General features: G+C 42.8%; 1 protein-coding gene and 1 long non-coding RNA gene across 6 annotated transcripts; one reads left to right on the forward strand and one right to left on the reverse strand.

Annotated features, from left to right (window-relative positions):
• Positions 1–40,440: 40,440 nt before the first annotated feature.
• On the reverse strand, positions 40,441–83,285 carry NECTIN3 (nectin cell adhesion molecule 3). 2 transcript variants are annotated; one of them, XM_035115064.3, is made up of 8 exons: positions 82,809–83,280; positions 74,081–74,419; positions 65,811–66,107; positions 64,266–64,383; positions 59,660–59,811; positions 48,020–48,158; positions 45,886–45,970; positions 40,441–42,051 (listed from the first exon to the last, which is right to left on the reverse strand). In XM_035115064.3, exons 1-8 carry the CDS (start codon positions 83,152–83,154, stop codon positions 41,878–41,880), a joined length of 1,650 nt encoding a protein of 549 aa, XP_034970955.2. In that variant the 5' UTR covers positions 83,155–83,280; the 3' UTR covers positions 40,441–41,877. The 2 variants fall into 2 exon arrangements, with proteins under 2 accessions (XP_034970955.2, XP_034970954.3); XM_035115063.3 differs by lacking the exons at positions 40,441–42,051; positions 45,886–45,970; positions 48,020–48,158 and adding an exon at positions 50,799–53,665 and having other exon boundaries at positions 82,809–83,285.
• On the forward strand, positions 83,173–102,620 carry LOC148685979 (uncharacterized). Of its 4 annotated transcripts, XR_015949646.1 has the most exons (7): positions 83,173–83,312; positions 83,719–83,947; positions 85,861–85,898; positions 89,112–89,331; positions 91,558–91,694; positions 92,848–93,049; positions 101,651–102,620. It is a non-coding gene; the product is annotated as an uncharacterized LOC148685979 (long non-coding RNA). The 4 variants fall into 4 exon arrangements; XR_015949645.1 differs by lacking the exon at positions 101,651–102,620 and having other exon boundaries at positions 85,861–86,052; positions 92,848–94,792; XR_015949647.1 differs by lacking the exon at positions 101,651–102,620 and having other exon boundaries at positions 91,535–91,694; positions 92,848–94,792.
• Positions 102,621–144,179: the final 41,559 nt, after the last annotated feature.

Genomic DNA, 144,179 nt, shown 5'->3' on the forward strand with positions numbered 1-144,179 from the left:
CTTCCCTCTGTAGATAAAGAGGGCTTAGCTTAGGGAATATGGGGTGATGAAACAAGGAATCAGAGAGGAACTGGTAAGCTGAGCAAGAGAGGATGCAGAGCAAGGATGCTGATCCTGCTACTATGGAGTAAGCCAGCACCTTTTGGGTGCTGCTGCTGCGAGCCCCTTCATCAAAAGCTTCAGGTTGCATGTATCTGTAAAGAAACCATATATCATAAAGACACTATACTCTCTGTTTTGCCTAATTTTCACAAACCCTGGGTGAGTGTCAAGACTCCTGGAATCTCATGCACTGCTCAGCAGAGATTGAGGTGGCCTGTAACAGTAGCTTAGGGCACTCGGCATTCACAGTTCCTTGCAGTATTATATTTCTTTGTGTCTCCTCCTCCGCAAACACCCACATTTCCCATGTGCATGTGCCTAGGCATCGTGGAGAAATCTAATCTTTCTGAATTCCGATATGAAGAAACTTGATCTGTGTTTTCTAGACTGGTGTATGGATTGAAAATTATCTACCGGCTTCTTTACAAATGTTCTGATGCAGTCCTTGGATTAAAAAATTAATTGTCAAAATGCATTAAACATGTTTGTTTGCCATAAAAACCCCCCAGAAAAACAGATAGCTTTAACCTTATCCAGTTGAAAATTGCATGCTTTGTCAGATCACAAGACTTTTCTCTCAACTGGCTATCACAGATGGCTATTCAGGAGAATGGTATTTTAGAGACCATTAAAACTGGCCAATTCAGATGGGAGCTAGAATTCAACAGAAGGAACTTTATCAGTTTCAGCAAGTACTGCTCCGACTTGGTCTGTGCTGAATATTCTCCTGCTTGAAGATAGAGATATATACATGTGTTAGGATGCAAGAAGTCTGAAGGGGACTTTCAGCTGAATGTGCTTACAGATCTCCTTGCAGTCAGGACACCTACAAGCCCTCAAGGAGGTTTGCAAGTGCATTCAGCGCAATGCACTTCTCAGCCTTCTTCAGAACTTCCTGATCAACGTGGTATGGTGTGAATATGCCTCCTCCTCCTCCTCAATGTAAGAGTATGGTCACCCCCAAAGCTAAAAACTCCCCCCCCCCAAAAAATCCTCTATTGCAGCCAGCATGAAAAAAACATTCGCCACCCCCTTCACTGTGTGAATTTGTTCACCTCCAGCACATTAGACCTTCCACTAAATCGCTACATTTTGCATAGAAGAAACAAGCACAAGATCAGGGTCCCGTCTGCCCCAGTTTCGCTTTTAAACACACGTCACTTTCAGACAACCTGTTTATTAAGCCTTCACCCTGATTCGTTTGCACAAACTTTGCTGGGAAGTTAGATGGCACCAGCTATTTACTGAGAATTCATTCTGACCTGTTTGTGGGCAGGTTAGATGACATTGCATCAAGCAAGCGCTATCCCACACTTTCCCGTGAATTCCCCTATCATTTTTTTTCTTATCAACCTCTTGGAGGAGCAAGTTTGTTGCGCCAGAGCCCCAAAGGAGATTTAATTGTGCAACCTGAATTTACCAGTATTAAGCAACAGGATCCCACTCAAAAATAGCAATAGTTTGAAAGCACCCATAATAAATTAATACTGGAAAGTTTGCTGCACTGATGCCTGATATTGCCTCACGAGAGAGCTAGCTTTGCCCATTATACCACTTAAGTAAGGCATGGGCAAACTCTGGCCCTCCGGATGTTTGGGACTACAATTCCCATCATCCCTAGCTAACAGGACCAGTGGTCAGGGATGATGGGAATTGTAGTCCCAAACATCTGGAGTGCTGGAGTTTGCCTATGCCTGACTTAAGTCATAGTCTCTTTTGTCAGGGAAGCCCTTATGCTTCCCTGGAGTTGCTTTATTTTTTTCCATTTTTGGCTGGTTTGGGGGGGGTGTTGTATTTTTTACCTGTTCACTGTGATATTTTTAGAGCAGGCAGATAATGATAAGTCAGCAAGAGTGGATTAAAAAAACAGCCCCTCTCTCAGGCTTCTAGGATGGGTTTGTAGCTCCTGAAATTGTCATTAGATGATTTACCCCACCTATGAATGCCTGAATAGAGTGCCCAGACACAGTATTTAATTAGTGTTTCAATTATCTTTTAAATATTTGCACATCAAGTTCAATAAAGAGCAGACAGCTGAGTTTTGAGACAAGTGACTGTGGCATCAGCAATTTCCCAAGGGATGGCTTATTTGAAGGTTAACAATTCAAGCAAAAGCCGTTAATCAGCGTAAATACTTTGGGCTGGAGACATCCACACTGAGAACAAATGCCTCACTCCTTTGATCTTAATGAACTAAGATGCATTTCACACATCACAGCAGCTGGCAGGTCCTAAACTGTAGCGGTTGCCAAGTGCAGTGGGGTCACGTGGCTTCTCAACCACATGCTGCCATTGCTAGATTGCCCACTGTGCTACTGAAATGCACCCGGGGCACTTTTTGTAAACATGAAATAATGTCAGGACCATCTCCGTAGCAGAGAATAGGCCGGGTGTGGGCCATCCATTCAGGAGCTAACACTGTTTAACTCAACTGTGCAAACCTGCCCACTGTGGATCACAGTGATGTCACCAAGGGGAAGTGACATCGTTTGCACATGTGCCCCTCGCTAACCCAACCTGGAAGGGCACGTCTATGTTGCAAACAGAATTGGCACTATGCATGTTTAAGCTTCTGGACTTCCGGCAAAGAATGTGAGGTGCTGTACTTGTTGGTGCCAGTAGTGATTGCCCTTTCAATGAAATCCAGAGTTCCTCTGGATTTCCAAAAGAGAGGAAATGGCTGTTAAGGAGTAGTCCTATTTAGACATTATGTCTGACGAGGGAATAGCAACTTGAATGGTGGGGCATTAAGAGGCACATACCAGACTTGCCTCTAACCGTCCTGTGTCAATCTGGAGTAGTCTTCTAAGCATGTTTGGCTGAAAAATCTTAGCAGGAGGAAAAATGCGAACTCTTTTAAATACCTGTGTTCTTCTGGGATGTGGCAGGTGTTCCAGATATGATACACGGATTGCTTTGTGTAAGGCAGCTGGAGAGAGAAGCATGAGATCCACTTTGTTAAATATGTTGTATAATGGTTAAATACACAGTTGCTTCAAGTCAGATTAAGGAAAACATTATGCCATTGCCAATGAGGCCAGGAAGCCATTTACACAGTTTAGCCAATTAATGATTTGATGGATGGATTGACAGTTGAAATGGGGCAGTGAGTTCAGTTTGAAACTCTTTGGAGCCTGGTGTGTTACCATACAAAAGAATGGAAGATAAGGACACCTTTGCAATCTAATAATGAATGATAACATTTATTTAACTTTTTAGATTCTCCTGATTGTTCAATATATATTTTTTAAAAAAGGCAGTAGTAGAGGGTTTGGGAATATGAATATTTTCCTAAGCAATTAGACAGAAGATTCATCAACAGAAGCCCTTTACAATTGAGTTAATTTCCCATAAGCTTGATGCTGGATATCTCTTTGGAAATGCTGTCGGGAAACCTGTCAACTGCCAAGATGGAAAGAGATGCCAAACTTTTGCTAGATTCCACTAGATCTACAGCAGTTGTGTGAAAGAGGCAAAAACAAACGGGTAGGAAAATGCCAGGAAGATGGAAGAAAGTGTGGTCTGAAAAAGAAAAGGGAAACGACAAATGTTTGACAGGTGTAGGCAAGAGGGCCTTTTAATGTATTTTTAATCTTTGTTGGAAGCCGCCCAGAGTGGCTGGGGAACAAATAATAAGTTGTTGTTGTTGTTGATGTTGTTGTTTTTATTTCTCTTGGGTGGGGTACAAATAAATTATTATTATTATTATTATTATTATTATTATTATTATTATTATTATTTCTCTGTGGCTGCACACAAGTTGTGGCAGTCTGTTCCTTAGAAATTCAAATGGCAATCTCTGTGTTGGTTTCCTGCAGTGCAAGAGCGGGGAACCTCCAGGATTTTCTATCTCACTAATAATAATAATAATAATAATAATAATAATAATAATAATAGTAATAATAATTTTATTTATACCCCGCCCTCCCCAGTGAGAGCCAGGCTCAGGGCGGGTGACATCAACAAGATCACAACAAACATAAAAGAAAGAAAAACAATCGATTAAAGTGCGGATTAAAATACAATCCAGATTTTAAAAAATAAAAGTCTCAATCATACAGCACAATGACACATGCTCTACAGGACTATAGCAATAGGACTGTTTCCTCCTCAGGCAACATACCCATCTCCTTAGCACCTTCACTTCACCAGCTCTGCTCTTCTCTCCTCTTCTGGTGCTTTTGCCTCACTGCATTGTGCCCTTGAGGTACAGTGATACCTCTTGTTTCCCTCAATGGAGAGTGTGTGCACATGGTTGTACACACCTCCGAATCCCCCTCTCTTTTGTCGCTGTCTCTGTCCACCATGGTCATGTGACCCTCATAATGTTCACCAAGAGGGAATGCATCTCTCAGGCTCAGAACGTTTTCCCCACCCCACCTGTCAAAACATATATTTCAATGGGCTTTTCTGTATCACTTTTCACAGTCATTTATCTCAAGGTGGTTTGCAATACAATTTAAAATAAAAACCAGAGCAATAAAATATACAATCAGGCAAATAAAAAACCAGTAAACATTTTTTATACAATTGAACAATCAATTCAAAATAAATAGCAGAATAGGAAACTGATTTTCTCCGCCATCTGCTTTTATTTGCTGCTCAGTCTGCTTTCAAATTTGCTCTATATGTGGATTTGATCATATTTTGGTGTTGTTTTTTAAATGGGATTTTATATTGGTAGCTGCATTGGGCCACTCTGTGTAGAAAGGCAGGATGTAAGCCTGCTTCAAATTAGCAAAGATCGAATTATAACAAAATGCGGCTCCAAAGGAGCTAGAACATCAATGGTTGCATCTCATTCTCAGTCACCTGAATCCTTTTCAGGTGTCATTGAAATGGGCTTGGTACACAAACAACAGTGTCCTTTATGCAAGATACTCAATTCTTCTATGTTCTTTGTTGCCTGTGCAATTCAGGATGACAGTTGTAATTCAGGAGTATTTATTATCCTATTTCCATCAACACATGGAAATGGTGGGTTTTTTATTTTATTTTAATGTCCCAGATTAATGTACCAGCACATTTGAATTTCTAACCTCCCATTGCTAAGGGCAGGGAGCTATACCGAGAGGAGGATATATGCCACTATAATTGCCAGGAGCAGAGGCATGATGATAGATTCAGTATTGGATGGATTTTTGGTCTGCTAGCTCTGCGATCTTCTTGATGCAATAGAACTAAAACTGTAAGATATTTGTTTCCTGGGAAGAAATAAGTGGATGATGGAGTGAGGCAGAAGTAACAGAGAGTTTCTCCTTCAAGGAAGCACAATTTGTTAAAGTCACCGCCTGCTGAGTAGTGACGAGAGGGTTTATGTCAAAAGTGCAATCCAAGATTGGAGGAGTGCATACAGACCAAAGCATTGGGACCAGTTCTCAGAAATGTTTGTTTGTTTCCTTTTTCCAAGAGGTCTCAATCATACAGCACAATGACACATGCTCTGCAGGACTATAGCTACAAGAGGTGATTGCTGCATCTGAGTGGCCAGCTTAGGAGCACAGATAGATGGCGGAGCAGGATGATGTTGAAGCTTCACACTGCTCCTTGGAGTGCTGCAGAGATCTTCCCGGTTCCGGCAACCTCACAGAGCCACTGTTCCAAAGATTTGGTCATCATTCTCTCATCATTAAAAGTTATTTTGATAACGTTAAAAAGAGCAATACTATAAAGACAGCAGATTACACTGTCAACTCTCAATTTAGGCAGGAGTTACGTTTTGGGGACAGCGCATAAAGCCCAAATTGTGTATAGTCAAAAGACACTTTACCTGGACCTCCAAATGCTCTCCCAAGGATGTGTGTGTGTGTATAGGCCAAGCACATAAAGCTACGTTTGCATGAGTTAAATGTGTGCAAGTTGTAATTTGGTTGTACAGTGGTACCTTGGTTCTCAAACTTAATCCGTTCCAGAAGTCCGTTCCAAAACCAAGGCACGCTTTCCCATTGAAAGTAATGTGAAATGGATTAATTTGTTGCACACTTTTAAAAACAACCCCTAAAACAGCAATTTAACATGAATTTTACTATCTAACGAGACCATTGATGCATAAAATGAAAGCAATAAACAATGTACTGCAGTCACACGATCATCAATCAGGAGCTGAACTGGGTTTTACACAGTCACCACAGTCACAAAAACAAACAAAAAAGAGCTGCAAAAACAAAAACGCAATACATATATATAGCAAAACCAGACAGACCTCAGTGTAACACTCCAAATGGAAGTGTGCCACTCAAATCGGAAGCGTAACACTCAAAACGGAGCACATTCGACTTCCAAAAAAAGTTCACAAACCGGAACACTTACTTCCAGGTTTGCAGTGTTTGGGTTCCAAGTTGTTTGAGTACCAAGGCGTTTGAGAACCAAGATACCACTGTACAGTCGTACCTTTGTCGTAGAACTTAATCTGTTCCAGGAGTCCATTCGACTCCCGGAACCATTCAACAACCAAGGCACGGCTTCCAATTGGCTGCAGGAGACTCCTGCACTCAATCGGAAGCCACGGAAGCTGCATCGTACGTTCGACTTCTGAAAAACATTCACAAACCGGAACACTCCCGGGTTTGTGGCATTCGGGAGCCAAAAGGTCTGAGTACCAAGGCATTCGAGAACCAAGATATGACTGTGTATGAATGTGCTATAACCTTTCAACTCATTTTAACAAAATCAGAGGTATGAGACCCGGAAGATTTTTAGAATATAAGAAGAGCCTGCTGGATCAGGCCAATAGGCCACCTAGTCCCATATCCTGGACTCACAGTTGCCAACCAGATCCTGCTAGAAGCAGGATTTGAGTACAAGAGCACTCTACCCTGCTTTGGTTCCTGTCAACTGGTATTCAGAAGCATTGCTGTCTTCTCCTTTGGAGGCAAAGCATACCTATCATAGCCATCAATTGTCCTCTCCTCCATGAATTTGCCTAATCTTCTTTTAAAACCACCTAGGTTGGTGGCCATCTCTGCTAGCTGTGGGAGCGAGGTCCGTAGTTAACTATGTGCTTCATGACAAAGTATTTTATTTTCTGTGTCCTGAATCTTCTAATATTAATCTTCAATGGATGTTAATGAGTTCTGGTGTTTAATGAGAGAGGGAAAACTTTTATCTTTCCACTTTCTCCATGACATACAAAAACTTTAATCAAGTCACCTCTTCTCAGACTTTGCTCTAGCAATCTGCCTAAGATACCCACTGCTTCCATTTGTTGGGAGTCGGGGTTTTAACTTTTGTGTTACTTTTGATTCAGCAATGCCCAGCAATCACATTGTCAAAGAAAAACGCTGTCTCGTTTTCTTTCTCACATACTTCTCAATTGGGGGTGGGGGCAGCACAGACACCAGCTTGCAAAGTTTGTTCAATTTTTGGTTCACATAGGATTCAGCAGGATAGCTTATTTAATTAACAGAGGCTTTAAAATATGCAAATCAAGAAGCTGTAATCCTCAAATTTTATGTGAAACTTGATACACCTGAAAATGTGAATATTTGACATAGTCCTTTTCGTCACTGTTTGCTCAACCCCCTGCTAAGGACCTTGAGGTTTTAGAGCACAGCATATTTTGCTGGAACTGTCCATTGGGCTGCTAGATCCTGTCTATGTGCTAATGAAATGCCACCATCTCCCATGCTGCCCAACTATAGACATTAAGTAGGGGATGTGGATCCAGTGCCTGCCATAGGAGGTTAGTAAACACCCCCTGAAAAATAATTCGCTGTGCACAAGAGACTGTTTGTTCCTGCTCAGTTCCTGTTTGCCCTGGCTTGGTCATTCTTACATTCAACACTTCCCCATTAACCATAACTACATTCGATCCATTTCACTGGCAGACTGAATCAGACACCCTCCTTATGTTCTGTTCTGAAGAGAACAGAGGAGAGGGGCAGAGAGCTTCTCTCTATGAGTGAGTATGGTGGCTGCCTATGTATGTGGCCTTATTTTCCACAGAGAGTGGGCATCCCCTGTATCATTTTACAGCACTGTCTCTCTTTCTCCTCTTCTGCAGCCATTTTGTGTTATGTAAAGTTCTAGAACAAGCTCCCCCATAATTAGCCACTAGTCCATGACAGAGCATGTCCCTTTTTAATTCAAAGTACCAAGGGACGCGGGTGGCGCTGTGGGTTAAACCACTGAGCCTAGGGCTTGCCGATCGGAAGGTCAGCGGTTCGAATCCCCACGACAGGGTGAGCTCCCATTGCCTGGTCCCAGCTCCTGCCAACCTAGCAGTTCGAAAGCGCGTCAAAGTTAAGTAGATAAATAGGTATCACTACAGCAGGAAGGTAAACGGCTTTTCCATGCGCTGCTCTGGTTCACCAGAAGCGGCTTTGTCATGCTGGCCACATGACCCTGGAAGCTGTATGCCAGCTTCCTCAGCCAATAACGCAAGATGAGCGTGCAACCCCAGAGTCGGTCACGACTGGACCTAATGGTCAGGGGTCCCTTTACCTTTACCTTACCAAGCAAGTAAGGAACAGGCACCCCCTCAATATAATTCTAAAATAAAGTTAATTTAGAAGACATCTGCTTGATAGGAAATCTCTCTATCAGTGGAGGTTGATTGATTCGGGGAAATGGGTTTTTACCCCACCAGCCTTGGTCTGCCCTCAGCCAGCCCCCACTTGCCCACTTTCTTACTTACATCCAGTCTAGGGTGTGGCAGTGGCTGCCAACTTCTTTTTCCTCAATCTTGGTGCTGCCCCTTGTAGAACTCAGTACGGAGGTGGATGGGGGGGGGAATTGGAATTAGTTGGCTCTGCTTCCACCTAGTGCTGATCTTCCTGTCTTCTGCCCTGTTTCAATGGGCACCAGTCCACCCTGCTCTCTTGTGCTCCTCCCCATTGTGAAATTCAGGTGAAAGTTTGGATCTATGAAAAGGGGTTTGAAGATACACTAGGCTTCAAGTCCCACCATGTTTCCAGTGAAGTCAACAGGATCAACAGGGAACCTGCAGGCAACTTGTTTGCCATAACATAGATTTGACCTTCTCCACTGTCCCCATAGGATAATACCAAGGGGGCAGAGATGTTCTGGTCTATACTAGGAAAGCTGTGGCAAGTCTGGTAGCCTCCAGACCCAGCTGTACTTTGGTCAATGTCATTGGGAGACAATGTCAATCCGGAGACTGGAACAAGTACATCATTAACCTTAGCCTGAGATCTTGGATAGCTCCTGACAATCAGTGTGCTAAGTAGCCCCATGGACTAAATCACCAGAGCTTTCTATAGAAGTGTGACAGAAGGTCACCACTTTGCTCTGTATAACAAGAGCAGCCCTGCTATCACATGTCCTGTGAGATCTACAAGTTAACTTTTGTCTGAGATCCGTCATTTTGCTTCAAAGAATCATCTTGATTCCATTCATGTTTTAAATGCCACGTATTTGACATATATCAGCCACTAAGCTGGGCTGAATGGAGAGCACACACTTCAAAGGCAAACAGAAAAATGTATTTTCTAAAGCGAGAATATCAAAGCTTGCACACAGATACAGAAGTTTCATTTTGTCTGATGTTTGGGGCGGAAGCTTCTGCTCTATCTCTTTTAAAAAATGGATTCTCACATTTAAATCTTTTCTAGATCTGTTTTTTTTAAGGAGGAAAAGGGATAGAGAGTGAGCCAGTTAAATATCAGCAAGGAGTTTTTAATTGACACCATAGCTTCAATAAACTGTTTACACATGGGGAACTGCTTAGATAACAGAGAATGGAATTGCTGGCACCAAATCTTTTTCCATAGTGCTCTAATTGACTTTGGATCCAGTCAAATTCATGTAATTACAAATCCTCTGATGTTGCCCAGAGTTTCCTGATTGAGGAAAATGCTTTTTGTTTCTATGAATAACCTTCCTAAGAAATATATATATATAAATAAATTGTCCAGTAGCACCTTAGAGACCAACTAAGTTTGTTCTTGGTATGAGTGTGCATGCACATGAAAGCTCATACCAAGAACAAACTTAGTTGGTCTCTAAGGTGCTACTGGACAAATTTTATTATTATTATTTATATATTTCTACTGTGTCAGACCAAACACGGCTACCTACCTGAATCCTTCCTAAGAAAGCTGGATGAAAAAGGAGGTATTGAGATATTTAAGGGGTAAACTAGACATTTGCTAAATATTTAGCATGCAGTTATGGACCTATAGCTTTTTTCTTACTTAATTACAGGCATCATGGTGCTAGAGGAATCCTTATTGAGAAGGCAGAATGTGTATGGGGGAGAATTATCTTCTCTCTCTCTCTCTCTCTCTCTCACACACACACACACACACACACACACACTGATCAGAACAAAGGTTACCCTCACTCCACATGTGACTAAGATCCTTAGTGGGGAAAGTCCTGTTAGCATCAATGGAGACTTTCCCCTCTAAGGCTTCTAGCTTCATGCAGAGCAAATTAATTTCAGTCACACTGGCAAGAGTGTAATTTCAATCACACATTAAGTCTCCTGCCCATTGCACTGCCTTTCTAATAAGGGTTGCTAAGTGTGAGATAGCTAGATGCTATGCACCTAGAAAATACTAGTTTGGCTCTAAGTTGTCATGTCTTACTGCAGGATCGATAGAATGTGCTCTTGGGCTAGTAGAGTTCCTTAACTACAAAGAGGCCAGACATAGCCTGGGCTTTACTTAGACATGCACCATGTCTTGCATAGTTATTGCTAAACAAAGGGAGAGAGGCACATTTTACATGTTAACAACTCAAGGAGGTGATTATGGAACATTAAAAAGCCAGTTCATCTTTGCAAAGCAACTCTCCCAGTCCCTGTCTGGGCAGATTTAGCATTCTGTTAGTTCATTGCTTTTGCTTTTAAGCCACAATGACTTTTGTTTAGATCTTGAAGGTCACAGCTTCAAAGCGCAGAGCTACAATCACAGTAAGACACACAGGCTTAAGCAGCACAAATATTGAAAGGGCAAATATTGGGGGGGGGGTGGAGTTTGTGTTCTCTTGTGTCTCCTTTTATTCGTAGCAAATGCATTTGAATTCCTGAAACAAAAGGTGGCAGAGAAATTAAATGTGCTTATGGAACACTTAATAAGCAGCAGTGCTCCTGAGGTACTGCTGTTTATCATCCACCAGCAATACTTTGTGGCTATCATCACAGCTTGGACACATGTTTGTTCACTAAGCAGTACAATGATGAGGTTAGTTACAAACAGATAACAGCAGCTGGTGCTGTTCTTGATAGAAATCTGTACACAGCATGCCTTCCAATGTCATTCAGCCATCATCTGTGATTCTGGGAGTACACACCCTAATCATATCTGTTAAGGGTGAAACTAGATATGATGTCAATCAGCAATTGCATGATTTGGCAATTAGCAATTGTGTGGTCCCACTTTACACACACACAGGGGTGGGACACCTGCATATTACTAGTCCTACTACTGTAAACAGAGCTCACTTTTCCTGAAAACCTCTTGATGCTTAGGGTGATGTCACAATCCTTAATTTTATATTCTTAAATCTGAGCAACAAAATGTGTCTGATTTGCTCAGGACTCAAAACATCTAGTCTGCCTGTGAAATGACTCTGTGACGCACTTTTGCAGACCCTGCAAATGTCCCTGATTTAGAGAAGCCATCCCAGTTTCTGATTTGATCCCAGAATGTCCCGCTTTTCCTTAGGCTGTCCCTATTTTCATTGGAGAAATGTTGGAGGGTATGGAATTGTCCAACGCCTGAGCCACCTGGAATGTAAAAAAAAAAAAAAAAAGTTTAATGTTTTACTATGTATTTATATATGTTGAAAGCTACCCAGAGTGGCTGGGACAACCCAATATGATGTGTGGGGTATAAATAGTAAAATTATCATTGTGGAATGGGACACCCCTATTTTCATCAGATAAATGTTGGAGGGTATACTTTTGTTCCCCTAATCAAGATGGTGAGAATAACTGCTAATAAGGCTAAAGCATGCAATGCTCTTTTAACATACGATAAATTTAATTCTGAGAGGAGAAATAAAGCAACTTGATTATTCTGGGCTAGTTATTTTGATTCCAGCTGTTGGTGTGAAAATGCACTTTCTACTTCTGCTTAATGATGAGATTTTAAACTCCTTTGGACAGGCATGCAAAGCTAAAACTTAGTCAGCGTATTTAAATTTATCAGCTACTTTATGGATTTAGATGTATTGTTAATTGCCCAGCATCAAGCTGCCAGAACGGGAGAAAGTCAAACAAAACTGTGTTTGTAGTTTTGGGGTCGAGAGGATTTGCTTTAAAAAAAAAAAAAGCCACGGAACTGTCCAAGGTGCTGCCAGCTATTCAGAACCAGCTGCAAGAGAAACAATCAGTGCCAGGATCTCTGTATCTCAGGGGTGGGGAATCTCAGGCTGGGGGATGCTTGAGACTCTCTCCAGACTACACCTGCTCCTTTGGCCACCATTTTCTCATCAGCCCTGTACTGTGCTTTCCTCAAGTGCCTTTGGCTGTCTGGAATATGTCCTTGATAATGCCTCTTGCTTGCCTGGATGGAGGATGGAGAGGGGTGGAGAAACCTCTGGCATTGGCATGGCTGTAAATATCACTGGCTGTATAAAGAACTGCACCCATTGCTCCTTTCGCCTTTTGTCATCCCACCACCAGCATGTGGCACCTGGAAGGTTGCACACTGGGGAATGTGGCCTTCTACTTGAAAAAGACTCCCCATGGCTGCTGTATAGTGTAAGGTACATCACCTGGTTGTAAAGTGTAAGGCTCATCACAGACCCATGAAGGGAGTCACGTGTCCCCTTCTCTGGCTGCCAAATCAAGAAGGCAACTGTAATCACTGCACTATCCAGAAGTCTACTTTTGGTTGGACAGTGATAGTGGGACTCTGTCCCTCTGCTGCAAACCAGTCCCAGAAAAACCTGCTGCTGACCAAGGAACTAGATGTCATACCCCTATGCTAGGGCACAGTTTCAGATGAGAGAGGGTGGCTATTTGGTCCCTTCTAACTCAGTGATTCTACATTAAGGTGGAACCTTGGTTTAAAAACGCAATCTGTTCCACGGAGGCGTTCATAAACGGATGCATTTGCTCCCTGAAGGCATGCTTTTGCGCATGCGTGAAGCACCGATAGAGCGCTTTTGTGTGTGCGCGATCTGCGCATCCGACGCCGTGGAACCCGGATGTAAACACTTCCGGGTCCGCGGCGTTTGTAAACTAAGGCGTTCATAAACAGAGGTAGTTGTAAACCGAGGTTTCACTGTACTTGAAATAGTGTTATGCAATTAGGTCTAGTCGAAACTTAGAAAGACAACTTGAACATCTTTAGCAGCTCTCACTGCAATGCACTCTGCTCCCAGCCTCTCCTATTACTTCTGGTTCCCTAGAGCTTCCACAGCAGAGGACAGCACCATTGCAGCTGCTGCTCATGACCTTCCAGTATAACAGAGGTTGTTGCAAGGTATGCTAAGAATGCCCTCATAGTGAAAGAAACCGACCAATGCTGGATGTATACTGACTGTCTGGGCCTTTGGGACATTCTGAAACATGTGCTAGCCTGCACTAGCACAGAAATGGTCAGATGGTCATCATCTTAGGCAAAAAAACAACAACCCACATCTCGCTATGCCCAAACCTAAATTGTACTGTATTTCTCAGCTAGACTCTCTACAACAGCGCTTTACAGTTTGGGACAATTTGTAAATACAGCCAAGGCTTACCAAGTTCTGAGACAGCAGGTGATGATGACGATGACGATGATGATGGTGATGGTGATTTTTTGGGGGGGAGGCAGGGGAGATGGAGGACCCAAACTTAAGAGCAAGGCAGACATACTTTCTACATACAAACTCAAAGGTGAAATTTGAAAAATCAAAATGAACGAACTCTCATTTCACACTCTTCCTCCAAGGAGCATGTACATGGTCCTGGCTACTTCCATTATATCGTCACAATACCTCTGCGAGGTAGGCTAAACTGAAAGAGCATGATTGGCTCATGGCGACCCAGCAAGCTATTTGGCTGAGTAGGGAACTGAACCTTGTCACCCAAAACCGACTGTGATTTGAGTGCTGGGTCACTTGAAAGGGGTGGCAACTTGAATAAAATATTGGGGAGGGGCACCCTGCATAATCGGTCACATGATGTGGCACATGCACACCATTTGAATGGCAATGCCCATCAACTCTGGGTGCGTCCTGGCCCCATCAAATATTGGGGGGGGGGCAGAGACCTCAGCCCCCAGGAGTTGACTCCTATGGTCACTTGTGTTTTTTTACTGTCAATTCATGTTGAACTTTAGTCAACTGATTGTGTTGCTTCTAATATATAAGATAAAATTGTAGTCTGGTGGCAATCTGTCTGTGCTATGCACAGCAAAAGAACTGTGTGGGCCTTCTCCCATTTTGTCTAAGAAAGATGGAAATGTTATTCTAACTAGGGCTGATCATAAAATGCCTCCCCACCTTCGCAATCCCATTCTCAGGGTGAGAAGGTGTGGTGCCAATTTATGCACATCTGTGGGTGGGCTGGAGAAATTCCTCAGGGAACTTGTGTGGGTAGGGGAGTTACACTTTTAGTTGTCATGTTATGGTTTTAAATACGTTAAAAATGCTTGTACGGTTTATGAAATTGTGTGCAGTCTTTCCTTTAACACCTCCGGTCAAGTATAAACTCTTTATCTTTCCTTCATAAACTAACTTTCAATTCTATGATATTGGCCCATTAGTTTTCTCAAAGTATGCCAGCCTTTAACATTCTCGATGTTATATGAAACAGTACTAAACGGTGTGAGTGAATAATGAATGTTTAGCTTCCAGTAGTGGAGGAATGAAGTCTGCTACCAGGAACAACGCAACAGGCTTGGTATTTCAACATTGCGAAACAAAACTGCCTCAAGACACACTTCAAAGCCCCGAGATGCCTAATCTCCTTGGAGCTACAAGAAACAGCTTCCAGCCAGGCCCCTGAAAGTGTGACCTCAGCCTGGAAGACACCCCACCCCCCAAGATTACCGCATATCTGATCACTGGTGTTGAAGATAAGAAAGAGAATGAAAGGAGGAGGCCTGAGGAACTGATCTTCCGATAGCTGGGAGGGACATGCATGAGAGGCTGGGCAGCAGAGAGCATCTTTTGGTCAAGATGGGTTAGGCATCAGCTGGGAGGCCATTGTGAGAACCTGATGCTGGGTCACTGTTTTCATTGAGGAGGCTCTTATCTTCTTAACTGCAGATCAAACTGAAGATGAGGAGGGAACTGAAAAATGGAGAGAAATAGAAATTGATAGATTTCATAGAATCATAGAATTGTGGAGCTGGAAGAGACCCTGAAAACCATCTAATTTAGGCATCCCCAAACTTCGGCCCTCCAGATGTTTTGGACTACAATTCCCATCTTCCCCGACCACTGGTCCTGTTAGCTAGGGCAGTGTTTTTCAACCTTTTTTGGGCCAAGGCACACTTGTTCCATGAAAAAAATCACGAGGCACACCACCATTAAAAAAGTTAAAAAATTTAACTCTGTGCCGCCCTATATTGACTATATAATTATGACTGTAAGAAACACTTGCCAATTGCTGTGTTGGTTGCAATCTCCTGTAATAAGGCTTCACAAGCCGCTGATTTCTCTGCCAGCACAATCCTTTGCTCAGCAAGTTTCAGGTTGAGCTCATCCAGCCAGCTTCTTTAAGTTTGTCTAAAACCACCCTCCCGTGGTGGTGGCTGTTGAGAGCTGCGCTCGCCCCGCGTCGTGACCCGGACGGCTTCCTTTCCGGTGGGTTATTGTACTTTATTGGCGGCCGCCAGGCACGAGACAATGCAAATCACCCTTCTCGTCGCCGCACGTCGCGGCACACCAGCCAGCGTCTCGTGGCACACTAGTGTGCCGCGGAACAGCGGTTGAGAAACGCTGAGCTAGGGATCATGGGAATTGTAGACCAAAACATCTGAAGGGCCACAGTTTGCGGGTGCCTGGTTTAATTCAACCCCCTGCAGCTGCCCCATATGGAAGCAAACTTGCAACCTTGGCGAAATCAGCATCACACTCTAACCAGGCCCCTTCCCCAACTCCTCACTGCTAATAAAAGAAAAGTAAGAACCCCGTTTCTAAACTTTCTCCACCTCATTTATTTTTTGCTTCTCCACTGCTGTTGAGAACGTGCCCAATTGGTTCATCTTTGTAAATTTGTCTCACTCCTGATTCCAACCTTCCTTGGTGACCGTTTTCTGCATCCCATTTACAGAACCATCGCTTCTTGCACTTTCTTCGTTAGGACAAGGAGCAGGCCCTTTGCTTCTTCTTTGAGGAAGTCACTATATTGGATTCCAAACCTGGTTAAGATCAAGTGACGACGTGGCAGTAACAAGAAAGTCACTCATTTTTACAATGTAACCAACTTTCCGAAGTGAAAACATGGGTGTCAAATCTCTCAGATCAGTCATCTATCCACTAATTAGTACCATTCTGAAATCTAAAGAAAAGGCCTTCAAGGCAATAATGCCTTTGCTAAATTCTGAAGATGACTTCTTTTCCCCCCTATAGCTGGGGAGTTTGAGCGGAAATGCTGAACCAACGCTTTAGGCTTCAAAGCTTAAGTATGCATTAATTACTGTGAATGAAAAACATCTTCAGAAAATTATGCCAATTTACTGACCATATTAAAGGGAGAGGGGGGAAGACAGATAGACTTTTCATTTTTGGTCAGTTTTGAAGAAATTCCCTCAGCAGCAAAAAAAACCCCTCTGCATTGCAGTTTCCTGAGCTCAGTTTTGTTTTATGGTTTCCCCCCCCCCCCTTGGAAAAGCAAAATACCCTAATAAGTTTTGAAGCAGAGGTAGATAACATGGTTCACTATCAACTGCACCAACATTCCATGAGGATAAGGGTGCTGAGAGGAGTTAGGGGACCCCCTTTTGCCTCGCAGAGCTACAATTCCCAGTGTTCCCTGGGAAGAAGGACTTGTTGTTGTACAGTTCTTAGAACTGTGGCTGTAAGAGGAGAACAGGGGTCTCCTAAACAATTCCCAGCAGCATTAATAAACAACAGTTCCCAGGATTCTTTGCAGGAAGCCATAACTCTTTAAAATGATATGGCACTGCTTTTGATATACAGTGGAGATGGGGCCTTAGTCATCCTGCAAAACAAACATACAATGCCAGTTCTGGTGGCTTTTTATTTTGTCAGAATGCTAAGTGTAAAATGCCTTGCAGAAACAGAAAATTGTCTCAACTTTAAAAACGTTCACATATGCAACAGTGACAGCATACATACAGGCTGCCAAAAATGTGGGAAGCTTGCAGTGTTGGAAATTGGTGCTGTCAAACACAAATTCATACCTGGGAAGTACAAGGAATTAGCATGAAGGCACAACGAAGCATTCCATTTAGAATCTTCTAGAAGGTGCCCCTTTGTTCAGTTTTGGAGGTCACAAAAAGTGCTGTATAGGCTCTTTCCTTTGGCAACTCTCTAAATGAGTTAGAGCAGACAGGTTATAGTGAAGGGAAAGAAAGAAAGAAAGAAAGAAAGAAAGAAAGAAAGAAAGAAAGAAAGAAAGAAAGAAAGAAAGAAAATAGCAATAACATTGTAATAATATACAGAAATGAGAGTTGTAGAATGTAATATTGAGACAATCTATGGCACAAGCGTTTAATTGCTTGATGCTCTGCACCTTGAGAAATAATCAATAAATCAAGGTAGCTGGCAAGAGGTCTCTGTGTGTGTGTTTGTGTATCTCCCAATAACTCACTTGCATGTCTTGTTCACCTAATAAAGGAAGAAAGGGAGGAAATATAGGATACCAAGTTAAGCGGAGTCTATTGTAATCATTTAAATTAAAAGCAAACAAAGCAGCAATTGATTCCAGGATTTCAGATGTCAAGTTTATAAAGTTACACACTAAAATGAATTATACAAGCAATTTGACCACGGAATAAAGAGAGCAGATAACTTACCCAGCTAAATAGTTAAGAGCTACAAACCTGCTGTGTCTCAAAATAAAGAAACAGGAGGCCGTTTACAGTGCTTATTAAAATTAGGGTGCTGAGTGTGTTTGTGTTTACTCATTCATGCCTGTCAGTCGAGCTTCCTTTTTGCTTCTCACTTAACTAACTGAAGAACCTAAATGAGCTCTATTGTGTCATTGTGCAGTTACATAACTTCATCATTTTAAACGCGTAGTTTATGCTTACTCCTCTTCAGGCATATCCTCCCCAAATTACTTAGAAGGTTTTAAGCAACCAATTAATATCCAGGCAGTGAAGTATAAGAGGACATGTGCTCACAAGACAGAGATGAGTCTGGGGCTCCCCATTTTGTTGTTTAGTCATTCAGTCGTGTCCAACTCTTCGTGACCCCATGGACCAGAGCAAGCAAAGCACTCCTGTCTTCCACTGCCTCCCGCAGTTTGGTCAGACTCATGTTGGTGGCTTCGAGAACACTGTCCAACCATCTCGTCCTCTGTCGTCCCCTTCTCCTTGTGCCCTCAATCTTTCCCAACATCAGGGTCTTTTCCAGGGAGTCTTCTCTTCTCATGAGGTGGCCAAAGTATTGGAGCCTCAGCTTCACGATCTGTCCTTCCAGTGAGCACTCAAGGCTGATTTCCTTCAGAATGGATAGGTTTGATCTTCTTGCAGTCCATGGGACTCTCAAGAGTCTCCTCCAGCACCATAATTCAAAAGCATCAATTCTTCGGCGATCAGCCTTCTTTATGGTCCAGCTCTCACTTCCATACATCACTACTGGGAAAATCATAGCTTTAACTATATGGACCTTTGTTGACAAGGTGATGTCTCTGCTTTATAAGATGCTGTCTAGGTTTGTCATTGCTTTTCTCCCAAGAAGCAGGCATCTTTTAATTTCATGACTGCTGTCACCATCTGCAGTGATCATGGAACCCAAGAAACTAAAATCTCTCACTCCTCATTTTACTGTTACACAATTAAAATACATGTGATAGGCACAGCTCCGCTTCCGGCAGGATCTCACCAAAAGCCGCCATATCCATTCAACCCTAGCAGGGGCAGGGGTGGGCAGGGTCAACACTGGCTTTAGGGCGCTGTGGGCAGTTCCCCTGCACAGGGTGCTGAAGCAACTGTACCAAAAGAAATTATTTGAAAATAATAAATATTATGGAGTGGGTGCCCAATTTTGTCCTTGCTCAGGGTGCCATATTACCAAAGTCCATCCCTGGCAGGGCACCCATGGGGGCACCACCCCATGGAATTCTCCCACCCAAAGCGGCTGCTTCAGTCTGCCTGATGGACAGGGAGGCCCTGTATGGAATGTGGGGCAAGCCTCAAAAGAAACTGGGCTTGTGGTGTAAGGAGAGGAAGGAGAAGTCAGCCCAGATTGGCAATTTGTACTCACTCCTTTCCTGTGACTGAAGGTCAAACATCCTCAGAGTTGGCGCAGGCTTGAAAGAGAGAAAGAGCAATCCAGAAAGTGTGATACTCAACAGACTGAACCAGATTGGTGTGAAGCAGCCTCTTGGGGGGAAAGGGAGGAGCACAGTTACAGGAAAGACTGAGACACCCTGATAGGTGGTAGCTCTAATACAGAGGGTGGTTTAGTCATGCTGGCCACATGATCCAGAAGCTGTACGACGGCTCCCTTGGCCAGTAAAGCGAGATGAGCGCTGCAACCACAGAGTCGTCCTGGACCTAACCTTCAGGGGTCCCTTTACCTTTAAATTGAATAACATTAAATGACAAAAGGCAGAGATAGTGAGCTGTTAATGGGACAATTTCCCTGCTGTAGTCCAAACAGAGATCTTGGAAGGGGTCTCTGGCCAATCATAACCAGCCGATGAATATACTTTGTGATCCAGAGTGGTAAAAATGGTAAAGGAGGAAAGTTTTATATAGGTTTTTCTCTGTGGGGAAAAGATGGATAATTCCCAGTCTAAGTTTCATTCTAGATTTATTCCCTTTGCACTATGAAGGGCTCAGAGGTCAGAACGGATGTTTCAGAAATAGGGACTATAAATACCCTGCCGCTTTATCATAGTAGACTTCCCAGAAATAGAAAGTATGTTATTCCTGTGTGGATCAATCTTAGTCATATGTCACTGATGGGATATCCAACAAACCATCTATTCTGGAAAAGCTGCTAAATACCCAGTACGTTGTTTATTGTATTTGTGCCCCTCCTGAAGAGTAGCATCTTTTTGTTATGTGCCATTTGAGACTGACACGGAGAGAACAGAAGGGAGGTAGGGGAGCAGAAACAAGGAATATCAACTCTGTTGCAAAAGGTTTTCACCCACCAACTTACAGAAAATGTACCTAGTGACCAGGGATTTTTCAGCTGGAGCTCAGCTCCGGCACCTCTCAGGTGGGCACCATTGCCATTATAAGAGAACAAGCACTACTAGTGATCTTTGGCAATTAACCAAAGTTTCAAGTTAGAAACCCTAATTATTTCGGAAGGGGCAATTGGGGGAAAAATCTGTTCAGTGGAGACAGTTGGGCTTGAAAGAAAAACAGTATGCAGAGCCTTATGACTCAATTGCAGTATTAATTGGCAGGAATGAAGCGCTTTCTAGACTAAAGTACAATCAATATAAAAAGCCTCAAATGCACATTTAAATTAAGCTAGTGAAGCCAATCAGCCAATTTATCCCACCTTAACATCCCTGCACCAGAATTATCTGACTCTGTCTGACTTGTGGCTTCCCTCCTACCAACAAGCCTCCAACTTCTGTCCAAATAGGCTTCAAAACCACGATGTCTGCAATGTTCTGGCAGCATCTGCCAGGCTTTGCATCTGTCAGTGACTCAGTAAATCTGTGATGCAGTCACATCCTCAAAGTTTTCCAGCAAAGACGCTGCTTCTTTTTCACATTTGCTATTCTTACATTTGGGATGCGGGTGGCACTGTGGGTTAAACTACAGAGCCAAGGGCTTGCCGATCAGAAGGTCGGCGGTTCAAATCCCCGCGATGGGGTGAGCTCCCGTTGCTCGGTCCCAGCTCCTGCCAACCTAGCAGTTCGAAAGCACGACAAAGTGCAAGTAGATAAATAGGTAGCTTTGTCATGCTGACCACAACCTGGAAGCTGTATGCTGGCTCCCTTGGCCAATAATGCAAGATGACTGCCGCAACCCCAGAGTCGGTCACGACTGGACCCAATGGTCAGGGGTCCCTTTACCTTTACCTATTCTTACACTCATTTCCTCTCCTCCAGTCCTGCTGCAACTGGAATCTTTTTGTATTGGGTCAGCTGATTGTCAAAGCTTGATAGCACCACAGATGACATAATGGATCACTTGATGCCGTTGTGACATCAGATGCCTCACAAGAGAGCATCCCAGCCCACTTCTCAAACTTGGCCCATGGGGGAGATAAGAATCTGGTCTACTGGCTGCTTCCAGTTCCATTGCAGTTTGCATTGGGATCTAGGAAGTCCCAACATCTCACTTTGTCCCATTACAGTCTCATCCATATTCATTTTTCCTTCAGACTAAGCAGAAGCTCTGCAAAATACGCATCACTGGTGCTTTCTTCTGTCTCCCACTTATTCTGAGCATCCTTCTTTCTGCCCAATGACAAATCAAGTGGCGGCATGTTGCAAGCCAACTTTATTAACACAGTAAGAATTTTATTCCTTTTACTTGTGACCAGTGTGAATATTCAACTAGTGTGGCCAGTCGTCACACAATGACTGCTGGAATGAGAAGAAACTTCAAGTACATACTCTTCAGTATCCTTCTTCAAAACCACATTGGTGTCACCTGCTTGCACTGCAGATGATAAACCATCTCTCCAACGTCCCTCCCTCCCAAGCCTACCATGTAGGAGCCACTGGGTTGCTTAGCAGCCACTGAGCCTGATTCCACACTTACTGCAGAATGATGTAGAATGGAGGGTACCACTTCTGGTCATGAATTGAGGGGGGGGGAGGTTTGCCTCTTTGAACTACTGCACCACAACCTACATGAAAATGGAAAACATGTCAGGGAGCTCACTCATTTGGTCGCTGTACTGGTTTCCCAATTTTAAGGTGTATGTGTGTGGTTGTAACAAATTATACCCTACCTGCAGCCTAAAATTCATTCACCCACCTCAGCATTCTTCCACCTCATTCTGCTGTGTGGGTAGACCAGGCATTTGTGCCATCTTGTTGGTGGAGTTAGCCAGCACTGCTAGTGACATTTTTACAGTGAAAACATGAGATGGCTATTCAGTGGAGCATGAGCAATCCACTCTTGACTGAATGCCCAAGCACTATCAATTAGCAGCTCCATGTTTATGAAAGAGCCATCATTTTCCAACATCTCAAAGCTGAATCAAATGCTTAGCAAGCTAAACAGAGCTGGTTTTGAAATTCTGGGAAACGTTTGAAAACAAAGATTCATTTTACCACTAAGAATATTTTGGAAACTAACAGTGCTTTAAGTGTTGTTGTTGTTGTTGCTGCTGCTGCTGCTGCTGTTGTTACATTTGACCTGACCATAGCCCTGTGTTATGCATACGGTACCTATTATTGTTGCTTTTTATTATTTATTCAATTTGCTAGCCACAATACAATCTTGGTATAGTTATGAGTTGTTTATTTGCTACTATGACTTATACCTAGGGTGGCTGGGGGAATCTGCTGAGAACAAACTATTAAGTGCATTTCCTCCTGTCTGCCTGTCATGCTGTGAATGTTTCTCACCATAGTTCTGTACAACAAAATAACGCATCTGCACATTCTGTATAAACAGATACATAAATTGCTTTGCAATTTACATCATTCACATAGTCATTTTTGTATAATTGCTGTTGTCTCAACAGGGGCTTCACTACATTTCTTCTTTCTGAAATGTTCCTTGTTGGCTTTGTACTTGTGCAAGTTATTTGAGGCTATAGGCAGCCAGCAGGTATGCAACATTACAAAATGCCTCAAGTCCCGAGTGATCTCTCCTCCAAAGAAAGCAACCCAGATAAGCAGGGCCCCTGGAACTTGTTGCCATTTGGACAACACTTTAGTACCAGATGAGAAACTCAGGCTGAGGAATAACCGGACCTCCAGGAGCCATTGAACAGCTCCCATCCCAAATCTCCATTTATTTCTCATTTATATCATATAAGCTATCTGATCTTAATTATGCAGCAATATCACAGAAGAAAGGTCAAATTATTGCTAAAACAATCCCTCGACAATGAAGGAATGTCTTCAAAATGGATGGAAGCAGATGCAGCTGAGAAGATCTATAATTCTCCCTCAGTGGAAACCAAATAACAGACTCCAACAGCTGTCGTATAATGAGGCAAGGCAACCAGCATGATTAACTTTTGTCTTTTATTGCTTTAGCATCTTTCTTTACTTCTTAGAAGAGCCTCTGTATTTAAATTAACCATTGCTGAAAATGAAATTATTATTAATTTTACTGGCAGCATATGCAAGGTATGTCTGCTGCGATGTATACTAGTGTGGTTGTGGATGTGAATGCTGCTTAAGATATTAGACCCGTACTCCTAAATCCACTTTCTTTAAGAGCTGCACAACAAGTCCTTAGAATTATTCTGTTTTTTCCCCATTCTGCCTAGGAAGGATTCCTGGGGAACATGAACATCATGCCACAAGCTCTCAAAAAGAAGTACTAAAAAGTGTGCTTCCATGGCTGTTTTTATTTGATTTTATATGCTTTAATACCACTCCTTCAGATGTTTTGTGTTACCATACTTTTCCATGTATAAGACTGGGTTTTTTCCTTTAAAACCATGCTAAAAAGTGGGGGTCGTCTTACACATGGGGAGTGCATAGGGTGGACATTTGATTTGATTGCTGCCGTGGCTGTCAGCGGCTATTGTGTGTGTTATTGGTTGCAGTGTCAATGGGTGGTGTTGATTGGCTGATGCTGTGTCAATTGGGTATGCAATTGGGAGCTTCTGCCGGCGAGGGGACAGACACGATGCGTTTTTTGTGACGCGTGAGGGAATGTGATATGACAACCCTCGATAATCCCACCCCCTGCCCCAGAAAAAGTTCAACAACTCTGGCCAATCCTCTGCAAAAAAAAAAAAGCTCAACAACTTTTAGCCATCTCCACCCATTTTCGGAAATTTCAGCCCCCCCAAATAGGCATCTTATGGGGCATCTTATCAACGGAAAAGTATGGTATTTTTGTTTTAATGCCAGTATTTTTATGTGGCTTGGGTGGCTTTTTAAAAAATAAGCAATTTATAAATGCAAGAGAATGCGATAAAGGCAAGAGAATGTGATATGATGGAGTCGGTGTGAACAATGGAGGTGGCATGTGCAACAGAAGAGCAGCAGCAGCAATTGTTACCAGCTGCTTATCCACAGATGCTTTGGCAAGAGAGCAGCACCAGCAATGGTGAATGTAGTAGCAGCTGCTGAAACCAGTGGTGAGGAACTTCACCGACTGTTCGCCGACACAATCCCCACCCCACTGAAAATATGAAACCCAGAGCTGGGACTGCCACAAACCCACAAGATCAACCCAAACGCATGCAACAGCCAACTGCAGCTTTTTTTCTGGCCCGGATGTGTGTTCCAATCCATAGGCAACCACTAGCTGATCACCCAAGTCCAGAAACGATAACTCTGGAAAAGATTGCTGGCATTATGAGCTTCTTTTAGCCATTAACATGCCTCTTCAAGGCTGACTAGCTCTGATGTTTCCTGTCCAGTTACATGCTGCAAGTACTGCAGTCCTGTTGGCTTGCTTGCTCAGTTCCGTGAATCATCAACATACTTTGCCAGAGTTGAATAGAAATGACTAACCAGCATATTTCTTTTTCTTTCATTTTGATTGCAGAAGCAGGCTCTGGGAAAGAGTGTTTAATATGTGTCCCTTCTGGACCAAAGTTGCTGTTTTTCCTTCTACTTTCTCTTAAAGCAACTTTCTGAATTCCTTTGATTTTGTGAAATTGAAATTTCATCAGTTTGCAAATAGTCTCAAAAGCCATTTGTTCTTGGCATTAATTCAAGGCCTTTGAAGGCAGCCGTTGAAAGGGAGTCACTTCCTTTTAAATACATACCTGTTGTTTGAAAGCATTTGTTAGAATTACCACTAGATTGCAAAATCTAGACCAGATTTTAAAAGCAGCCTTCTTTCCTGTATAGCTTTCCAAAATAGGATTTGGACAGTTTCTTCATTCATGAGAAAGAACTATGAACAGCTCTGAGTGGCTTGAAAATGTGAAAGCTAATTGCGGTGTTTTGACTTCTACCAGGGTCATGTCCAGTTAGCCTAGTACAGTATTGTCTACTCCAATGAGAATCCACTCTCCAGGATTTCAAACAGATCCTTCCCATTACTTGTTATGTAACTCTTTTAACCAAAGATTTAAACCTTGCAGGGGTTAAATATTCTGCAGACAAAGCATGTATAGGTGGTGGCAGGTAGCCATTTTCCCAATACAGTGGTACATCGGTTTAAGTACACAATTGGCTCTGGAAGTCTGTACTTAACCTGAAGCGTACTTAACCTGAAGCGAACTTTCCCATTGAAAGTAATGGAAAGTGGATTAATCCGTTCCAGACGGGCCTGCGGAGTACTTAAACTGAAAGTACTCAAACCGAAGCGTACTTAAACTGAGGTATAACTGTATTAAATTCTCATTCTCATTCAGTCCTCCACATTTTCACACCGGTTTGCATTTTTAAAACTTCATGACAATCCAGCAGCAATTTTTGGTTTTACATACTCTGAATATACATACAGGGGAACCTCGGTTTACGAACACCTCGGTTTACGAATTTTCGGTTTACGAACGCCGCGGACCCATCTGGAACGGATTAATTCACTTTCCATTACTTTCAATGGGAAAGTTCGCTTCAGTTTATGAACGCTTCAGTTTATGAACAGATTTCCAGAACCAATTGTCTTCATAAACCGAGGTACCACTGTATATTTGTATGTAATTTTGCCTAATACACATTTTTGCAAAGCAATATTCGCTCACATATGCATTTTCATGCAAACTTTCCCTTATATTTTTTTTTTTACACATTATTTTGCTGGAAAACTGTCCTGCGAAATTGAAGGAAGTGCGAGTTTTGAAAGATGGTTGCATTTTACTTCATATATTATTTCAGAAAGTGCTGCCATGGTAGGTTCGCCTTTAAATGTGAACAAAATCAGATTTCATCCCCTCCATTTGTAGCAGCAAGGCAGCAGCGGTGTGACCTGCAAGGAAGAAAATCTCCTTATTCCCCCCTTATCTGGCATCTATGTAGGGATGCATGGAATATGGAGTTCTCTCAATGTAACTGCAATGGTGGCAACTCCTCTTATTTGAGGTATGTCTAGCTTGGAAGAACCCCCGACCTCTGACCTTGCTGTCCATTGGCTGTCCATTCAGGCTACCGTATATGCAAGAAGAATCAGAAAATCTACAGGCAAACCATATTCCATCCATAACCTCTCTCTCTTTCATGGAAAGCACACATATATCTTTCCAGGAGTCAAGGGCTTTATAAACTCAACAGAGGCAGTTTCCTTGATGAATAGAGGATATCATGGGGTTTCAAATGAGCAAATAAAGGCTGGAGGCAAGTAAATAATTCAGTGGAGAAAACGGCAAAGACGTGTCGTTTGGCCAAGATTTACACCCCTGTGAAGAAGCAGCAAAACAGATCCAGTCGACTGGAGAGAGGAGGAAGGACAGTTCTGCCACCCTGAGATGTGCTGCATAGCAAGGGCAAGTGGTGTTTAGTACACAGACCGTTCGAGGGTGTTAACAGAGAGAAAAAGAACTGAACACTTTAGTTAATTTGCATGCTGAGCTGCTTGTTAGCATTTACAAGGAATTATACAATCATTATGAAAAAGACCCCACAGGGTTCCTTGCTATTTTATATGCCAACCATTACATACATAACTACCAAAAAGCCATGGTGAGAATTGTGTGTTTTGAGTAGAAATGATGGTAGTTTTGTATGTTGCCTGAGTGTGGTGGGGAAACCAAGTGTGAAATCTTAATTTGTTTTCTTCTGGATTAGTGAAAATTGCTTTTATTCTCAGTGCTTTCAGATGACCTGTTTGTTGAGCATTCATCCTGATTTGTTTTCAGGGAGACTAGACAACATTGGCTGTTACTGATCATTCATTTTGGTTTGTTCGCAGGGAGGTTTTTAAAGCACATCCTTTCCCCACCCCCAAGAATCCTGGGAGATGTAATTTACCCCCCCATAGAGCTATAATTCCCAGTCCCTTTAACAAAACTACAGCTGCTGGGATTGTTTGTGGTGGTGTGTGGACAGCCTTTAAATGTGTCTTTGTGTGTCACACCAATCTTCAGCCAGGGCAAGATTCCAGGGATTCCCAGAACTTGTCCAGAGTTTTAGTTTCCGGTTGGAAATGAGGCACAGCAGAGATTGTGGTGTCTTTATATGATATTTGGTTTCTCAGTCTACACATACTTATGATGGCAGAGTTCATATCAGTAATACTCCAAGAGGATCCAAACAGGCATCAAACATCATGCTCTGCCTGCTGCTTTGCTTCTCCATCACATAACTCCTAACTCATATTATTCTGGCTTTATCTGTTGAGGGAGAGAGGCCCCACCTATTTGCCATCTCACACCAAGTTCCATTGATCTATTGCTCTCTTAATGGCCCATCACCCAGGCTATCACCTCCACAAAGGAAATTTATCCTAGCTTAAGTAGCTTTTAACACTTGCTGATTAAAGGATTTAGAAGTGTCTAGCACACAGCTCAATAAACATATGCTGATTCAAGAGGATAAAAGTGTAATAAACATGGGTCTGGCACCCTAAGCCAGGCATGTCTAAAGTCTGTTTTGGGGGTCTAATCCGGGCTCCTGGCCAGTTTTATCCAGCCCCTGTGGCAGTTTGGGGTAAAATCGTATAAAAATCTCAACAACTTCAATCTTAAAAAAAGCTCAACAACTTTGGTCGGCCCTCATGCATGTTCACTTCATCAAATCTGGCCCTCTGGCCCTCTTTGAAAAAAGTTTGGGCACCCCTGCCCTATGCTTTAATTAAATTCTAACACCTGCTGGATCCAGGGATTATACAGGCCTAGCACCCATGAATCATAACAGTATGTTGTGTGTAATAGTGTGCCCCCAAGCAATTTGTAAACCTGCATAGTTGAAGCTCTAAACTGCATGGGGAGCATCCACAAATAAATGCTTCAGATATTCACCCTCTGTGAGCTGGAGAGCATCAGAGGATGGCAACACACAGGGAGTAGTGACAGTGTTCACTATACTCCCCCCCCCCCCGTGCGTGTGCTTACATATCAGCAACTCACCCAACTAGGGTTAGCCTCAGTACCTTTTTGCAGTTAGTCCCAGAATAAGCCCCAAAGCCATATTAGAGGATTTTAAACACCCATGTTTCTTCTGTGAGCATCTAGCCATGTTGCAGGATAACTAGCTGCATGCCCTATTTGCTGTTTTAAGATAAGGGGATTGTTTGCTCCAGCGTTGAACCTAGGCCACCTGTGAACCACATTCCGCACAGCCCTTTCGGTTGCAATTGATGTGCCAGCTGGGAGCAAAATTGAGTGATCTCCAACCACCGCCTCACACAGAGACAAAATGCTGTCGTTTGTTGGGAAAGGATGACATCTCAACAACAAAAGGCTTACCTCGAAAAATCCATTTGGATTCCTTGCAAACAAGCGATGCAATAGTATTGCATGTAAAAAGGATAATCTGGAAAGGCTGTCATTCCAGGGAAGGGATAGAAGATCAGTGGAAACTCATTTCTGAGCTGATTTAGAACTAATGACAAACCGTTCGTCTTGTAGTGAGGGGGGGCCCTTCTATGAATGCGTCAATTTTCAGAAACATTTTCCTACGGACTTTGATTCAAATTTATGCAAATCAAGGGTGACCATTGGACAGCTATGCCATCTTTAATTCAGTGAGAATGGAAGCACATTTGGCAAAGATACTTTTGAAAACTGAATGGTTATGGTTGCATCTTAAAATGTTTACACAAGATTGCCTAGGTTTGCTGCGCTGCCTGATCATTTTTTTTTTAAACATAATTTTTATTGATTTTACAAATTACAAAAGATGGTACATACATATACACCTTTTCCACCTTCTTCCCACCCCCCTCCATGGGTCCTCCCCTGCCACAGAAGTATCCCACGCAGGTGAACAGTCAGAAGTGGTCCATTTTATGATTGGGTTTCTGTCCTCCTCCCCCTCCCCTGCCCCCGAAGCCCCCCCCTGCCACCAGGGAGCTCCAGTGAACCAGGGCAGTACGCAGGAGTTCATCCATCCAACCATCTATTGTCATACCAAAAAAAAAAGAAAATACAAAAAGAGAAAAAGAGAAAAAAGAGAAGAAAAAAAAAGACAAAAAGGAAAAAAGACAAAAAAAAATTCATCATAATTGTTAAATTCATAATTGTTAAACCATATTTTGTGGGCTTCCCCACCCTCCCCCCTTCCCCGGTTTTCCTCCCTTATTTATCATCTTCAACAGTTTCATAGTTCATATTTTATAACATACACCTTTATATCTTGTACCACTTTTAAACTAACTATTATCATTTTCGCCTATTGTCCAATCACTGAGAAATCAAACTCCCATTTTTTCTTCCCGTGCCTAATTTTTACCCCTCTATAGGCCTCCATATTTTCACCTTTTTCCAGAATCAATTCACTTTTTAAACCTATAATTATTCCCAAACTAACCTTACACCCCCCCCCGAGTACTGGCTCCACCCCACCAATCCAGCAAGTTCCATAGTCAGCAGTCCAGTTATAGTCCTATTAACCCATCCTTACAATCACAACTTCACTTTCCCTTCACCCCACCCCCTGTTTACAGTCTTTTGCCATCCAGGCCTCCATATCAGACCCCTGATCATTTTTTTAAAGGTAATGCCCCACCCACCCACCCACCCACTTTCCAAAGCCATCATTCTAGTTAAAAGCTAAATTATGCCCAATGAGTCTATTCAAGCCTTGTGCTTTCAGCTAATTTCTGCAAGGTTTCATGGTATACATAGTTTTAGTGTAGCTTCTCTATCTGCATGACTTTCTGTTATGCAGATTAAATTCAACATAAAGCAAAATGTGAAGGTTGGTGAGTACATTGAGGGGTTGGCTGTTGAGTGGCAAGAGGGTTTCAAAATATCTAACAAGATTTCTAAGGGACATGTGCATACCATTAAATTGCCATGAGAGTTCTCCTAAAATTTAATTTGAAATGCCATATTTTTCTCTCCATAAGACACACTTTTTTCCTCCTAAAAAGTAAGAGATGTCTGTGCGTCTTATAGAGCGAATGCATGGTCCCTGGAGCCAACTTGCCCAGGGGTGAAAAGCAGATCGTGCTCTTTTTTGTATATAGAAAGAGCTAAGTGCTCTTTTTTGTATATAGAAAGAGCTAAAGGCTAACAAGAGGGAAAGAGAACCCGCTCAGCAGCTGATTGCAAGAGATCGGGATGGAGATAAGAGAAGCTAGCTCCCTTCCTGGCCCCAACCCCTTGCCCAGGCCTCCACTGTTGTGTTTCCCCCAGTGACATGTGACTTGCTGATTAGATTATCTGTCTGGAAACTGTAGAAATGGCTCCCTTTCCTTTCCCAAAGAAGCTGCAGAACTGTGAGTTGAACTCCATAAAAACAGGATTCCCCCCCCCTTTGCAAAGTAAGCTGCACAACTTTGAGCTGATGCTCAAAAAAATTGAGCTTTCCCTCTTTGCAAAAAACAAAACGAAACTGCACAACTGTGATCTGATCCCCCCCAAAACGGGGCTTTTCCCATTTCCAAAAGAAGCTGCACAACTTTGAGCTGATGCTCAAAGAAATGGAGCTTTCCCCCTTTGCAAAAAAGCTGCACAACTGTGAGCTGATCCCCCCCCCAAAAACCCAGGGCTTTCCCCCTTTCCTCCGCTAAAAATTAGGTGCGTCTTTTGGTCAGGTGCGTCTTATGGAGCGAAATACGGTAAGCATAAGGATAATTCCTCAGATGAAATGTCTGAGGAATATGGAAGGGCAAACAGACCCCCCCCCCCCAAAGGTTTTTAGAAAAGGAAAATCCATCAAGGAATACCCCATATTTCTATACAGGTATTGCCAAGTCAGCCAGGACGAAGTCTACACGGAAGACCTGGAATTGCCCTAGGACCACAATCCCCATCAACAAAGTCAAAGGCTTTTAGAGCTGATGGAGCCATAGATATTTGGTCTCTGTGTTTGGTCATTGGCATGTGGTCTATACAGGCATCCTGTACACTCTGCTCACAAGGACAATGCACACAACAGCAGGGAGAGTGTGAGTGAAAATGGAACAACCCCTTCCTGCCATTTCCGTCGCCCTACAAGGTTCATGGAGGCTCCCTGTGCAATCTTGAACCCTGGATGACCTAGGTTCTAAACCACACAGCAAGTCTCTGTGAGTGATCTTCTATCTTCAATATTCCACAGGGTGGTGATGGGAGCAGAGCACCGACACAAAGCTTGTCAGGTTTTTAAAAAACCACCCCAAATTTTACTATTGTTTGACATATATGGAACAGAAAGGAGTCCAAACTCCCAGAATTGCTGATCCCTTTTCAACTCACTTTAATCTCAGAGTTAGCCTTTGATCATGCAACCAACCAAACTGGAGGCAAAACAAGTTCAGGAATTTTTCTTCTCAAAAACATACTTAGTCCTGTTTGCTCTACAGAGAAGCAAGTCTTCAAATTTTTCTGCTCTTTCCTTCTTCATATGGAGCAGAACATTCTCTCTTCCCACCCCTGATTAGCTAGTGAAGAGGGAAAAGTCCAATAATTCTCTTAATTTAATCAACAATCAATCAATTAATTGCTTGGGGATTATTTTAATACCGTAGTTAGGTAAAGGTAAAGGGACCCCTGACCATTAGGTCCAGTCGTGACCGACTCTGGGGTTGCGCGCTCATCTCGCATTATTGGCCGAGGGAGCCGGCGTATAGCTTCCAGGTCATGTAGCCAGCATGACAAACCCACTTCTGGCAAACCAGAGCAGCACATGGAAACGCCGTTTACCTTCCCGCTGTAGCGGTTCCTATTTATCTACTTGCATTTTTGATGTGCTTTCGAACTGCTAGGTTGGCAGGAGCTGGGACCAAGCAACGGGAGCTCACCCCGTCGTGGGGATTCGAACCGCCGACATTCTGATCAGCAAGCCCTAGGCTCAGTGGTTTAACCACAGCGCCACCCACGTGCATGCACTCTTCTTCAGATACACAGGTAATCTGAAAGCTCATACCAATAACAAACTTAGTTGGTGCTACTGGAAGGAATTTTTAAATTTTGTTTGTGCTTAGTTATAGACAGCCAGGATACTGAAGTAGAGTGGGTCCGTAACAGCTCATGCTGCAGAAGATGCAAGGAAAAAGGGTTCCTCCCTGCAGGATAGTTCTGTTGATTCTAGTGGAATTAATTTAATCTCGATGCCTCGTATGTTTTAATTATACAGCCTCCCTGTGCAAACAGCTATTGCATGTAATTAGAGCCAGGTTAATTACAGTACCAGTCAGTGGGAAGAGAAGCAATGCCACCGCATGTTGTGAGGGGAAGCAGCACACTTGGGGACGATACAACCGTCTGGAACTGGGCAGCTGAGTGAGTGGTGAGAAAGGTTGACTACTGCTTTTTAGTTGAGCATAAACTAAAATATCATATCCCTCCCCACTTTCCAAGAAACACAACCCTTCCATTTTATAGGGTGCCTGGAATATCTACTGTGTAACTGACCAAGATACTCTATGCTTCAAGAAATCCAAAACATGCCGCATATTCATTTTCAGCCCCTTGTCTATAGTGACCGATGATGCTGGATAAATATGCTTATGTGTTATTTATCACAAATGGTGGTGTTTACTAAGGATCCTGGAGTGAACTCTTTCTCTCGGTACAGTATCACTCATAAAATAAACTTTAGTTGTGCACTTCAAATCGTAACAAGGCAAATCCCATTAGGTATTCAAACATTTGGATTCTAAATATACCAGTCAGGATTCAGAAATTTGGTCATAGGGAAAAAAATGCTACCACCTTTATATATTTTCCCCTGAAATCCAAATTTGATCCACCATAGCACTTAACTCTGGGTACCACCAAATCAAGTAGATTTCACTAAAATCTTACTGGGTTTTTAAAAATCCAAATAAATTGTCAGGACTAGATTTAACCTACTGGTCTTTTTAACAGAGTCCCATCTCTCCTTCCCTTGTGTGCCCTCCAGTCAGCCCCTGAGATTGATACATCTGTCAGATTCATTTCTTGTTTTCTTTCAAATCTTAAGAGTGGCATTCAGCTCAACTAAGTCTTATGCAGCTGACAAAAGGGGAAGAAAGAAAGTATCAAGGGTCTGGATTATCTCCATGGTATAAGAGCTAGCCGTAATTGTGTTGCTGGAACCCGCAGATTCTGGAACCAGTGCAGGATTCTGACTTCAACGGTAGCTACTTAGATGTTTTGCAGGAAGCTGGGATCAGGAGACCCTAATGCCTAGAGATTACAGATGCGCATCTGGTTTCTTTCCAATGTTTTTCCAGCATCTCAAAGATGCATGGCTGTTTAAAATGCCTATTGGTGCAACTTCTAATCACACATACAAACAGTGGCGTAGTGGTAAATGATGAAATGCAGAAACAGTCCCTGCAGTCACTCCCCCCAAAAATATTGCAAAAAAGTCTCACCCTTTAAACTGTTGGCACAAAGAAGGAACCATAACACAGAAAATTAGCAACATTCCTTGCTGGATACTCATTCTCCATCTTCTGCTCTGCTAATCTGTCACAAACCACAGTGAAACTTGATAGGCTTGTTATCACCTCATTCACTTGCTAGAGCAAGGAGGGTCCATCCATTATCCCAACATTCCTGGCAAATAATGTCATCACTTCTGGTCTGATGTCTCATGTTTCCAACTTTCCTCCTCCACACCGTTGTATAAATGCACACACATGTATGCAAGTGCACACACAGGACTAGTTAAATTGCTACCAGTTCATTTACAATCAGGATGTGAAGCAAAAGGAAATTTATAAAATTCGGATGAATTAATTTACAAGTTGCAAAGACATATAAACAAAAGTTCTAGAAGCATTTCACTTACCTTGAGAACTTCCATTCTGACACCATGTAAGGTGAAGTACAAAACTGCCAAAGACAGTGCAGGACTTCAGTGGAATTAATAAGGCCTGAAAATGCTTTCCTTGTAGGGCAATTTGGTCCCATGTAGTGTGTGGAGTAAAAAGAATGCTAGGCTGGTGCAGCTAAATAACAACTGGAGAACTACAAAACCTGAAAAGTCATTTGTTTCCACTGTAAGTGGAAAAGGACATATTCCTCCCATAGAAGGTGAAGACGCTTCTGCCCTTGCCCTTGTTATTATTAAAAGTACCATTGTTTGCAAATTATGCCTTTGATTTACTGAAGAAAGAAGTCCTGCAGAATGTGTGGCTACAACGCACAAATGCTTCCCCAGCAAGATAATAGCAGCATGCAATGGGGCAGATGTTAGCTACATCTCAGGAACTAGAGAGAGGCAGATACTTTAAGCTTTGCTTTCAGAATAACTAACACAACTGGCAGCTGAAGTCATCTCTTATGACTCAGATGCAAAGGATGGGTAATTGCACCCCCAAGATCTACAATATTTATACAAAGGACTGAACATATGTTTTTCTCCAGGGAGCACTTTCAGCTGAATTAAGAGCGGGGGGCAGTCATATTTTAAGCCCCTGAAAGAAGAGAGCAATGATTGCTTCAAAGCTTTTCAGGGAAGATGTGCAAAGTTTGCAGTCAGGATCCAAGGCAGCTCACCAACCAGCAGCAAGGGAGCGTCTTCCTTTTCCTCTGAGGCAGCAAGACTTCTTTTGGCAGCCCAGCTGCTGTTTTATTTCCTCCATGGTGTCTCGAATGTGGCATCATACTAGGGTACCATTCCAGATGTTTTCCAGGTTGGGAAAGGGTATTCTGGGGCACGTGGGAAGGGGAAATGGTGGGTGTCGTTTTGGCATCTCTCTGAAAATCAGAAGTGCAGTCTGGAGGCATTCATGGAACCACCTGTGCCATTGGGGGCTCAAGCACCTTCAATGGCTTGATCATCCTGGTAGCCCTCCTCTGCACATGTCCCAGCTTGTCAATATTTTTCTTATTATACATCTGGTATTAACAAATGGCACTGTAATGTGCAGCTGCATTATGGAGAGCTGAGCACTACAATCCTCTCCCCATCCTTCCCTCCCAAGCCGTAGCCCAATCATGTTCTATGCCTTGGCAACAATAAACATCTTGCTCCTAGAGTGAACTGAGAGATTCGTTGCAATTTGATAAAAGCTTGGGGAGTAACCAAAGAGCTCCAAGATTAAGCACACCTCAGTCGACTGAACTGCAGTTACAACTCCATTAATTATCAGGTTTGCAGATAGCCTTTGATTTATTACGAAAGGAAGTGAAAGATGCACAGGGCAACTGAACTATGACAGAACAGTCATTAATAGAGCTACTATGTCAAATTCAGATTAAGAACCTCAAGTTTATCTAGGAAATCACTTTATGGTGAACGAAAGGTCAGAGGTCATTTAGCACCACCTTCTATCCATCATCATAATGTATAAGGCATTCCAGAACAACAACAAACGAATAGCTACCCATGTTTTTATTCTTGGAGTGGGATAGAGGAGGAGGGTAGATTCCCACACCTCCCGGGCATTATGCTATGATGGTTTAAGGACAGCCTTATCCTAGGCACCCCAAGTTGGTCACTCAGGTCATTTGGTTCCCCAAGAGCCAAAAGCACAACAGAGGTCATTGAGGAATCGTGCCTCCAAGTGCTGTGGGCTCATCTCTATGGAACTCCCTCCACCAAGAGGTTAAGCAAGTCATTCCCTACTGAGTTTCAGATGCCTGTTCAGAATGTTCCAAGGCCTTTGAACACTCAATACTTTTCATATTATTATTATTATTGGAGTTTTTAAATACTTGGGGTTTTTAATTTTGGAGGTTTATGTTTTAGATTCTGTATGTTGCATACGCTATTGTTGTAAGCTGCTTGGAGAACTACATGGTGAAAAGCTGATATAGGTTTTTGAATACCCGTATATTCCGGTGTATAAGACAACTGGGTGTATAAGACGACCCCCAACTTTTCCAGTTAAAATATAGAGTTTGGGATATACTCGCTGTATAAGAAATACAACCTGGCGTATAAGACAACTGACTTTTGAGATTTTCCTGGGTTAAAAAGTAGTCTTATACGCAGGAATATACAGTAAATAAAATTGTAAAAGGATATGTAGTGCAAAATCTGTGAGCTGGTAAATATGAAGTTTGATTGTAGGGAATTAATCACAACATAAATATATTTTCAAAGAAAGGAAAAACCTATTGACATACAAATTATAATAATTCCTAAGATCTTAATGCTTCATCAGTTTTATTTTAATGCTGTGTCCATTCCTGGAACATTGCAAAAGAAGACGAACAACATTAGCAGAGTCTTAGTCAATGGACAGGAAGATGAATGCAATTTAAAAAACCTTGATACTGATAGTTTTGATTGGAACCTCCCCACCTAATATTTGCAAAGGGATGAAATGTCCCATTCAGTGCCAGAGGATTATAGTACTTGTAGCCTAAGTGTAAACTTGTTGGAAAATGCAAGGGCCAAACTAATCTTAAAACCCTGGATATCCCAGCTTATTAGAGAATCGGTTTAACAAAAAGGTCAGAGTTCAATTAGCACTACCTCTAATAATCACATCTTACTGTGAATTCCACATTTTTATTGGTTCTTCCCAATGAAAGGTTCCCCTATTCCAGTACAACGGACAGTAACCAACAGATGCTGTTCACCTTGGGGCCTTATCTGTATAATTTGTATTGTATTGTATTGCATCATATTATGAACCGCCCTGAGATCTACGGATAAAGGTTGGTATACAAATTTAATAAGCAATGATAATGGTAATAATATAGGCTGCAGCCACCAGTTCTTTCAATAAAATCCATGACTTGAACTGAGCCACCAAAAGATTCTGGAAGTAGGTTTAAAAAAAACCATGGTTAATCTGGGAATATTGGGAAAGGGACTGGGAGTGAGAAAACACTTTCTATCCTTTTTGAAATTTCATTGTCTGGGCAGGAACAAGGTGACCTTTTTGCTTCTAGAAACTAGAAGCAAGTTTTATGCTGAAAATGAAGGGGGAAGTATGTGGAACAAAAATGGGGACAGTGCTGGCTACCCAGTACTGGCACTCTTCTGCTTCCCATGAAGAGTGGCAGCAAATCCAATTCGGGATCACATTGGGTAACCATCTGGGCCCCCTGCTGCATCCCTGGCTCCAAGCTGCAAGGCATGTGGTGATTATGAAGTCAATCCATTGCACAATTGTTAATGTCAAGAGTCAGGGCAGCAAAAATGTTGCAGAACTGTTTTGTTCTATATTTGGGTATGCTCTCCGCTAGCACACGAAAGAACTCCGCTAGGAAAGAACGTCGTCTTGGAAGCACCTGGACTGCATATCAAGAGTCTCTCTCTTTATGCTATTAAGTACTTCTCTGGTTTATTCAAATTAAATTTTTTTTTTACCAGTTGACATGCACATGCATGCATGCCATGTAATTTTTCTACACTCTCATTACTTGACTGGAAGCTGAATGTGCATACAGAATCCATGGAAATAGCCTGAGACTTTTGAATGGCTGGAATGCAGCCTAGTGTGGCTAGGAATCTCTCTCATTATTCTGTCCACTTTTCCCTCTGGTCACACCCACCACTGACATGCATTACTCAAAATTCATTTCTATGAATGCACAGAAGCAACTTCAACAATTAACTGTATTTTTATGTTGTGAATCCTGTGATCTTTGGGTGAAGGGCGGTATTCAAAATAATAATAATGGTAATAATTAGCTACACTACTCCTGTTGTATGGTACATTTAAGCAAAATCACCTGTCCAGGGACTAGGGGGGGGGGGAACACCACTCACCCACCAGCAATGCATTTTCTAGAATAGCCTTCTACAGAAAGAAAAAGGAAGCAAACTGTCAACAAAAGGTGGCGCATGGGCAAAAATACATTATAGGCTTGTTCAGGCATTGTGAACACCTGAGGGTTTGAAATGTATAGGGAGTTCCTGTTAGTGGGTAGACTTAAGTGTATTCAGCAGTGATTCATATCTTGTAGACCAAGTGAGATCTTGCTACACCACATACAGGAACCCAAAATTGTAAGGCTGTTTTTTTCTACAGTTCTGTTAGCTACTTGTAGATATGCCTCTACTTGATAAAACAATATGATGTCAGGTTGCATTGCTAAATTTTACCATGAGAATTGGGTTACAGCAGGCAAACAACTATATAGAAACACTCTTCCAAGTGTAGGAAAATTATAGTTAAGCTCAGGTTTTCTAGAATGCAGCAACAGGTATGATTTGGTTTATTCTTCCCTTATTATCATGAATTGAAGCATTTCATACATGCTTCTAAAGGCTGCTAAATTTTAATCAAGTTTTGATTTCCTTTATGCAGTTAAGTGTAGTGACAGTCAACATATTGAGAGCCAGATTGTCCATGGCTGAATAATCCAGAACTTAGTCTGGGGATAAGCAGAAAACACAGAGATATCTCAATTGCTAGTCCTATGCAAAAGGCAGGAGTAGACAGCTTATATTCAGAGTCTGAAATTGATTTAGTTCTGTAACATGATCACCAATGCAGAACGGCAATTCTCTGGGCTTGAGTTAACAAGACTGGAAAAAAAAATCTGACATGCTTTTGAAAAGTTAAACTGCATTACCATCTCACACGAAAATGTAGTAAAAACGACTGTACATGCATCTGGAAAATTCTAAGTTTTGGAAAGCCCTAGTAATACGATGAAAATATTTTTGCATACCATTAGATTTTTTTCCATTTCAATGCTTTTCCTAAGGCAGGATGCTTGAATTGTTGTCTGGTCTTCGTCAACATCTTATCTTAACTATCCAACGTTAAGCAAGTATTGACATTTCCCCAGGTTGCCATGAAGTCTACAGCAGGGGTAACTACAGTGGTTCCTCTGGTTACGAACTTAATTCGTTCCAGAGGTCCGTTCTTAACCTGAAACCATTCTTAATCACCGTCGTGCGATTTCTGTTCTTATCCTGGGGCAAAGTTCTTAACCCGAGGTACTACTTCTGGGTTAGCAGAGTCTGTGACCCGAAGTGTTTGTAACCCGAGGTACCACTGCAATGTGGGGCCAGTAAGATGTTGCTATACTAGAACTTCCATCAACTCCAACTGGCATTGCCAATAGCATGGATCTACCACTGGAGGGGACCATATTGGCCACACCTGCTCTATGGTAAAAAAACAAACAAACCAAAAAACCTATTTCATGAGCCAGTCCATCCCATCCTTACAGCTGATAAAAGTGTAAGAAACAGGAGAAATGCCCAGGTGAGCGCCCGTTGCTCGGTCTCAGCTCCTGCCAACCTAGCAGTTCGAAAGCACGTCAAAGTGTAAGTAGATAAATAGGTACCGCTACAGTGGGAAGGTAAACAGCGTTTCCGTGTGCTGCTCTGGTTCGCCAGAAGCGGCTTAGTCATGCTGGCCACATGACCAGGAAGCTGTACGCCGGCTCCCTTGGCGAATAACGTGAGATGAGCGCCACAACCCCAGAGTTGGTCACGAGATTTAGACCAGATCTTAATGAATCTCTATATGGGGGTGGGAACATACATAAAACCAATGCCCAATCCACTCATCTTGATTGGGTCCAATTTATTTTGCCTACTATGCAGAAATAAATGAAACAACTTCTATCTACCCATGCACATTTAGAATAGTGCAATACAAATGTTCTACTTTTACGTTTCTTCAAATTGACATTGGCACATATATAAGTATTAAAAACAAAGATTGTTTGTGTTTAAAATGCAAAACCACATACATTTTTAAGCAACAAAAATATGAATATGTGTTTAGTGTTTCAACACAAGACCTTAAACAGTGTATCAAGTTCATCTTTATTGAAACTTTATAGTCTGCTCTAAATTCACTTATCTCCCTATATATACCTCATCCATTTTTCTAAGCACTGTGCTCAGAACACAAAATCATGTAGGCAAACGTGCACCTAAAACATGCCACACCTCTTTACATATAGAACTGAAATTCATTTGTTTTGTACAGGGACAATTGACTTAGTTGCCCTTTTTACATAAAAGCTACATCTTAGTACATAATTTGCATTTCAAGGTTACTTGCCATTTATTTTGCTACTTACCTTCAGCAATAAACTTGAAACTCTGTTCAAAGGCCTATTTGCATTTCTATAAACCCCATGGAACCTTTACCATTGTGCCACACAATAAGGATGAAAACCAATGAAATGTAGGCTTGTAGAACTATCTACACCTCCCACTGGCCTGTTATTGGCAGCATGATAGGACCTTCACGCTTGTTTGCAGGTCTAAATAAGAAAGGACACATTAGGTGAAGCCAACCTTTTACTACATTTGAGAACAAAACAGCAAAGTAATTGGTCGATGCATCTTGCAATGTAAATGAAAAGACTGAACGTAGGAGCCCTTTATGGCTAGGAGATTACACATAATTGGGCCAAAGAAAATAGCTAAAAAATACTAAATGTGGGAAATTCAGGGGGAATGCATCCAACTGGGTTCCCCTTTAAACTGTTTTCTACACTCATGTAAATAATGGAACAAAAACAAACATCTTATCCATTATTTTTGCTACACTATTTTTATTTCTCTTTCTGTAGTACATGAAGTCACTCTTTACCTTTTCAATATTCCAATTTTTACTTCTGGTATGACTGATTAAGCGAATGACTAAAAAAAATCTGATTCAGGTAAGAATCACTGGTATGAAAGTGAATCCTGAAAAGTTGTGCTCCACTGTTTTAAATGGCAAGGTAACGATTTAGGGCTAGCATTAACCCAGGACAATAGCAAAACCGTTCATTTATGAAGTAGGCAACACCTTCCAGCATTTCCTAAAAGGCAATGAATCAGTAAATGAGCACTTGGTTTTTACTGTTACAAGCATTCATGGCTGTAGCCAAATGCAAGAGCCCATGCCTCCTCTTCTCCCTTCCAGTAATATCTAAGATTACAAAACACATGATGCAATGTCATTGAATTGCAACTTTCCATACTCCAAAAAGCAGCAGCCAATGAAGCTGCAGACTGGGGGAGATTGGAGAAACTCACAGCAGGAAATATTATAGGGTTAGTTAGGTAAAGGTAAAGGGATCCCTGACCATTAGGTCCAGTCGTGAACTCTGGGGTTGCGGCGCTCATCTCGCTTTACTGGCCAAGGAAGCCAACGTTTGTCCGCAGTTTTTCCGGGTCATGTGGCCAGCATGACTAAGCCACTTCTGGCGAACCAGAGCAGAGCAAGGAAACGCCGTTTGCCTTCCCGCCGGAATGGTACCTATTTATCTACTTGCACTCTGACGTGCTTTTGAACTGCTAGGTTGGCAGGAGCAAGGACCAAGCAACGGGAGCTCACCCCATCGTGGGGATTCGAACCACCGACCTTCTGATCGGCAAGCCCTAGGCTCTGTGGTTTAACCCACAGCGCCACACAATTCAGAGGAATAGCTAAGAAAAATTGGTTCTAATTTCACTATTATACCCTCATCCAACTGAGATGAATAAAAATACATAGAAATTTCAAAATACACAAAAATCTGTGGTAGACATATTTACTGTAGTAAAGTATTAAGAACCACTGTCTCTACAAATTTTGAGTTTTACTACTATTCCTATTTCCTTTGCCTCATTTTTTCCACAAGAGAAAGCAAAGCATTCACTGAACCTAAATCATGAAGCTAGAAACCCATATGATATAAAACAGTTATTAGAAAAGTCATATTACTTTTGATCATCAATTTACAGGTGAGAAGTCAAACATAATGTTCCCTGGGATTGATATACACTCTTCTGTTGTCTGGCTCAGGGTGCTTCTTGCTGCTCCAGTCTTTGCAATTTGTTTGCTTGAAAGCTGGGCACATTTGCAGATGGCTAGGAGCCGAGGAATTTTCTTCTTCATAGCTCAGTTGCCTGCAGTTTACCATCTTCTAAAAAACAAAATGAAATACAGATGATTAAAGAATGATACAAAAATCTTTCTGGCTTCTTCATCATATTACTTTCTTCTTAAAAGGTATGCCCTTGAATGAGAATACTCAAACTAGACGTACTAATAGCTGTGGAATCCTAAATAATAAATGAATACAATTACTTAATTTATAGTATAATGATATGGACTATCTGTAATTTACACTTTCTTCAATATCATGCACATTCAGTACCATTAATATTTGTCAACATACAATAAAAAGCAGTATTAAGATAGCTCAGTAAAAGAAAAACAAATATTGAATGAAGGCCTTTTCTCCATTTAACAGTATTTTTCAAAACTTAGTATTATTTAATAGTTGAAAAGCTTCATTTAAGGCCCACATTTATTCTGCATATGGACATAATCTTCCATACTAAGTGATATAGTAGTGACTAAGAATTTTTTACCAAGGGGTCATCTGAAGCAAAAACCCAACAGTAAAGAATGGGTGACACCTTCTCCCTCTGCTTCATTCAGCAGTCCATGTGAACTCTTCCTTGAGTGTTTATCAGGGTAAAGGCTGAGTTGCACAAGGTTGAGTTTATGCATACTATCTTGTTTGCCCTTGGTTAGAGGTGAGGAATCCAGCATTCTGGGAACCACTCCTAACTACCAGGCTGTTCAGCACAGGAGAGGTTGCGATATTGTGCAAAGTGTGGAGAGGACATTACATAACTGGGGCGCCACTACTGAAAAGGCACTTCCACTGGTAACTATTTGGCACAATTCACCTGATGGGGGCACCTGGAGAAGAGCTCCTGAAGATGCTGATGCTGTCTAAGGCAGGTACATGTTGGGAGTGGCTATCCTTCAGGCACCCTGAATCCAAGCTAGGGCCCTAAAGGTCAAAACCAACCAAAGTGTTGGAGGCAGAAATATGAAACTGTTATTCAGAAACAGGGTATTTTCTTTTCTTCTTGCTCCATGTCCTCCTCATTCAAAACTCAGGTTTATAAAAATTTACAGCACCTTGCATTTCACCCAGTTTTGGACTCCAGGCAACCATTTGCTGGCTAGATGGGGAAAAGGCAAGCAGCAGATTCTAAGCCACTGCAAACATCTGGATCCCAAGACTCAAAGAAGACTGATCACTGTGGAAAAGCAGGAAAGGTCTGAGAGTAGGCATTGTGGTTTCTGTCCCAGCAGTGCTTGGAGCAGGACACTCAATGGGCGACCTGTGGCATAATCTTTTGCTGCTGAAATGTTGGCACCAGCTGTGGCCAGTGAAGAAGTAGCAGGCATGACAGTGGCAATACTCCAGTCCACTTGCACATCAGGACTTTTGCTGGGTGCCAAACTTACTGAGATTGCTGTGATGACCAGTGTTGGGGCAGCCACTACATGCTTCAAGAAGCAAGATCTTCCTGGCACTTAAGAGCTAATGCTGAGGACCTGCCAGATTCATCCATCTTGTAGGGAAGATCTAGCCTCCCCACAATGCAGGGCCATTTCTGTAGGCAGACCAATATTAAGAGAACTTCTGCCCCAAGTGAAGAATACCATCCTTGCTGGTTATCCAGAAAGTCAAGTTTTTGTTTCGTATCAGTTGAAGTTTGAAATTAACAATCACTCAGCTGTGCTTTTAGTTACTGCTGTATTGCTTTCTGTTTGCATAGTATTATTTTGTTGTTTCTATGGAAGCTTGGTGAATGGCACTAAATATTTTTTAAAAAATAAGGAAAACATCTTGCCCTAAGATAGGTATGAATGTGCCTTATACCACAATCACATGCAGCTACATCAATGTACACAGTAAGAATGCATTTATGTCTTCTGATCACCTTGTATCATTCCACAAAATAACTTAGAAAACAAAAGAGAATTTCGTAAGCACTTTGATTTTAGAAGAAATTAGAAGGAATTTTTTATTAAAAAAAGTTCTATGGTACCGTACTTGCACACAAATATCTCCAAACCTCAGAAATGAATACCAACCCTCAACCTCAACCCAACACTGTCTTAATCTTTAACACAGAAAGCAAATGCAAGTATCTTGCTTGCAGCTCATCATTACATAATTTTGGGCAACTATAGTGAAGCAGCTTTGTATTCTGTAAAGATTCCAATATGCAAAACTATTTTAACTGTAGTTTTGGATGCAACAGTTAATGCAAACCCAATCAGCTTTCATTGTAAGTGGATGCCAAAACTTAACTATGCCAGTCTCTTCTGAGATTTGTTAGCCAAACATTAGAAAATCACTTGACTCTGATGGAGTCATACTGCTTTCTGGATTGGTAGTCATATTTTGTCTGGGTTTATTCTACTTCCTTTGATACTTTATAATGTAGGCCAAACACTTTTTGCTTCATAGTGTACTAAACAAACACTATTCAGTTCTATAATACCGCACAATTACTTCTGAATGGTGTGTGCAGGGGGCCTGGCTAGACTGTATTTAGGCACTATTAGATGATGTCTAGAACTTTTAACCAGACAGTTTGACACTGAACCTAGTTTTGCTCACAATATTCTTTCACATCAGTATTTCAGGGGCTTCAACTGCTAGTTGGGGAACACAAGGATTTCCACAATCCTTTACTGGAAGCTTCAGTGACCAAAAACTTGCATGCCTTTCATAGATTTACTTAGTCAGAATGCAATGGTGACCATGTTGTTGACTGTGCAGGCTAGCAAGATGATTGCCTCATATTGTTAGGGCTAACCCCAGCATTTTCTGGAGTGGCTGCATTCCTCCAATCCTGTTGGTTTCTATAGCCACAGAAGAACCTAACAGTAGATTTGGGTGGCTAAATTACAGGCTCCTGAAAAGTCAATTAATGTGGTACAGAAATCCAATATGAGTTATGCTGAATCAAAGTATGCGGCCCAGACTTTTTCATTACTTTCGGTGGGTGAGCATTCCTTTGAATGGGGGTGGGGGTGAAATTAAAATAACTTTTGTGTAGGCTTATAATAAAGTTGAGGGATGCAGGTGGCACTGTGGTCTAAACCACTGAGCCTAGGGCTTGCTGATCGGAAGGTCGGTGGTTTGAATCCCTGCAACGGGGTGGGCTCTCGTTGCTTGATCCCAGCTCCTGCCAACCTAGCAGTTCAAAAGCATGTCAAAGTGCAAGTAGATAAATAGGTACCGCTCTGGCGGGAAGGTAAAAGGTGTTTCTGTGCGCTGCTCTGGTTCGCTAGAAGCGGCTAAGTAATGCTGGCCATATGACCTGGAAGCTGTATGCCGGCTCCCTTGGCCAGTAAAGCGAGATGAGCCCTGCGACCTCAGAGTCGTCCGTGACTGGACCTAACAGTCAGGGGTCCCTTTACCTTTTATAATAAAGTTGACTGAACAAATATTTCTCCCACCTTCCCCTGCCCACCCCTAAAGATTTGCTGCCACTCTGCCATGAGTTTTAGTAGCACTCTTGTGGGGATGGGGTTGCAGAAGATTTACTACCTGCAATTCCTTCAACACTCACTACTTCCAAGTATTCTTAAAGGGACATGTAATGAAGTTCATGAGTGTGCACCCTTCAGACTTGACAAGACACACATACATTTACTCATATATATAATGCAATCTGAGGTTCATTCTCAAAGAGGACTCCAGCTTGGGATAAACCCATAAGAACCTGATTAAACCCTCACATGGGGAATGAAATGGATTAGTGTACAGTACTTAGAAGTCTGGCTGGCAGAAGTATACTATATCAATTGATTAACCAAATAATGTCTTATGTCAACTGAATATCTTCTATAGATCAATTTGTATTAAGCAACATTATATAACCAACATTATGTAAAGACCCTTTTACTTTGGAAGTATGTTTTATCAATAACTTACTGGAAGAATTATTTCTTTCTGAGACAAGGAAAGAGCTCTTTCTTCATATGAAGACGGAGGCTTGTGTGTTGGTGGAAGATCAATCCTGCATTGGAAAACTTGCAGTTTAGTCACCACTATTGGAGAAATAATTGAACCAAGTGTGGATTACAGCTGTACAGTAATTAAGCAAAATGGAAACTTCCTTGGTCATATAATAGGAAATTCCGTTAATATAAAATTGCAAGTATCATTTGCGAAAAATTCTTAAATGGCATTAGTTCGAATAACTCAACACATTTGTCAGGCATTACCTGTATAAAGAGAAACAGAGCACATTATATAAGAACAGCCCTGCTGGATCAGTCCAATGGCCCATCTAGTCCAGTGGCAAACAGATGCACCTGGGAAGACTGCAAGCAGGACATAAACACAAGAGCACTCTCCCTTCCTGCAATTTCCTGCAACGGGTTTCCAGAAGCATTGCTGCCTCCAACCTTGGGAGTATAGCCAGTCATTGGCAGCCTGTATAATTCTCTTTAAAAGCTATCCAGGTTGGTGGCTATCACTGCTACTTTGGGGAGAGAATTCCATATTTTAACTATAGAAAAAGTACTTTATCTGTCCTGAAGCTTCCAACATTCAGCTACATTGAATGTCGAGGAGTTCTAGTGTTATGATGGGTTTTTTTCTCTTGCAGCTTTCTCCATGCCATGTCTGATTTTACAACATTCTATGTCACCTCATAGACGTGGGTGGCACGTCTTGACACAGAGCCTAGGGCTCTGTTAAACCACAGAGCCTAGGGCTTGCCGATCAGAAGGTCGGCGGGGTTCGAATCCCTGCAACGGGGTGAGCTCCCGTTGCTTGGTCCCAGCTCCTGCCAACCTAGCAGTTCGAAAGCATGTCAAAGTGCAAGTGGATAAATAGGTACCGCTCCAGCGGGAAGGTAAATGGCGTTTCCGTGCGCTGCTCTGGTTCACCAGAAGCGGCTTAGTCATGCTGGCCACATGACCCGGAAGCTGTACGCTGGCTCCCTCGGCCAGTAAAGCGAGATGAGTGCTGCAACCCCAGAGTCATCAGCGACTGGACCTAATGGTCAGGGTTCCCTTTACCTTTATGTCACCTCTTATTTGCCTTTTCTCTTAACCAAGAAGTCCCAAAGGCTGCAATCTTTCCTCATAAGGGTATCATTCCATCCCGATATTTGGTTGTCCTTTTTCTGAACCTTTCCCAACTCTTCAATATCCATTTTGAGGTGAGGTGACTCAAACTGTACAGTATATTCCAAATGTAGCCGAACCAGAGATTTCTATAATGGCATTAGGATATTGGTAGTTTTATTCCTTTCCTAATGATCGCTAGCACACTCACTCAGTATCTTCAATGAGCTACGGTATCTACTATGACCCTCAGGTGAGTTCACAGAACTAATTCACAAAATCTCTAAAAGTAGTTCTTAACATTGCTGAACTGAAGGCGAATTAAGTTCAGTCTGGGGTGGAACTATGAATGATTTCTAGATCATCTTCATATTTATCTCTCCCACACCCTCACCTACCCAGCAGGAAACCGAGACTTTTTTTTAAAAAAAAATTAAAGCTAAAAGCCAATAGAATATCTATAAAGTCAGAAAGATGCTAGATTGTGAATAACCAGTAAGAGACTATTGAGAAATTAAAAGGGAAGCACTATTATTTCTTAAGCCTAACAACACCTTTATTGTACGTCTAGGTGTACGATGTATAGAGGCAGGTATACAATATTATTTTAGGGGTTCCACCCACCCACCACCAACATATTCAACAAACATAAAAGCAAAACTTTACAAATAACAGACAATTAGCCTTTGCTGATATTGCTGCAGATGGTATATAATGTATACTGGTTACAGAGTGATTAAGCATTCTACAGATCTTTCTAAATAAAAATAAAATAAACACATTATAAACGCAAAGAATTTTTAATTTGTGCTAGTGTAAAGTTCTTAGACTAGGTATATATTTTTTGAGTAGTGTATGCTAACATTTTGTACTAACACTGCAGGGACGGGGCCTTAAAGCAGAATAGAATGGTATAGCATGAGAAAAAGGGAGAGTAAACACTTCAAGCTTTTTTGAAAGCAATATCAGCTTAGAAACAAACAAAAACTTACATTTTGTCCATGTAAGAGGGCCTTTTCTTTCTGGGAGTCAGTAGTACTGTCACAAAGATGGTAATGATAAAGAGAGCAAGTACTGCTCCTATTACAGCCCCAGCTACAGCTACTGATGACGACTGCTTAAATGGAACATCTGAAATGTAATTCAGCATGCATTATGATTTTCAAGCAATGAGTCATGTTATCAAAACTCCTCAAATTCAGGAAAAAGAAATACAGTTATCGGCCTTTGAGTTAAACATGTTGTAGAATCTACAATTTATCATTACCACTGCATTCGGGTCATAAACAGCTATGCAATATTTAAAAAATGACTGCTGAAGGCAGAATTTGAACATACAGTCTTAAACTTTTAAAGATAAAAAAAGAGGAATCAAAATATGTTGACATGAAAATGATTTTCAATTCACAGGGCGTTACATATTTGAGACAGATGCCTTTAACAATGTCTGGGAAAGTAATTTTTAGCATAGCAAACTTTTGTATTTCAATCTACAAATAGAACCATTTGTTTTTAGACTGTGCATAGGAACAAGATACAAAAATAAATGGCAGTTATTCTGAAAGTTCCGTCTGGTTTAGAAATAGTTATCTAATACTTTAAGAATGCAAAAGTGCAAGCTACTGAAGTTATACTTACCAAAGCAACTTTGCTTATTCTATATCCCTGAGATACAACAAAACAATGATATCTGAAGTTATCTAATTTTACTATCAAATGGCTAGCTGTATCCTTTTTTTTGGTAGAAATCAGTAGACATTGTTTTATTTTACTTAAAACACAAACAAAATCTCTGCAAAAATCTGAAGGCCTGTAACTTTTTTCAGTGACATGTTGAAAATCAGGAACTGTACCAGGTACATTAGAAATGTTCACAATTTTCAGTGACTCATCATAGTAGAAGTGGACCACAGTGGCAGGTCAATAAGAGTGTTACACTTTAGTGGCAAGTTAATTAGTTGCCCAGTTACTCTGTTACATGAAATGTGTTACCTGTACTGAATGTGCAAATCATTGCTTAAATATTTCATAAGTATTTGAAAATGCCTTTAGCATTATTTTTATCTCCATCCTATCTCAGAATATATGAATGCATGCACTGCTTTTTGCTTCACCAACATGCAACACTGCCATGAAAAGCTTTAGACAGCTGCAAGAATGGGAAAAAAAGTTCATATAACAGCCTACTTTGAATTTGGACATCATTTCCAAGGGGGAAAAGTCTAGACTTCGGAGGCCTATATACCAATGGCCCAAATCCACCTAAAGTATTACTTATACATGTCTCAACTACACACATGGTGTGTAGTTTGTCCCTATGTTTTTCCCTATGTGGCTGTGGAGGCTGAAATCCAAAGCAGAAGGTACAGGTGGGGTAGTTCTTAATCCATTCCCACATGAGTTTTCACACTATCACCCCAAACTGCTTTTTTTTCCATCTTGGAGGAAAGATGCACGCCTGCATCAACAAATGTATACAAGGAAGACCATATATAAGTACTGCATTTTCCCTACCGAAGAAAGTCCATTCATTCATGGCAAATATGAATATTAAGTATGATCTGCCCTTATCTGGTACACACCTTCCCTTTCTAATCTATTTCCCAACTGAACAATCAGTACTTCTCACACCCAACGTCAATATTCATGAGGACTTGTGATTTATTACACACTGAACGTAATTTGCAAACTGCAGAACACTATCAACTGAGCTCTTTGACTTAGCAGCCCAAATAATGGTCCGAAGGCACACAATGCAATTCTACTGATGCTACATAGAAGTGACTCTGAAAACTGCATGAATGGGAGACTGCCTGGGAATCATTAGCAAGCTGCAAAATCAGCTCTTTTCAGGAAGAATGGAATGTGCAACAACCAACTGGCAAATAATGAGTGTCTGGAAGTTTGCTACTGCATAATGACTCCCAAGCTATTAATCCAATGAACATGATTCACCAAAGTATACATATATTTAGCAGCATTGACAAAATAGGCACATATGCTTTCATCACACAAGCATACAATCTTCAGTATATAGCTATGTATTAGGTTGTCTCCCAGCTGATACAACTCACAAAACTCAAACTGGTGTTTATGCTATGCTGTAATCGTGTTTCATTCATTCTGGAAAACAACTTGTGCTGGCTCATCTGATTTTAAACAAGGATCATCTCAATGATACCTACTTTGTATATAAACACAAAGGCATATTGGTGGCTACAGCAGCAAATGTTTTCTGGACATGCTGAGAAATATCACTACAAAATACACTGGGCATAATCCATATTTGTCCTGTGTATGGATTCTATTTGTTTGGGGATTCTTATTATGTGTAGAGTCATCTGAAGGCAAGACCAATTCAAGTCTTGTGTTTATAGTTGTGTTTATCGTTATCAACTTTTCTCCATAGTTGATGTTCTCCATAGTTACTCCAGAGTAAAGAATTTGGCAACTTCAAACAAAACAGCAGGCCAAACTTTCTGCAGTTAAAAATTAAGTGTTACCTTACAGCTTTTTCTGCAATTTACCTAGACTTTGAGGTACAAATTATACAATCTGCCATCAAGGACAGCTATGTTGACTAGTGTCTATGAACACTTTTACCAATATAGTTAAGTATTTCAGATGCTATATAGAAGTACTAATTCAACAGTTTTTTTTCTGTATTCAGCTCTCATTTTCTAGTCTACCTGTTTCCTCACCACAAATCTAACCTCTATTACATTTTATATGCCTTTCCATCATTTGTGGATATGACCTGCATTCAAGAAATTAATTTAACAAAAGATTTATTTCACACAACTATTCATACTTACAATCAATTCTGTATTTACACCAAACATACATTAGGTAAAAACACTGCAACACTGAACATTTTAAACCTATTATGAACCTCTTCATTTTAAACTGTAAAGCTCTTGATCAAATTTTAACAAATTTATATTGAAGAACACAGAATATTAGGAACTTGCTTCTAAATTTGAGTGTCACAAGAAAGCTTTCTAGAGGGCTTACAGAAAAGTATGGCATTACAATGGAGGTGTTCCCAAGACCATGAGCTATCTTAAAAAAACAACAACACACACACAAATTAGGACCTGCTACCTTGTGGCCTGATCAAAAGCTAACTGAAGTAAGCACTTCAGCCATTGGTGGATCAGATCCATGAAGCAATTATCGAAACTCCCTTGAGTTTACAGGCAAGCATGGTTTAATAATTTTACTTCCAAATGTACTGAAGACATACTTTGGTGAAGTAAAATAGTGTTACCACTTAAATTATCAATGTGATAGAGACGTATAGAAAACCTGTTTCATGTATTTATACTCAACTGCAGTCACATTTCTGAAGACATAGCAACCAAGTCACAGTGTGCTGTCAAAACTGCACCTTAATACAGATACTGTACTGACTGAAAAGCTCTAAAATACTGCAAGTCATTATGTAATGTGCTCATATTACTTCCAAGGTTTTTACTGGGAAGCTAAAAAGCATTAATATTGTCTGTACACATGCTACCAAATTCATCTAATTATTCATATGCAAATGTTTTAAAGAAGTTTCTATTGAAGCAAACACTCATCTACCTTTTCAGTTTTGAGCATGTTTGAACAGAAGATTTTCAATGGGATTTGCTTCTAAGCAAGTATGATGGGCTCCGATTGGTTGTGCTATATTGTCTACACAACCAACTAGGTTTTCTAAAGCCTATATGTGAGATGTATATTTAAACACCACAGTTGCCTCTATTTCCTATGCCCTTCAGAGAAAATCCCTCCTTACATATATTTGTTTCTCCCATCTATTAAGTAATAATTTACTTTAATAGTAATTTTACTGCACTACTCCAATTCTTTTCAAGCAGCACAAATTTCTCAAAATGCCTCATATGAAATATATTTGCTAGTATATTAAATATGCTAGTATATTTTCTGTTTAAGCCAAAGTGTTTCGTCCTTCTCTTTCAAAATATGCCATGTTTTTCAGTGATAAATGCTTACAAAGTCTAAATTTGCTCCTGCATTTAATGCTTCCCTGCTTTTTAGCCAACATTTCTTTAGACAGTCCAAATACTTCTTGTACCATCAAATTCTGTGAAAAGCCAAAAGTTTATTTCTTAAAATGCATCTTCATTCATATACAGAAGTTGCATCTGGGTTTCAACTAAATGCGTTTGTAGCTCTGTGCTTAATTAATGTTCTGTAGACTGCTTATGAAAACCTAGTATTTCCTGAACATTACTTTTTTCCCCTTTTAGGTAGGGTAAACTGTTTGTATCGGATCAAAATAACATTTAATAAATCTTCCGGAAAGGATGAGTCTGGAAACAAAACTGAAGTGATTGGAATCTTACATCCCAGTGCTTGGAAATAAAATGCAGTGTCAAAATATAGAGTTCCTGTTATGCTGCAAGACTTAATTCATTGAAAAGTCTATTGCAGCAGGTTCAGTGCAACAAGTCATCTGTAAAAGGTACCACCTACTACAGTATCTAAATGGCAAGGCTCAAAAATGTAGAGGTATTAAATTCTGTGCAGAAAACCTAAAAATAAAGCTTTGAAAAAACTGTGCCATCAGAATATTTCATGTCATAAAAATTTTTTGTAAACAAAGTGTACCTTAGATCAGCTCTGTACTTGAATCAGTTTCATGTTACCGTTTACTAGAATTATGGATCAAAAAGTACTATCAAGGTAAGTCTTGATCATAAATTTGTAGTCACAAGCAAAGACAGTTGCTTCATTTCAAACTTTTTATAACAATTTCTTTTTCCACTTAGCACTTGGTTATCTTGTGCTATAGGCCAAATAAAGCGCTATATTAAAATTCATATCTTGTGAAAGACAGTAGTACAGCATTGAAAAAAATAATAAAGCAGCTTCAATACATTTAAATGAGGTTTTTACATTTCAATTGTCAAGTTAGAATATAAAAAGCTTGAAAATCAACTTCAAAAACCTATTCCTCAAGAAAAAGTATAAACAATCTGAAAGTGATCAGCTAATGAAGGAGCTTTATGTATAGTCAAGACTTGAAGGTGGTCTTTAGACATACCACTCCTTTCGAGATATTACAGAGCCATCTACATGTGAAACTAAGTCATCTTCATTCTCTTCATAACATTCTTCACCTAAGTATTTCATTCCCAGTGTTCCACCTTCATAGTAATCCATTGGTCTTTCATACCTGTCCTGGTACCTGTTAATAGTGTCTACTTTGTTCCAGTCTGTTTTTTCAGATTCTCCCAAGTAGTCTTTAGTTATGTGACTGTTCACGGGATGTTTTATTTCCTTTTTCACACTGTCAGGGTAAGAATCCACATCCTCTACCTGGAGGGTATCTATTTGGGACTCCTTTTGCATATCTGATGGTGGAATGTAGTTCTTAGCGAAGTAGTCACCACGGAACGTCCTCCTTCTCCTATACAAGATAACTCCAGCCAAGACACATACAAGTATCAGGAAAAGAGCCCCGCCCACTGCACTACCGATGATAGTGCCCCAATTGTCTTCCTGCATTGCTGGCCATGGTGATGTTGGAAAAAGCTTTAGTTTTGGCTGAGTTGCTAAACCTGTGATGCCATCAGTTGAAGGAAGCCATGGAATCGTGGGTGGTGAAGTGGTAGTAGTAGGAGGATCTAATGAAAGAGCAGAGATACACAAGACACAGAAAAGGCAGAGAATGTCAATGCAAACTAAGTTAAGAGCTGATAAGAAAGCACAGTTGATGAGTAAGTAAAAATACTTCAGCATAGTTTTTCATTCTTCATTTAATTCCATTACTTTGGGTAGAGGGAGCAGACAACTTCTGGACCAGCTTACTGAAGTATGAAAAAATAGTTTACTCTAACAATATCATCAACAATTTTTTCCATGCTGTTTTAGAGCAAACATGGATTAATGCCATCAGCTGAAAAGTCAACCTTTTCTTATATTCCAAGGCAGAGTTAAGAATGAATGAATGAAAGAAATAATGTATTATATATAGTTTTGTTAGAGAATGAAAAACTATAAGCTGCATGCTGAAGTTAGCTCTTCATTATTTTCATTTCCCCTGACCATATATGTAGTGGTAGGATTCAATTTGATAGTTACAAGATTTTAAATTTTTTTAAAAGATAGCAGCATTAAAAAGTTTATTGTGTACTTCAATTCTTCCAAAATTCTCACTAGTACTAAAGAAACATTTTAATCAAAATAGGAACTTTCTAAACAAAACAAAAAAGAACTTGTGGAACAAATCAAAGCATAATAAATTTGTTTCTTATTTCAAAATTGACCCTCAGGGTCCCTTTCCAACTCTACAATTCTATGATTCATTCAATTTCTATGAAAAGCACCTAATGAACCTTCTAATATTTGACACCTAAAGTTGCAGGTTTATTCTGTTGTGGTATGGGTACTTAAAAGCTCAAACAACACATGCAAACTTTACTTTGCATGAGTATTGCTCAGGTTTGTTAAGGGCTGACTATGCAAGATGTATTTAAGACTATATTTGGGTATTGGAAACTGTTGTATGTGGATGATAGGGAAATTGCTTAGATTAAAGAAACACAAGTTGTTCTATGTACCCAAGAGAGTTTGGAGCTGTGTATAACAAACAGTGGGTCCCTTTTCAGTCTCACATGGCAATGATCTTGAAACTGTGTTGAGTGGCATAAGCTGCTTGTGATATGGCCCGTGGATATGTCAGAGGAAACAAATTCTACTGATCATGCCCAAACCCTAGGACATACATAAAGTAGTGTTCTTTGGATCCTGAATATAATAGTATTAATATAATTTACATTATCAAGTGGATTCTAGATGATATAAAAAAGGGCAGGAGACAGTTTATAGCAGGCGTTGGCAAGGTTTTCTGCCCGTGGGCCGGAGGATTCCCATGGACTACCGTCTGTGGGCGGGACATGGGCCGCACAGGCGCAGAAGCGATTTCCCGTGCCGCGCTGCCTATGTCTCAAACACCGGAAATGGCTTCTGCGCATGTCCGTGGCTGTGCAGAAGCGATTTCCGGTGCTGGCTGCCCATTTCCAAAATGTCCGCAGTGCCAGAAATCGGTTTACTACAGCGTGCGGGGGACTTGCCGAGCAGGCGGCTCGGTTCACAGGCGGCCCGTGGGCCGGATAAATGGCCTCCACGGGCCGTATCCGGCCCATGGGCCGGTGGTTGGCGATGCCTGGTTTAGAGTATTTATTTTTTAAAACTATTTTTAAAACTAATAGCCCACTGGAGGAGGTTATTCATGAAATGCTATTGTTAATGTTTAGACTTTTCTCCAAAAAAATAATTAGCTGTGTAGGCTAATTAAGTAGACAAAATCTAGAAGACTAAAATACAATCTAAGTAATTTTAATAATTATGATTATATTTTAGCTGGTTATACACCGAATAATTGAATTAAATCCCAAAATACCATGAACAGTAACTTTCATAATATAATCTTTATAGCCTTTTTTGACATGCTTGAATCACAAACCAATTTTCTCAAAAGATTCTACTGATATTAGGTCTATGCTACTACTATTATGCCACTTGTCATTAAGTAACATAATTCACTCACTTTCATCAGTGAGTTGTTTAATTCTTTATGTATTAAGTACATTAAATGAACAAAAGAGAAAGCAGAGGAATTTGTAAAAATGGGCATACTACATAGATGAACATAGGGATATGAACAGTGGTTCCCAAACTTTTCTTCCAACAGATCACTTGAAAATTGCTGAGTGTCTTGGTAAGGGTAAAGGGTAAAGGGACCCCTGACCATTAGGTCCAGTCGTGACCGACTCTGGGGTTGCGCGCTCATCTCGCATTATTGGCCGAGGGAGCCGGCGTATAGCTTCCAGGTCATGTGGCCAGCATGACAAAGCTGCTTCTGGCAAACCAGAGCAGCACATGGAAACGCCGTTTACCTTCCCGCTGTAGCGGTTCCTATTTATCTACTTGCATTTTGATGTGCTTTCGAACTGCTAGGTTGGCAGGAGCTGGGACCAAGCAACGGGAGCTCACCCCGTCACAGGGATTCGAACCGCTGACCTTCTGATCAGCAAGCCCTAGGCTCAGTGGTTTAACCACAGCGCCACCTGGGTCCCTGAGTGTCTTGGCAGACTTCATGATTTCCCCCCTCTGCTTGTTGTAGCAACTGTAATGTACTGTGCTAAATGCTGTATAATTTTAAATCATATTTTAATTGCTTCTTTTCTTATATGGACCAGTTTGGGAACCCCTGATCTAGAGTAATGATGTTTAGTTTAAAAAGGAGTGAATAAAGTTCTCTGATCCTGTATCAAGTAGGTGAAAAAGATTTAATTAGTTTCTATCATTTCCCGAAACAGAAGTATCACCAGGCTAAAAAGAAAAAAAGAAAAGGGGGAAATCTGGAAACATGCTGAAACTGCTGTCTTGAAAATCAGGTTGCCTTTTGATCAGGGTGATGTCAGGGAGCTTTTTCCTCCTCCTCCTCTTCCACCCCACACCTGTTCTACAGTATACCAATCCAGTCAACAAAATTCATTTGCAGCACACCATGGGCCTGAGTAGGCAGTTAGAGGACCTTCTGTCCACACTACTTGAGAGACAGGGAGCATTGTTGAGGGAGTGGCAGTTGAGTCTTTTCATGATCCCAGGCCAAGGCATGAAAAACTGGCCAAAGCTGTGGCAATGGCAGGTGCTTGGTGGCTTCCTCTTCTTTCAAGGTCACATCAGAATTAGATGCTAGAGGGCAGAGAAATGATGGGACCTGAAGCTTGTGGGCTTTTCTAGACTGTCCCAGTAAGACGACTGATAAATTGAGGAGTGGGAAGAATAGAGGAAGTCTATGTACAGCACCCCTCCCTCAACCTTCCTTCACAACTTTTTGGCCACACTGTTGATTATTTTTTCTTTCTACCCATTACAAGCTGACAGGTACATCTGCCAACCAAGGGTGACACCTGATGCATCTGATGAGTTTTATTTCATGAAACCTATGCCAAAATAAATCTGTTCGTCTCTAAATATGTACAAGACTCGTTTTGTTGTAGCAGACTGCTACCCGTCTGGAATTTGCTTTCAACAGCTGCTTCCCTATAAACTTCCTACAGAGACTCTTTTCCTTTCTTTTCCTTACAAGCATCTCCATTCCTTCAGTCTTCTCCTTCAATCCCTACTGATACAGGACCTTCCATGGTCCCAACCCCCTTAACTTTAACATACTCCAAATCCAAAAATTCATATAATGAGAACCCATGCATTATTACATATGACTTCTGTTCACATACAAACGCTTATAGCTTAACTGTTGCCTAAATTAAATAAGCAGCAAAAAGACCCAATACTTAATAGGAACGATTTATCAATAGGAAAAAAATGTATGTGAATATTCAATAGGAATTTACATATAGATATAACATGCATGATTCAACACTTCATTTGGGTGCAAACCACTTCCAAGCATGGCACCCCCATGCCACTGTAGAAATGAATACACAATAGTGGGTGAGTACTCCACAAGCAACTTTGACTTGCTACAAATTATAAACCCACACCTCTAGAAGAGTGACATCTATGAGATGGCATAGATTTGTGTCTGTACATTTAATGCTTTGTTTAGGCATAAGGCACTGTCAAAGGCTTCAGCTCGGGCCAATAACCTCCAAAATAGCTTGAGTTAGCCTAAGTCTTACACAAGACACTGCGTGGTCTATCAGTACCTGAGACCATGCTTGATCTAGCAACCTGTGACTGTGCAAAAAGTGTGACCTGCCAAAATATAACTGCTTGAAAATAAGAGGTTTGCATGCACTGGAGCTCAGAGAATAGTGAATATATAGCATATGAAGAGTTGGAATATTAATGACTAACATGAATTTGAACATGTAAGATTGGATGTTTTCAGGACAAAGTAACTACATTTATCTCTCGAACAACTAAAGGTGAAGATTTTCTGTTAAATTCAATAGATGCTGTTATATGTTGTATAGGATGTTGACTGTAACATTTAAAACAGGATAGCCAATGTGGTGTAGTCGTTTGTTTGCCAAACTAGGGCCTGCGGAGACCAGGGTTTAAATTCTCAGTCAGACAATAAGATCACTGGAGGTCCTTGGGCTAGTCTCTCACTAACTTACAGCTTAACTTACCTCACACGGGTGTTATGAGAATAAAATGGGAAGAATTATGTATGCTACTTTGAGCAATAAATAAAAAAAAATATCCAAAGATACAAATAACATCCCATTATGGACTTGTCTTGTACATAAAACGTAAGAACATATATCTGCTTCTTGAGAAGATCAAGAGTAAAAGTCAGGCTGCAGGAAATCCTGATATAAAGGATAAAATTTAACCCTAACTTTAACAAGTTTTCATTTTTTTCTACTGTAATCGAATGTGCATATCAAGTTTGCTTTTAAAAGAATGAACAATGCTACTGATGTACGTCTACCATCTATTTTTAGCACTTCAAAGTATAGATCTTTTAATAAATCATGTTCCTATGGTAAGTATTCATCCTTTTTTGTGGCTTCTCACAATTTCTTTTTCTCTTAACTTCCTTGAACCCTTTGCTATCATCAGTAAATCTGGCTACCTCACTGCTTACCCTAACCTAATTCCAGGTCAATTGTGAACAAATTTAAAAGCACACATAACAAAACTGATGTTTGAAGGACTCTACTTCTTACACACACACCCCCAAAAAACCCTCTTCAGTTCCCTGGTCTCTCAGGTCCACGTGCTCTCCCACCCTCCTGTGGCCATGCACACACAAACAGGCACTCCAGTTCTCATTATATGTCAATGAGAGGTTGCTCTTCTACTGCCACGAATTAGGCAGGTGGTCATCGTCACTCAGTAGGAGACTGTGTGGGGAACAAGAGGAATGGAGTGCAAGCACTGTTGAAATGAAGTTCCCAGAAGGCTTCTCTCTCAATCTGTCCATTCCTTTTGCCTCCTTTCTTCCTGTTCTCTCTCCTCCTTCTCACATACAGCCAGCCTCTCAGCCCACCCATCCTTCTCCTTCCCTTTTTGTGTGTGCCACAGCTTCATTCTCTAACCATCATTTACGTCTAAACATGTGCATGCAGTGAGCTGCTGGTCTCAGTTACAGAAAGACCAGGGGGCAGAAAAGTAAGGAGGCACTAGATGGGCTGTTGTGCCAAGGCTACGCCCACTGGTAATCCCCAGCCCACAGTACAAGAAACACTACCTTAAATTATTGTTAAGTACATTTAAAACTCCTACTTAAAACTTCATTTCCCCAACTTATGATTTCAACCACAGCTGTGAAGAAAAGTGTACTGGTTTGCTTTCAGATATCATACTAGATTATGTCATGTAAATCATCTTTACAAGAGGGCAAATATTTCCCCATTTACAACCCACTTGTGTTCCTAAGTCCTGTCGCTCCAGCTACTATAAAGCCAACCATTATTTCTGTCAGCGTTGTGTGCAGATACATCCCTATATTTTTGCTTATATAATGAATATCCCATGCAATAGAAATTTTCTTACAAGGAACTTTAAGTAAAGTGGATATTCTCTCAAGCTAATAGTTAAAATGAAACAATAACACACACTATGACCATTATATTGCTGATCTATCATTAAGAAGTTTGTTCAATTACTGAAGAAAAAAACATCCAGTGACTTACCTAGTATGTAGATAGTCTTTTGATCACTTTTTTGACCAAGTGAATTAGCCACTGTACAAACATAAGTTCCAGTATAATTATATGTCAATGGACTGTTGAAATGCAGTGTATTGTTTAAAGGCTGTAGACCTTCAGGCCAATGTCGATCCAACCTGAATCACAAAGAGGCATTTTTGAGTGTTCCAAATCTACTATTTTATTCAAATCAGATAATTTTAAATAGCTAAGAGGTTCTCCTTCTCTAGAAGCAAATGAGTTCATGTGCAGAGTATCTCAAAGTAAAAGGAATAAAAAACTGAATTTCACAATTATATTTAATATGAGAACTGAAGGAGTTCAGCAGTAATTTTGTTCATGTATTCTAAAACTAATATAGAAATACTGAACAGTCTTTAGGTTTCTGTAACACTCTCTTCCTTCAGTTTCCAAAACAGAGTTCCATGATAGGCAACTGTGAGAATCATGAAGACATACAAAAAAATACAAAGAAATATACAAGGATTTCAATCATCATGTTTTGACATCCTGAAATTCTGCTCAACTGGTGTATTGACTTCTAAGATCCCAGCAGACATTGCCACAAACATTGAGACTTTGTCATACTCATAAGAACTAGTCATTTGCCTTAAAATATTGGTGAGATGTATACAGTGTCAAATTTGGTATGAAAACAATTCTCTTCTCATGGTGCTGAGCTGAGCATTAGGTGCCCATACACCAATTTAGCCTTATGCCCATTCCAAATAATGTATATTAAATTATAGTCAATCATCTCATATCACACAATTAAGTCATATATTAATATAATTCATTCATATAATATTACATAAAGCATCATCTAGATGACTAGGAAATTGTTTAGTTACTTTTTATGCTGTACAGAATACATGCTCGTAGCTCCTCATCTGAACCTCTGCAGAAAAGTCATCAATGTTACTCAGTACCTCCATGCCAGTTATATTAGCTACAAAGCTGCTTTTTTCTCATCTAGGGTTGGCTCCAGAATTGGGAGAGCCTTCAGCAAAGTGCCATTTGGTGAGCCCTTCTCCTACATCAGCAAGCCAGCGGCTTATCTGATGGCAATGGTGAGTGGATGTGGGGTGCCATTTAAATTTCTCACAATACCTCACAACTCAATCTGTCTGAGTGAATTATTCTATAAGTATACATGCATATCTCTGGCAAGTTCAGCATAGAAATTTAAATCCTTTATTTGCTTTATACATTAAAGTACATGGCACACTGAAAAAACTGAGGGAGAGGAGAGAACAGAGCATTCTAAATCTCTTAACTAGTTGCACCCAAGGACCGCCCACTCACACCTCCATTTACCTGTTCACATTCATATTCATATTCACGTAAACACTATGAACATAAGCAGAACATAAGCCGAATTTTGCTACAAAGCAGAAGCAGGTTCAAAATCTCTTTCTTGGTTACCAACACTTTAATTCAAACCAAACTACTACAACAGTAAAAATGTTAAATGTCTTGTTAACAATGTTTAACGGATATGTAATAAGATCAACTGCAGCACGATTACAGGATGTGAAGCTATATCATCTTCAGTAATAAAGTACCTTACCCACAATACAACAGAGGAAGAAATTAAGGCTTCTCAAGAGCATTTAATTATATTTTCTTCTTGCTGCACGCAAGCGCTACACAAAGGTGGCGTATCATCATTTAATTCACAATTCACCTACAAAACTAGACCTGGTCTCCATTAATGTAAGCCTGTGTATACACCATATTTTTAAAGTGCATTACTTCCCCCAAATAATCCTAGGAAGTGGAGTTTGTTAAGGTTGCCAGGAACTGTAGCAACTGTACGGAGAAAGCTATGTGCTTTAAATGTATGGTGTGTACACAGCCTCAGCCTAACATAAAGGAAAAGGGCAAATGCCAGGCCACAAGGAAAGAACAACATGTACGGTAGGCCTGCCTGGAGGAGGGCAGAGCCTACTGATAAAGAGTTATATGCTCCTGATTAGTGTTGATTTTAAAGACTTATATCACTTCATCTTCTGTCTTCAGTTATGGACAGTGTTTCTCAACTTAAGATCGGTGTTGTTGTGATCCAAAGTTGCAGGGCAGTGGTCAAAGAACTGTTATTTTTCTGCAACAGGGTCCCTAGAGCTGCCCAATCAGCATAAAAGGGGAGGTTGTAAGCCAGTTATCCTCCAAAGCGACAATGAAAATACAAGGTGCTTCGAGTTTCAAAAGAATTGGTTTGAATGGCTTCAAAATCAGGGGCAGAAGAATTGAAAATGTATAGGTTGCTACTACTAAAACATCCAAACTCAGTTCCTCTAATACAGGGGTAGACAACCTAAGGCTGTGGGCCGGATGCGGCCCAATCGCCTTCTCAGTCCGGCCCACGGACGATACGGGAATCAGTGTGTTTTTACATGAGTAGAATGTGTCATTTTATTTAAAATGCACCGCTGGGTTATTTGTGGGGCATAGGAATTCATTCAACCCCCCCCCCCCAAAAAAAATATAGTCCGGCCCACCACATGGTGTGAGGGACGGTGGACTGGCCCACGGCTGAAAAAGGTTGCTGACCCCTGCTCGATTAGGAAACGTTTAGACCAGGCATGTCAAACCTGCAGCCCTCCAGATGTTTTGGCCTACAACTCCCATGATCCCTAGCTAGCAGGACCAGTGGTTGGGGAAGATGGGAATTGTAGTCCAAAACATCTGGAGGGCCGCAGGTTTGACATGCCTGGTTTAGACCTTTAAAAAAGAAAGAAAGCTTCCATTGTGCTATATTTGAGTAGAATGTGTCATTTTATTTAAAATGCACCGCTGGGTTATTTGTGGGGCATAGGAATTCATTCAACCCCCCCCCCCAAAAAATATAGTCCGGCCCACCACATGGTGTGAGGGACGGTGGACTGGCCCACGGCTGAAAAAGGTTGCTGACCCCTGCTCGATTAGGAAACGTTAGACCTCTAAAAAAGAAAGAAAGCTTCCATTGTGCTATATTTGGAACTGCATTTGTAGTGGTGATTTCATTACTACAAATATACTGACTGTAGTTTCAGAGAGCACTTTAACTTCAAATAATTTGCAGAGCCATCAAATTAAGATGAAAACTACTTTTAAATTGATTATACATAAAATGACATTAAAATAAAATTATCTTTAAAATGATGCAAGGCAGCTATTAACTAGTTATGGACATGACACAACTTTTTAAAATTTTATGTACATTTATACCATGAAATAATAGATCACAGATAACTTCTGAATCAAATATAATTGTTGCCCAAAGTTAATAAATTGCAGCATTTGTGTTTAACATTAATCATGACTGGCAATCCCCCAACAAAATACTAGCAGCTTTGCAGAAATTCAAAAAGCCATCTACTCTCCAAACCTGCTATACATAAAATCAATAGATCATTCTGCAAAAAAAGCCTATTCTACAGTTTATACTGAAGCTTGTTATGTTTGTTGATAAATTCAATGTAGCAATGTATTACTTCTTAACAAGAAAGCATACTATTTTATTCATAAGGTAAAGGTAAAGGGACCCCTGACCATTAGGTCCAGTCGTGACCAACTCTGGGGTTGCGCGCTCATCTCGCGTTATTGGCCGAGGGAGCCGGCGTATAGCTTCCAGGTCATGTGGCCAGCATGACAAAGCCGCTTCTGGCAAACCAGAGCAGCACATGGAAACGCCGTTTACCTTCCCGCTGTAGCGGTTCCTATTTATCTACTTGCATTTTGACGTGCTTTCGAACTGCTAGGTTGGCAGGAGCTGGGACCAAGCAACGGAAGCTCACCCCATCACAGGGATTTGAACCGCCAACCTTCTGATCAGCAAGCCCTAGGCTCAGTGGTTTAACCACAGCGCCACCTGGGTCCCTTCATTTTATTCATAAATAATTCAAATTGTGTCTTTCTCTTACGCTGTTAGCATATGTAGGAGATGGGCTTTTTCTGTGAAAACCAGTGTTGTATTCTCCCTGAAATCTTTGAGTTGTGACAAATATGCTGCTTAAAATATTTCTCTTGCTAGAACAGACCAAGGAGCCATCTAATATACACTTCTGACCCCCACCCCCAAGTCAGATACAGTGGTACCTCTGAATACGCACACCTCTGGTTGCATATCCTTCAGGATGCGAACACGGAAAACCCGGGAGTATCTTTCCGGGTTTCACCATGCGCGCATGCGCAGAAGCAGTCCCTTTGGTTGCGGAAACCTTGGGATCCAATCGGAGCTCCGGAACGGATCCTGTTCACAACCGGAGATACCACAGTACTTCTGGAAGATTCAAACAGCCACGCTCTGTTTGCTCCAAGCATCTGGTAAATTAGAGGTATATTGCCACTCACGATGAACATTTTGAACTGTTATGGTTAACAGCCATTGAATAACCTATTTTCCTTGGATTTGGTCTTATCCTTTAAAGAAGTCATGTATACTAAGTGCTACTACCACATTTGATGGTAATTAATTCCATAACTTTGCAATTTAAATAAACTATTTGCAACATAGCATTCACAGACTGATACGTATTTAAGAAATTAAGGTTCAGAATTGAAAAATATTTTACATTTTGATGAATGCCATAATCAAACAAGAACTTACCGACTCCATGTAAACTCCATTGGCAGTGGATTTGCATCCGCATTACACCTGAGTAAAACATTCTCTCTTCCAATATACCAGTTTCCATCATACCCAGTCACTGTAACTTCGGGGGAATCTACAAACATACATAAACGTAAGCTACTATGGAAAACAATCTGCAACCACAAGTAAGACTTTGTGGAATCTAGCAACTTTAAACAGTCCCCATCTAAATTATTTTCTTAGCTTCTAATGAATACCTAACCTACCCAGATTTCACCTTCTGCCTGCTTGCCATCTATGCCAACCTGCACTGTCAATAGAATTTGGACATAATACATTTGATTCCATTAAGGAACACAGTCTTAAGTGAAATTGACACTAAGAGAGCTGTTAAGAAACCATCTTAAAATTCTCAACACATTTAACAGCGTCTAAATTAGATACTACCGTATATTCCGGTGTATAAGACAACTTTTTAACCCCGGAAAATCGTCTCAAAATTCGGGGGTCTTATACACCGGGTACTGCCCGCTCGGCAAGTCCCCCGTGCGCTGCGCTGAACTGGGGACTTGCCAAGCAGCACGGGGACTCACCGAGCAGCGTGGGGACTTGCCGAGCAGTGCCAGAAATCGCTTCTGAGCATGTCCTCATATCCGCAGCGCCAGAAATCGCTTCTGCGGCTGCAAAGACGCGATTCCAGCGCTGCTCATGGAGTCCCCACTGCGCCAGAAATCGCAAGTACATAAAATATAGATAATATCCCAAACTCTATATTTTAACTTGAAAATTAGGGGGTCATCTTATACACCCAGTCACCTTATACGCCGGTATATACGGTATTTATTGCACTTTATCTGCACAGATCATATATACAACTTCAAATTGTATTTGTCAGGAACATATTCTAATAAATAAGCATTAAGTAGTGGAAACTATCCTGCGGGTTATCAATTTCAGTTAACCTGGAATTTAATTAGAATATAGTTGCCATGCACCCCCTGAATTGATCCCCCACCCCAGATAACTGCTGTTATTCCAGGGCACCCTGTAGCTTAAAGTTAGCACATTATGTATTTGACACTCTTATTTTGGGGCTTTTAAGTATCAAAACATCAAGTTACATATAAACTTAAGAGTTTATTAACATAATTATTTCCCATTTGACTATATTTAGTCAATAACGACAAGATTAAGATGTTAATATGGAATAATTCAAATGTGCTGTGAAATGGTCCTGACCATTTCAGCAATCTGATCAAGGTATTCCTGGGAAAAAGCTACATTATAATTATGGCAGAACAATAAATTACCTTGGGATGGGCCCCAAATCAGTATATGGATAAGAGCAATTGCTAGCTACTTGCTACTTCTCAAGGTAGGATGACATGAGAGAGGAAACATTCCTCCTTGTTCTCAACCCAGGGCTTTTATTTTTAAAGGGTAAGGTCTAAGTCAAAGGCTGGAAATATTTGATACCAACAAGATATCTTACCACTTGCAATATGAAATGTTTTTAGAGGACAAATGATCAAGATAGAGAACATATTGCAACTTACTTACATTGAATGTCAAGCACATACACCATTCTAATCTCCTTTTCCAAGGCTGGATGTTTCACAACACATGTTATATGCCTTCCTCTAGCAAATCTTGTGGGGACCAGTTTGTATTTACTCTCCACTGTCACAGTTTCATTGGGATATGAAGTTGAAGTGGATTCCATTTCACCAAGACTACCTTCCCAGAGAACCTCTGCAGCTGGTTTTCCAGTGGCTGCTGTGCAAATTGCGGCAAGTGTCTGATTGGCACCATCAATTAAAGCATTTGGTCCCTTTCTTAGGCTCACGACTGGTTCAACTACAGAAAAATATATAAGAAAAATTTATTGTTTGCATCCCACCCATCTGTCTGGGTTGCCCCAGCCACTCTGGGCAGCTTCCAACATAATATACAGAACCACCACCACCACCCAAGAGCACCACACATTAGAAGCATCCTGATATAGGGCTGGCTTCAAATGTCTACAGAAGGTTATATAATTATTTATCCTTTTGACATATGATGGGAGGGTGTTCCACAGGGCAGGTGTGACTACCGAGAATGCCCTCAGCCCAATTCCCTGTAACTTCACTTCTCACACCGAGGGAACCGCCAGAAGCCCCTCAGAGCTGGACCTCGGTGTCTGGGCTAAACAATGAGGGTGGAGACTCCTGCAGGTACATAGGGCCAAAGCTGCAAGGGCTTCAAAGGTCAACACCAACACCTTGTAGGCCTTTAAGAACCAGTGCTATATGGTCCTGGCGGCCACTCCCAGTCACCAGTCTAGCAGCCACATTCCAGATTAATTGTAGTTTCTGAAGTCACCTTCAAAGGTAGCCCACACAGAGCACATTGCAGTAGTCCAAGCAGGAGATAAAGAGGATATCTACCACTATGGTGAGGCACTGGGCAGACAGGTGGGGCCTCAGGTGGCACACCAGTTGGAGCTGGTGAACAGTCGTCCTGGACACAAAAATGACCTGTGGTTCCATAGACAACTGTGAGTCCAAAATGTCCCCAAGGCTGCACACCTGGTCCTTCAGAGGCAGAGTTATCCCATTCAGGACCAGGGAATTCCCCACACCTGCCTACCCTCTGCCCCCCAGAAACAGTACTTCTGTCTTGTTGGGATTCAACCTCAATCCATTAACCACAATCCATCCTCCAACCACCTCCAGATATTCAATGCAGGCATATATAAATACTGCCAATTGCCATATCAATAATCTTCCTAAATAGTTTCTGGAAGTGCTTCCAGGCTGATAGTGAATGCCTTTCACATAGCTTCTTTTTTCTATACATTGTTAGGGTAACTAGCATTACATTTATTTGAAGTTATCTGCAGTTTTATTTCGAAAGAAAAGTGCTCTAGTTGACTTATTGTGAAAATTCTTCTCAGATGTACAAATTGAATAGGGCAGGACACCACGTAGTCCATCACTGCCTACCTGAATAATTAGCCAGTAAACAACAAGTAGGTGAGCAGTGCAAACCTATTATGTACTGTTCAATAGGGCTTTCTTCTGTCAGGTAATTAGACACAGTATCATAATAGCTCAGTTCCTAATCAGATCAGTACAGCAACTTTGAATTGAATAAATGTCACATTTACAGTATAAGAAATATGAGGATATAGTACATTCCAATGGGAATATCTGAAGATAAATATTAACATTAATAAAGACAAACTGTTACTGCCCACTTAAGCAATTAAACCTATTAAACCTATTGCCAGAGTCAAGACGTGCAAAGTTCTGTTACAGTTCCATAGTTTATTCATAGCAAGTTCCACAGTTCATTCAAATAAAACCAGGGGACTCTTATACAATGCCTTGGCTATTGGCAAATTGTGTACCTAAGGGTTTAGTCTGGTCCTCCATGCTATTTCAATATCTACATGGAGCTTCTGGATTTAGAGATTTAGAACATTTTGTCAACAGTGTGCAGTTTAAGGGTACACTTATTCTTATTTTCATCAGACATTAGAAAAATTGTTGATGCCCACAATCAAGACAACAGTTCCTAGTTAGACACCCCCCCACACTAGGGATACAGTCTATTCTGGATTGGAAAGTAACTCCTGCCCCTGAAAATCAGTGTTGCAATTTGGGGTACTCCTGCTTCCAGCTTTGCATCTGAATGCAAATAGTGCAGATGTACTTTTACACAAGCCTATTTGAAAGAATCTTAAGAAACTTCAGTTGGTCGATAATACAGGAAGGGTATTTGTGAGTGTTCACCAAACAGCTGCACTAGTTGTTAATTTGTTACCAGGTAGCATTCAAAGTCTTGGTGCTTACCTTTAGTCCTAAACTGTGTGGGTCCAATATACTTTCCGTACTAGCCTACATTGTTCCTAAGATTTTTGTAGACAAGCCTTTCTCCTAGGCCTGCCTGTAGCAGAAGCATAATTGAGGTGAGAGAGATCGTTTTCCATAGCCATCAGACTGTGGAATATGGTAACTTACCCGATGAAATTTGTTTGCCATCCTCTGCCCCCCCCTCCCTTTGTGCTTTCTGCCAGAAAGTTAGACCTTTTCAGTTTTACCAACCACTTTATTTTTTATGCAGTAGACATCATTTTAGGAAGTTCAACCAAACACCCATTTTTAAATGGTTGATTTAAAAAAAATGCTATTTTCTTTTCTTGTAAGCCCTCCCGAGCTTCCACTGGAAGAATAGGGTATACATTTCCTAAATAAACCGATTTAAAAGTAAAGATTTGAATCAGAGAGGGTAGTTTACAGGCAGTAAGCCTTCCTTCCACCCCCATCCCCACTGCCCCCCTTAAAAAACACTTTGCCCCAGAATGCAGTGTTGTTGTTCAGGGGGCTGCAATGAAGGGGTAATTGTAAGAAAATTGGAAGAGGCAATTTGCAAATGCTAATTCTGAAACAAAGGTAGATAGTTCTACTTTTCTGCTTAGACCATGAAGTATGGTGCCATTTAAATTTGTTTTGTTATCTACATCAATAATTAAGATCATGATACAATACGCAGGATGTTCTAGAATATAAAAAAAATCCTTCAGTAGCACCTTAAAGACCAACTAAGTTTATATTTTGGTATGAGCTTTCGTGTGCATGCATCTGAAGAAGTGTGCATGCACACGAAAGCTCATACCAAAATATAAACTTAGTTGGTCTTTAAGGTGCTACTGAAGGAATTTTTTTATTTTGCTTCGACTCAGACCAACACGGCTACCTACCTGTAACTATGCCTGTTCTAGATAGTCTGTGTTTCATAAATCTACTGTATAGAAATCTAATACAAAGCAGTGATTGTGGGTACATGCCCCCCTCTCTATCATGCATACAGCTCACAAACAGGCTAGCCACACAGGCACAGAAACAGACACACCCCATAATAATAATAATAATAATAATAATAATAATAATAATAATAATAATAATTTATTATTTATACCCTGCCCATCTGGCTGGGCTTCCCCTGCCACTCTGGACAGCTTCCAACAAACATTAAAATACATCAAATATCACAGATTAAAAACTTCCCTAAACAGGGAATTTAGTATTTTCTAAATGTCACGTAGTTGTCTATCTCTCTGACCTCTGATGGGAGGGTGTTCCACAGGGCGGGTGCCACTACAGAGAAGGCCCTCTGCCTGGTTCCCTGTAGCTTTGCTTCTCGCAGTGAGGGAACCGCCAGAAGGCCCTCGGCGCTGGACCTCAGTGTCCGGGCAGAACAATGGGGGTGGAGACGCCCACACAGAGCACATTGCAGTAGTCCAAGCAGGAGATAAAGAGGATATCTACCACTATGGTGAGGCACTGGGCAGACAGGTGGGGCCTCAGGTGGCACACCAGTTGGAGCTGGTGAACAGTCGTCCTGGACACAAAAATGACCTGTGGTTCCATAGACAACTGTGAGTCCAAAATGTCCCCAAGGCTGCACACCTGGTCCTTCAGAGGCAGAGTTATCCCATTCAGGACCAGGGAATTCCTCACACCTGCCTACCCTCTGCCCCCCAGAAACAGTACTTCAGGTTCTAATGATCAACCCAACAACCAGGGAGGGAATCAGAGCAGTGCACCCTCCCTGTGTTCCCTGAAGTTTTTCTTTCTGCTACTGTCAATATTAGTGGGGGTGGAACAGATTAACGCATAGTTTAACCCACCCCCTGTATGTTAATATTTGACTTCCAGTGAATTACCACTGCAAAGATTAAATATGATTTCTAACGTTTATTGTTGCAGAGAAAGCTTTTCTGCTTTGGTTTTGAATTTTGGATTAACCACAGTATAGGGCTATGTCCACACTGTAGGTAAGCAGCTTCATAACCCATGATTTAAGACGAACCTCAATTTGTCAGATGTGTAGGCCTACAACGTAAATTGGGGTTAATCAAGAACAGAAAATGAAGCTTAACTCTTTGCAGCTGCATGAGAAGACTGCGGAAAGAAGAGTGAAAACCACAAGTTGCCGAGGTTTGTTCAAATCACAATAAATTTCACCCAATACATGTTTCATGAGAGCTTGTATGCAATGCCTTATATATTATGCTCTATCGAAAACTAATCATTTTCTCCCCTTTTTGTTCTAAATAAGTTAATCTGAACATTATGGTACACATAATGTTGATAAGTTCTGTGTGATAAGAGAACCTAGGAAAGATAAAATTAGGAACATTAGATTCAGAACTGATACAGGATTTTTAAAAAAGGACTTTAAGTTGGATACTGAATAAAGAAGCACATGAAGTTGGATTTTGAGAAAGACAAACAAGGTTCAAAGTATATAACCTATTTTCAATATTAATAAATCAACTGACTAAACCTGAAGGATTACTGGGGGAGAAGATGTGAAAACTTTTAAATAACTTTGGTCAACTTAGTAATGGAAACTAAGTGAAAATGTATTTAGTCAATGTCTTTCCAAAATGAATGATGGTGTGAGTAAAGGGCTTAAAAAGAGATGGGCCATGTATTACTTATTTTCAGTGACTGGAAAAATGACAGAGTAGATCATTGACAGATAGACTCTGCTTCGTGTAGGGGGTGCAGCACTTCTTTGAAATGTTCCAAGAGGTCATATCAAGCAAGAAGAGGCAGAAAATGGTCCATAGCAGCTATTTTCTTTAGAAACCACTATTAAAATTCACAACCTCATCCTGATATTATTTCCTCCTTGAGTAAAGTAAGAATGTCTAAATGAAGTACTTATTTGCAATGCACCTTGGGATGACTAGATATTAACCCTTAAACAGATTTACATGCAAATAGGACTACAGTCTGCCCTGCCAAGTCTTAACTTGGAGACTGTCTCATGTGCTTCTTCACTGGTATAAGGGGTTTAGAGGCTAATATTTTACAGATAAATCCAGGCCCGGGGGGGGGGGGTCAGACATAACTCTTGAAGTCAATATGCTTGTGAAGGGTTGCAGCCAAGTTATATGAAATAATAATCATCACTATCTAATACTTGTAAGAAACTGCCCTTGGGTGTGATGCATTATTACAGAAACATACCACATCAAGGAGGTATAAACTTTTAAAAGCTTGTCCCTTCCTTATTCCACAAAGATGGTGGGTATGGGTATAGGGTGTGGGAATTAGCACTTGGGAATAGGACCAGTGAAAGGAACAGGATGGAGAATTTCCAGTATTTAAATTGTACTGACCATTATTTTTCTTCTATGAAAATGCCTTCATTAATAGGATCAGAATTAAAGGCAGGGTATTTTATTACAATCTAAAGGAAAGCCTGTAAAAAACAGAATCCGAGATCCAAATTACGGTACTATACATCTGAAGCTGCATAGAATGCGAACCTTGTTAACACTTGCTGCAGACTTCTCCTAGAAGATCACTGTTTTATCTAAGCTGTCTGTAGTTACTTCATTTCACCCCTATTTTGTAAGTTGCCTTCTAAATTCTAATCTTATAACAAAGAATATCCCAAATCACAACTTCATCCAGCTTGCTTTAGCTTACCAGAAATAATTATTTAAATTTCAACATTTGCAAACAAAGGGGTTAAACACAAATAAATAATCTTCCCACATTTGCAAAATACTAAAGATAAAATTTAAAATAGTATTGATAGAAACCATGCAGGTTCTGCCTATTCACACTGCAGAGCAAGTCTTAATGTTTTCCAAACACACCAACAACTGTTGATGTCGTAGTCACCAAGGAAAGTTCCTGTGGCAGCAGCAGTGCACTCAATAGGAACATATTCTATGTTCTGGGTCATTTTAGAAATGTTTTGTCCTCTGATCAATACAAGAACCTACTGGTGGAGACAGGCATCAAACAGCAAACCATGCATCACAAATGTTACCACAACAGTGCTAAGAGGGTATACAGCATTATGTAGAATGATGTGGCTATTTTGTGAAGGCCACATTTATTGCCAATAATTAAGCTTTCTAAAAGAGAGAAAAATATTTGTTGCAGTGCACAAAGGTAAAAAAGGAATCATAGGACGAGGATGCTTCGCTTTGATTAAGAGCAAGCGCCTTCTCAAGGAGAAGCATATTTTACCAGAACAAATTACAACAACTGCTGGAACCAATTCCATATATTTTATAACATTCTGTAAACAAATATAATAAATATTGTTAAGGACTTAAAAAACAAACAAGAACACACTTCTAGCTTAGCCACCAGCAACCTAGTCAAGAGCCTGTGCAGCTTGGGCCCAGGCTACCTGAAAAACCTCCTTATATGAAACTGCCTATGTACTAAAATCCTCAGGTGATACCTTCCTCTGGGCTCCATCAACATTAGAAGAATTGGTACTGGTGGTACATGAGACAGACTTTTCTGTGGCTGCTCCATCTTTGCTATCCTTCATCAGCAGGATAAGTCCTTCCTACTAAAACAGGCCTTTGAAAACTTAAGGCACAAATGATACTAATAAATAGTCTACTGTCAGGAAAAAATGTATTTTAATTCCTGGTTCTAAATGTGTTCTGATGTATCTTAATGTATCTTCGTTTTTAACTAGTTTGTTTTACCGTATTTTTCGCTCCATAAGACACACTTTCTCCCTCCTAAGAAGGAAGGGGAAATCTCCGAGCGTCTTAAGGTGCGAAGGCTCCCCCCGCGCGAGCACACTCCGCAATCTGCCTTGCATGCAGAAGATCCCAGGTTCAATCCCCAGCATCTCCAGGTAGAGCTAGGAAAGGCTCCTGCTTGAAACCTTGAGGCGCTGCCACCAGTCAGTGAAGACAATACTAAGCTAAACAGAAGAATAGTTTGACATGGTATAAAGCAGCTTCTTATGTTCCTAAGCTACAATACTAATTGCTGTGACTTTGCACACTCCAAGAATTTTGTAATACACTCCAACTGAACGTTCCATTTCCAGACAATAGCATTCAAACCTAATTCAAGGGAATACCTAGCTAACTAAAATTATTCCAGACAAATACTTCAGAGAATAAAATATATTTTCTCCATTCATTGAAGAAGCTACAAGGTCACGTTCCCCCCTAGTGAGCATGTGTGAAAATATCACCAAGTACAGTAATGGCAACTCATCAGCTCAGTAGACAATTTGTTACTAAGGGGCTAGAAGTATTTATATATTTTAAAAATGTCTAAACAGCCCTTCATCCTGAGGTATTCCAAGTCAGTGAGCTAAACTATAATACAGTAAAATAGAATTAAAAATATAAACTAAGAGGCAATGATTATAAACAAACAAACAAAAATCAGTCAGAGGCCATGAAAGCAGTTTAAAATGAATGAGCAAAACCCATCAGATTTGACTTAAAAGTGTTTTGAGATAACTAGTATGCATGGAAGCAGCAAATATACATGAAAACAGTACATATACTTATTGGTCCACAGCACCCATGCAATGCCCTCTTCTGCAGCTCTCCACTGTAGGGGAAGACAGGAATGGTAACCAAATGGTCTTTCAGCAAACCTCATTGGCCATTACCATTTTCATAATGCCAAACCAGTTTATCTAGATATAGTTAAGTATATATTATACTGTCTTTTTCCCCAAGAATGATTCCAATGTGGCTTACAAGCAGCATAAACTTCAATAGAAGAAAAAATCTACCTTAACTGAAACACAATGAGGTATGAAATAGTCAAAAGACTAGGAAGATAAACCTTTTTCCAGTTTGAATCTCCACTGCGCTAAACAAAGCAAGGACTCTAAACAAAATCTCTAAACAAAGCAAGGACTTTCAAGATGTACTGAAACAAAAGTGACAATTCTTGTGCTGAAACACATATTGCAAACTCCAGTTTTAATACTGATCTTCCAACATGTAGGTAGAATGCCTACAAAATAAAAAATAAGCATACCCAATACAGTTACAGTTGTTGATGACTGGGAACTTCCTAGAGGAAACGTAGCTGCTTTGCATACATATTCTCCAGAATCAGAGAAGGTAATATTTGTTAGGATGATTGATGCATCTGTAAGTGAGGCATTCTTAAGAAATACTCTTCCTTGATATTCTCCTTGAACGGAAAATCCATAATCAGGATGATGTACAGCAATTGTCTGTGGAGTCTTTCCATGCATCTTCTCCCATGTAATTTGTGTTAATGTTTCATTTATATCAATTATGCATTTCAGTGTAACGCTCTTCCCCCATACTGCTCTCACACGTGGATCAACTTTGGGTCCAGTTAAGGCACCTGAAGGTGGAAAAAAAGTAGAAAGAGAACAAAATATGAGTCATTCTGCATCACACATTATTCCTGTGTGAAAATTTGTTCTGTTATCATTGAGTCCAGATGTATTTTACCATTGTGAAAGTTTAGCTACTATTAATTGCAATTTCTCACAACAGAATTACTACCTTTATTTATCTGGAATTTTAGCAATGATTTTCTTTATATATTACAATAAAAAGTTTAGTACAGATGACAGAAATGTGAACATTACCATACTTTCCTGGGATACTGTTACCTACACACATTTGCAGACTACTTCTCTGTGTTCAGGGAAGATCTGCTCTGCTCGTGCAACAGACATTGGCTTGCACAATGGATTTTCTCCCTCTCTGTTGCAATGCACTCCTCCCCTGGGCACCCTTCCCCATTGTTTGTTTCTTGGTTTGCACATAATGCTGATCTGTGATTCTTTGAAACCAGAAGTAAATTTGGCAAAAGTACTAATCCCCACCAAGTGGCAGGAGAATGGTAGTTGCTGAGGCTCATCCACATGCCACTAAAACATGGCTTAAATGATAGCAATGGGCACAATACAGCTTTTAATCCATGTTTTCTGCCTGCATAAAAGGTGCTTTGAATGAGACAGATGTTGAGATTATGATGACATTATTAGCAGCGGCAAAGCTAGAAATAGCAATTACCAGTAACTGGAAATCTCTGGTTATACCAGATCTAATGCAATGGTGTACAAAAATATGGAATATATCTTTTCTAACAAAATTTACATACTCTGGAACACATGGAGAAATTTGAGCTGATTATGAATCCCATCTTTTCATAAATCTAGTAACTACTAGAACGCAAAATTTGAAGACATTAGATCTAATCTGAAATGATTTTAAGTGCCAGTACTGTTTTTATTCCCTTACATAACTACTGATATGGAACTATTTAATGACTATGTACACAGTAGAGTTGTCATTTCTTATCACACATACACATGTGCACATAAAGCCCCACTGGAAGATTTGTAGTGCCTTATCACAATTCTAGATTTATTTGAAGTCAGGGTGAGAAAGCAGATTGCAGAATACCATTGTCTACACCATGGGCACGAAAAGGGAGGAAAGCGGTCAAATAAAGAGCAAAGGTTTGAATAAAGCAGGGATGTTATATTAATAGATACCAGAAAGTTTACATCTTCTTGCACCACTTGGTAAGACAGGACACTAAATAAACTTTTCCACTGAAACTGAAGGTAAGAGAATTTTATATGATCATGCCAACTGCCATCCCAAGTAGTTCTTAAAAGCAAAATGCATTCATGCTTAACAGCATTTAATTCAAAAAAATTCACTATTCTGTAAAGTTTCTTAAAGATAATGTTCACAATCCACAAGCCTTATTTTGAACAAGAGCCTTTAAGTTCATTTCAATGGAAGCAACATTTTGTGATCTGAAATAAGAAATCATTTACATGACTGTGGTTGGAAACACTTTAGAATTGAGAGAACTAAGTTTAAAATATAAAGCTGAGTAACACTGACTTCATCTACCAGAGAACTGAATGCTGGAAAATCACCATAGCAACTGAAAACCTGTTCTGGCAACTAAGAAATGACTATCAGCTTGCTAGAATCATTGCATATATACAGGGAGCATCATTACTACACAGTGGATGGACCCTATTCTAGTTTATTAGGTCAACTGGCAGAATAGTTTGTCTTCAGGCATCCTTGAAAGGAATCCTTCAATCTAAATCTGAAAGAAGCAGTGGTTAGACTATTATTTAAAACAATAAGATCCCATATGGGATCTAAGTTTGTCACACAAGTAATGGTGACCCTGTTGCACAAGTTTCTAAATGCAGAGACCAATTATCTTCTTCCGATGTGCCTTCCAGCCAGGTACTGGAGTTCTTATCCTTGTTGTTGACCTACATACATAGCTCAGCAACTTTGGCAAAAACTTAAAAAAAAGAAAAGAAAGCTCAACAAGTTTTGAAATTTGGCAGCCCTAATTAAACTAATGGAAGAGGTCAGTATGACCATGACACATCTTGCTCACTCTTTTATAGTCTTCCTGGAAGTTCTAAAGTTGTGAAGAAAAAAATATGGGCCAAAGCAACAGATTCATGCAAGACAGATGTTATGTTAGTTATGATAACCTGACTGATGTTTGGGTATCAAACAGACTTGAGATTGAGTAACACTCTCTTGTTGGGATTGAGTTGTACTCCATGTGAAGGAACAGGTTCACAATTCAAGCTTTACTTCAATTCATTTATATACCACATTTCTTCCAAGGAGCTCCTCACAAAAACCCTGTGAGGTAGGTTAGACTAAGAGGCTGTGTCTGCCCCAAGGTCACCTAGTGAGCTTCATGGCTGGATGGGGATGCAAACATCTGAGTCAGTGTGCAGTAGTAGTTTTGGTAAGGAAGAAGGCCAATGCAGAATAATTATTATATAGCCACTCTCAATCCTGCCAACCTAGCAGTTCGAAAGCACGTCAAAATGCAAGTAGATAAATAGGAACCGCTACAGCGGGAAGGTAAACGGCGTTTCCATGTGCTGCTCTGGTTTGCCAGAAGCGGCTTTGTCATGCTGGCCACATGACCTGGAAGCTATACGCCGGCTCCCTCGGCCAATAATGCAAGATGAGCGCGCAACCCCAGAGTCGGTCACGACTGGACCTAATGGTCAGGGGTCCCTTTACCTTTACCTAGCCACTCTCAAAGTGCAAGCCCAAATCCCTTAACCATCAAGTTAGCTGTTTTTATTTAACTATTTGCCTTCCAGCATTTTAACAAACCCCCAACTCTCTAAACCAGATTGCCTAGACAGGATTGCCCTCTTGTGGTCACAGTTATCTCCTGTCATCTCCTAATACTCTTCCCCACAGGCTCTTTCTTGGAGTGTTCAAATTTGAACTCTCCTTGCCTTTGGGGAAGGAGAAGAGGGGAAACCCCAATTATCTCATTCTTTTCCAACTTAAAGTAGCCTCCCACAACAGTTACCTCCCTTGCTTTCATCACCACTAGAAGCTGTGTAAGGTTATCAGTTTGATGGCTGCTAACTTTGCCACATCATTTCAAGCCCTGCCATATTTTCAGCTGGCCAAGGGAAAACTATCTACCACATCCTGCCAAATTCAATTTCAGTGAACAAACTGAAATTTAATCCAGAGAACTGCTGCTGGAAGTTCTGCTAGCCTGCATAGAGCTGTGCATCCTGTCTCAGATTAGGTTGTGACCCCCCTGAAATATTAAGTATGCCATGTACTGGATCTAGAAGCACCTGTCTTTGCTCCTGGATGCACAGGTGGTGCTGGCGTCCAGTAGCATCTTTTACAATCTATGGTTCTGTCTAGAAGAGGCAGATTTGGCCTGTGCACCAGCTATACCCAGACCAAACTATTACAGCTCTTCTCTCACAAGGTGCAAAATAGAGGGAGATGGTCAGACCATAGCTGTCAAGTTCTCCCTTTTTTTAAGGGAAATTATGCTGAATAGGCTTCCTCGCGAGAAAAGCAAAAACTTGACAGCTATGGGTCAGACCATAGCGCACCAATCCTACAGCTGTTATATTGGTTGCTTATTTGTTTCCATAATCAATTTAAAGTGAAGATATTAAACTCTGACACAGTTAAATATCTTCACACGCCCATATGAGCCTGCCTAACGTTAGTATCTCTACTGTAGGCTGTACTCTCTGGATTGCCTTTTGTATATACAGTGGAACCTCGGTTTATGAACACCGCGGACCCATCTGGAACGGATTAATTCATTTTCCATTACTTTCAATGGGACAGTTCGCTTCAGTTTATGAACACTTCAGTTTATGAACAGACTTCCGGAACCAATTACACCCATGCTTCAGTTTATGAATGCTTCAGTTTAAGTACTCCGCGGACCCATCTGGAACGGATTAATCCACTTTCCATTACTTTCAATGGGAAAGTTCGCTTCAGTTTATGAACGCTTCAGTTTAAGTACCCCGCGGACCGTCTGGAACAGATTAATCCACTTTCCATTACTTTCAATGGGAAAGTTCGCTTCAGTTTATGAACGCTTCAGTTTATGAACAGACTTCCGGAACCAATTGTGTTCATAAACCGAGGTACCACTGTATTCAATGTGGGGGAGTGCAAGAACAGGGCTTTCTTGGTGGTGGCATGGAAATGGTGAAATTCTCACCCAATGTATTACAGAACAGCCTCCCTTTCTAATTGGAGAAAGATGCTGAAACCTTTTAAAAAATTTATAGAAAGTAGTTTATAATTGTTACTTTAATGGTACTACCTGTTTCATTCTGATATTAATGCTAAATTTGTATACATATATTATATATGCATGCCTTATAATGTTAGCATACATATTTCATTCTAGCAAACTGTTTTATTATATCCTGCTTTTAAAATAAATCATTAATCATTTAAATAAAATAAGCACCAAAATTATTATCCTGCAGCAGCTTTGGTTGACAGCCAAAAACACCAGATATATCTTTGTATTTTAATAATGTATATATCCTACGTTATCAGGAATAAAAATCAAAGCCACTCACAAAATCAAACCAATAAAGTACAAAGCTGGAAAACCATATCAGATAATCAGACCACAACAAGCAGCAGCTTACTGAAAGGAGGTTTACAGCCAGTAGTACAGAAACAGGACCCAGCAAATCTCTGGTGTGGGCATTCTACATGGTAGCCCTTATCAAAGATCTTGCTCCAAGTAGATGCCTACCGGACTTTATTTGGCAATGGCATCTGGCACAAAGGTCCAGGTGTTGAACAGAGTGATGGCACATAAAGAAAGTGGTCCTTAAGACACCCTGTCACAATGCCATGTTGGGCTTTAAAGTTTAAAACCAGCACCTTAAGCCTAGAAACAAAGAAAACTAGCACAGATAATACAAGATTCCAACCATATGTTCTAATCACACGACCCAGGCTAGGCACTAGCATTTTGTATCACGTCTATGTTTTTATCACACATTTCCGCAGTAATCTGTAGGTTACCAGGGCACGATTGATGGGTGAGGTTCAACATAGCCAGGAAGTATCGCAGCTGAAGCTAGTAAAAGGCACTCCTATGTCCTGATGTCACCTGAGCCTCCAGGACAAATATGCTGGTCAAGGAACAGCCCAAACTATGAACCCAATTCTCAAGGGGGAGTGTAACCATGTCCAGAACAATCTGTATCACCTAAATCCAGATTTAGAAAAATCTCCCACTCAACAGTAGTTTCATCTTGTCTGGATTAAGTTTCAATTTTTTTACACCAGTGGCAGAGCTGCAGTCCCCCAGCATCACCTTCTGCAACAATCCCTCCATAAATTAGTGGAACCATGTATAGAAAAAGTCCCCTCCTACACAAATCCTATGAGGTGCCATCAACTGTCACAGAGCTCCAGGAAAATCAACAAGTTTACATTCTCATTTCTCATATCCCAGCACAAGCAGTCCACTAGGGCAACCAAGGTATGTTCCATTTCAACACTGGGCCAAAATTTTGACTGGAAGGAATCAGTATCATTCAAAAATACCTGGAGCTACTGAAGAGTCCTTAGGGTAATTTGTGTTGATAAATATATGTAAATATATTGTAAATATTTCATGTTTACTTATATAGCTGAACTTGAAGACCTCATTACATTAGTGCTTTTGTTGAAGATTTAAAAATCTTCATATCAAGAACTGTAAGTGGTAAGCCAACTCCTCAGCTTTCAATTTTGGAAAAAGCTGTGATAACTACCGGTAGTAATACTATCAAGAATGAGAAATGGGGATGCAGGTGATTGTATAAAACACACACACACACACACACACACACACACACACACAAATGATCTGTGTCTTAGTTGACCACAATCTAACATGAGTCAACAGTGTGGTGCAGCAGCAGAAAAGTCAATGCTATTCTATGCTGCACTAACAGAAGTATACTGTCCAGATCAATGGAAGTCATAGTATTGCTCTTATTTTGCCTTGGTCAGACCACATCTAGAGTACTGTGTCCAGTTCTTGGTGCCACAATTTAAGAAGGATATTGACTGTCAAGCTGAAACGTGTACAGAGAAGGGTGATCAAGAGTCCGAAAACCAAGCCTTATGAGGAACCATCAAGGGAGTTGGGTATGTTTAGCCTGGAAAGAAGAGACCGAGAGGAGATAGGATAGCCATCTTCCAATAGCTAAAGGGCTGTCACATGGAGGATGGAGCAAGCTTGTTTTATCCTGTTCCACAGGGTAGGACCCAAACCAATGGCTTCAAGTTACAAGAAAGTAGATTCCGACTAAACATCAGGAAGGACTTCCTAACAATAACAGCTGTTCCAACAGTGGAACGGACTCCCTCAGAAAGTGGAGGACTCTCCTTCCTTGGAAGTTTTTAAACAGAGGTTGGATGGTCATCTGTCACAGTTGCTTTAGTTGTGATTCCTGCATTGCTAGGGGTTGGACTGCTAACTTTGCCACATCTAGTCCCTTCCAACTCTATAAGTTAAAAAAGATCAAATCAACTGAAACCTGCTGTCTTTAATAGAATTTTCACTGAGATATCATGCAGAAATGGTGGTGTATCATAACACTGAAGGAGGTGAATATAATTGTTTACAACCATATCTAGCACCAGGAAATGTTTAGAGCCAAACATTAAACAACCGCTTTGAAAGCAGCCAGGAGGAATTTAGGGACAAAGTGTGGATCTTCTAGGAGCAAATTATCTCAAATGGGTATTAAGCACCTCACCTGCAAATAAAATATAGCTTTAAAAATTATGTATTAAACTAGCATTGAAAATATAGTAGTCAGAGGTCTACAGGATTTCTGGCTTTTTCACAATCTAAGGTAGACATGAAGTGATGTATACACATGGATGAAATGCATCACTTTTCTGGTAAATCCACAAGCATCTGTTGCACCACCCTACAATTATCTTCAGGTGTATTACCAGAGTCTGGAGGACTCAGATAAGGGCTGTGGCTGTGTAATGAGGACTGAAGCACTCAGCTGATTTGACTCTCCTTGTGGAGTCCTCCACAGGGGTTGGACTACATGACCCCCCTGCTCCCTTCCAACTCTAGATTCTACAAACAGTCCCTGAAATGAGCTGTTCCAAGATAAGCTATCCCCACATATTCGCATTTGCTTCAGCACCTGCTGCTCAACATCCAACTGGCTACTGGCCAATTCTGACAAAGCACACCAGTTGTTTTTGAAGTCAGGGGCTTCCCTAAGACGGGATGGGGGGGGGAGAACGAGACCTGGAGGGGGTGCATTTAAAAGGGCGGCGGCCAGCTACATCATGGCATCGGCCTGTCCTCCCCACAAATCACGGCTGCCCCGTCATCAGCCGAGACAGAACGGAGACAAGCGAGAGCAGCTTCTAGCCAGCGCAGCTCCCAGAATGCCGGACGTAACGGTCTCGGCGGCGGCTCCAAGTGACAAGTGGAATCCCAACAGCTCCAACTCCCAGCAACAGCGCCGACAACAAAACACAAGAAGGCGGCGGGACACACACGCTCACTCTCTCCGCCTGCACGCCGACGCCGGGCAGAGGAGCGCTCCCGGAATAGCAGATGCGCGGTGTTGGCAACGCACAAATACACACAAACTATTAAAAAGAAAAGAGCAGCGGACCTTCGAGGCTCCCGCCTACCAGAGACTAGTGGGGGAAGCGGGGGGAACCTCCCGCCACTGTAACGGAGGGCGATGTTGATCATGCTGGCGCAGCCACGGGCTCGGAAAGCGCTGCCGCTCTCTGTGTGTGTGCCTTTTAACGAGCGCCTTAGGACGCACGAGAAAACGAATATATATCTCGGCAGAGGAACATGAGCTGCAGACAAGACACACCCTCGCACACATCCCTTGCTCTTCGACGCCCCACAACTCTTTTTCTCTTGCCCGGCTTCGTCCCCCCCCTTCACAAGAAGCCCCCCTCGAGCGCCACACCCAGAAGCCGCCGTCGTCGCCCCCCCCCACACCGAACAAGCTCACCCTCCAGGCCTCCCCCCGCGAAATGTTGAAAAAGGGGTGGGGGCGGGAAGGACCCACGAGGTGGGTTCCTCCGTTTCCCCTCATGCAACGGGGGAAGAGAGAACACGCGAAGCACTAACCCCCCCCCCCCCGCGCGCCTCCGGCTTGGCCCACCTCGCCTCCACCGGACACGAAACTTCTCCCGACTAGCGGCTGAGGGAAAAGTTTCCCCGAAGTCCCGCCCGCCACTTCTCCCTCCCTCGCTCGCTCTTTCTCAACCTCCGTCCCTCCCACAGCGGCGGCCCCTTCGCGCCCCGCGCTAGGACGACGGAGAGGGTGGAGGGGGAGAGGAAACTGGTTTGGTCCGGAGAGGAGCCGCCGCCGCCCCCTTCGCGGGAAAAAAAGAGAAAAGTTTCTGCAGCGACTCACCGCAACAGACGCGGGAGAGGAGCAAGCCCAGCGAGAGCAAGCCGGGCAGGGCGGGCGCAGCCGGGCGGCGGCGGCAACAGCGCCGAGACGGAGGGGAAGAGGACGGGCAGCGGCGGCCGGGAGGAGCCGGCGGAGCGTCCGCCGCCACAATGGACCCGGCCATGCTGGGTGCTCCGTTCTCAGTAGCAGCAGCAGCAGCAGCAACCGCCGCCGCTACGGCACGGCAGCGCAGCCTCCTCCTCCGCCTCCTTCCCTTCGCAGCGCCGGGTCCGTGTGTCGCTGCGCGGGGAGGCGTCGCGCCCGCCGCCCCTCCTCCTCCTCCCACCGAAGGAACGGGACGGACCATCCAGACCGCGAGGGGAGGGGCGTTGAGAGGGAGCGTTCCCCTCTCCTTTGTGCCGGACGGAAGCTTCTCTTTCCCTGAAGGCCTTTTCCTGACCGAACGTTCCCGGTCTGAGCGACTCGACGCTTCCGACGAGGAAGCTGGGCACCTGGGAGCGGAGGGTATGTCACAATAGCTTTCTCCCCCTCCCTTTGAGAGTTAGTGGTACGTGCCGCTCCTCCCCCTCCCCTTCCCCACTTGCAAGAGAGGAGGGGGTTTTTTAGAGGGGGGAGGAGAGAGATAATCAGTGCTTCTCACTCTCTGTTTTTTATATTTTCATTTCTATTTTTTTTCCACCCACCCACCCTCCTTTCCTCTGTAGCATTTCTTTTTTTCTTTCTTTGCTTCTAACCATGACTGAGTTTCCTTTTCCTCTCCATGATTTCCCCTTCTCTACCTTCCTTTGCCTCGTCTGCCAGTTTTACTCCGGGTGGTTATTAAGTCCTTCGTGCCTGGTGAAAAATACAGGCTTGCTGGTTTTCTGGCCGCAAACCGTTGCCAGCCCCGCTCTTTCTCCTTCTACGCTAGGACCCTCCGAGAATCCTCCTCCGACCAGCTGGAAGAAGCACCAGGAGCACAGCAAGAGACAGAAAGGCGACAGGGTTGTTTTGCAAACGACCGTCCGTCAGCAAGCAAATACCCGACACTCTTCTTCATCTTCCTCCTCCTCATCATCTTCTTCCAGCCGTGGCATGGCTCCAAATAATCACCTGAGTTCAGGAGCGCTTAACGACGAAGCAGGAGACTGTTAACACCAGTAGGTTCACCTTCTGGTCCTCCCTCGTCCCCCACCCCCTTTGCCGCTTGGAAATCGTTGCTCTTAAAAAAAAAAAAAGCAACCACGAAAGGAAAAAGTAGTTTGGAATTAGAGTTTTCGGACGTGAATGGAAAAGGACATGTGACCCGGAATGAAGGAGGAAAGGTTGCAGGCTACCTGACAAAGTTAGATGAGGCAACCAGTTACTGGAAAATTAAATGCTTGTTTATCAGCAGATTTAATTGCTGGTAAAAGATACGGGCTTGACAATTGCAGCAGTTGCACCTTTCTGCATCCGTTCAAAGGGCGCGGGGAGATGGGGGTTAATGGAGGTAGTGACAGTGCAAGCTTTCCTTTACTTCCCTGTCCATCTATTGCAGCCTGTTTCTGAAAGTGACAGAAGGTAGCTCTCTCCTCCTGTAACCTGCATCCCAACTACTACTGCCCATTTCTGTGGTCATTTCTAGGATGTGGGCATTTGCCCTCTGCCAATAAGACTGCAACAAAACTCATTTTGCACAGTCCATTGAAGATGTGGGATGGGCGTAAGCTTCGTTCCTTGCTGCACTGTGGAAACAGATTAGAACTGGCACCAGTGAAAAGCAGGGTATCATGTTCCCAATCCTCTTAGCCAATCAGATCTCTTTAGCAAATAATGGGTTTGGAGATGAAGGGAAGGCAGAAGGATGTTTATGAACAGATCTTGAGTGTGTGACAGAGATACTTGCAGATATTAAGAACCTGATTTTGCAATACTCGCTACATCCAGGGAGGCTCTTTTGATTCCAATGAAATGGTTCAGCATCTCATTAGGAGCATTTGAAGAAAACTGTCAGTGAAACACAATTGTTGAGGAGATGCTCTTACTTCAACAAGGATGAAGAGAAGTTTGAGAATAGTGTATATATATATGTACTACACATTAAGAGAATCCGAATGGTACTTTGTAAAAGCATGGTTTGTAAATCACATTAGAGTAAATATGAATTAAGTTTCCAATTATGTGAACTTGCTTAGCTTTGTTATCATGAAGAGCAAATTAACAGAGAGAGTTAACAAAATCAATTTTTGAATTGTGTAATTTTTCTGTTTTCATATACAATCTTTTAAACTGCACACAAACTACCTGTTGAGACTTCAATCCCAAAAAACATTGTAGCACATTTTGGAAACACCCGCCTATGATAGACTTGCAGAGAGTGTAAGGATGCCAAATCAGTGTGTTTTCACAAATGTGATTCAATACTGGGATTTCTGCTTATTGGGTATCACTGTCTACATAGTTTGATATTCTTATTATCAAGTCTCTGTGCAACTTGGCAAACTTTCTCTTTTTTAAAGAAACAAACAGGTCACAAAACATGTTTTCTCTGTCATTTACTGCCCAAATCCAAGCACCTTTACTTAATATGTCCCATTGATTCAATTATGACTATGCACACATTAACAACCTACAATGCAGTAAAGTTGTTTCCCCCCTGCTGTGTCTCAAGTTCCATTTGCATGTTACTGTACACCCCAGATAGGAGGCAGGGATGCCTTCACCTCACATGCATTACTTGTTTGGTTTCACCACATGTGTAAGCCCCCAAATCCTATTCATGAAGCTTTCTTCTGCACATGTGCAAAGGCTGCCTCAGCTTCCCTATGAAGTGAATGTTGCGTAAGTGGGTGGTACCACTTTGCAGTGGTTCCAGTCCTACTTGGATTATCGTTCCCAGGGTGTGTCGCTTGGGGAATGCTTTTTGGACCCATAGAACCTTTAGTGTGGGGTTCCGCAAGGCTCAGTCCAATCCCCTACATTGTTTAAGGTCTATATGAAACCACTGAGTAGGGTTATCTGGAGGATTGGAATACGTTGTCAGCAATATGCTGATGACACTCATCTGTTTTTCTCCTTTACACCTCTGCAGGTGAGGCAGTGGAAGTGCTGGACCAGTGTCTTGCCTCGGTAATGGACTGGATGAAAGTCAACAAACTGAAACTCAATCCAGATAAGACTGAGGCACTGTTAGTGGGTGGTTCCCTAGACCGGATGATTGGAAGGTCACCTGCTCTTGATGGGGGTCACACTTCTTCTGAAGGAGCAGGTTCATAGCTTGGGGGTACGCCTGGATCCTTTGCTCGAGGCTCAGAGTGCTTTCCATCAGCTTCAGCTGGTGGCCCAGCTATGCCCCTATCTGGACAGGAATAGCCTAACTCAGGCTTCCTCAACCTTGGCCCTCCAGATGTTTTTTGGCCTACAAGTGCCATGATCCCTAGCTAGCAGGACCAGTGGTCAGGAATAATGGGAATTGTAGTCTCAAAACATCTGGAGGGCCAAGGTTGAGGAAGCCTGGCCTAACTACAGTGGTACCTCGGTTTACAAACACAATTGGTTCCGGAAGTCTGTACTTAACCTGAAGAGTACTTAACCTGAAGCAAACTTCCCCATTGAAAGTAATGGAAAATGGATTAATCCGTTCCAGATGGGTCCGCGGAGTACTCAACCTGAAGCGTACTTAACCCGAGGTATGAGTGTAATTGGTTCCGGAAGTCTGTACTTAACCTGAAGCGAACTTTCCCATTGAAAGTAATGGAAAGTAGATTAATCCGTTCCAGACAGGTCCACGGAGTACTTAAACTGAAAATACTCAAACCGAGGCATACTTAAACCGAGGTATGACTGTACTGTTGTCTATGTTCTGATTACCTCAAGGTTAAATTACTGTAATGCGTTATACATAGGGCTGCCTTTGAAGACAGTTTGGAAATTTCAGCAAGTGCAGTGGTACTTTGGGTTAAGAACTTAATTCGTTCTGGAGGCCCGTTTTTAACCTGAAACTGTTCTTAACCTGAGGTACCACTTTAGCTCATGGGGCCTCCCGCTGCCGCCACCATGAGATTTCTGTTCTCATCCTGAAGCAAAGTTCTTAACCTGAGGTACTATTTCTGGGTTAGCGGAGTCTGTAACCCAAGGTATCTACCACTGTACAGAATTCAGTGGCCAGGTTGCTCACCAGAGCAAGATAGTTTGAGTATATTACACCAATCCTGGTCCGACTGCACTGGTTACCAATTAGTTTCCAGCTGGTTTTGACCTATAAAGTCTTCAACGGCTCAGGACTGCAATACCTCTTTCCATATGAACCTACCCGGACCCCGAGATCACCTTCTGAGGCCCTTCATGTCCTCCTCAAGTGGTTTGGAGGGTGGCAACACGAGAACGGGCATTCTCTGCAGTGGCTCCCCGTCTGGGGAATGCTCTCCCCAGGGAGCTTCACTTGGCGCCTTCATTATACAACTTTAGGCACCGAGCAAAAACGTTCCTTTTTAACCAGGCCTTTGGTTGATCTTATTAACATCCTATGTCCTTTAAAACTGTGGGGTTTTTTGACAGGGTTATTGGTTTGTTGCTTTTATTCTGATTATGTATTTTGTGGATTTGTATTTTGATTTTGTTCTGTGAACCGCCCTGAGACCTCTGGGTATAGGGCAGTATATAAATTCAAATAATAATAATAATATGTTTTCAAATTCGATGGGAGCTGATGTAAGGGGAAATGCATCTAACAGCAGTTAAGCAGAGGCTTGACAGCCATATGTCAAGAATGCTTTGATGGTGTTTCCTGCTTGGCAGGGGGTTGGACTGGATGGCCCTTGTGGTCTCTTCCAACTCTATGATTCTATGATTCTATTCTATGATTCCTCAAGAAACTACAGGATAGATATGGATTGTGGCGAATATTGTGTGTCCACTGCTTCAAATACTAGAGGTAGCATAAACGGTAATGTGTGCACAGCCTATATTTCTTAGTAAATGTACTTTGGATTGTATCCTTAATACCTGGTATTAAACAAATATGTAGATAATGGATTTATTGTGACTATCAGCCATGGGCTTTAAATGGAGCCTGCAAGGCAGAAGTAGCAAATAGTCAATATCAGATGCTGGGGACAAGCAGTGACAGAGGGATGCTGGTTTCTTTCTTTCTTTTTAAAACCTGCTTTTGAGCTTCTCAGAAACATCTAGCTAGGAACAAGGTGTCAGACTAGGTAGACCTAAATGTGACTGATGAAGGAGTGGTCTTGTCTTAGCCAGATTCTGCTACTTCTGACAATTCTGTCAAAATCCTGACTTGAAATGGAGCTAAGAACATAAAGGAGCCGTAGGTAGGCGAAGAAAAAGCACCTCCTAACAGGAGCAGCTTTAGGCCAAACTGCATTATTCCTTCCTGCCTGTTTGGAACATGCTGTGCTTGAAGGGCAAAAGGTAAAGAGCTTGAAGAAGAGTCTGCAGTGTGAAGTGCTGGGGAGTTTTCGGTGATTTCAGGTTGTATAACATAAGTTACAGACCATGGGGTAGCTGTAAATTGGAATACGCCACAGCTATTAGTTGGCTTTTTCTCCCACCCTGTAGCTCCTGGTACAACTGAAAGTATACATCCCATTGACACACAGGTATGGATTTTGAATCCAGTTCAAATCTAAAAATGTTTCAGAGCTATTTGTAAGCCCCCTTTCAAAGCTAAAAGCTCTCCCAAGGCAGCTTACAGAAAAAACACACACATTAAATTAAGGTTTTATTAATCAAGGTCTAGGTTTTTTCAGCTGCCAAAGATGGTTTGTTCCTTTTCTCTTAAATAACCTATTATTGGAAGAGCCAGTCTACATACTCAGAACAATAAAATGATACAGGTGTGTTGATGCTATACCCATTCCAATTGCAGGTGTAGATGCTATTTCTTTAGCATATGACTAAACCTTGTAAAATTGCCAAGCTGTGTGCTTTTCTCCTTAGTGTACTAGTTTTTCTGAATGTGGCATGGGGGTGTGGGGGGTGTCTGTGGGGTTTGGGTTTTTTTGTTTGTTTTTTACATGGAAGGACTTTTAAGTGCATAATTCTGCACCTGTGCTGGAAGCCATACAATCTGAATGGGGCCTGTGCCATGTGACTTAAGGAAGCCTTCAAGTTCTACAAATGTAGCTGCCATATGACCGGTGGCAACCACATCGGTCTTTCGGGGAATCGCTGCTCCTATGTGCCATCTCAAAGTCAGAAACCTCTCCCCTTCCCAGAGCTCTCTCGCATTGGAGAGAATGTGGAGATGGGAGTGTTCTGTCCCTTTATCACTGGGTGTGAGAGACAAATCCTGCCTTTCTTCTAACTCTTTGGTATCCACAGGGGACTGGGGAGTGGAGGATAACAAGGAGGCTTCAGTCTCACTTCCTGTCTGCTTTGGAAGACACACAGAAGCATCAACAGAGATTCTCACTGTTTCCAAGGATCACTGGACTACAGGATGAAGTAAGAGACTGACCCTTCCGGTCTCTTTTCTGCACGTAGCAGAGAACTTGGAACAGGTCCCAACATAAAGTGAAAGATCTCTCCCACCTCAGGACAGGTGAGTTCAGTGGCTATAAATTTGTGGAATCATAGTCTTATTATCCAAGCCATTTAGACAGTCATTTTCTTTCCTTTGGGGAAATGGCTATTTTGAACAAACTGTAATTACTGAATTGGTAATGGTATTGCAACTTATTTTGTTTACTGTATTTTAAATTATTTTCTGATCTACTCTTCGAGCACAGTTTCGTATGGTGGAATGCTGGTGGAGGAACAGGCAGATAGACAGTCCAGTTGGCCATAACTTACAGCCAAACAACCCACTCTTGATCCACCATTCTACCTCTTTCCTCTCTTGCCCCAGTAGGGTATCAGCATTTCCAAAGTGAGCTGTCACCTGTTGGCTTGTATTATAGCACTCTTCCACCAGCAACCCCATTGGTGCAGGGCACCCCGCTTCTCAGGCCCCTTTGATGTTGTGATTATTTCATAAACTTTTGTTTTGGGTTCAGCTAGGACTTTGCCCTTGCAAATGCTTTGGTGATAACCCTCGTCATTATGTTTTTCATTACGATACTTGGAGTTTGTTCATTTCCATTTGAGCAAGTCAACATTCCATCTTCTGGGATCAACACAGCAGTAGTTGTTGTGTAATAGTGTGTATAATTTTAATTCTGTATATCACGTCCACCCCCCAAGCATCTGGTGTTTATTTTCTTTCACTGTGAATTCAAGTTAGAGCATCAGCCTTAACTGATTTTCTCACTCTGATGGCTTTGGAGCGATGGTTAAATATTGCTTCAAAATGGCTTTGGTACTCGCTTCAGTTTTGTAATATAAGTGACTTATTAAAAAGAAACAAAGAACTTATAAGTTCCTTTTGCCTCTGGCAAACTCTCTCTATATAGAGAGAGAGAAAGAGAGAGAAGACTGTGAGAGAACTATAACAGACTGCAGCACAATAATTCATACTTTGTACATGAAAAAGGTCATATAGCAGAAGAAGAAGAAATAAGAAAGAGAGGAATACTCCATATTGAGAAAGCAGAAACAAAATTAACACAGATAAGTATAATACAGTGCTAGATACTACATGCATATCTTTTACCATTTTGTTGTTGTTTAGTCGTTTAGTCGTGTCCGACTCTTCATGACCCCATGGACCATAGCACGCCAGGCACTCCTGTCTTCCACTGCCTCCCGCAGTTTGGTAAACTCATGTTCATAGCTTCGAGAACACTGTCCAGCCATCTCGTCCTCTGTCATCCTCTTCTCCTAGTGCCCTCAATCTTTCCCAACATCAGCGTCTTTTCCAGGGAGTCTTCTCTTCTCATGTGGTGGCCAAAGTATTGGAGCCTCAGCTTCACGATCTGTCCTTCCAGTGAGCACTCAGGGCTGATTTCCTTCAGAATGGATAGGTTTGATCTTCTTGCAGTTCATGGGACTCTCAAGAGTCTCCTCCAGCACCATAATTCAAAAGCATCAATTCTTCGGCGATCAGTCTTCTTTATGGTCCAGCTCTCACTTCCATACATATACTGTAATCTTATACAAGTACAAATGGGGTGCTTGAAGCAGTGGCTTGGGTGCCATAGGGTGCCACCTATGAATAGATGCTCCTGTTGGCCATGTCAAACTGTTTTAAGTCTGTTGTTTAAAGGGGGCATGTTAAATGGTGGTGTGAAAGGCAATGTAAGGACAGAAGAAGAAGAAGAAGAAGAAGAAGAAGAAGAAGAAGAAGAAGAAGAAGAAGAAGAAGAAGAAGAAGAAGAAGAAGAAGACGACTCTTTAAGAGGTTTCTTTTGTAGAACCCAAAGAGGGCTCTTTTCCACAGAACTTGTGTATGGAGGACCTTAGTTTAGTGGATTTTTCATGCAAACAATCTCAAAGTTAATCCCTGTCATCTTCATGTGGGGCTGGGAATGGTTCCTATCTGAAACCCCGAAGAGTGTGAAACCAGTCAGTGTGAAGACCAGGGTTTCCCAAACTTGGATCTCCAGCTACTTGGAACTACAATTCCCATGATCCCTGGGTTGTAGTCCAAAAACAGCTGGAGGCCCAAGTTTGGGGAACCCTGGTGTAGACAGTACCTAGCTTGAGTGACCAATTGTCTGACTTGGTATAAAGCAGGTTTCTGTGTTCTCTGTCTTCCTGTAGATGCATCTGATCTCAGCAACTGTTGCTGAGATTACAAGTCCTGGTCGAAGGCCTGTGTCTCATGCGAGTAGGTTCTATCTCTTTCCCTCTTCTATACATTTCAGGTGATGGGTTGTTTTGCCTGCAGGTTTTTCCTTCCCTGGCCAACCAATGGGGAGTGAGGAATAAATTCTGGATCCCAATCAGGAATTGCAGATGGAGCAGTACTACTGAATTTGTTCAGTGTGATTATCCTCTGGCTTGAGCATCCTCGTGACTGTGCAGGTAATAATTCCACGTGAACTAGAAACACAAACGCACAGCTTCGCAGGACTGCAGCAATCTCCACAGCCATTTCTTCCAAATATGTGTGAAGTATGTGCAAGGCTTTATAAATGATGTACAGCATGCTTATACCTTACACCGTGACTGTTTTATACATGAAAAGGCTACAGGCATTAATTACAGTTAATGATATGCACCTATTTATACAAAAGTATTAAATATGTAGATGTATTTTCCTGTTCGTGCGTGCGCATATCTATTAAGAGTTAAGAGCAAGGCTATAAAGGCAAGACAGCAAGACATTGTTTTGGAGTGTAATATTATGACATTATTATTTTTCTGTTTGGAATTTGGAAAATGCCATAACTCTAACCTAGCAATGGCTCTTAAAGTGTCTATAACCCAGCTTGGGTTCTTACACTATATTTCTCAACAAGAGTTAAGCATCAGTGCTACTGCTGTGTTAGAAGAACCTGGAACATTTATTAGCTAGTTACGAGAAGGACTGTACAGTGATTAACATATCACACAAACTGTGTGTGCAGATTTCCACTACTCTGGAGTATACAGCTTAAGGTTTTCACCCATTGTGTTAATCGTGCTAACAATTCAGTTCAGATGTCACACTATTCTACGGGCTCATCAGCTGCCCTCCCCCCCCCTTCAGCACACAGAGATTCCCTTTTCTTTTTCCTGGCTTGTTGTAATCATAATTTGCAATAGTAATAGCTCAGATCTGTGGACCTATGGTTTTAAAAAGTCATGTTTGTTGCCATTTCCGAAAAACTGACTCATAAAATACATGCCACTAGGGATGATGCGGACCCCTCTGACTTTGCTTCTTCTTGGGGACCGTTTGTGATTTATAAGACAAAACAATCTCATGGTTGGCACATTCTCACTAAATATGAGTTTATTTGGCAACATTCATGACTATTTTGTGCAAATACGAACCTTGTATTCCACTATAGAATATATTATATGCCATTCATTCTTTTCAAAGCTTTCTATGATTATTATGATTATGTGCATGTGGAATGTTGGGAATTAGTTCCCAAGCCACAGATTTACCTGATCTTAGAAAGAACAAGATGATTTGCTAGGCTATTGATAAGTAAATCAAATTTAAATCTTCCCTTTTTTCCTTGCCCAGTGAATATCTATTGTTTGATGCTGTCTGGAGCAGCCCTGCAAAAGGCAAGACCTGTGGACCAACTGCAACTTCCACCAGGACCATTTGTGGCCTCCTAAATTCATAATCTGTAGTCCTTTCCCACCACTTTGTGGGAATCTCAGTTCTTCAAAGTCTGCATGGGAGAACACCACCTTCTCTATTGTTCTTCCTCACCACCGAAGTGAGTGGTGGACTTAGTACCATTTTTCCCCAGCCTGTTGCTGCCCCCCCCCAGTCCATGCATAGCTGACCATGACTGATGTCCCTTCACATTGCTGGTAGACCGAAAGCCTTGTGTGTGGTTGCCACTGAACTCAGCATCAGCATAGATAGGAGAGGAAGTGGAAGAGAGAAACCAGTAGAGTAAAAAAAAGGTGGAAAGAGGGAGGTGGGGTTTGGTGATACACAGAATAATGATTTGGGATATGGGGAGAATAAAGAGGGCAAGTGGGAGATAGGGCTGCAGAAAGGACTGTGGGTGGGAAAGAAATGTGCTGGACAGACTTCTGCATGCTGATGGGTATCCTACGTGCATTGATTTCCCACTGCACTGAACTTTTACATGATGCACCAGCTGAATTCCACTAGATCAGACTATTGGTTCATCTAGTCCAGTATTGCTCCCTTAGATTGGCTGAAGCTCTTAAGGTTTCAGCAAGAGATCTTTTGAAGCTCTGCTGCCCAAACTTGTATTGGCAGACCCCTTCAAATGACAAAGGATTCATTCCAGAGACATTGGTTTGAAGGGTCTACACTGAATATTCTACACCATGGATGGACACACACAGCAAATATCTGTGAAAGGCTTGGATAACAGGAGATTATTTGTAGGCAGGGCTTTTTGTTCTGACAGAACGCGTTGAAATGCAGTTCTGGCACATCTCAGGTGGGTGCCATTGTGGGCCAGCTTCCTTATGGTGATAGTGCTACTTGTTTACAAAAGTCACAGCCTCCGAGCGATTGGCGAGAGTATAAGAGCGACACGTGCACAGCAGTGGAGCGGAAGGGGCACTCCAGCTGCCTTGTGATGCAGAAATGCATCGAGATTTGCCCCTTAGAGGGCGCCTGTGCAGCGCAGGCCAGGCAAATGCTGGGGGTGCAGGCCAGAAGGTGAAGGTGGCGCTTGCTGGCTGCTGCCATTGTGTGCAACGTGGGGAATCTGCATGGGAAGCTTTGCCCAGTGAGTCTCCCGCAAAGAAACGAGGGTATGAAACAGCAGCTCGGAAGAGCACATGAACACCTCGCTGCCCACTAATGAGCGAAGGCAATGAGAGGGGGAAACAATCTGAATCTTTCTATAAGTTGGTGTCATGTGAATTTGGTTTCAATATGGTGTCAGCGTATGGGTTAGCGACTGGAGCGGTGAGTTCCAGCCCTTTGTTTCTTAGAGAAAAGAGCACTGTTTGTACACTTGCGCCTGTATGTCGGTAAGTTAGGGAGTTTCTCAAGGAAAGGTGGCTTGATACGCAATGTAGTGCACACTAGTGCGACACTCTCACACAAAGGAAGTGATGCTTGCAAAAATAAAAAGTTGGCAACCACTGATCCACAACACTTCATTGTAACTCATTAAAGTGGTATGGCAAGCAATGAGTCCTGTTTCCATCTAAAATGTTACCATATTCTCAAGGCTCAAATATGATTCAAATGTCACCATAGTCTCAATACTCAGAACTGATATATATAACCCTGAAAAGCCCTCAAATGGAACCCACGATCATACTACCATAACTGGTGCTCACAGAAAAGCTAAGATGTGAACAAGCAAAGACATTAAAAGAGGAAAAGGAATGTTAATGGCAGTCGAAATGCTGGAGGTTTGGGATTAGAGAGGCACTGAATGCCTATATTTTAGATTTTATCCTATTTCAAGCACTCGTTATAAAGAAAGCAGTACAATAAAAAGGTGGGAACTTCGAAGAAACAATATAGTGATTATCATCATTTTCAATGGCTTTCACATGGGCATAACTGTATTAGCTGCTCCTTTTAGCAAATTTTAAGAAAAATTACCAAAGTTTAAAAATGCAAGAGTGGGAGCATCCAGCATTAGAAATGGAAGATGAAAACTTTCTATATATCAAGAATGGGGAATCTGAGGCCCTCTAGAGCAGGGGTAGCCAATGTAGTGCCATTCATATGTTGTTGGGCTAATGCTCATTCTTAGAAACTACTTGGGTATTTCCCTTTAAAAGCAAAGCGGTATATAATTTTTAATAACAATAATAATACATTATGGGAGTTGTAGTTGGCAACATTTAGAGGGTACCATGTTGACCTGTGCTCTAGCCAATGGTCATGGATGGTGGGAGTTGTAGTCCAACAACAACTGGTGGACCACACCTGTTGGAAACCAGGTTGGGGGAAGTTGTTATAAACCCACCTCTGAAGGCTACATCCCTCATCATTCTAACGGTTGTTGAGGATATTTGGGCTATGAGCAGCCTGTAATTTTATGCTGTTGTTGCATGACTCTGTTGCATCTCATGCCTTGCCCTTTAGGTGTGCACACAAAAGGCAGAATAGAAAGCATATTGATATCCTCTGTCATCCACACTCCACAAGGAATAAATTGCAGGCATGGGTATCTGCAGGATTTTTTCTTGCTTTGGGGGACGAGATAGTAAAACACAAAACACAGAAAGGGAGAATCAAGCTAGTTTTGAAGAAGAAGAAGAAGAAGAAGAAGAAGAAGAAGAAGAAGAAGAAGAAGAAGAAGAAGAAGAAGAAGAGGAGGAGGTGGTGGTGGTCTGTACATTTTGCTTCATAACTCAGGCTCTACAAATGCTAGAAACTTTCTCTTTAAAAAACGAAAGCTGGGAAGCTGGTGGTAATGAATTATTGGGGAGGGGGACTGCACCTCTTGCCCTTTGAGTGGATTGCTATGATTGAAGGAAAATTAGTTTATTGTTAACTGTAAGAGAAAGGAGAATTCTGAATCGTAATCACAACTTTTTCACATGTAGGATCTATTTTTGCCCCATCCTGCTAAATGGGACCAAGTTTTTAATTATTTGTATATCTATTTTAGTTCCCCCCCCAATCCTCTCATTTTTCTCAATTTCCCTTCTCTTCCTTCACTGATTTGCGTATGCGCGCACACAAACGCACACACGTGTACACGTCCTCTCACGCTTACTCTTAAAACACCATTTTAAAAATAAAAGGAAATCTTGGCAGTGCTTCTGGTGTAATTCTATTTTGATTATGACGTGGTGCACTGCAGTTTAGGTTCTTCACTTGCTGGTGAAAGACTAATGAGCTGCCCCCCCTTTTTTGTCGAGTTGCCATGACATACACAAGAATGCTTGACACATTAACATCACAATATTCTTCATTCCCAACCCAGAAAGTATTGTTTGACATCGGGCATCCAGTTACATTTCATTGCCACACAAGATTCCACTCCCAGGTTAGAATTTTTCAGATGCAGTGCTCATTTGCAATGTTTGGGGGGGGCAGTTTCAACAGAAGATAGACAACACTGCATTTTCCAAGTAAATAAATTTCATTATTTACAGACGCAATGAGGAAATTAGAAATTATTATTAAATAAAAACAGATAGGGTGAATTTTTGAGTGACACAAGTTTAAACATTCCAGGGCCTGCTTCTCCGTGATGGAATCTCTTGAGCTTTGGAAGGGCGATGAATCAGAGATGGGAGAAAGCAGTGAATGTTGAACAATTATTCTTTCAAGAAGTTGAGAGGAGCTCAAGACTGAAAAAATTCAGCATGAATGCATAAGCCCTTGTCAACTGCAGATTATGAGCAGCTACAGGTTCAGGAGCCAAACCACTGCCTGGAGATTAGTCCTAACAAATCTAGCAACTTGATCCAGCAAAAAAAATAAATGTCCAGGTGAAAGATATGTTAGAGTGTGCCCCCTGGAGAAAAGCATTAGTGGCCGCAGACAAAAATCACCAGCCTCTACTGCTCACCCCACTGTCTGACACCCCACAAGCCAGCTCACCATCATTACAGCTCACAGACAGGACCCAAGACCCTTGGCAAATGTTCTGCCAGAGGAGCGAATCAAATTACCACCCATTCATTTATTTTTAGGAGCTAAGGTAACGTGCACCTGCTTGCGTGGGAAATAGAGAGAAATGACTTGACTGTAGCCTGTGAATGAGGCTGTAGTCTGAGTTTGCAGCTGGCTCTTCACTAAAGACTGGCTTCCTTCCTTCCCACATCCTCAGTGTAAATATTTGTAATAAAGCAGATACTATGAAAGCACCGGGAGTTACTGGTAGTGTTTCCTCATTGCCCATGTAAAAGCGGCTGCTCTCGGAATTCCCTACCACTCAGAATGGGGGAGTGTCAAATATGATCCCTGGCAGTTTCTGTGCTCATTCAGAGAGGGATCAGATATCCCAGGCATCGTTCTGTAAGGAGTGTCAGTCACTGTTTAGGAATTTCCTGATTTATATGTGACGTCTGGAGAGCGACAGCTTTTTGCATTGCATTTAATAGGAACAATGATACTTGCAGGTTTGCTTCGGGCTATTTGGGAGAATTATTGTAACTGATACTGAGAGGAAGGCTATTTAAATTGTTTTGAGTTTCCAGATGCACGTTATTTCCAAGGCTAGGTGTTAGAGGTTGTTGAAGTTTTGCTTTTACATGCTCAGTTTTTCTCGTTTGAGAGGTATTGCACTATCTATCACAGTAGCCATTTATATATCTATCGTTCATCAAAATTACATCAGGTCTATTGCAATCTGTTGTTTAATCTGTTAAAAGGTGAAAACGTGATTCTCAAGAACTGGAGTAAAACTGTAAATTGTAGTAATCGGTGGTCCTGACCTGATTTGTTGGCACTGCATTCCCAATTGGTAGTGAATACTTGTTGCACTCTGATTGGTGTCCGGCAAGATATTCCGAATTGAATAAGAGAAGCCGTGTCAGCTTTTACAAAGTCAATAGTTTGTCATTTCTTCACATTTTCTAAAATTTCTGTTCTTTCTTACATATTTTTGATAGCTATTACATCACCTCCCCTTCATGGATCAATGCCTTGTCGTGGCGAAGGGGCTTGAATAACTCAGAGAAGCTATGAGCTATGCCATGCAGGGCCACCCAAGATGGACAGGTCATAGTGGAGAGTTTTGACTAAACGTGATCCACCTGGAGAAGGAACTGGCAAGCCACTCCAGTATCCCTGCCAAGAAAACTCCATGGACAAAGACAACAGGCATATAAAAGTTATGACGCTGGAAGATGAGCCCCTCAGGTCGGAAGGCGTCCAACATGCTACTGAGGAAGAGCGGAGGACAAGTACAAGTAGATTCAGAGCTGATGAAGCGGCTGGGCCAAAGCCGAAAGGACGCTCAGTTGCGGATATGCCTGGAAGCGAAAGGAAAGTCCGATGCTGTAAAGAAAAATATTGCATAGGAACCTGGAATGTAAGAACCATGAATGGAGGTAAGCTGGATGTGGTCAAAAATGAGATGACAAGAATAAATATCGACATCCTGGGCATCAGTGAACTAAAATGGAAGGGAATGGGCGAATTCAGTTCGGGTGACTATCATATCTACTACTGTGGGCAAGAATCCTGTAGTAGAAATGGAGTGGCCCTCATAGTCAACAAAAGAGTGGCAAAAGCTGTAATGGGATGCAATCTCAAAAATGACAGAATGATCTCGATACGAATCCAAGGCAGACCTTTTAACATCACAGTAATCCAAGTTTATGCACCAACTACCGGAGCTGAAGAAAGTGAAATTGACCAATTCTATGAAGACCTACAACACCTTCTAGAAATGACACCAAAGAAGGATGTTCTTCTCATTACAGGGGATTGGAATGCTAAAGTAGGGAATCAAGAGATAAAAGGAACAACTGGCAAGTTTGGCCTTGGAGTTCAAAATGAAGCAGGGCAAAGGCTAATAGAGTTCTGTCAAGAGAACAAGCTGGTCATCACAAACACTCTCTTCCAACAACACAAGAGACGACTCTACACATGGATATCACCAAATGGGCAGCATCGAAATCAGATTGATTATATTCTCTGCAGCCAAAGATGGAGAAGCTCTATACAATCAGCAAAAACAAGACCTGGAGCTGACTGTAACTCAGATCATCAGCTTCTTATAGCAAAATTCCAGCTTAAACTGAAGAAAGTAGGAAAAACCACTGGGCCAGTAAGATACAATCTAAATCAAATCCCTTATGAATACACAGTGGAAGTGAGGAACAGGTTTAAGGATTTAGATTTGGTGGACAGAGTGCCTGAAGAACTATGGATGGAGGCTCGTAACATTATACAGGAGGCAGCAACGAAAACCATCCCAAGGAAAAGGAAATGCAAGAAAGCAAAATGGCTGTCCAACGAGGCCTTACAAATAGCGGAGGAGAGGAGGCAAGCAAAATGCAAGGGAGATAGGGAAAGATACAGGAAACTGAATGCAGATTTCCAAAAAACAGCAAGGAGAGACAAGAGGGTCTTCTTAAATGAGCAATGCAAAGAAATAGAGGAAAACAATAGAATGGGGAAAACCAGAGATCTGTTCAAGAAAATTGGAGATATGAAAGGAACATTTCGTACAAAGATTACCATAATCAAGGACAAAAGTGGTAAGGAACTAACAGAAGCAGAAGACATCAAGAAGAGGTGGCAAGAATACACAGAGGAATTATACCAGAAAGACATGGAGGTTTCGTACACCCCAGGTAGTGTGGTTGCTGACCGTGAGCCAGACATCTTGGAGAGTGAAGTCAAATGGGCCTTAGAAAGCACTGCTAATAACAAGGCCAGTGGAAGTGATGATATTCCAGTTGAACTATTAAAAATTTTAAAAGATGATGCTGTTAAGGTGCTACACCCAATATGCCAGCAAGTTTGGAAAACTCAGCAATGGCCAGAGGATTGGAGAAGATCAGTCTACATCCCAATTCCAAAGAAGGGCAGTGCCAAAGAATGCTCCAACTACCGCACAATTGCGCTCATTTCACACGCTAGCAAGGTTATGCTTAAAATTCTACAAGGCAGGCTTAGGCAGTATGTGGACCGAGAACTCCCAGAAGTGCAAGCTGGATTTCGAAAGGGCAGAGGAACCAGAGACCAAATAGCAAACATGCGCTGGATTATGGAGAAAGCTAGAGAGTTCCAGAAAAACGTCTACTTCTGCTTCATTGACTATGCAAAAGCCTTTGACTGTGTCGACCACAGCAAACTATGGCAAGTTCTTAAAGAAATGGGAGTGCCTGATCACCTCATCTGTCTCCTGAGAAATCTCTATGTGGGACAAGAAGCTACAGTTAGAACTGGATATGGAACAACTGAGTGGTTCAAAATTGGGAAAGGAGTACGACAAGGTTGTATATTGTCTCCCTGCTTATTTAACTTATATGCAGAATTCATCATGCGAAAGGCTGGACTAGATGAATCCCAAGCCGGAATTAAGATTGCCGGAAGAAATATCAACAACCTCAGATATGCAGATGACACAACCTTGATGGCAGAAAGCGAGGAGGAATTAAAGAACCTTTTAATGAGGGTGAAAGAGGAGAGCGCAAAATATGGTCTGAAGCTCAACATCAAAAAAACCAAGATCATGGCCACTGGTCCCATCACCTCCTGGCAAATAGAAGGGGAAGAAATGGAGGCAGTGAGAGATTTTACCTTCTTGGGCTCCTTGATCACTGCAGATGGTGACAGCAGTCATGAAATTAAAAGACGCCTGCTTCTTGGGAGGAAAGCAATGACAAACCTAGACAGCATCTTAAAAAGCAGAGACATCACCTTGCCGACAAAGGTCCGTATAGTTAAAGCTATGGTTTTCCCAGTAGTGATGTATGGAAGTGAGAGCTGGACCATAAAGAAGGCTGATCGCCGAAGAATTGATGCTTTTGAATTATGGTGCTGGAGGAGACTCTTGAGAGTCCCATGGACTGCAAGAAGATCAAACCTATCCATTCTTAAGGAAATCAGCCCTGAGTGCTCCCTGGAAGGACAGATCGTGAAGCTGAGGCTCCAATACTTTGGCCACCTCATGAGAAGAGAAGAATCCTTGGAAAAGACCCTGATGTTGGGAAAGATTGAGGGCACTAGGAGAAGGGGACGTCAGAGGACAAGGTGGTTGGACAGTGTTCTCGAAGCTACGAACATGAGTTTGACCAGGCTGCGGGAGGCGGTGCAGGACAGGAGTGCCTGGCGTGCTATGGTCCATGGGGTCACGAAGAGTCGGACACGACTAAACGACTAAACAACAACAATTACATCACCTTCATATCATGTTGAATCTTATCGGTAAAACCTTTTGTTTCTATTCTAAGTGTAAACTGATTTTAGCTAGTACTGAGCTGAAAACTCTCTGTGGACCTATAACACCTCTGAAGGTTTGCCTCACACCTTGAAAAGGAGAATGGGACTGAAGCAATTAATACTTGATGTAGGAACACAGCTCTGGAAAACAGATTAGCGTACAGCAGAAAAACTTCTTACCAGGCAGGTCAGAATTGTTTTCATTCCTGTAGACATTGCTTCTTAGACTGGAGCTTGTGCTCTCCTGGGGATTTTCTTATTTATTTATTTTTAGTTAAGCTAGCTTATTTCGATTATTTTTTAAGCTGAATTTGAACAAACCACCGCATACATCTCAAGAAACCCACTGCACATGCTTTCGGTGGGAGGGAGAAATAATTCCCTGCCACAATTGCCCCACTTTGCTCCCTCTTCTTCCATATTGTGTTACAACTGCATTGTGTTTAGGCTGTAGCATATAAATTGCAAATTATGTTTCTGGCTTATTGAGATTCTCTGTTCTCTTGGGCAGGGGTGTAGGAAGAGGGGTGCGGTTCGCCCCGGATGCCATCTCTGAGGGGGTGACAAAAAGGAACACCACGGAGGACTTGCACTGCTGCCCCCTGGGCCGCAGCCGCGCACAGAGTATCGCACCGCCGCTGCAGCTGCATGCGGAAGATTGTGCTCCTGCCCCCCCCCTGCATACCATGGCCGCCGTTCCGGGCGCCCATGCAGCCAGCTCCGCCACTGCTCTTGGGCCTTGAGGATTTTGAAGCAAGAGAAAGGTGCCTGGTATGAATTTCCACTTGTGCAATTAATGAGCTCCCACAACTTTATCCTGCATTAATCCTTGTTCTGCATTGATGACTTCTGAGCTCCTAGGAGCCTGTAAACCAAGTTTTCTGCTAGTTTTGCTCTACCCTCCAAGTTTAAAAGGATAATGCTGTCTCGACAATCCCATCTAGTTTACAAACATAAGCTGTTTCCTCTGTTGCACTAAGGGCCGAACTCCATATTCAGACAGCCACACATGGAGTATCCCATCCTCTCCCCATGGAAGTGTGGGCAGGGGATCTTGTGCTGTAACGTTACATCAGGTGTTACCATAGCTACCTGTTGTGGCCAGAGGTGGGGGCTTTCCCCCGTCTTCTTTATTAAACCCACATCTCAACTCCATCACAGCATGCAAAGCTTTAACAGACTTTAGATTTAGTGATCATTTTGTCTTAGGCAAGCAAACAAGCTTCCCAGATCTGTACCTTGGAAAACTCCAGTTTCACTTAAGCGTAAAACCAATCTGCTTTTAAAATCAAATATTTCTGGCACCTGCACGGCCAGTTCCACTCTTCCACAGGCAGAACACAGAAGGCTAGACTCCAGTTCTTGAAGCAAAGAGAGCTGCTGCAGCTCTCGGAAAGTCTACTCTGGCAATTGTAGAGAAAGGCAAAGAATCACTATTATGTGCATGACGCGAGCCCTTCCCTGCTGAGACTGATTACAGAGTAAGTATAACTCCTCTTACCAGTTACCTATAGGCATTTCCCCGAATGTTTTAAGCTTCTATTAAAGGGCCACAAATGACTTGGTGAGCAATCTTTAAAACACAGAAATATCAAATAAGGCAAATATAATAGTAATTGGCCTTTTTGAGAAACAGCTGCTTCACAGAGATTAGCTCAGTGTGGTCTCCTTTTCTCGTTAGATATTGATATTATATTACAGCAGTGAAAAGGCCATTTATAAACTGGAAGTGTATTATTTCTTTGAAAATACAGAGAATGGCAGGACTCTTCACCAAATGCGCTGAGAGGGGAAGAAAGATCACGCCTCTTCACAGCTACTGATTCCACCTATATGTATGAGCATTTGATAATCTCTGGAACAACCTATGAACATAGTAAGGCACATTCACACTATCTATTTGTGATGCCGCTTTTGTGACACTGCTTTGAACAGTCATGGCTTCCCCCAAAGAATACCCGAAGCCGTAGTTTGTTAAGGGTGCTGAGAGTCATTAGGAGACCCCAATTTCCCCGACAGAGCTACAGTTCTTAGATTTCCCTGCAAAGAGGAATTGATTTTGAAACCACTCTGGGAATTGTAGCTCCAGGGAGAGGAATAGGAACCTCCTAACAACTTTCAGGACCCATTAGAAATTGCACTTCCTATAATTCTTTTGGGGGAGGGTGGAGGGAGATGTTTAGACCAGCGGTAGCAAATGTGGGTCCCTTCAGATGTTATTATTATTTATTAAATTTCTATATTGCCTTTCGTCCGAAGATCACAGGGCTGTTTACAATATAAGCCCCCCCCACCTAAATGCATATCATAATGAAAAACAAAACCAATACCCCTCGCAGTTTAAAAGGCCATAAATTGTTTGACTAGCCCAAAGCCTGGGAGAAGAGGAATGATTTTCCTGGTGCCTAAAAATATGTAATGAAGGTGAGCCTTCCATCATCCCTGACCATTGGTCAAGCTGACCAGTGTTGACGGTGGTTGGATTCCAGCAACATCAGGAAGGACAAAGGCTCCCCCATCCATTTTCAACTAAATTATCTTCCTTCAAGTATCTATTCTCTAAGAATACCAAACCAACTAATATTACAGTTCATTGTTTCTGAAACAAAAACTCATATTCATTGGTAGGAACTCTTGTTGGAATTATTGCCAGCATTCCTACTATTGCACCATTGTGTATAGGAATATTTTTTAAAAAAAACAAAAACAAAACACCCACACACAATTAAGGCTGGAGTTGTTTCATGGCTGATGAAAGAAAGAAAGAAAGAAAGAAAGAAAGAAAGAAAGAAAGAAAGAAAGAAGAAAGAAAGAAAGAAAGAAAGAATATGATTTTATTAATTCCTGCTGGGGTTCACGAATTCTCCAGTAATGGCTCTTATCTGTTATACTGAAAGATTAGAGCCCTAAAGTGTAAAAGTTTTCGCAAATTAATTAAAGATTTTCATTTCCTATGAAGCCCACAATTCTGTATTGTCTCTAATACTATAATCTTCTTTGTTGTAATAATAATAAAAAGCCACTCAGACTGCATAATGTGCTACTTCCCATAAATGTGCAGACCATTAAAAGGAGTCCATACTTTAACTCAAAAGAAGACTAAGCTGACTGAAATCAGCTAGAAAGGCCCTCTGAATGGGGAACTGTGTGTATGAAATATGAAAGGAAAACATGGCTGTGGGCACATGGAAACCATGGTGACCACCCAGTGAAAAGTATGCCACAATCCCACTGAAGTCAACACAACAGACACGTGCTTAATTATGTGTAGAATTTGGACCATTACATACATCTAAAACTTCCTTTTCTTGTGCATTCAGTACCGTTTAGGATTACAATTCCAAACTGAGACTTGCTGAACTTCCCGAGTCAGCCCAAAGAAGTCACCTGCTGGCTAGTTTGTTTATTGTCAAGATTTTTTTAAAAAATTGTTTCTCAGGCAAACAAACTAGAACTTGAAAGGTAGCATCAAGATGTTGCTGAACCATATATGACTCCCATCATCCCTCACCATTGGTCATGCTGACTGGGGGTAATGGGACTTGTAGCCTAACAACAGCTACAGGACATCATGTTGGCTACCCTAGATAATTAACCAACATAAATTGAGAGGTATTAGTGCAGGGATGCAGGGATTATAATGATTCAAAAACAGACTACAGGTGTTGGGTGGTGTTTGAGGGAAGGGGTTTTTGTGCTGAATGGACAACGGACAGGTTCCTTACTTCTACATCCCTCCAAACAGTGGAGTAAAAATGAGAACTCTGGAAAAGCTGTTTCCTGCCTGGGAGCTAGAACTCTCATAGAGAGAGAGTGGGGGTGGGATGTAGCAAAATAAAAGAGACAGATAGTTTTAGTCTATGTTTGCTGAGCTCTCTGAAGCTCTGAGTTGCCCTCAAGGCTTTGGGAATAACTCCAATTCAGTTTTGACACCTTGGAAGACACTTCACCTTGGAAGAGCCCCAGATCTCCGAATCTGTCTGATTTGTCTCAGATTCAGAAATCATCCAAATTTGCATCTTGAAGGCATACCGAGGCAATCCAGTGCATTCATATAGCAGAGAATTCAACTGTTCAGTTTGGTGGTGTCCTTTCAATGTGTTTTATTTGTTGTTTGTGACTACTTGTGTTTGTATTTACGTAAATCTTTTCATGTTGTAAGCCACCTTGAATACGGTTTTAACTACGGAAAGGCGGCATACAAATAAAATGATGTTGATGATGATGATGATGGTAATGGCATAAGATAGAACAGGGAAGGCTCAAGCTAGTTGATTCTACCTGTCAGTGCAACTGTCGAAGTTACAGATGAGGCAGTGAAGCCAGGCCATCTTGATAGCTATGAATGGTTTGTGACTTAGGCAGAAAAGCTGGCAAGGGTTGTGAGGGCTATCCTTTGTTCACAAATGGTTTGGTGCAACCATTATGAAGGATAGCTATGGTATGGGACCAGGCATGCTATTCCAAGGTTGATGTACAAAAGCCCAGACCAGAGCCATCAATGCAAAAGGTTTTTCTGCAAATAAGATTCATCCATCAAATGCATGTGTTCAGTTTTCCTATGGTGCAAGTACTATGCCAGCGTGGTGTAGTGGTTAAGAGCGGTGGACTCGTAATCTGGTGAACCAGGTTCACTTCCCTGCTCCTCCACATGCAGCTGCTGGGTGACCTTGGGCTAGTTACACTTCTTTGAAGTCTCTCAGCCTCACTCACCTCACAGATTCAATTCAATTCAAAGTTTATTGCGACTATAAGCCCATATAAACATAAAAACATAAAGCATAAAAGCACAGAGCATAAAAGCACAAAATTCACAAGGAACGCAACAGCAGAAGACCGTACCACAGCCATCTAAAATAACCATAAACACAGGAATATTAGGCAACAGTCGGAAGGATAACAGAAGCCTTTAATAGTCATGCAATTGACCAATTCGCCTTTTTTGGGACAGAACAGAGTTTAAAAACCTTGCCACCTGCAAGGTTGTAAGAGGATCATTGTCTTGCAAGGTTAGGGCAAGGTGTGACTCTACTGGCAAACCAACCAATTTCTGAATTATTGGTCTTAGAAGGTTTGCTCGAGCATCTCTGTGCAACGGACATGTAAAAATTATATGATGGAGGGATGCCGTTGACTTATTGTCACAAGTGCATAAAGCAGAAACTAGACCCTTGGAGAATCTATGTCTCAAAACATTGGAGGGAAACACATTAAACCTCGCTTTAATAAACGCAAATTGGTGGGAAGCAGTGGAAAGGGAGGATAGATATGTTGGAATATGGTGTATTGGAGTAATGCCTATGTTCCGAGGTGAACAGAACCCCCACCCACCCAACGTGGAATTACGTTGTAACTCAATGTCGCCCAGTCTTTGGTTGATAAGTCTTTTTGCTGGAACAAGATCTAATTTTAGGGAGTCTACAGGGGAGATTTCAAAGAGCAAGAGTTTGGCGTGGATTTTGCTGGTCCAAAAGCTTGCAAATTTGTCACATCAGAGACACTGGACAAGATAGTGGCTTGGTAAACTATGCCATCGAGTTAGCCAGTAGTTGAAGGTTCGTTTCCATAGAAGGGTCTCTAGTGAAGGGATCTTCAGTTCTAAATGCATAGATGCATTACTCACACATGGAGGTAATTTCAAGAGCTGGCGAAGGAATTGATTTTCCAGCGCCTCCAGAAGAGCAGAGTTTGTCAGAGCGGCCCAAAGCGGGCCGGAATAAGTAAGAGTGGCAACTACTTTTGCGTTAAACACCTTTAGAGCCGAAGGGACATGTAAGGCCCCGTCTGAAAAGAGAAACTGAAGAAGTGCATGAGATAGAGTTTTGCCCTTGTTAAGTAAATATTGAATTTGAGATTTCCAATTCAAATTATATTGGAAGAAAATCCCTAAATATTGGAACTTAAAAACTTGTTCTATTTTTACTCCACCAAGCATCCACTTATAAAGTTTCCGGCTTCTAGAGAAAACCACTGCTTTAGATTTTGAGTGGTTGATGGTCAGCTGGTTAGATTGACAGTAGACCTCACAGAGTGTTTGTTGTGGCGAAGGAAGGGAAAGGAGATTGTTAGCTGCTTTGAGACTCCTTAAAGGGAGTGAAAGGGAGGATATCAAGTCCAAACTCCTCCCTTTCTTCTTCTTCTTCTTCTTCTTCTTCTTCTTCTTCTTCTTCTTCTTCTTCTTCTTCTTCTTCTTCTTCTTCTTCCCACATTGGCCTACTCACATTGGCCTACTCACATTGGCCTACTCACATTGGCCTACTCAGACAAGTGTCATTGACATAGCTGCCAAGTTCTCCCTTTTTTAAAGGGAAATTCTCTTATGCTGAATAGGCTTCCTCGTGAGAAAAGGGGAAACTTGGCAGCTATGGTCATCATAGCTGCCAAGTTTTCCCTTTTCTCACGAGGAAGCCTATTCAGCATAAGGGAAAATCCCTTTAAAAAAGGGATAACTTGGCAGCTATGATGGTCAATGAGTTCAATGGAACTTGACATCAGGTATGTGTGTGTAGGATTGGATACTGACATTCCTACATAAAGTCATTTTGTAACAGTAAAGCTTCCCACTTATTCAAACGTTAAATTCTCCTGTAGTTTTGGGTGTTCCTTTCAACCACTTTCCTAGAATAAGTGTGCCATATATCTTTAAATAAAGCATGTAGTCTTAAAAGCACCCACTGAACAGAAATGGGCAAAGAAGGCATTGGAGGACATCCCATTATGTAAATACAGCAGAATAGTTGCACTGTTTTCAGAAAGGTTACATCAAGGAAACTTTGATTGTACAGAACATTTATACATGTATTATTGCAAGATGCTCAAGTGGCTAAAACAAAATACTAACAATATAGCTAGTGTGTTTCATTTGCCAGCATGAATTATTACAGAATTAAAATGTGAACATCTGGTTTGGCAGATAAAGATTATGTGATGTATATAAACACACACACACACACACACACATGTTAATCTTTTTCACTTTAAAACAAGATATTTACTAGGCCAATGTCTTCATTGTGTGTGTAGCTGATTATGTGCTGAGGTTTGTTTTGGGTTTTTTTTTTTTTTGCAAAATTAACTTTTCCCTCTGTAATTGAACTGAAGCAATATGTAGCAATTCAGCTTGGGAAGAATAATCTATGGGTATGCAGAGGGAGTTTTAGGGTAGCGGAACAGGTTTGGCTGCACTGAGCACTGCACTGCAGGGAGCGCCACAACAATGCTATAGAACAGAGTGCGAGAGGCAGGTGGCACTGAATTTTAGCATCGCACAGGGCACCGCTGAAATTTTAGAGCCCAAAGTCCACCACTGGTGCATGTACTTTTCCAGCTTTGTTTGGAGGTGGAAATGAAGCCCTGTGACATCTTAGAGAAGTGTGGGAGGGCAGGAAATAGACGTACTGGCTTTCACCTTGCAACAGACCTTGGTAGAGATATCTGAGAAGTTCAGAGGTGGACCTTCCCTGCTTTAGGAGCACTGGTGAGGCAGCAGAGACCCTGATTCAAGGACAAATGCAAGAACTTCACAGGAAGTCCCAAAATAAATAAAAAGCACTAAGCAAAAAGACACAGACCTCTATCTTGGACCTGGTCTTCATCAACGGGAAGGAACTGATTAAGTGGAAGTACTAGAAACATTGGGAGGAAGTGTTCATGTACACTTGGGTTTCATTATAAAGAGCCAACATGACCGCTGGCCCTGTTAGCTAGGGATCATGGGAGTTGTAGTTCCAAAACATCTGGAGAGCCAAGGTTGCCTATGCCTGGCCAAGAGTAAGCTGAATGCAGTCAGATATGTACTCTGGGCTTTAAGGAGGCTGATTTCCATCTCAAGGTGCTACTGGGGGAGATCCCATGGTCAGATTTACTCAAAGAGAAGCGAGTCCAAGATGGATGGGAGTTTCTTAAAGGTGAAATATTGAAGGCGCAAATGCAGACAATTCCAAAAAGAAAGAAAAGTGGGAGGCATCTAAAGAAACTAGTGAGGCTGTGTAAGGAGCTTACAGATGAGCTAAAATTTAAGGAGGGCATTTATAAAAAAAATGGAACTAAGGGGAATAATAGAATCATGAAACCATAGAATTGTAGAGTTGGAAGGCATCCTGAGGATCATCTAGTGCAACCCCTTGCTATGCAAGAATCTCAACTTAAGTATCCATGCCATCTAAGCCATTGGTTCAGGTCCTACCCTCAGGAGAAAACAAATGTTTGCAGATGAGAGTGACTAAGATGATTAAGGATCTGGAAACCAAGCCTTATGAGGAACGGCTGAGGAAGCTGGATATGTTTATGGAAAAGAGGAGACTGAGGGGAGATATAATAGCCATCTTCAAATATGTAGGACGGAGCAAGCTGCCACATGAAGGATGTTTTCTTCTGCTGAGGAGGGTAGAACCTGAACCAATGGCTTCAAGTCACAAGGAAGAAGATTGTGACTAAACATATATGGAAGAACTTTCTGACAATAAGAGTTGGTTGACAATGGAATGGATTCCCTCGGTAGGTGGTGAACTCTTCTTTCTTAGAGGTTTTTTATGCAGAGGTTGGATGGCCACCTGTCATGGATGCTTTAGCTGAGATTCCTGCATTGCAGGGGGTTGGACCAGATGATTTTTAGGGTCCCTTCCAACTCTACAATTCTATAAATGAGAGCGTTTTAAATTTTCACAGCTAAAAGTAAACAGAGCACAAACTTTGAATAGGGTTATCAATCAACACAGAGAGTCTTGTCTGGAGAAGTCAATTGGGAATAGAGGTGCAGATGATGCCAAGGAGCTGTCAACCTGTCAGAAATGCAATGATGAACATGTCCTTTGCTCTTTTTATGTATCAAGAGCCATGGGAAAGAGTAATACTCTTCAGCCAAAGAGCATTGTAATTTACACAGAGATTACCTATTATGCTACCATGGTTACAACCTCTCTCACACACTTTCATGTGTGTAATTCTGCCTGTAATCACTGGGATTAGTTTATGTGTAATTAGGCAGGACTACAGCCTGCAAGAATAGCAGTTTGATCATGGTTCAAAGATAATGAGATTCAGGTTCAGCCTACAGCACAATCTGTGTGGAGACAACCTTGAATGGTTGTCCACTGTGGGTGTAGTTTCAAATGACAGCTGCATCTCGATGGGCCTGGACTCTGATCTCACATAAACTTTGGTATCATAGGTGAAACTGTACTTTGAAAATCTCATAATTTTTTTTGCTTTTAACCCTCCATGGCAAACAACTTTCACAAAGGGGCATTCTATGGGTTCCCAGTTATGCCTTTATGTGCAATCTTGAAATCTGTTTTGGCATGTCTCAGCAGCAGTGGAATACTACAAGTAAAAGCTAGGAATTTCATATATGGGAAAAAGAGTTTCTCCAAATCTCTTAGAGAAGCAACAAGAAGTTTGAGTTGCTTGCCCTTTTTCTCACCATATTGCCAAATCTCATCCACACTGAAAGACCTGCCTACAGCCTCTTTGTGCTCCATTATTAATTTAATTAATATTAATTATTAATAATAAAATATTGGGCAGGAGAGAATCTGGAATTAAAGTGACCTGTTCTGCAGAACCGTATTTCAAAGTTTCCTCCAATTTTTAAATAAATGGGTAAAATTTTGCTGCTTGCAGAAATATCTGGGCTCTTTCGAAAGGAGTGCAGTTATCTTTTATTGGGCACATTCATTTTCCTGTTTTCACTTCTTTGAATTTATCTTTCTGAATGTAACAGCTGATTTGCAAACCCCACTTACGTAGTCCCATAATCATGCCATGAGTATAAGCATCCAGTGAGCTGAATGTCAACAGAAGTTTCAACCTGGATTGGTCATGGCCAAGTATAAAGTTGATTTCTGGAAGTGACGCTCTGTGACAATTTTATTCTTCTTGAAAGCAATTAAAATGGCTTTTAAAGAACACATGCCAAATAGTGTAAGGGTTATTTATAATCCCAGATGCATTGCCCAATAAAGATTTAACCTCTCATACGGTTCAAAGGTTTTACAGTAGATAAAACCTTGAATCATGCACCGTAAACATAGCGCTGCTTCCTCTTCTGGCTTATCTTACCTTTTTCTGCTATATCATAGTGTTGTAGTTGCATTTCTTTCTTCTCTGCCCTTCTTGTGTATTCATTGCTTACACTGCATTACAGCAACGTATGGCATACTTTTATGATATCTTTGCTTTGGGGCCTTGAACCAGAATCTATGCATCTTGAGCTAATCAGTCCCTTCTCCAATTTTCATGGTCTAGTCAAAGAGCACCTTTTCTCCTTTATAGCGCTCCAAATGTACTTAGCCAAGATAATATTTTACTTTCCTCTGAACTGCAGTTTATGCGTGCGTTATGAAGGCACCATCTCATCATGACTTACTTCACCTAATATTTGTGCTTGTGTACTCTGTGTGTTGCCAACCATTGCTGAGTCTGTGGCCACTTCAGATTCTTTCTTGTTCCAAAGACTGTCTTATTTGTGAAGGATGTGTGGGTAGACTCAGCCAGATGGGCGGGGTATCAATAAATTATTATTATTATTATTATTATTATTATTATTATTGACACACCCTTCTCCACCACTGCATAATACATGATTTGGGTGCTCCTCATGGAGTGATTGCAGCACACATGATATTTATTGCAGGAGTGGTGGAAAGGGGTGAAACTGAATTAAGTAAACAGCTGAATCAGGCCACAATTTTCAATTTCTAGTTAACAGACCCATCCTAATGTGCACAGGGAGATACGTATATTACTTGGCTTTTATGTAAATCACACATCAAATTCCTCTTCTTACCTGAAGGAGAGTCTCCATCCCCATCTTTCAGCCTGGACACTGAGGTCCAGCTCCGAGGGCCTTCTGGTGTTTCCCTCACTGCAATAAGTTCATGTCTTCTCACACCCACCAAATAAGATTTCTGTCAATTTCACTCTGCAGAGTACAAACCTTTTGAGGCAGAAATACTAGAAAGGTAAAGAAAAGCAACAGAGTTGCTAGGAAACTTTAACTGTGTTGAGGGGACAAATAAATTTTGTCCCACTAGGAATTCTGAAAACTAGCACAGGGAAACAGTCTGATTATGCACGCTAGTCCCAGCTTCTCTAAAAGTGTCAGTTTCCGTCATGTATGATTGACTTCTGCTCCTTATCCAGGAGCTCTGAGACCTGGGAGCCTTTTAGGCCCAAGGTACAGGGCAGAATAACCTGACATGTCATGCTTCAACAGCTTCTTTAGGACATTGCCTAGAGGCAGAGTTATTGAGTGCCTGACAGTTCCAGCCACACCTCTTTACAAACGCCCTGCATGCAAAAGGACCAGGGGACAAGTAGACTTCAGCAGAGCTCCCAAACTGTGTCTGCCCTTGTCCTGTAATATACTGGGCATAATGGAGAATTCAGCAGGAACAGCAGCGGTTTGAAAAATGCAGCTGCTCATTGCAACGTAGAAAGAGAAATTAAGAGTCCATTTGCACTTTTAAGACTGAATGGAATGGTTTCACTGAAAGAGCACCAGCTTTTGCAGACTACTGCTTCATCAGATGCTAGAGCTGAGCACCTGCAGATTGCAAATCAGAGAAATGAGATGTCCTCAGTCTTTAAAGGGCCAGTCACCTATACTATGAACTGTATATTGAAAAATTCAGGGTACAACATCAAGAATCCTTCTCTTTAGCCCCTGACTGATACAGTCCTATTGTTGAATAAATTCCTATTCTGCCACCTCACACTCCTCAAATCTATCAGAATTAATTTCCTTAAGGATGGCTACTCCAAGGGGGGTTTGATGGAGTGTCCAGGGAAGCCAAAATATTCATTCAGAAGCAGAGAGAGAGAGAGAGAGACAAAACAACAGTGCTCCAGTTATGTCAATTGCAACATTTCTTAAGGATCTAGGCATTCAGAAACAGGCAACCAGGCTCTTATTAATGCTGGCTGAAAAAGCAAGGGATTGGTCTCAAGTATTTCTAGGATCTTTATAGAAATTACAGGGTTTGAAGTAGTCTGGGAGACAGATATGGGTGAAATGGACAAATCTGTGATGTTCCAGACCAGTGAGGTCAGTGTCAGACTACATAACGGGAAACACTTTAAAGATTAGCTATAGATGGGCACAAGAACTCCTGTACAATTATTGCATGTGACAGCTAACATAACATCAACATGTTGGCAGGATGTGCTGGAGGCACTAAATGTTGCCTCTGGTGGGAGTGCCCTCAAGGAAAGCAGTTCTGGGAAGGAAGAGGTTTCATGGAAATCTGTGATACTATCCAAGAAACTTGACAATGCCCTCCACAACTTTTTAATTATCTATATTTGAAAGTGAAAACAGAACAGTTAAATTCAGGGACCTTATAATATTTTTACTAGTTTCTGAGAGACAGTCTAATGCCCAGATACGGAAGCCACTACATAGTTTGAACACTGCAATTTGGTAGCATATGAGAGAGAGAGAGAAGTCACTCATAATTTGCGTTCTCTATGAGGAATTGAAACCCTGGACGTTTTCTGCACTACTATTATATTTATTACACTGGACCATAAAGAAGGCTGATCGCCGAAGAATTGATGCTTTTGAATTCCGGTGTTGGAGGAGACTCTTGAGTGTCTCATGGACTGCAAGAAGATCAAACCTATCCATTCTGAAGGAAATCAGCCCTGAGGGCTCACTGGAAGGACAGATCCTGAAGCTGAGACTCCAATACTTTGGCCAACTCATGAGAAGAGAAGACTCCCTGGAAAAGACCCTAATGTTGGGAAAGATTCACAAGGAGAAGGGGACGACAGAGGACGAGATGGTTGGACAGTGTTCTCGGAGCTACCAACATGAATCTGACCAAACTGCAGGACGCTGTTTGGACACGACTAAACAACAACAACAATATGCTAGCAGTGCAGACCTTCTTCAATGGCTGCTTGTAGTACCCTTGGAATTTGGAATGGATGGATAAAAATGCAATATAGATTACTTCTGACCATGTTCCTATGGGATAGAATATTTGGTTGATGCCCTGGCCCCCTTGTTGTGTTTGTTGCTTTGGTTTTCTTTGCTTATACAGGCAAACCCAAGTAAAAACACATTTGATTTTATAAAATATCAGATTATTTGCAGTCATTCTTTGATACAGTCCTGTTTGCTCCATGTACTGTATACTGCTGGTGCACATTTTATACAAAAGATACCAGGTACATCTCAGTAGTAATGTTATGGGTTGGTGTTGTTAGATTTTCTTACTATATTCCAGGTTTTGATTAAGGCGCTGTCACAGTGGCCGGAGCGGACTACTTCAGAGTAACGACGCAACGCAGCTCTGCATTTTATTCTTTTATTGGTGCTGCGTATTTACAGTGCTAAAGTCATTGCTATTTACACGGAGTGATGTGATCAGTCGGTTTCAGAACCTCCTAATGGCTTTTGGCGCGTCTTTCTCCAACACAAAAGCTTTGGCAGACCCATCCTCTTTCCCCTCCTCTTTCTGCGTAGTTCTGGCGTTGGGGGGATGGGTCTCCCTCCCTTATTCGCCCCTTCCTGTCCCGCCTGGGACCCTGGCTCCTCTACCTTGCCTGAGCCTCGGACCCGACTTCCTGCTTCCCTACTGGAATCGGAACTCTCTCTGCTTTCCCCTGTGCTCGGTGATTGGCTTGAACTCAGGAGGGGAGGGACTTCGCGATATCCCCTGTCCCTCACATCCACCCCCCTCCCAAGCTCTCCTTCACCCCTCCCCAGGTCCCCCCCAGGTGTCGGTGACGACTGGAAGCCTAAGAACTCAGTGCTTTCCGAGCCCGTTGGTGTGAACACCTCCCCCCAGTCCTGCAAGCCCCCCCCTTCCGCCTGGGAGGATGGGAATCCCAAAAAGTCCGTGGCGTCAGAGCTGGTGGGGGTAAAAATGTTCTGCCAATCTGCTCCTTCCTCTGACTGGGTGGATCTCGGTGACACCCATACCTCATCCTCTGGTTCCTCAAACTCCGCTTCCCAGCGCCATGGTGAACTGCTCTCCCGTGCTTCCTCCCCCTCCCCCTCCCTTTCCATGTGCCAGGGCTTGGGTCTATGGGGAAAGAGGGCGTGAAATTCTTCTACCAGGAATTCCTCCTGTATCTGAGTGGCTGGGACCCATTCATTCTGGGACGGTGGAGCATCCTCCCATGCCATGAGGTACTCCAGTCCCCCCACCCCCCACCTTGAATCCAGGATGGCCGTGGCCTCATTGAGTTGCTCCCTGCCTTCCCTCTCCCCCCCTCCCTCAGGGGTTTGTTCGCTGTCTCGGAGCCTGCTGCTTTCCCTGTACGGCGACAGCAGCGATCTATGAAACACAGGGTGCACCCTCATGTCCTCTGGCAGTGCCAGCCTGTATGCCACCGGGTTGACCTGTTGCGTGACCGTGAAGGGGCCCAACCTTCTGGGCGCCAGCTTTTTGCATCGCCCTCTGATGGGAAGGCCCTCCGAGGACAACCACACTTTGTCCCCCACCCTAATGACCTCCCCCGGTCGCCTGTGGCGATCTGCCCCCTTCTTGTACGCTTCCTTGGCTCTCTCCAAGTGTTCTCTGAGCTGCTGGTGCACCGTCTCCAGTTCCTCTGCCCAATCCTCAGCCTGTGGGCCCTCCTCCTCCTCCTCCCCCTCCCTCTCTGGGAAAGATCTGAGGTCACGCCCGTAATTGGCCTTAAAGGGCGACACCCCTGTGGAGACGTGCACCGCATTGTTGTAGGCAAATTCTGCCAGTGGCAGGCGATCCACCCAGTCCGTTTGCCGCTGGCTGACGTAGCATCTCAGGTACTGCTGCAGAATGGCGTTGACCCTCTCCGCCTGTCCATTGGTCTGCGGGTGTCTAGCCGTCGACAAGCTGACCTCCACCTGCAGGAGGTTCATGAGCCGCCGCCAGAACCTGGAAACAAATTGGCGGCCACGATCCGAAATAACCCTTAAAGGTAATCCATGCAGTCTGAATACGTGATCCACAAACAGTTTGGCTGTCTCTTCTGCAGAGACCGCCCTGGCACACGGTATAAAGTGGCACATTTTGGACATGAGGTCCACCACCACCAACACTGCGGTCTTGCCCCTGGATGAGGGCAGGTCTGTGATGAAGTCCATGGACACTACTTCCCACGGCCTGTGCGGTGTGGCTAAGGGCTCCAGCAAACCTGCTGGTGGCGCTCTGACCACCTTTGCCCGCTGGCAGGTGTCACAGCCCCTTACATAATCCCTCACATCCTCCCGCACCCCTGGCCACCAGAAGTGTCTCATGACTAGGTGAGTGGTTTTATCCCTCCCAAAATGACCCGCCGTTGGGTTGTCGTGCATCTGCTTGAGGACCGTACGTCTGAGCTGGGTGGTGGGCAGGTACAGTGCACCCTTGTAGAAAAGCAGCCCCCTGCGTTCTGCAAAGTCTTTTGCCTGCTCCCCCCCCCCTTCTCAGTTCTCTGAAGATGCGGTCGGCAAATTCATCCGCTGCCGTCAGTGCTGTGAGTTCTGCCTCGCTTACCACTGCTGCTCCGCAGGACCAAGCTGACGGGGGGAAGATGTGCCTGGGTGCCGGTGGCGCCTCCTCCTCCATGTACTCTGGCTTGCGGGAGAGGGCATCCGCCCTGACATTCTGCTCTCCCGGGATGTAGTGTATGGAGAAGTTGAAGTTCGAGAAGAACTCTGCCCACCGTATCTGCCGCTGGTTGAGCACCCTGGCAGTTCTCCAGAACTCCAGGTTCTTGTGGTCTGTGCACACCTGGATGGGGTGCTTGGCGCCCACCAGGAAGTGTCTCCAGTGCTGGAACGCAGCGTGGATCGCAAGAAGTTCCCGATCAAACACCGTGTAGTTTCGCTCTGGCTGGGTCAACTTCCTGGAGAAGAAGGCACAGGGTCTCCACTCTCTGTTGGCGTCCAGTTGCAACAAAATGGCGCCCACAGCTTTATCAGAAGCATCTGTCTCCACGCGTAGGGGCGCGTCCTGAACCACGTGGAACAGGTTCTGGTCTGAGGCGAACACCCTCTTGAGGCTTTCAAACGCTGCTTGCGCCTCTGGTGTCCACCTGAACTTCTGCTTGCCTCTCAGGCAGTCAGTGATGGGAGCCGTAACGCGAGAGAAGTTCTTGATGAACTTCCTGTAGAAGTTGGCGAAGCCTAGCAGGCGTTGGGCATCTTTGCGCGTCCTGGGGCTGTGCCAGTCCAGGATGGCCTGCACCTTGTCCTTGTCCATCGCCAGCCCCTTGTCTGACAGCTTGTAGCCTAGGAAGTCCACCTCCTTGGTGTGAAACTTGCACTTCTCCAGCTTCACATACAGGTGGTTCTCCTTCAGGCGCTGCAACACCTCCCTGACATCCTTCACATGCTGCACTGGGTCATCGGAGTAGATAAGGATGTCATCCAGGAAGACCAAGCATTTCCTGAAAAGGAGGGACCCCAGGACGTGGTGCATGAAGGCCTGGAAGCATGCTGAGCCCCCTTGCAACCCGAAGGGCATCACGAGATATTCAAAGGAGCCCAGAGGCGTGAACATCGTGGTTTTCCATTCATCGCCTTCCCGGATCCTGATCAAGTTGTACGCCCCCCTCAGGTCTAGCTTGGTGAAAATCTTGCCCCTGCGTGCCGCTGTCAGGAGATCATCCACTCTGGGCATGGGGAAAGCCACTGGCTCTGTCACTGAATTCAGTCGTCTAAAATCCACCACAAGACGGCGCTGTTGCGTGTCTTTCTTGTCCACCCAGAAGACCGGGCTGCCCCCTGCTGCCTTGCTTTCTCTGATGAACCCCCGCTTGAGGTTCTTGTCGATGAAAGCGCGCAGATCCTCCAGTTCCTGGTCTGACATGGCGTACAGCTTGGCTGGGGGTATAGTTGCCCCTGGCACCAGGTTGATCTGGCAGTCAAAAGGCCTGTGTGGGGGTAGGTGGTCGGACTCCGCTTCGCTGAAGACCTCCTGCAGGTCCCAGTACGGCTTGGGTATCGCCTCACCCCCTTTGACGTGCATGGTGGCCACCGTGGCTATCGGAGGCCCCTCCCCTGGTTGGTGCTGCATGCAATGTTCCAGGCAAAAGTCCGATCCAAAAGTGATGCATCTCTGGTGCCAACTGATGGAGGGGTCGTGGCGCGCCAGCCAGCTCATGCCCAAGACGATGGGGGGGTCTGAGATGGTGGTGACGTTGAATGCCAGTGTCTCTGAGTGCCTCCCCACCGTCATTCTCATGGGGGGGGTTTGATGAGTGATGGCCCCTCCCAGCAGCTCTCTGCCGTCAATGGTTGCCACGTGCAGAGGAAAATCCAGCTGCAGAAGCTGGATCTGGTGCTCTTCTGCAAAGTTTCTCGAGAAGAAGTTCGCTGAGGCACCACTGTCAATTAGGGCGAGGACCGTCAGGGGATAGCCATTTGGGAGCGTGAGCGTCACTTCTAGAACCACTCCTGCTCTGGGAGGGGTGGGCTGGCTCTGCTCCTCTCTGTGCGGGTGGGTGGGCTGGGGCTGTTGTCTGCTGACTGTGCCTGGTTGCTGCCCCTTGTCTCCTGCAGCCAGGCTTTCCCGTTTCCCTGCTGTGGTGCTGCGTCAGTGGGGGAGGGCACAACCGTTCCCGCCTTTCCTTGCCACTCCCTGCGATGTGGGCAGTCTCTGACGAGATGCTGGGGGGAGTTGCAGAGAAAGCAATTCCCGCCCCTTCCCTCCTTGCGTCTTGGCGCCGCTGGGGTTTGAAAAGCCCGCGCGCGCGCGCTATCAATCTGCATGGGTTCCTGGTCCTGACTGGCCCCAGGCGTGGCTTGAAAGGGTTGTTGGGGGAGTGGCTTCTCCTGCGACCGTGGGAACCAAGCCCGCTTTGCGCGCGTTGCTTGCTTGTCGCTCCACCGGGATTCCTGTCTCACCCCCACCGCCAGAGCCGCTTTGCTCAGCTGATCCATATTACTGGGCTTTGGACCTCTTGAGAGCTCATCCTTCACCTCCTCATGCAACCCCAAGTAGAACGCCGCTTGCATTGGGGGTGACTCGAGTTCCCACCCCAATCTGTGCACCAGCATGGTGAATTTCGCCCAATACGCGCGAACTGTCATATTTCCTTGGCGTAAATTATGAAGTTCCTCCTTAGTCTGGTCCATATGACTATCGGACGAATACATCGTTTTCAAACCTTCTAGAAATAGTTTGACATTCTTCATGCAAGGATTCTTTGTTGCGATTAACGGTCTTAGCCACTCCCTGGCTGCCCCGGTAAGGTGCTCCACAATAAACGCTACCCTGTGCTCATCATCAGGGAACTCAGCGTGGTGCAGCTCAAGAGCATACACAATCTCAGTCTCAAAGCCCTGATATTCCCTCGGGTCTCCATTGAACTTGCTTACTAGGGTCCCGGCTCTCCTTCCTGGCAGCACTTGGACTTGGGGTGCCCCTCCCGCCTTGTTTTTCTCTGCATCCAGCTTGTTTTGGAGGTCTACCGCCACCGCCCTTAATTCCTGCTCTCTTTCCTGTAGCGCTCTCACCTGTTCCGCAAGTTGTAGCCGGTCGTCCTGGACCTTCCTAGTCTCTTCTTTAGCTGCCTTCAATTCCCCCTGCGCCTGCAGCGACAGCTGCTGCAGTTCTTGCTGGGCTTGCTCCGCGATCTGCCGCCATTTCTCCGCCTCTGACACGCTCATCCCGGCAACTCCAAAGTAGCCCCAAAAAGATTAGGAGGTTGCTGTCACAGTGGCCGGAGCGGACTACTTCAGAGTAACGACGCAACGCAGCTCTGCATTTTATTCTTTTATTGGTGCTGCGTATTTACAGTGCTAAAGTCATTGCTATTTACACGGAGTGATGTGATCAGTCGGTTTCAGAACCTCCTAATGGCTTTTGGCGCGTCTTTCTCCAACACAAAAGCTTTGGCAGACCCATCCTCTTTCCCCTCCTCTTTCTGCGTAGTTCTGGCGTTGGGGGGATGGGTCTCCCTCCCTTATTCGCCCCTTCCTGTCCCGCCTGGGACCCTGGCTCCTCTACCTTGCCTGAGCCTCGGACCCGACTTCCTGCTTCCCTACTGGAATCGGAACTCTCTCTGCTTTCCCCTGTGCTCGGTGATTGGCTTGAACTCAGGAGGGGAGGGACTTCGCGATATCCCCTGTCCCTCACAGGCGCACAATTAGTGGCTGGACATATTGCATGGTCTTATACCTTGGTGTGTTGCTGCTTTGATCTTCTTACTTCTTTTAAGTAGTAGTTTTAATTTGGAGGGGTTGTCTGTGTGCCATCATTTGTCTAGCTTCTCTGTATCTGTGAGAGTAGACTCATTCTCTCTAACATAGGCTGTGAATCTATTCTGATGCATTGTGTTTATTTGTGTAGAGAGAGTTACAGTAGGTGATTTGGGGGTTGTCCTACTGTTTCACACGAAAGCTCATACCTATGACAAACCTAGTTGGTCTCTAAAGTGCTACTGGAAGGATTTTTTTTATTTTGTTTTGACTACGTCAGACCGACACGGCTACCTACCTGTAACTGTTTCTCTTATGTTATTTCTGTCATTTTTTGACAGAATTACAAGCCTGGTAGATGAAGGGAACGCTGCGGATGTAGCCTATCTTGATTTCAGCAAGGCCTTTGACAAAGTGCCCCATGATATTCTTGCAAAGAAGCTGGTAAAATGCGGGCTATACAATGCTACCATTCAGTGGATTTGTAACTGTCTTACTGACCGAACCCAAAGGGTGCTCATCAATGGCTCCTCCTCATCCTGGAGAGTAGTGACTAGTGGGGTGCCACAGGGTTCTGTCTTGGGCCCAGTCTTATTCAACATCTTTATCAATGACTTGGATGATGGGCTTGAGGGCATCCTGAGCAAGTTTGCAGACAACACCAAATTGGGATGGGTGACTAATACCCCAGAGGACAGGATCACACTTCAAAATGACCTTAACAGATTAGACAACTGGGCCAAAGCAAACAAGATAAATTTTAACAAGGAAAATGTAAAGTACTACACTTGGGCAAAAAAAAAAAAATGAAAGGCACAAATACAGGATGGGAGACACCTGGCTTGAGAGCAGTACATGTGAAAAGGATCTAGGAGTCTTGGTAGACCACAAACTTGACATGAGTCAACAGTGTGATGCAGCAGCTAAAAAAGCCAATGCAATTCTGGGCTGCATCAATAGGAGTATAGCATCTAGATCAAGGGTAGTAATAGTACCACTGTATTCTGCTCTGGTCAGACCTCACCTGGAGTACTGTGTCCAGTTCTGGGCACCACAGTTCAGGAAGGATACAGACAAGCTGGAACGTGTCCAGAAGAGGGCAACCAAAATGGTCAAAGGCCTGGAAACGATGCCTTATGAGGAACGGCTTAGGGAGCTGGGTATGTTTAGCCTGGAGAAGAGAAGGTTAAGGGGTGATATGATAGCCATGTTCAAATATATAAAAGGATGTCATATAGAGGAGGGAGAAAGATTGTTTTCTGCTGCTCCAGAGAAGCGGACATGGAGCAATGGATTCAAACTACAAGAAAGAAGATTCCACCTAAACATTAGGAAGAACTTCCTGACAGTAAGAGCTGTTCGGCAATGGAATTTGCTACCAAGGAGTGGGTGGAGTCTCCTTCTTTGGAGGTCTTTAAGTAGAGGCTTGACAGGCATATGTCAAGAATGCTTTGATGGTGTTTCCTGCTTGGCAGGGGGTTGGACTGGATGGCCCTTGTGGTCTCTTCCAACTCTGTTTCTGTGATTCTATGATTTGTGCTGTAATGATTGTCCTCTTGGTGTGAGTCTTGGTCTTGCACTCTTGTTTTAGAACTGTATCTCAGATTTAGGAATGCTTGAATGTACCAAATGTTTTAATCTGGTGGATTGGTGTAGACAAAATTCAATTCAGGGTTTCACTGTTCATTATAGAACTTTTGATGTGTTGGGGTGATAGCTACTCCATGGAATCGTATAAAATAATTGCTCATCATTTTAATGAAAACTAACATGGTTTCTCTTGTAATGTGGAATAAATTGGTTGTTGTTTTTCAACGTAAAAACAACAACAATCTTTAATCTAACAAGCAGTAGTTTCCTCTGACCTGAGCACTGGAAACGAAAGGAGAATGATAATGGGAGGACTATTTCATGGTGTGTATGTGTGTGTTTGGGAGGAGACATTGTGGGAAAGATGGTTCATATCTATTATCAAAGGATATATATATATATATATATATATATATATATATATATATATATACATAAATATGTGCAGATGAGTTCCTAGCTATTTTTTCTTAGTCAAGACAATGCACTTGGCTGTATTTTAATTTACAGAGAACAGAGAACCAATTTCATTTCTTCTCAGGGATGGAAAGCCAGTTTCACTTGTTTAAAAAGTTAGAAAATCTCCACTAATAAGCCAATTTGAGGAAGCAGTCTAGCTTAAAATATATTTGCCAACCAAATGTTCGTTGACGAACTTATATGTGACTGCCCCAGGTAGCAGATGCGCTGGGGGGGGGGGAGAAATGATGTGTTGGCGGGCACAGCTGCATGTGCCACCCACCGTGCCCTGTGTCCCTTAATCCTGCTGCCCTCAGATGAGTGGGTGGAGCCCTGTTGCTACTGCTGATGTCAGGTTTGACTGCTGGTCCAGTCAGCTTGTATATGTGGAGGAGTGGGAGAGAGACGCCATTAAACAGAGCTAGCTCTCCAAGTGTAGAATGTATATAAGAGTTTTCCATAAATATAGCAAAGATTTTCTGGGAGGAAATAATATTTACCCTTGGCTTGTCACTGTGCGATAAAACTACCATTAAAATATATTCCCAACAATTTGAGATAGCTGTTATACTTCTTTGCAAATACACTTTTTGAAAATCTAATATAGCAAGTTCGAAATAGTACTTTGCATGTACAAGAGAAGACAGCAAAAGGCAGGATGGCAAACTTCCTGGATTTCACTTCCTCTGCACTTCACTTTTAGTAACAGCCTACACAAGATTTAAAGCTCTAGAAAAGTATGCACTTCAAAATATTAAGCATCTCTGTTTTACTTCTTCTTTCTTTACCCAGCTGTCATGAACAGTGTAGAATCGATGTTACAGCAACATTGCACTTTATTATTTGTATTTAAATAGTATGTGCAGTTCTAGGTTATATTGAGGTGACTCTCTGCATTGTGTTTGACATCTCTCTTACATTGAAATGCATTAAAATTAATTAATTTTGTTCATTTCTGCCATAGCAGATAATCAAATCAGAGTGGGTTTTAGAGGAAGCCAAACTGTAGCAGAATGAAAGAGTGTTGATTGCCTTCTTCTTCTTTGGCGATCACTCATAGCCGAGGAAGATTGTCTTCCATGAACACGGTTTTAAGAGTCTGTAAGTGACTGTGGAGGCCAATTCTGGATATTCTGCAGCCAATTCTGCAGTGGGGACATAGGTTTCCAGGTGGGAGTTGATCATGGTGAGGGTTTGCCAAGCTCTTAGCGCATTTCTCCCTTTCGTCCTGAGTTTGAGCGTCTTCAAAACCCACAACACCTTTGGTAAAGGCTGTTCTCCAGTTGGAGTGCTTGCAGGCCAGTGTTTCCCAGTTGTCGGTGTTTATACTACATTTTTTTTTAGATTTTTTGATTGTGATGGACATAGGACAGGAAATTCAATTAATGTGTTCCTATGGGCAAATAAAAAATAAAAAAAAATTCAATGCATTCCTATGGGATTCACTAGACGAATTTTTCGCTATAAGAAAAGACCCGTAGAACGAATTAATTTCGTCTAGCGAGGCACCACTGTAGCTTCCTGGCCCTAGGCTCAACAGCTCCTGACAGATGGCAGGATTTGGTGTCTCCTGGACCCATTGCACAGTATTACTAGGCCATAAGAACAAATAGCTATGCTTGGCTCAGGGGTTACATTCACAAGCACAGACCTGTGCATGGGGATAGCCTATTCCATTCAGCAGCATGGCAGTGTCCCCATTGATTTCAGTAGGATATGCATTGAACCCATAGTTTGTGGCGTCTTCTACTCATTTTGCAGGGTATATGGGCTCCCCTTGGGAACTATTGAGTTCCTTTTACTAAGCACTTTCCAAATGTCATATAAAGCATTTTTGTTTAGGGCCTAAACATTACACTCACTTTAATTAGCAAAGTTAAGCAAACAAATGGTATTAAAAGAAAAAGAAAATCCACAGAGTACTATAGTGTTTTAAAGAAGTATTTTATTTTGTTAGTTGTTTTTTTATCAGAGTCTTTTTAGCCTTGTCACCAATTCTGAGCTCTCAGGATAAGGTGGGTGGCAACAGTTGACAAATATTAATTAAATAAATGCTTCACACCAATTTTCTGTCTTTTTGTCAGAGAGCCTAACAATGAACTAAACATGGAAAAATGAATTATACCACCTCCCTTGAAAATCGCCTTTGCAGGTCATGATTCAGACACAGCGGTAGGTGGTATGAGAGAAAATTGATCTGTTGTTATACGCGCTGTGCCTGATCTGTGAATGTATAGGGATGATTAATTTGTGGGGCTGTGGATTTGACAGCTTTGCCACCATTTATTTCTGTCTCCCACATGTGCTTGTGTCAGTGTGCCTGCACACACCCCTGCAAAATCAATACACACTGAGAAACAAAGGAAGCAAGACAGAGGAAGCAAACTATAGGCTGGGACTATATGATGTCCAGTAAAAAAAAAATCAAAAGTGCCTCTCTCAGAGTTGATCATTCTGGAGTTACCCTCATTAGTGAGTGCTGTGATGAAGCCTATGAGCCAATTTCTCAAGAAGTTCTTCCCCCACAAAAGAAGCTTCTATTTTTCTCCCTTTTTCTCAGAACACTTCTTAATTCTTTCAGAATGTTGGTTAGTACAGGCTTGAGCATACTTGATTGTTACGAGGTGGCAATGGGCAATATATTTTTCTTTCTGTGAAGCATTTATCCGGCACTCTGTAACCTCATCATGAAATCCTTGTGAAAAAATTAGCTGGAATAAGCTGCTGTTGCTAGTTTTAAACAGGTGAGAGTCAGAAGCCTTTGTTGACCTGCTGCAGATCACCCAAAGATCTACCAATCCTTCTTGTAATCTGTTTTAGGAATTCCAGTAAGAAAGCAGGCTATAAATCTCCTAAATAGTAAATAAAATACTTAAAACTCCCTGGTGATCATGCAATCACTGTTTCTCAGCATGACATAAATTAGAAAAACAAAATACTGTGGGTTGGATCCTGAGGAACTGAAACTGCTATCCTGTGTTTCTGAGTAGACATGTACAGGATTGCTCCTTTAGCCTCACTGGAATCAATAGAAGAAATATGTGATGGAAAACCTAACATGCCATTGTTTCCATTGTGACTAAACCCCCTGATTCCATCCTCTAACTAACTAGCACTCTCTGGATTCAATGTACAAAGTCCTTAACAGTCTGAAGGATGAGTGGGGATAGAAATCAAACAGACCAATAAGAGACCAAAGTGAACAGAATTTCCCGTTTGCTATGATTATTCTAAACGGCTGTCAAAATATAGTATGCTCTAAATATTCCTCCTTGTCATTGTTGCGGCCAGTCATACTAAAATATAATGTCTTTATCAAACTAGAAAATAAGTAGCATTGTTAATGTAATATATTATAAATATAAAAACTGTTTACTAGGCTACCTCGAAGGAAGTTACACTGGAAATAAAGGCTATTAACTTGCAGCCAACCCATGAAATTGTTACTGCAAACATTCATTATTTTATGAAGCAGCCTATTGACAGTCTTTTAGCCTGCGGAAAGGATTATGTACTCATGGTAATGCAGAATACCATAAATGGGGTTTATTCTAAATTCATCATTTTGTTCATAAACCCTCAGTAATGCTGTGGTTTCAGGAATAAAGCATGCCTATTATTCCTAATTTCACCGCCATGATAGGCAGAAAAGACAGTGTTTAAACAACTGCCATGCAAAAAAAAAAAAAAACCTTGTCAAATGTGGCAATATTAATACAAAATGAGGCAGGATAGTTTTTGATGCCTTTGAACATGATTTAACATCAGGCGGACAACACTTTGGTTTGGAACCAGTTTCAGAGTTTATTGTACATGAACATGCAATGCTTCCTTATACTGAATCAGATCTTTGGTCCATCCAGCTGAAGGGTTGAGAATCTATGGCCTTCCAAATGTTGTCAAAATAAGTGTCCCATCATTCTTGGCCAATGGTCATGGGGCTGATGGGAGTTGGAGTCCGGCAACTGAGAGCTACAAGTTCCCCTCCCCTGATGTAGCCCACTAGCTTAACTGGCAGTGGCTCTCTGCTGTGTTAGACAATGGTCTTTCCTGCTACCAGAGGTCCCTTTGACTAGAAATGTGAGGGATGGAACCTGGGACCTCCTGCAGACAAAGCATGTACTCTGTATTAACTCACGGTTCCTCCTGCTGACCCAGGAGGGATTTAAGCTGCTGGGCATCCTATTGTAATGATCTCAGGCAGTCAAGCAAGCCCCGATAAGAATGAATGAGTCTCTGACAGTTTTATGGCATGTTTATTTACAATTTACATCCAGAGGGCGGCTCCGAGCCTGCTGCTCTTAGCTACGAGTTGGTCCCTCTGAGTCTCCACCCCTTTTGCAGCACAAAGGGCGCCAAAGTTCCATCCTTCCTCTCTTGTACTTCCATTGCATTTTAACCCAGTCAGCTTCTCTGGTTTGGGGAGAAGGTGGGTGAACTTCACCCCCGCTATCAAACGAAGATCCCTCCAAACGCTGCCTCCTCCCGGTTGCATAGCAACCCCCTCAATGTCATCTATCTCCTCCCCTCCCCCTGCCTGCAAGCTTTCTGAGTGCGCTGCTCTATCTGAGTCTGGGAACTCCGGGCGAAGGGGGCCCAAACTAACCCATTCCCGCTCTGTCTGTGGCATTCTTTCATCTCCAGACTCTTCCCAGGCATTCGATTCAGCCACGTCCCTGACACCTATGTTCTGTATGCCACACAACTCTGGAGTACCCTGACTTCACTTGCAAGCTTTCCCCAAACATTTGCCTTTCAAGAAAAAGCACTAAATGTGGGGTGAATTTTAGCACTGTGTGTACATAGCAGATTGTGGTGGACTCAGTGCTGTTCAGGCACTTTTGTGCACATGAGGCTGTCTTCATCCAGATGCCACCCCATAGTATTTTCCTTGTTGAATCTGGATTTACCATTGCTGCAGAAAACCCAATAAGTTAGAAATACCCATGGGAACAATAAACCTGAATTAAATTTTGGGAGTGGGAAGTGGGATGGCATTTGGATGATGATGTCGTACGGGCACTGCAAAAGCAAGCCAAAACAACAACAACACCCCTCCATGCATGATCAGCTCCAATTCCACAACAAACTGCTCTGTGGAAGTGTCATTTTCCCATGCAGCAGGATCAGAGGGTCTAGGAAAGCATGAGGTCCCAGACTTTTGGAATTGTTCCTCTCTCTGAAGCAGCCCAGCCTGGCAAAATACTGAGAGAGGGATATAACTCAAGAATCTGAGTCAAATGCAGGAGGCTACTGTAAGACAAGTGGCAATAATGTACAGGAGAACTCAAATGAGTCATAGCTCATAAAATATAACATTGGGTTTCCCAGTATGTTTTCCTCAACTCTTGGAGAGAGAAACAAAATTAAAAAATTCCTTCCAGCAGCACCTTAGAGACCAACTAAGTTTGCCATTGGTATGAGCTTTCGTGTGCATGCACACTTCTTCAGATGCACATGAAGGCTCATACCAATGACAAACTTAGTTGGTCTTTAAGGTGCTGCTGGAGGGAATTTTTTTTATTTTGTTTCAACTACGTTAGACCAACACGGCTACCTACCTGTAACTAGAATTTTGGAGAGAGAGAGAGAGAGAGAGATTGTGCAAGTTTCAGTGCTACAGTTCCAGAATGGCTTCTGTAGTTGCTAATGTAAGAGAAGGGAAGATCATTTTCTTTGATTTCCCCCTTCCCAGAAAAAACTCTGCACCACCTTCCATGCTGTTCTGAAGGGCCTGACCCTGAAACAGATTTAGGGTATGGGGAGTAGAGAGAAGAAGGAATTTAATAAAATTGCCCTCCTCCTTGTAAATTTATGAACACCTCCAGTGGATCAAAAGCCATTTGGCAACTAGAATGGCAGCACTGGATTTCGCCCAATGTATTAGCTGAACAGGCTGTAATAAATAACATTTCCCCAATTTCAAAAGCTTATTGCTTTGATTGGCTAATCTCTTTGGGCATGTAAACAGATGGTTCGTTGTTGATATACAATAGGCATTTTTCTCCCACCTTCGAGATTTTGTTGTACAGGACATATTTTTTATGCTGTAAGTTGAAAATGACTGCACTGTACTAGAGTGTGCTGGAGACTTCCCTGAAGTGAACTGATAAATCAGTTGTAATTAGAACAAAGTGATCTTGAGCTGAAACAGAGATATCCAGTTACGTGTGATTTCCATTTGGCAAATACATGTTACATGTTAGCTTGACTAGAGAATCAAATTTGACACTACTTACAAGATCATCACCACAAACAGGTTTTAGATTTGTATTTTGCACTTACTGGGTCAATACAAGCCTTGCAATTTCTTTTATCTGTGCTTGGGAAGGACAATTATATGGCATTTTATAGAGGTGTCACTCATATAAATCTGAAGGAATTTTGCAGGTGGTACTTAAATGGTTCATGTAATAATAATAATAATAATAATAATAATAATAATAATAATAATAATAACAATACCTTTATTGTCATTGTTCAACCTGTGTACAATGAAAAACAAGCCTCTTCCCCCAACACTCTAATCTCTTATCAAACAACACATCACCTTGCAAGTCAATTTCGCTATGTTATTTTTTGTTCAACAGCCTAACAGCCCACGGATAGAAGCTAGTTTTTAGGCTTTAGGTATGGCTGATTATACTTCTATATCTCCTACCCAAGGGTAGAAGATTAAAGAGGTGATTCAGGGGTGTGAGTCATCCCTGAGAATTTTTCTCGCTCTCCTAAGGCAACGATCCCTTGCAATGTCATCTAGTGGACTCAAGGGACAGCCCATGATAACATGTGCTGTATTCACCATCCTCTGTAGAGACTTTCTGTCTGTGGCTGTCAGGCCAGCATACCACACTGTGATACAATATGGAAGGACACTTTATATTGTGGAGCTGTAAAAGGAATTCATCAGTTGTTTTTTAATATTATTCTTTCACAAGACCCTGAGGAAATGGAGTCTCTGTTGGGCCTTTCTGACCACCTGAGTTATGTTGATTTTCCAAGTGAGGTCCTCACTAAGGTAAACTCCCAGGAATTTAAAGGAGGTGACTCTCTCCACACAGCTCCCCCCCTGATATACAATGGGGCAGGTTCCCCTCTCTTCCTCCGGAAGTCCAACACAATCTCCTTTGTCTTACTAATATTTAGGTGCAAGTTATTCTCTGAGCACCATGTAGATACTTTTTGAACCCCCCCCCCGTATGCTGTTTCATCTCTACCTGCAATTAGGCCCATTATGGTAGTATCACCTGCAAACTTAATAATTACTGTGGATGGATCTGATGATATGTGTACAATGAGTATAGGTAGGGACTTAGCACACATCCCTGTCGGGTGTCATTGCTAAGCTTCAGGGAAGTAGATGTAACAGTCCCAATCCTCACTATGTACAGATAAAAAACAAAAACAAAACATATACCAATGTGAAGCTATCCCAAAATACAGAATGCTGGAAACTTAGAAGTAGTGTGGTACTGTCTACCCAGCACAATCACCTATGGGTTTGCATCAAGAGACCACATCAGTCATGTCATCAGACCCCATAAGCATTGTGGTTGTGGTATGAGAGTTAAAAAATACCAGCTCTCCATACATGTATATACCATGGTCAAAATGACCATTCCCTCTAATAGAGAACTTGCATATTTGACTACCTATTAGTGGAGAAGTGAAAAACAGGGCCGCCCCCCCAAAATAGGATAGTGCTTTCTACATACTTGGAAAATTTCCTAGGTATGACAAAGTAAAGAAGCTTGTAAATTACTGGTAAGAAGTTTTATTTTTTTAAAGGCTAACAAATGGCCTTGTGAATGCCCATGGTTTATGAAATATTAAGGTGCCTGTTGAAGTGGGAGAAAGGAAACCGGAAAGGGATATGAGAGAAGAGGAATTTGGCCTGTTCAATCTCCTGAAATTTATAGAAAGAATTTGAGAGGAGAGTTTAGAGTTGGGGGGGGGGGCAAGGACTTGGCTCCCTGAGGGTGTGGGAATACACCGCAACATTTTGTTACGGGTTCCACTCATAAACCTCTAAACCAGAGAACCTTTATCCAATCCCCTCTTACTTGCCTTTACTCTAAAACACCACGAATACTGTAACCTTGCCTCATAGGGGAGTTTCCCCATCCCCTCGATCATTTCGGTTGCCCTCCATTTGTCTCTGACTTTTCTTCCTAACTGCAATTCTTCATGCTGTGTTGAAACCCACTTTGGATAGTTTTCAGTCTTCACTGATACTCTCTGGACAGAGGCAGAAAGTGCTGCAGTGGGATGGGAAGCTGGAAAAGTCCTGTTGTGTATGCAGAATGCAACACATTGCCTTTTGGAAGTCAAGCAGAGGTGGCTCTCAGAAATGTGCCCCTCAATTAAGAAATGGTTTATCATTGTTTCATGGGGCAAGAGGTCAAAAGGTTCCATTATGACGATGCGATCTGACCTCTTGGATGCATGGGGCATCTATGTGCCATGTTTGAATTGAAACCTAATCTTAATTTAAAAATCTAAACAATGGTAATGTGATTACCTCTAAGAAGATTAAGTGTTTAGTTAACGTCCCTGCTAGGGAATTTTGCCATATTTGAAACTGCCTTTGTCCATCTGCTCAGTTTCCTTCAGCTTTGGGCTGAAACAATCCCTATTAGCTGTTTAAAACTCAGCTTGAGGTTAGAAAATATGGATTAATAAAAAAAATGCTAAATACCCACTTAAACCAAAGTGTTACAGTGGAAATGAAAAAGGTTAAAGCCCCATTCCCTTTTTGCATTAACTCTGCCCCAAACCAGGTTAAGCGAAGGTTCTTACCGTTGCTCAGTGGTAAAGCACAGGCTCTCAGAAGTCACAGGTTCAATCCTTGGCATCTTCAGGTAGGGCTGGGGAAGACTCCTGTCTAAAAGGCAGGAAAGCTATTGCTAATCAGTATAGAATACTGAGTTAGGTAGACCAACAGTCTAAGGCCATATTCTTTGTTCATACCTTCTTCCTGTTGCTCAGATTTCAGCAAGTCTCTGGAGGAGAGACTGCTTCATTTTATGGGCTCACACTCTCACTTTTCTCTACATATGGTAGCAAGCCTGTCACCATCATGATGCTTTACAGAGTTACATATACAGCATAGATGGGTTGCTGCCCTGAGAAGCTTAGGCTCTAAAATTGTGAAAACAAAACAAAGAAACCTATTTTTTTTAAAAAAAATGCGAGGGATGATGTTATACCCCTGAAAGAGCTGATTTATGCATAGCTCTTGAGAGTTATCACACTGCCACATAATGAGTCCAGATTTCCACATTCTTCTGGCCCACTTTGCATTATATACATGTGAAGAGGACTTCACTTTGTGGAGGACGGCACCTCCATACCCAATGTCATAATCATCCCTGCCCCTCCACCGAGTGTGGATGTCTGAAAAAAGGAAGCCCGTGAACATTGAGCGCTACACATGTGGGCTTTCATTGTCAGACATCTATGCTCAATGCATGGATGCTGGGATGTGGGGCCAGGGATGGCTGCAACATTGGAGATGGGGGCAGCAACGTGACCCTGCTTCCTCTTCTGTGCATGGATCAGTCTTCATGCATGTAACACATGAATCAGAGTCAGAGTTGTATCAACATCCTTGTTTAATGAATGAGTATCAAAGTCAAAGGAATGTGAAAACCTGACAATGCCAACACAACATTGTACTGTACCTTCACCACCGTGCAGTTTTTCTTTGGTTTTATGCGAAAAATTCAACTGGTGACCTAGAGTAGTAACCACCGTGTTCAAACTGATCTGGTGGCTAGTGATTTGCTTGTGAATGTGAAAATCTGTTGGAACAGTCATTTTTTCTGGGTAGCTTTTATAATAATTATAATAGCACTACTCTTTGTGTAGGAGAACCATTGCTAGGTGTTTAAAATAATTATATTATCCTTATTCCCTTATCACGTCAGGCATTCTCTTATCATGTAAATTATTTTTTCTTTCAAGAGGAAAGTCAGCAATGCAAAACCATAAAACCAAGTTACATTGCCTGGAACAACAAGTTTCATATCATCTGCCTTCAAAATTACATGTATGAGATATGCCCCGTATCTTTTCTGGCTCGGTATTCCTCTCTTTAGATAAATCAAATAGAAACTAGGTCTGAACTGAAAGCTTACTTTACTGGACTTTGAAATTTAGACATAAAGGAGGGCCATTTCAGAGTAGTGTTAAACTCTGCAAAATTTCTTTGGGTGTTATTCTTTGGCAGTGGTAGTGACAATGCCCTTTAAACATTTACCCGCTTTCTTTTAAACTTAAAAAGCAGAGAGTGGTAAGGAAGCTTACAGGACATTAATGATCTTCCCAGCAAAGAACATCTGATACATATTCCCTCTTTTCAGGCAAAATAAATATTTGACAGCATGGGAATCTCAGTGACACCCAATGGTCCTGTATCTTTGTGCATTCATCCAAACCTGTGCATGGTGCCTGTGCACATACGGTGTGTGCACAGGTTCAGATGAACACGCAGGGGTTGAGATGGGGCCTGTGGGTGCAATTCCAACTCCATACATTTACCCTGGTGTGGTCTGAAAAGGCTGGAGAGCTCCATGGTAGATCATCTGCTTTTTGTGCAAACTTTCCCAGATTCAATTCTCAACATCTTCAGGTAGGACTGGGAAAGATCCTTGTTTGAAACCCCCAGAGAGCTGCTACTAGTTGGTACAGTCAAAATTCTGGACCAAAATCACCAAGATACAGGTTTGTTCAGAACCTTGGACAGAGAATTGACAAGCACTTGGTTTTGATTGAACTTTTGTATAACCTTGGATCAGACTACTTCTTCCAGGTGCTACGTTCTTGCTGAGAAGTTGAGAGCAGTAAAGAGAACATTTTTTCTGGCCTGGAACCTGTTGCCTTTCTACTACCACTTTTTGGGTTGACCTCCTGAGATAGTAAATGGGATTACCCCCAGGGGGTAACGAAGCCAGCCACTTGGTAGAGTCTAGGCTTAGAGTTGCAGTTTCTGTGGGTCTCTGATTCTGACAACTCTTAGCTTTTGGCCTTGGGATCAATGTTGAGGCACAAGTCCAGCACTCCTACTGTCTGCTTTATTGGACCTCCTTACCTAGTTTGCTCCTCTCTCTCTCTTTGCCAGTGTACAGATAATTGCTTGCCATGGTACCAGAACAGAGTTTGAAACCTGTTATGTACTGAGCTGAATCCTAGAACAATAGGATTCAGAATCAGCGGGAGCTACCCAATCCAACTCCAGGTGGAAGTGAATCCGCAACCTGATTGGCCTGCTGGAGCAGCCAATCAGGCGGCTGGCAGAAGTGAATCTGCTACCTGATTGGCCTGTAGGAGCAGCCAATCAGGCTGCAGGCAGAAGTCAATCCACAATATAATTGGCCCACAGGTGTAGCCCTGAAGTAGCCAATCACGCAAGGCCCATTGTGTAAATAATGTATATAAGCAGATGGTTTTGGGAAAAGAGCCATTCGTCTTCTCTTCTTCTCCTTGATGAATATGAGCTGAATAAAGAGCATGAAATTCACTCTCGACTCCGAGTATATTTCACTGGCGACGAAGGTGGGATCCTGCTGAGCTGACCGCCACCACGCACTGCACCGCAGCACCGCCACCTGCTGCACCGCTGCATCGCACCGTGCATCCAGGCTTCAGCTCCAGGACCCAAGGAACCCAGAATGGCAACCGACAGCAGCTTCTTGCCATTCAAACCAGCATCAGGAGACTGGGAAGGGTACGCCGCCCGTTTCAACTTCCTCCTGCAAGCGAAAGAAGTCACCAACGATGCCATGAAGAGGGCGACATTCTTCAGCGTCTGTGGAGAGGAGACGTTTGAAATCGCCCGGGCTCTCCTTGCACCTAGAGATGTCGCTACCGTCTCTTACAAAACAATAATGGAACGGCTGAAGGAGCACTTTTCACCACAGCCCTCGGTGGTAGCTTGCCGAAATGCCTTCTACGCAAAGCGGCAAGCCCCGGGGGAAACCATAACTGGGTTTGTGACCTCCCTCCGCCAAGCCGCCCGGTTATGCAACTTCTCAGAGTTGGAGAACATGCTTCGTGACCGCCTCGTCGGTGGCCTGAGGGACGAGATGTTGCAACGACGCCTCTACGCCAAAAAAGACCTCACGTTCCAGATTGCTCTGGAGGAAGCCCTGGCAACCGAAGCCGCCGAGAGGTCAACGCAAGAGGCACGACCGGCCCCGCCATCCCAACCGAGGGTCTACCACGAAGACCTCACCGACGAATCCGAATCTGACAGGGAGGAAGTACACCGAGTACAGCGGCGCACTCAAGCAGCACACACACCACAGCAGCCTCGACGAGAAGGAGGGAACTGTGCAAGCTGCGGGGAGAACCACGAGAGGAGGACCTGTCGTTTCCGCAACGCAGAGTGCAGGCAGTGCAGAAAATTGGGACACATCGCCCGGGTGTGTCGGGCTCGACTCACCCGTCGACAAGCATCAGATGACCGACCCAGGAGCCCCAGGGCACACGGCACCATGCACCAAGGCAACTCGACGGAGATCACGGACTACCAGGTATTCCAGTTGCCCCATCCCAGCACAGAGAAAATTTATATAGAGGTACAGATAGAGGGAGCCCCATGCCGCATGGAGCTGGACACGGGTTCAACTCTATCCATAATCTCGGCCCGAACATTAAGGGAACTGTGCCCTAATGGGGGTCCCAAACTAAGGCCGGCCCCATTCACCCTCCGGGACTTCCAGAAACGTAAGGTCCCTACAATGGGGGTGGGGACCTTCAGGGTGCAATATCGAGGGCGAAAGCAACAATTGGACTTGCTGGTAGTTAAGGGCCCCTACGTTAGCTTACTGGGACTGGCATGGTTTGGACCTCTGGGGCTAGCCGTTACCGGGGTGAACCGCACTAGCTTACAAGTGGACGTGGACGCCATATGCAAAGAGTTTCCAGGGGTTTTCGATGGGGCATTGGGACGATATACAGGACCCCCCATTGCCCTACAGCTAGACCCCGCTGTACGACCCATCAGGCACAAGGCCCGCCGGGTCCCGTTCGCCCTGAAACCCCGCATAGACGAGGAATTGGACCGGCTCGTGGAGCAAGGAGTGCTGGTGCCGGTGCCCAACGCCCCCTGGGAAACTCCAATTGTCACACCCGTCAAGCCTAACGGTTCGGTCCGCATCTGTGCAGACTACAAATGCACCATAAACAAGGCTCTCACGGCCCATGCATACCCAGTGCCAGTGGTCAGCCATGTCCTCGCCACCCTGGCTGGGTCAAAAATCTTTGGCAAACTGGACTTGGCCCAAGCGTATCAACAGTTGCCTGTGGACGAAGCCACAGCAGAGGCTCAGACGATTGTGACGCACAGAGGGGCATTCAGAGTAAAGCGGCTGCAATTTGGCGTTAGCGTGGCACCAGGCATATTCCAGAATCTAATGGACTCTCTCCTTAAAGGGATTCCTGGCGTCACCCCCTTCTTCGATGATGTACTGATCGCCGGGCCCACACCAGAGGAATTTGAGGACCGCCTCCGCTCCGTCCTGCACCGTTTCCAGACGGCGGGCCTCAAGGTGAAGCGGGAAAAGTGTTTACTGGGAGTGCCGCAGGTGGACTTTCTGGGATTTAAGGTGGACGCAGAAGGGGTCCATCCAACCGGTGACAAGGTACGGGCCATTTGTGAGGCCCCAGCGCCCAAGAGCAAGCCCGAACTTCAGTCATTCTTGGGACTATTGAACTTTTACCATGCCTTCCTTCCCCATAAGGCAGCGGTAGCGGAGCCCCTACACAGACTCCTAGATAAAAGGGCCCCTTGGGTGTGGGGCCAGCGACAAAGGGCTGCATTCCAGGCAGTCAAGGACTTGCTCGTCTCGAACTCGGTCTTGGCACACTTCGACGAGAGGCTGCCAGTGGTGCTGGCATGCGACGCCTCTCCCTATGGCATCGGCGCTGTCCTGGGACACCAACTCCCGGATGGAAGAGAGGTGCCGGTGGCATACTTCTCCCAGACGCTTGCTGCAGCCGAACGGAACTACTCACAGATTGACAAGGAGGGTCTGGCAATCGTGAAGGGCGTAAAAAAAATCCATGATTTCTTGTACGGGCGGCCCTTTACCATAGTGACTGACCACAAGCCGTTGCTTGGCCTGTTTGCCCCCGAGAAGCAGACCCCCCAAGTGTTGTCTCCACGTGTCCTCAGGTGGTCAATTTTCCTTGCCGGCTACCAGTATGCACTAATCCACCGCCCTGGGAAGGCGATGGGCCACGCAGACGCACTCAGCAGGCTACCACTACCAGAAACAGGCCCCGACCCAGCGCCTGCGCAAGAGGTTATGACCCTGGAGCTGCTTCCCGACCGACCCATTCAGGCACAAGAAGTTGCGCACCATTCCACAAAAGATAGGGTCATCTCCCGGGTCCTGGACTGGGTGTGGCGAGGATGGCCCAGCAGCAGCCCCGGGCCAGAATTCGCTGGCTACACAAACCGCAAACATGAACTGTCGGCCCACAAGGGGTGCCTGTTATGGGGAAGCAGGGTTGTTGTTCCCCAGCCCCTCCGCAAAAGGGTCCTCACAGCCCTACACGAGACACACCCAGGGGTAGTGAGGATGAAGGCCCTTGCCAGGAGTTATGTGTGGTGGCCGGGGATTGACAGAGAGATAGAGGCCTGGGTCCAACACTGCCAGACCTGCCAAGAATCCCGCCCGGATCCCCCAAGGGCCCCAGTCCAGCCCTGGGAGTCCGCCCGACATCCATGGTCACGCTTGCACGTGGACTTCGCTGGCCCCTTCCAGGGAAAAACATTCTTCATAGTGGTGGATTCCTACACCAAATGGCTGGAGGTCGCACTGGTACCGTCCACTTCTACGGCGGCAGCCATCCGGGTACTACGTAAGCTGTTTGCAACCCACGGGCTCCCTGACACCCTCGTCTCGGACAATGGAACCGCATTCACGTCAGAGGAGTTCCAGACCTTCACAGCGCAGAACGCCATCCGCCACATCCGCTCAGCACCATTCCACCCTGCCACCAATGGCCAAGCGGAGCGCATGGTGCGGACCACCAAGGACAGCCTCCGCCGCATAACACAAGGGGACTGGGAATACCGCCTTGCCGCATTTCTTCTAGCACAGCACAGCACCCCAAGCACAACGACGGGCCGGAGCCCAGCTGAACTACTCATGGGCCGGCGCCTTGCAACTAGACTGGACCGACTTCACCCCGACAGAGCTCAGGATGAGGTAGTGGTGGGGAATGGCAGGAACCCCCGGACATTTGTGGCCCAGGACCCAGTGTATGCAAAGAATTTTGGGGCAGGCCCAGCATGGGTACCTGCCACAGTCACCAAGGTGACCGGTCCCGTGTCGTACGAGGTACTAACGGAAGGGGGGCAATGTTGGCGCCGCCACTGCGACCAGCTACGGCGACGATTCCCAGGAGGAACCCGGGAGGAGAGCGGGACAGAGGGGTCCCAAGGGGACAGCAGGGCAGTGAGGCCTGTAGAGCGAGAGGGGTGGGCAGGGGAAGCAGAAGCAGTAGGCACAGAGGGGCACCCTGAGGCTGGAAGGACACCGGAACCAGAGTCACAACCTAGTGGTTCAGTGGCGCCAGACCAGACAGCCCCGGCACAGCCAGCAGCCTCGGAACACGAGCCAGAACCAGAACCCCTGACCAAGGAACACCCCAGGCCACAACGCACACGGAGGCGGCCAGCAGACCTTGGGGACTACGAATGCAACTTCCCGGGCAGGACTGGAACTTAGAGGGGAGGGGTGTTATGTACTGAGCTGAATCCTAGAACAATAGGATTCAGAATCAGCGGGAGCTACCCAATCCAACTCCAGGTGGAAGTGAATCCGCAACCTGATTGGCCTGCTGGAGCAGCCAATCAGGCGGCTGGCAGAAGTGAATCTGCTACCTGATTGGCCTGTAGGAGCAGCCAATCAGGCTGCAGGCAGAAGTCAATCCACAATATAATTGGCCGACAGGTGTAGCCCTGAAGTAGCCAATCACGCAAGGCCCATTGTGTAAATAATGTATATAAGCAGATGGTTTTGGGAAAAGAGCCATTCGTCTTCTCTTCTTCTCCTTGATGAATATGAGCTGAATAAAGAGCATGAAATTCACTCTCGACTCCAAGTATATTTCAAAACCCATAACCTCAAAAGATAAAATGCTAGTATTCATTATTATTATTTTTGTTTGCACCCATTCTAACAGTACTCAGTATGCTACTTAGGTCTCTGAACAAGACACTTTTTATTCTTTTGCTTTAAAAAAATCAGTGTTGTGGGTGCACATAAGACATGATGAATTCTATGCCCTAGTCTTTATAATTTGAAGGCAGGGGAAAATCTGAACAGTTAAATAGCATTCATGGTCATAGTCATGACTATTTTGCTGACACAAATGTCTGTGAATACAACAAAAGTCACAATACCTTATAATATATCTTACTCCTAATGCATTTAAAATACCTCCTTATCTAGTGTAAAAACTCCTCTGTGAATAGCAAAATGATTGCAAAGAGAACTCTTTGTGCAAGGAGTGCAAAATTTATCCACTGTTAGTAGCAGACAGAGTGGGCTGTGCTTATTTGAAGGGGAACAGGCATTTTGTTATAACTCTGTCACAAGGGTGAATACAAATGATCCTTTGTAGGCATCACAGGAACAAGAGAAGCAAGAGAAGCAAGGGGCAGTTGACCAAGAGTAGAGTCAACTAAAAAGCCGAGTAGGGCAATGTCTAGCTTAGGCTGTCTGACTGTCAGGTTCTTTAATGACCTGCTCCGACAATGAGCCAGAGAGCAGGAGGAATTGTTGTTGTTTAGTCGTTTAGTCGTGTCCGACTCTTCGTGACCCCATGGACCATAGCACGCCAGGCACTCCTGTCTTGCACAGCCTCCCGCAGTTTGGTCAAACTCATGTTGGTAGCTTCGAGAACACTGTCCAACCATCTCGTCCTCTGTCGTCCCCTTCTCCTAGTGCCCTCCATCTTTCCCAACATCAGGGTCTTTTCCAAGGATTCTTCTCTTCTCATGAGGTGGCCAAAGTATTGGAGCCTCAGCTTCACGATCTGTCCTTCCAGGGAGCACTCAGGGCTGATTTCCTTAAGAATGGATAGGTTTGATCTTCTTGCAGTCCATGGGACTCTCAAGAGTCTCCTCCAGCACCATAATTCAAAAGCATCAATTCTTCGGCGATCAGCCTTCTTTATGGTCCAGCTCTCACTTCCATACATCACTACTGGGAAAACCATAGCTTTAACTATACGGACCTTTGTCGGCAAGGTGATGTCTCTGCTTTTTAAGATGCTGTCTAGGTTTGTCATTGCTTTTCTCCCAAGAAGCAGGCGTCTTTTAATTTCGTGACTGCTGTCACCATCTGCAGTGATCAAGGAGCCCAAGAAGGTAAAATCTCTCACTGCCTCCATTTCTTCCCCTTCTATTTGCCAGGAGGTGATGGGACCAGTGGCCATGATCTTGGTTTTTTTGATGTTGAGCTTCAGACCATAATTTGCGCTCTCCTCTTTCACCCTCATTAAAAGGGTCTTTAATTCCTCCTCGCTTTCTGCCATCAAGGTTGTGTCATCTGCATATCTGAAGTTGTTGATATTTCTTCCGGCAATCTTAATTCCGGCTTGGGATTCATCTAGTCCAGCCTTTCGCATGATGAATTCTGCATATAAGTTAAATAAGCAGGGAGACAATATACAACCTTGTCGTACTCCTTTCCCAATTTTGAACCACTCAGTTGTTCCATATCCAGTTCTAACTGTAGCTTCTTGTCCCACATAGAGATTTCTCAGGAGACAGATGAGGTGATCAGGCACTCCCATTTCTTTAAGAACTTGCCATAGTTTGCTGTGGTCGACACAGTCAAAGGCTTTTGCATAGTCAATGAAGCAGAAGTAGACGTTTTTCTGGAACTCTCTAGCTTTCTCCATAATCCAGCGCATGTTTGCTATTTGGTCTCTGGTTCCTCTGCCCTTTCGAAATCCAGCTTGCACTTCTGGGAGTTCTTGGTCCACATACTGCCTAAGCCTGCCTTGTAGAATTTTAAGCATAACCTTGCTAGCGTGTGAAATGAGCGCAATTGTGCGGTAGTTGGAGCATTCTTTGGCACTGCCCTTCTTTGGAATTGGGATGTAGACTGATCTTCTCCAATCCTCTGGCCATTGCTGAGTTTTCCAAACTTGCTGGCATATTGGGTGTAGCACCTTAACAGCATCATCTTTTAAAATTTTAAATAGTTCAGCTGGAATATCATCACTTCCACTGGCCTTGTTATTAGCAGTGCTTTCTAAGGCCCATTTGACTTCACTCTCCAAGATGTCTGGCTCAAGGTCAGCAACCACACTACCTGGGGTGTACGAAACCTCCATGTCTTTCTGGTATAATTCCTCTGTGTATTCTTGCCACCTCTTCTTGATGTCTTCTGCTTCTGTTAGGTCCTTACCACTTTTGTCCTTGATTATGGTAATCTTTGTACGAAATGTTCCTTTCATATCTCCAATTTTCTTGAACAGATCTCTGGTTTTCCCCATTCTATTGTTTTCCTCTATTTCTTTGCATTGCTCATTTAAGAAGACCCTCTTGTCTCTCCTTGCTGTTTTTTGGAAATCTGCATTCAGTTTCCTGTATCTTTCCCTATCTCCCTTGCATTTTGCTTGCCTCCTCTCCTCCGCTATTTGTAAGGCAGGAGGAATTAGCTATGGTATATTTACACTAGAGTGACTATATTTGCACGACCTAATGTCTGGGTATTGAAAATTGTGGGTGGACTGGAAAAACTGCAGCACCCTATTCAAACCTCAATGATATATTAGATAGAATTCCCTTGTTTGCAAAATTTCCCTGTTCATGTCGTAGCCCTGTGGATTTGAAAGCTGTGTGTGAGACAAGGAAGTAAAAGGCAAAACGCTCTTCTTATTTTTTACTGAGCCTTCTTGTTGGGAGCAACTACTGCACCTGTTTCATTGCTGCCTAGCCTACAATCTTGAAAAGCACAGGAGCCATGGGGGATCAAAAAACTGATTGTTGCTGCCACTGGACTATCATTTGTGTAGGTTATCTTGCTTGTGGTCTGCTTTTTATTGGTCTGCTTGTGGTATGCTTTTCAGCTCTAGCAGCAAGGGGCCTGACTTAGTAGTAGCGCTGTGGTCTAAACCACCGAGCCTCTTGGGCTTGCCGAATAGAAGGTCGGTACTTCAAATCCATGGGACGAATCCACGGGACTTCCCTCTTTCACACCCAGCCTTCTATCCTGAACCCTCCACCCTTCCTATTCCTCTGGCAGCAGCATGAAGGAGCGGATTCTTTCTTTGTGTCTCCTGTGCTTAACCCTTATGCTATATTTGTGATCCAGTCATCAGGAGCACTGGGAAATGTGATTTACTCTGATTACGGGTACTTAGCTTGCAGCCAAAGTAGCACTGAGGTTGGGGAACAGAGAAGAGTGGGACAAGAACAGCCTTACTCTCTCTCCTGCCATTGTTGTTGATGATAATAATGACAGGGGGAAGCAGACGGGGAAGTGGTTGAAAGGCCGGCAGAAAAGGCTTTCTAGCAGCAAGGCAGAAAAGTGGAGGACAGAGTTGGAAGAGGGCTCAGACCTCATTGTCCTCCCATTCTGGCTCTGGATAAGCCAGCTCACAGAAGCCATTTATACATCAAAGGGGGAGTAATCCATCTATCACTACTGTTGTTGTTGTTTAGTCGTGTCCGACTCACTACTACTATTAACCAACTAGAGCAGGCATCCCCAAACTTCGGCCCTCCAGATGTTTTGGACTACAATTCCCATCATCCTTGACCACTGGTCCTCTTAGCTAGGGATCAAGGGAGTTGTAGGCCAAAACATCTGGAGGGCCGCAGTTTGGGGATGCCTGAACTAGAGCTTAAAATTGTAGTGTATTGCAACATTCATGGAATAATGGAAAGATATCAACTCATTTTTGTGGTACCTTCCTTCCTTCCTTCCTTCCTTCCTTCCTTCCTTCCTTCCTTCCTTCCTCCCTCCCTCCCTCCCTCCCTCCCTCCCAGTCTTCTTCTTTTTTCACAGGGGAGTTTCCAATAAGGTTCTGCCCAGGAATCTTCATTCAATGCTGCAACTCTTTGATGAGGTACTAAGGCAGAACTCTGCAGTTGTCTTTAATATACAGTATATGCATGTGCTTTGGACAAAGGGAAGGACAGAAAGTGATCCTGCTATAGAAAGGGGAAACATTAAAAAGACCGTTTTCTTTCATAGTTTTAATTTGCATGCTAATGAAAAAGGCAGACTAGGAATTGCTTATCGGTGCTCTACTGATAGAACTTTTTTTTAAAAAAAAAAAAAAATCAAAACCATAATCATAAATGAATATATTTAATGCTAACCAGCTTCCTTCCATAACACCTACACTTTTGTAGTAAGATAACCAGATGTCTGTGCCTAGGAACCCCAAATCTTACAATATTGATACATTTCTGCCCACACACACACACACACACACACACACTTCCTCCATCAGGACTAGAAGAAAGTCTAATGCCAAATGAAAACTGAGGTTCCCAGGTCTTAGCCCAGATCGTGCTGGTCTGATCTCTTGTAGCATTCCCACTGGAGTGTAGGGCAGACACACACAGCACTGAATATAGTTCTCTGAGGTCTCCAAACTCCTTAGATCAGGCATAGGCAACCTTGGCTCTCCAGATGTTTTGGAACTACAACTCCCATTATCCTTAGCTAACAGGACCAGTGGTCAGGGATCCTGGGAGTTGTAGTTCCAAAACATCTGGAGAGCCAAGGTTGCCTATGCCTGCCTTAGATGTTCAGTTTGAATGTATGACAGGGGCAATTGGGAATGTGAAAGGCAAGGCTCTTCCCCACAGTGACAATGTGTGCACTGGACATGATGCATTAATTCGGGGAATGCACCTGACGTACATCAACACCAAGGGGAACACAGGAACCAATAGTCAAACTATTGCTCCAATCTAGCTCAGGTGTAGGGAATATTTGACCCTCCAGATGTGGATGAACTACAACTCCCATCAGCCTCAGCAAGCATGGCCAATGGTCAGGGATTATGGGAGTTGTAGTTCAGCAACACCTGGAGGGCGAAAGGTACCCCACACCTGATTTAACTCCATATTGACTGGCAGTAGCTCTGCAGGATTTCAGTCTTTCCTAGCTTTCCTGACGATCCATGCGTTTGAACCTGGGATTCCTGCTTGCCCCTTTGTATGCTCAAACTGAATGCCTTACTTAAGACTTAAGAAATGGAAGGCTTATACAGGGATTGGGCATAAGAACTGTGGGACAAAGTTCTGCTTTCACAGTGGGGTTTTCCCTCCATCTCTTTCCCCGCAGCTTCTATGCCAGGAATCCCCAAACTAAGGCCCGGGGGCCGGATGCGGCCCAATCACCTTCTAAATCTGGCCCGCGGACAGTCCGGGAATCAGCATGTTTTTACATGAGTAGAATGTGTTCTTTTATTTAAAATGCATCTCTGGGCTATTTGTGGGGCATATGAATTCATTCATATATATTTTTTCAAAATATAGTCCGGCCCCCCACAAGGTCTGAGGGACAGTGGACAGGCCCCCTGCTGAAAAAGTTTGCTGACCCCTGTTCTATGCCCTCTCAAGAATCACATCTGAGTGTCAGGATTCCTTCTGGAATAATATGTAATGTGATTTAGGGCTGCTGCTGGGTTTAGAAGCAATTCTCACAGAAGGGCTTTCTGGATCAGAGGTGGATTTCTGGGAGCATGGCCCGTGTGGTCGCACTGGGCGTGGAGCCTTGGTGTGAACCGCAGGGGACACTGCAACTATTATTTAGAATGGAGTGTGAAAGGTGGGGTGGGTGCTGAATTTTGATGTTGCACAAGGTGCCGCTGAAATTCA

The sequence above is a fragment of the Zootoca vivipara genome, chromosome 4, assembly GCF_965207765.1.
Source record: "Zootoca vivipara chromosome 4, rZooViv2.hap1.1, whole genome shotgun sequence".
Taxonomy (NCBI): Eukaryota; Metazoa; Chordata; class Lepidosauria; order Squamata; family Lacertidae; genus Zootoca; species Zootoca vivipara.

What these genes read in the sequence shown, in the direction of transcription:
- NECTIN3 (XM_035115063.3), bottom strand. Translation starts at nt 83,154, where the DNA reads ATGGTCCGTCCCGTTCCTTCGGTGGGAGGAGGAGGAGGGGCGGCGGGC. An exon ending in CCTCTCCCGCGTCTGTTGCG is followed by an intron (nt 74,420 to 82,808) that starts GTGAGTCGCTGC and finishes TTCCACCTTCAG; the next exon opens with GTGCCTTAACTGGACCCAAA. An exon ending in AAAGACTATCTACATACTAG is followed by an intron (nt 53,666 to 59,659) that starts GTAAGTCACTGG and finishes CTCTTTCATTAG; the next exon opens with ATCCTCCTACTACTACCACT.